Source organism: Pristiophorus japonicus, chromosome 3, assembly GCF_044704955.1.
Source record: "Pristiophorus japonicus isolate sPriJap1 chromosome 3, sPriJap1.hap1, whole genome shotgun sequence".
NCBI classification, from domain to species: Eukaryota; Metazoa; Chordata; class Chondrichthyes; family Pristiophoridae; genus Pristiophorus; species Pristiophorus japonicus.
Genome location: NC_091979.1, coordinates 301,875,131 through 302,019,309, shown reverse-complemented (window position 1 = coordinate 302,019,309; position 144,179 = coordinate 301,875,131). Strand labels below are relative to the sequence as shown.

Here is a 144,179-nt window from a genome sequence, read left to right as displayed (position 1 = left end):
TCCATGCTAACTCGCACCAAATCCCGCTCATCCATCACCCTGTGCTCGCTGACCTACATTGGCTTCCAGTTAAACAATGCCTCGATTCCAAAATTCTCATCCTTATTTTCAAATCTCTCCATGGCCTCGCCCCTCCTTATCTCTGTAATCTCCTCCAGCCCCATAACCCCCGAGATGTCTGCACTCCTCTAATTCTGCCCTCTTGAACATCCTTGATTTAATCGCTCAACCAGTGGTGGCCGTGCCTTCTGTTGCCTGGGCCCGAAGCTCTGGAACTCCCTGCCTAAACCTCTCCACCTCTCTACCTCTCTTTATTCCTTCAAGACGCTCCTTAAAACATACCTCTTTGACCAAGCTTTTGGTCACCTGCACTAATTTCTACTTATGCAGCTCTTTGTCAAATTTGTAATCTCATAATACTTCTGTGAAGCGCCTTGAAACATTTCACTATGTTAAAGGTGCTATATAAATACAAGTTGTTGCTGATTTTCTATTTTTTGTGTTATGGAGATTTGGGCATCTGTATAGACACACACAAGTACACAAATACATAGACAGGGACATACAGGCATTTGCACACACATGCGTGTTAACATACAAACATAAGCATACACATACAGATTTACACATGCACACTTTCATATGTACATATTGGCACAAATACATGTATGCACACACTCACATGAGCCAGTGCATATGCACTTTCACAAACACACACATGACAAATTGAAGTGAAACACCACAATTGGCTCCTGTAGTATTACTCACGATAATCTCGAAGATATACTGTTGTACAAGGACAGGAATGTTGTGCCATGTATCGTATATTCTATAATTCTGAACCTGTGTCTCTACAGCCAGAAGTGCAATTACTATTACATAAAGAATGGATGATTTAATTCAGAAATCAATTCCTATTTAGGCTACAGATCCGAACCCTGGCTTTGTGTGTATCTTTTTCCTCCAAGTGTAATTGGTAAGGTCAATTGAGAGGCTGTAGGTATTCTGATTCTACTTCTGTTACTCTTGAAAACTTTCTCTGTACATTCCTTGCCCTTGTTTGTTTGCAGTTGTTTTTTTTTAAAGAGTGACATGAGAAACAAGCCAGAATCAGATCAGCAGAGGGGTCAGGAGGTGATCCGTGAAGGGATCTGAAGATACGGATGAGAATTTTTGAGTCAAATCTCTGAGATTTGGGGAGCCAGAGGAAATTGGTAAAGATGAGAGTAATCAGGATGTGGGCCTTCTTGCAGGTAAGAACGCAGGCTACAATGTTTTGGGCGAATTGTAGCTTGTAGAAGGTGAAGGTGGGCAGGCTGCAAAACAGAATATTGAAGAAGTCCAGCCGTGAGGTGATAAAGGAAGACATGGCTGAGGGTCTTGGTGCTGCGGAAGAGAGGTCAGGGCAGAGGCCAAGGATGTCTCTGAGTTGGAAAAAATGAGTGGTGGTGATGGATCAGATGTGGGGGACTAAGCTGAGCTTGAAGTCAAGCAGCATTACCCGATTACACGCCTCTGGGCTTAGTCTCATTTGGAAGCCGCGGTGGTTGATGTAGGTGAGGCCAGAGGCTTGTAGCTGTTCGTAGGAGCAGAATATGATGTCTTTGGTTTTACCAGCAAATTAGCCAGGCAAAGCTTTGTCTCAGATATGCCAGGTAGGAATAGAACAACAATAGATAATAGATGCACATTGGTACCTATTTTGGAATGTTCCAAACTGGCAACGTAAAGCCAAATATGGGAGAATTCTATTTTTCTCCATAGTTAACAACCCGTTAACAAAATTGCAGGAATGTGCAGCTTTGAAACATACAATTTCTGAGATTGCAGTTTTGTAGAAGGAAAACCAGGCATTCCCCAGCTTTTCATTAAAAATGGAATGTCACCTCGCTGTCTGGTCAGGCAATGCAGAGCTATGTGCTTACTTGCTTCAATGGAAGCACAGAACTCAGCTCAGTCACACACTCGTATTCAAATGTAAGTTACATTTTTAATGTTAGTGAAGAGTTGGAAGGGCTTTGATTACATTAAATAGTTTTAAAGCATTCTGCCGAGGAATGTTTGAAAATGAATTCTACCCCAGTTCAATTGGCATTGGTTGAGGAGTTCTCACACAGGAATTGAGCAAATGATGTGGCATCAGTAATGGTAACTTACGTCGTAGCTTTTGCTGGTGAAACAGAAAAAGTGTGCTACGTCAATGCAAAACTGTAATAAAATCGGACCATGAAATGCAGAATAACTGAAAACCATAAACTCTGTAAAATAACAGTACAATTAACACTTTGACAGAATTGGAGCAGATTTGTTTTCAATGGCACAGAATCTGAATGTGAAATTTGTGAGAAAGCAGTGCATCATTAAAATGTTCAATAAACTAATAGTTGCTGGAGGAAGTGAGTAGCTGAGCCTGATATACCAGGAAGTGTGCTCCTGTCGATGAACCTGAGGTACGGAGGGGAAAATTACCAAGCGTTCCCAATGACTCTTGATGGAAGTCTACATGTATAAAAAATTGTAATGAAAAAACTATAACCATTATCATAAGCATTAGTGTAGCTCACTTCTATTGATGTCAAGGGATATCGTACATCATATTAAGAGATAATAACTGAGATGTTGATCTTGCAGTTCAATTTCTTAATTCGATCTTTTGATCAAATATTTATGCAATATTGTTCTCATTCTCATTGGACATTTTGAGTTGAAACAAAGAATTCACTGACACCCCTAGGATAAATTATTTAGTGATTTATTAATAATATTTTCATTGAATTTATGCTTTACAGTAAATTGTAAATTTAGCCCTCCTGCATTTCCAGCAGGGAGCTGTGCACAAGCAAAGTGAAGATTGGAGATAGGACAACAATTCTAATTCTCTAACCTGCACTCTCACTGAGCAGGGGAGTTTTTTTTAATTATTCATTCCAGGATGTGGGCGTCGTTGGCAAGGCCAGCATTTATTGCCCGTCTCCAATTACCCTTGAGAAGGTGGAGGTGAGCCACCTTCTTGAACCGCGCAGTCCTTGTGGTGAAGGAACTTCCACAGTGCTGTTAGGGAGGTAGTTCCAGGATTTTGACCCAGCATCGATGAAGGAACGGCGATATATTTCCAAGTCAGGATGGTGTGTAACTTGGAGGAGAACTTGGAGGTGATGGTGCTCCCATTCACCGACTGCCCTTGTCCTTCTAGGTGGTAAAGGTCGTGGGTTTGCGAGGTGCTGCTGAAGAAGCCTTGATCAGTTGCTGCCGTGCATCTTGTAGATGATACACACAGCAGCCACAGTGTGCCTGTGGTGAAGGGAGTGAATGTTGAAGGTGATGAATGGGATGCAAATCAAGCACGCTGCTTTGTCCTGAATGGTGTCGAGTTTCTTGAGAGTGCTGGAGCTGCATTCATCCAGGTAAGTGGAGAGGATTCCATCACACTCCTGACTTGTGCCTTATCGAAGGTGGAAAGGCTTTGGGGAATCATGAGGTGAGACACTCGCAACAGTACCCAGCCTCTGACTTGCTCTTGTTGCCACAGTATTTATGTGACTGGTCCAGTTAAGTTTCTGGCCAATGGTGATCCCCAGGATGTTGATGGTGGGGGAATTGGTGATGATAATGCTGTTGAACATCAAGGGGAGGTGGTTAGACTCGCGCTTGTTAGGGTTGGTCATTGCCTGGCACTTGTGTGGCGCGAATGTTACTTGCCACTTATCAGCCCAAGCCTGAATGTCATCCAGGTCTTGTTGCATGCTTCATTTTCTGAGGAGTTGAGATTGGAACTGAACACCATGCAATCATCAGCGAACATCCCCACTTCTGGCCTGATGATGGAGGGAAGATCATTGATGAAGCAGCTGAAGATAGTTGGGCCGAGGACACTCCCCTGAGGAACTCTGGCAGCGATGTCCTGGGCTGTGATGATTGGCCTTCAACAACCACAACCATTTTCCTTTGTGCTAAGTAGGACTCCAGCCAGTGGAGAGTTTTCCCCCTGATTCCCAATGAATCCTTATATGACTAGCTTATGATATGCAGTTTTACTCTTAGTTGATCCCCATAGTGTTGCTTATGCAGAACATGGCAGAGGCTAGTACGGATCCAGGCCGTGAGAGCTGAGTGGAACAGGGATGGGGTCAGACCCAGGAGCTGTGGCCTGGGAGCAGGGTGAAGAGAAACACACACTTTTTGGAGTACAGCTACAGGTATCAGTGGCATGTTTTACACTCCGCCCCATTTTCTTTTCCATTTTCAATTAAAAAGATAAATCAGGCACAGTCTAAAGCAGGTTGCCGATGCGCGATTTCACTAGTGTCAGCTGTGGCTCAGTGGGTAGCACACATGCCTCTGAGTCAGAATGGGTTCAAGTCCCATTCCAGAGACTTGAGCACATAAATCTAGGCTGACACTCCAGTGCAGTACAAAGGGAGTGCTGCACTGTTGGAGGTGCCATCTTTCGGATGCGACATTAAACCCCGTCTGCTCTCCCAGGTGGACGTAAAAGATCCCATGGTACTATTTTGAAGAAGAGCAAGGGAGTTATCCCCAGTGACCTGGCCAATATTTATCTCTCAATCAACATAACAAAACAGATTATCTGGTCATTATCACATTGCTGTTTATGGGACCTTGCTGTGTGCAAATTGGCTGCCATCTTTCCCACCTTACAACAGTGACTGTACTTCAAAAGTACTTAATTGGTTGTAAAGCGCTTTGAGACATCCAGCGGTTGTGAAAGGGGCTATATAAATGCAAGTCTTTTTTTTCTTTCTACCGCCCAAGCCGAATTTCAGCCCCACAGAGTCTGGGAGAGCAGGTAGTCCTGCTGGTGCAGTCAGGAGAGAAGTGGCAGATGGGGGAACTGACAGCAAAGGGGCCTGGGACACTCAGAACAATTAGGAACCAGCAAAGCAAGGCAAACGGGTCCAGCTTTGGCCACTTCCTTGTTCTTGCATAACTGGTCTGGAGCCTCTTCTTCAGCTCAGAGGGCGGCTGGGATTACCTGGATTCAAGGCAGGCTGGTTTCACATTTTCAATAAAGTATTTTTATTTTTAATTATCTTCATAAGAAAAGTATTAGGCAATATCATTGAAACATAATCTTGGAGCTGAGTTCTGATCAAAGATCACACCCAAACATCAACCTGTTGTCTTTTAGATGTCGATAAATTAGCTATATATTTAAAGCATTTTCTGCTTTTAAAATCTTAAAAACAAGCTAGAAAAGACCATTGCTGATGTTCGTAGATGAACTCTTAACATTCCTCCATCTGAATGTATGACACTCCTCCATCTTCTATTTGAACTGAGGGTTAACCCATTTAAAATAAACAGCAGTTAAAATGGCAACATCTTATACGAGCACATTAAATATTTTTATCACCATCAAACCTTTAATGCACTGGAAATAAAATTCATTGCAGCACTACAATAATTTAAAAAAAAATAAAAAATACAGAACAACATAGTTTATAGGAAGAAGCACTGAGCGAGAGCTGAATTTTGTGCTCGCAGATAGATCTGACTTCAGCCTGGGGTCTGCCATCTATTATGCTCTTATTGATTATTAATGTCACTCCTGACATTTCACCATGATGCTAACTGTTCTAATATAGATGATGCGCGCTTTCTCCGCAGTTACTGCTCAGGAACAATGGGATCTCTACCACAAGCATTTGAACAAATTGGAAACAACTTTCACAATTACAGTATATTTAAGTGGGCACTGCACTCATGCACAAACAAGCCAAAGATTCAGATCACAGATCATTGAAGTAATATGGGAATCCCAGTGTAGTTTTTAAAAAATTAAGTAAAACTCCTTTCCTTTGCAACCCTCCAAGATTGTCCTGGAGTCTCCAGGAATTAACGATTAATCTTCAGGACACTGCTGCAAACAACCTGGAAGAAAAATCACAAGGGGCATTAAAAAAGATTGTGTGCCTTTTCATTTTCAATTACTAGTTATAAAAATATTGGTAAAACCTCCAGGAATAGGTCCAACCAGAGTTGCTAACCCGACTGCAACCCCATTCTCTATTCTATTCCTAATTACTGGAAATTCTGTAAGTGCATTTGCATGAATGCTCAAATAAAGACAGTTCATGAATTCACACAAGTGAGATCCTCCTCATCTCCAAAAATAAAGCTTAACATAAGACAGCAGCTGGCCATGTCCTCGAAAGTTCTTCTGAGAAAAATATTTTCTTAAAGTTTAAAAGCTGTAATTTAGCAGTTTATTTGTTATATATAATTCTTTGGACAAATACTAAATAAACACACCAGCAGTTGCAATTCTCAGAAATCATCTTCTGCCTGAAATTTGTGTGCAGGCAACATCTTTCTCTAGTTTCTCTCTCATGCCCTCTCCGAGCTCATCTTGACCAGGAGACTCATTTCCTGCTCCCTCGACCCTATTCCCACTAAACTGCTGACCACCCAACTTCCCGCCCTGGCTCCCACGTTAACTGATATTATTAACGATTTTCTCTCCTCAGATACTGTCCCCCTCTCCTTCAAATCTGCCATCATCAAACCTCTTGTTGTGTATTAATGCTTGGGAGTCACCAGACACCAGAGGGCACCGCGGTTGGAGGTCCTTGGGCTGTGTGCTTGGTCACCTGTATATAAGCTGGGTGTCTTTGTCACTCTGGCACTCTTGGACTGGAATAAAGATGGATCAAGTTGCACCTGAGTGAGTTTACAGTAACCAGACTCTTGAGAGTCATTACAATTGGCAACGAGGTAATTTAAGAATCTTCGCATACACAATTGGCACTGTTGGAATCCTGGAGAGATTCATGGAGGGAGAGGATTGGGCGGATTTTGTCGACCGCCTGGATCAGTATTTTGTGGCCAACAACATGGAGGCAGAGGCCTACGCAGTTAAGCGCAGGGCAGTTCTCCTCGCCGTTTGTGTCCAAAAATTTACGGCCTCATGAAGAATCTTCTCTCGCCTGTACGTCCGGCGGAAAAAGGGTACGAGGAATTGTGTACGTTGGTGGGTAACTATCTGAAGTCAAAAGAGGGGATCATCATATCACGCTACCGTTTCTACACGCATGTTCGTGCTGAGGACCAGGTTGTGTCGGGATTTGTCACCAACCTGCGACGTCTTGCTGAGCCGTGTAAGTTCGGGAACATGCTGGAAGACATGCTGTGTGATGTCTTCGTGATTGGCATCAGCCATGATGCGATCCTCAGGAAGCTGTTGGCTGCAGAGTCGTTGGATTTGAAAAAGGATGAAGATGATAATTTGAGGAAGATATCATTGACGAATCGGAGACCCACGGCAAGTACTGTAAACAAGATGGTGTTGTCTTCGGGCAGAGCTGCTTACGCGAAACCTGCCACTGCTCAGAACCTGCCAACTGGTTTGATCCAGATTTCACCTTGTTGGTGTTGTGGGGGCAATCATCGGCCTCATCAGTGTCAGTTTAGACAATACTCTTGCAATGGATGTTCGAAAGTGGGGCATCTTCACAGGATGTGTCCACAACGGAGCAAGCGTGGTGTAGCTCACCACGTGGTTGATGAGGACCAGTTCAGTGATGGCCCAGATACGCAACCCGAGGAGGCAGTGAATGGACTGCATTCGTTCCTGAGCAAGAGCCAGCCGATAGTCGTTAATGTGAAGCTGAATGGCGTGCCTATATCAATGGAGCTGGACACGGGTGTGAGCCAATCGATAATGAGCCAAAGGACATTCGACAAGCTGTGGGACACTTAGGCTGCAAAACCGAAGCTGAGTCCAGTCAATGCCACGTTCCGTACTTACACTAAGGAACTCATATCGGTGCTCAGCAGTGCAACAATCGAGGTGTCATATTACGGTGTGGTTCACGAGCTACCATTATGGATCATCCCAGGTAATGGTCCAGCGCAGGAATTGGCTCAAGAAAATCAAGCTGAACTGGAATGATGTCAAAATATTGTCCTTGGTGGATGATACTTCGTGTGCTCAAGTATTGAAAAAGTTTCCTTCTTTGTTTGAACCGGGCATTGGTAATTTTACAGGAGCCAAGGTGCTGTTTCACCTGGACTCCAATGCAAGGCCTGTCTATCACAAAGCTCGGTCTGTTCCATACATGATGAGGCAGAAAGTTGAAATTGAGCTTGACAGACGCCAGCGTGAAGTCGAGTTTAACGAGTGGGCTAGTTCCATTGTTCCTGTGTTGCAGAATGATGGCACTGTCAAGATTTGTGGAGACTACAAGGTTACGATTAACCAATTTTCAAAACAGGATCAGTATCCGTTACCAAGGGCTGATGACCTGTTCGCCATGTTAGCTGGTGGAAAGTGGTTCATGAAACTGGATCTGACGTCGGCCTACATGACCCAGCAGCTTGTCGACACTTCGAAGAAACTCACCTGCATCAACACACATAAATGACTGTTCGTCTACAACAGGTGTCCTTTTGGGATTTGTTTGGCTGCAGCCATATTTCAGAGGAATAGGAGAGTTTGCTAAAGTCCGTTCCTCAAATTGTCAAGTTTCAAGATGACATACTGGTCACAGGTCGCGACACTGCTGAACATCTGAACAATCTTGAAGAAGTCCTACAGTGTCTGGATAAAGTGGGACTCAGGCTGAAACGCTCGAAGTGTGTATTCTTGGCACCTGAAATCGAATTCCTCAGGAGGAAGATTGCTGCTGATGGCATCAGGCCCATTGATTCGAAAACCGAGGCCATCAAAAATGCACCCAGGCTCAGAATGTGACAGAACTGCGTTCGTTCCTTGGGCTACTCAACTACTTTGGTCATTTCTTATCCAGATTCAACACTTTACTAGAGCCATTGCATGTGTTGCTAAAAAAAGGCCGACAACTGGGTTTGGGGTGCGTCTCAAGTTAGAGCCTTTGAGAAAGCCAAGAATCTGCTATGTTCAAACAAGTTGCTTGTTCATTATGATCCACGTAAGCGGATTGTATTGGTCTGTGATGCTTCATCATATGGGATTGGCTGCATACTCCAACAAGCAAATGAATCGGGCAAGCTACAACCTGTTGCGTATGCTTCGAGAAGTCTGTCTAAAGCGGAAAGAGCTTACAGTATGTTAGAGAAAGAAGCTTGGGCCTGTGTGTATGGGGTAAATAAAATGCACCAATACCTGTTTGGTCTTCGTTTTGAACTAGAAACGGATCACAAGCCACTCATTTCATTGTTTGCGGAAAACAAAGGTATTAATACCAATGCATTGTCTCGCATTCAAAGGTGGGCGCTGACATGGTCGCCTATGATAACATCATCCGTCATAGACCTGGCACTGAGAACTGTGCCGAAGCATTGAGTCGTCTGCCCTTACCCACAACTGAGATGGAGACACCTCAACCTGCAGATCTACTGTTAGTAATGGATGCTTTTGAGAGTGAAAGAACCCCTGTCAAGTTAGGATTTGGACCAGCCATGACCCTATTTTATCAGTTGTGAAACCGTATGTACTCAGTGGTGATTGGTCTGACTACCTATGAAGATGCGAAATGAGAACAAACCTTACAACCATCGCAAGGATGAGCTGTCCATTCAGTCAGACTGTTTACTGTGGGATAATCGTGTAATCATGCCCAAGAAAGGTAGAAAAAAATTTGTACGTTAACTTCATAGCACTCATCCAGGTATTGTCATGATGAAGTCCATTGCAAGGTCTCATGAATGATGGCCTGGAATTGATTCTAATCTGGAATGCGTGCATCAGTGCAATACTTGCATGCAGCTAAGCAAAGTACCAGTGGAATCTCCACCAAGTCTTTGGTCGTGGCCATCCAAATCATGGTCGAGGATCCACATTGATTTTGCGGACCCGTTCCTAGGAAAGATGTTCTTTGTCGTAGTCGATGCATATTCTAAGTGGGTAGATTGTGTTATTATGTCATCCAGCGCATCTACAGCTACCATTGAGAGCCTTCATATCATGTTTGCTACTCATCGTTTGCCTGACATTGTTGTGAGCGACAACGGATCTTGCTTCACAAGTTTTGAGTTCCAGGAGTTCATGAAACTCAATGGCATCAAACATGTGAGATCAGCTCCATTCAAGCCTGCTTCTAATGGTCAAGCAGAGCATGGCCGTTCAAATGATCAAGCAATCATGATCATGAAACGTGTAACTCAGGGCTCACAGCACATTTGTTAGTATATTGCTCAGTTACAGGTCAAGACCTCGTACGCTTACTGGGGTTCCTCCTGCTGAACTACTGATGAAGAGAAATCTAAAGACCAGGCTTTCTCTTGTTCATCCTGATTTGAATGATCGTGTTGAAAACAGACGTCAAAGTCAGCAATGGTGTCATGATCATGTTGCCGTGTCACGTGACATCTCAGTCAATGATCCAGTTTATGTACTGAACTATGGGCAAGGTCCAAAGTGGATCGTCGTCACTGTTACAGCCAAGGAGGGTAACAGAGTGTTTATTGTCGTGCTCAAGAATGGGCAAACATGCAGGAAACACCTTGACCAGGTTAAACTGTGGCACACGAATGAACTGGAACCGAGTGAGGAAGATGCAGTCAGTGGCCAACCAACCATTGTTCACTCATCAGAGGACTCTGCTGACATTACTGACTCTGAACCTTCAGTCTCTGATGTGGTCATGACCACTCCCATCAGATCGGCTACTCAGCCCTCAGTCTCAACGGACTCAGAACGCTTGCCCAGAGCCCAAGTTGAACTGAGACGATCAACTCGTGAGAGGAAAGCCCCAAACCGTCTTAATTTGTAAAAAGACTGTTGTTAAGATTTTAAAAGAGGGATGTTGTTATGTATTAATGCTTGGGGGTCACCAGACACCAGAGGGCGCCGTGGTCGGAGGTCATCGGGCTGTACGCATGTGGCATGTGTGCTTGGTCACCTGTATATAAGCTGGGTGTCTTTGTCACGCTGGCACTCTTGGGCTGGAATAAAGATGGATCAGGTTGCACCTGAGTGAGTTTACAGTAACCAGACGCTTGAGTCATTACACCTCTCTTCAAAAAAAACAAGCCTTGTCTCCTCCATCCTTGCAAACTTCCACCCCATCTCCGACCTCCCTTTCCTCTCAAGTCCTTTAACGTGCTGTTGTCTCCAAACTCTATGCCAACTTTCCCAGAATTCCATGTTCAAATCCCTCCAATCAGGTTTCCACCCTTACCACAGTACCAAAACGAATCTTATAAAAGTCACTAATGGCAACCTTTGTCACTTTGACAAACTATCTCTCCTCGTCCTTCCTGACCTGCCTGCAGCCTTTGGCACAGTTGACCACACCATCCTCCTCCAACGCCTCTCCTCTGTTGTCGAGATGGGTGGGACTGCACTCACCTGGTTCCATGATTATCTATTTAATCATAGCCAGAGAATCACCTGAAATAGCTCCCGCACCATTACCTCTGATGTCCCCCAAGTATCTATCCTTGGCCCCCTCCTATTCCTCAAATACATGCTGCCCCTCGACGATATCATCCGGAAACACAGAGCGCCAGTTTCCACATGTTCGCTGATGACACACAACTCCACCTCACCACCATTTCTCTCGACCCCTCCACTGTCTCCAAATTGTCAGACTGCTTGTTTGACATCCATGACTGGATGAGCAGAAATGTTGGGAAGACCAAAACCATTGTCTTCAGTCCCTGCCACAAACTCCATTCCCTATCCACTGACTACATCCTTCTCCCTGACAACTGTCTGAGGTTGAACCAGCCTGTTCGCAACCTTGGTGTCATATTTGACCCCGAGATGAGCTCCCAACCACATATCCGCGCCATCACTAAGAACGCTTATTTCTACCTTTGTAACATCGCTTGACTACGCCCCATTTCAGCTCATCTGCTGCTGGAATTCTCATCCATGCTTTTGTTACCTCTAGGCTTGACTATTCCAATGCACTCCTGACCGGCCTCCCACATTCTACCCTTTATAAGAACATAAGAATATAAGAAATAGGAGCAGGAGTAGGTCAGACAGCCCTTTGAGCCTGCTCCATCATTTAATACGATCATGGCTGATCCGATCATGGATTCAGGTTCACTTCCCTGCCCGCTCCCCATAACCCCTTATCCCTTATCGTTTAAGAAACTGTCTATTTCTGTCTTAATTTTATTAAATGTCCCAGCTTCCACAGCTCTCTGAGGCAGCGAATTCCACAGATTTACAACCCTCTGAGAGAATAAATTTCTCCTTATCTCAGTTTTAAATGGGCGCACCCTTATTCTAAGATCATGCCCTCTAGTTCTAGTCTCCCCCATCAGTGGAAACATCCTCTCTGCATCCACCTTGTCAAGCCCCCTCATAATCTTATATGTTTCGATAAGATCGCCTCTCATTCTTCTGAATTCCAATGAGTAGAGGCCCAACATACTCAACCTTTCCTCATAAGTCAACCTCCTCATCTCCAGAATCAACCTCGTGAACCTTCTCTGAACTGCCTCCAAAGCAAGTACAGGCAACTCTCGATTAACCGCACACGGGTGCAACAGGAAACTGTTGGAACGGCATTTAAAATTCCATGTGTGTGACGTCACTTTGAAACTCTGAAGTTCCTTTCGAATGTTGCCTATTGAGCTTTGCTTTTAAGCGCTCTGCCTTGCCTCAGCTCCCACTGCTGCTCGCACATAGGTCCACTGCCTCTCATAATTCATTAAAATGCCATGAACAGTTACAGAAAGTAATCAACAAGCCGAATGGTCTTTAGATCTAGAGGGCTAAAATTCAAGGATTAGAATTTACGCTACAGTTATTGTTTAGAGCATACCTGCAGTACTGTAAGCATTAACTCTAATGTCAACTCGCTCTAATGGAGAAATCGTTTACCCGGCATAGCCCAATCCCCGAGGGACCCAGATAATTGAGAGTTGCCTGTATATCCTTTCATAAATATGGAACCAAAACTGCACGCAGTATTCCAGGTGTGGCCTCACTAATACCCAGTATAACTGTAGCAAGACTTCCCTGCTTTTATACTCCATCCCCTTTGCAATAAAGGCCAAGATTCCATTGGCCTTCCTGATCACTTGCTGTACCTGCATACTATCCTTTTGTGTTTCATGCACATGGGTACCCCCAGGTCCCGCTGTACTGCGGCACTTTGCAATCTTTCTCCATTTAAATAATAACTTGCTCTTTGATTTTTACTGCCAAAGTGCATGGCCTCGCACTTTCCAACATTATACTCCATCTGACAAATTTTTGCCCACTCACTTAGCCTGTCTATGTCATTTTGCAGATTTTTTGTATCCTCTTCACACATTGCTTTTCCTCCCATTTTTGTATCATCAGAAAACTTGGCTACGTTACACTCAGTCCCTTCTTCCAAGTCGTTAATATAGATTGTAAATAGTTGGGGTCCCAGCACTGATCCCTGTAGCACCCCACTAGTTACTGATTGCCAACCAGAGAATGAACCATTTATGTCGACTCTCTATTTTCTGTTAGTTAGCCAATCCTCTATCCATGCTAATATATTACCCCCAATCTGTGAACTTTTATCTTGTGCAGTAACCTTTTATGTGGCACCTTGTCAAATGCCTTCTGGAAGACCAAATACACCACATCCACTGGTTCCCCTTTATTCACCCTGTTCATTACATCCTCAAAGAATTCCAGAAAATTTGTCAAACATGATTTCCTCTTCATAAATCCATGCTGACACTGCCTGACCGAATTATGCTTTTCCAAATATCCTGCTACTGCTTCTTTAATAATGGACTCCAACATTTTCCAAACCACAGATGTTAGGCTAACTGGTCTATAATTTCCTGCTTTTTGTCTGCCTCCTTTTTTGAATGGGGGCGTTACATTTGCAGTTTTTCAATCTGCTGGGACCTCCCCAGAATCCAGGGAATTTTGGTAAATTACAACCAATGCATTCATAATCCCTGCCGTTACTTCTCTTAAGACCCGAGGATGCAAGTTTATAAACTTGTCATCCAAATCTCGGCTGCCTGTGTCCTAACTCCCACCAAGTCCTGCTCACGCATCACCCCTGTGTTTACTAACCTACATTGACTACCGATCAAGCAATGCTTCGATTTTTAAATTCCTATCCTTGTTTTCAAATCCCTCTGTGGCTTAGCCCCTCGTTATCTCTGTGTGAGTGTGAGTGTGAGCGTGAGCATGGAAGCTCCGACCTGCGTGAGAACACCAGCGGCAGGGTGGGGCCATAAAAGGAGCGGCGTGCGGAGGCCCAGGAGCAGCATGGAGGCATGCCACCTCAGGGAACAGCCCGAGCTGCGACGACAACGAAGAGTGACGTGATTAAGGTCCAGGTCGCTGATTGGAGCATGGCAGGTACAGCAGGAGCGGCGATGTGGGGGCGAAGAAGCGGTGAGAGAATGTAGAGGGATGTGATCGGGACCCAGGAGAGGCGTGAGTTTTGGGACAGGGGCCCAGGGGCAGCACGGGCCAGCCCACACTGCGATATGTGTACGCACTAGGTCCGTGCAGCAGAGCAGGTCTCCAGTCGTCCTGGGTAACCCTTGCCACTGGACCAAGACCTAGCTCTGTCAAGCCCGTGTGGTGGCTGGTGTGCAACGGTCATCACATGTTAAAAAAATCCACACACAGGCATCTTCCACCCTTCAAGGTGTAGTTCAGGACCTGGAATATTAGGTCCTTCATTGGAACACCGGTGAACTTATATTTTTTTGGAGTGGAAGCAAGTCATCCTTGTTTCGAGGGACCGCCTATGATCTCTGTAATCTCCTCCAGACCTACAACCCTCCGAGTTATCTGCGCTCCTCCAATTCTGGCCTGTTGTGCATCCCCGATTTTAATCGCTCCACCACTAGCGAATGTGCCTTCAGCTGCCAAGGCCCTAAGCTCTGGAATTCCCTCCCTAAACATCTCTGCCTCTCGACTTATCTTTCCTCCCTTAATACGCTTCTTAAAACTTACCTCCTTGACCAACCTGTCCTAATGTTTCCTTATGTGGCTTGGTGTTAAATTTTGTTTGATAACGCTCCTGTGGGGTGCCTTGGGACCTCTTACTATGTTAAAGCCACAATACAAATAGAAGTTGTTGTTGGGGAAAAGTAATATATGAGTGATTGGATCTGTCTGCCCAACCCATCTGACTGACCCAAACAAACTTCTGTCCCACCCTCCAACCAAATTAGTTGAGACATGCTTTAGTCCTGCACTTCAATTGACCTTGTTAGTTGTTACTGACAACCTCGAACCCAAGTCGAAAAAAATAATTTTTCATAAAAAATGCAATGAACCTGGCTCATAGGTTGAAATGCTGTCAGCTTAAAATACACTTGGTAACTTTAGCACTGAAAGATAATGAATTAAACTATAGTGTTAAAAATTATGAAGGGTTTTGTTAGAGTAAATTGGGAGAAACTGTTTCTACTGGCAGGAGGGTCAGTAACCAGAGGACACAGATTTAATGTAATTTGAAAATGAACCAGTGACTTGTAATGATTTGGAATGCAGTGCCTGGAAGGATGATGGAAGCAGGTTCAAGAGTAACTTACAAATGGGAACATACTTGAAGGGGAAACATTTCAGGGCAATAGGGAAAGAGTAGGGAGTGGGACTAATTGGATAGCTCTATCAAAGAGCCAGCACAGGCTTCCTTCTCCTAATCTGAGGAAGGACGTTCTTGCTATTGAGGGAGTGCAGCGAAGGTTCACCAGACTGACTCCCGGGATGGCAGGACTGACATATGAGGAGAGACTGGATCAACTGGGCCTTTATACACGAATTTAGAAGGATGAGAGGGAATCTCATAGAAACATATAACATTCTGACAGGACTGGACAGGTTCGATGCAGGAAGAATGTTCCTAATGTTGGGGAAGTCCAGAACCAGGGGACATAGTCTAAGGATAAGGAGTAAGCCATTTAGGACTGAGATGAGGAGAAACTTCTTCACTCAGAGAGTTGTTAACCTGTGGAATTCCCTACCGCAGAGAGTTATTGATGCCAGTTCATTGGATATATTCAAGAGGGAGTTAGATATGGCCCTTATGGCTAAAGGGATCAAGGGGGTATGGAGAGAAAGCAGGAAAGGGGTACTGAGGGAATGATCAGCCATGATCTTATTGAATGGCGGTGCAGGCTCGAAGGGCCAAATGGTGTACTCCTGCACCTATTTTCTATGTTTCTATGTTTCTATGTTTCTCTGCTGTTAAAAATGAAGGGGCTTGATTGGCTCAGTGGTAATCTTTAGCCCCTGAATCAAAAAGTTATGTTCAAACCCCGCACCAGATGGTGGAACAAATAATCTATGCTGATCGTGCACTACCGAGGGAGTGCTGCATTGTCAAAGGTTCTATCTTTTGGATGAGATATTGAACTAAAGCCCTGTTTGGCTGTTTATGTTGATGTACAAGATTAAAATAATTTGCTATTTTATGACAATAGATCTGTTACTGTATATTAGGGCACAAAAATCAAGATTTACAAAGTAAGTTGGACTCTCCATGAAAATTCAAAAGCTATCAGAATCAAATAGTTCTTAATGCAGAAAATAACTTTGCAAGGATGTTAATGTATATCTATGGGGACCACGTGAACATGTCATGAAGAGAACATACCTGATGTATAGTATGTATGTAGAAAAATGTGGTAGTATATTTGCTGCAGTTGAACCATATGTACTTGAAGAACTTGGTGTATGCAGATTTCAATGGATGATATTGGAATGTTGATTTAAAGCAAGACAACGTTTATGCATCCAGATCTATTCATGACATAAAGTTGTAATATTAAAAATGATCACTTTATTGTGTACAGGTGCAGCGCCTAAAATCTGGAACCCTCGGGACCGAGGCAGTTCCGGATTCCGGGCTTTTCTGGCTTTTCGATTTGTTTTCTGACATGACGAATTCAGAAATACCTGAGCCCAGGTGGGAGTGGGGCGGATTCCCGCTGAGGAGCTGTTTGGGCCGTCCGGCCTCGCCGAGGAAGATGTCGTCAGGCTGGCTGGGCCCCGGCGAGGTTGTTGTTGGGTGAGCCCCGCCGAGGATGTCATCGGGCCGGCCCCGTCGAGGATGTCCAGGCGGGGCTCTGCCAAAGAGGTTGTCAGTGGCCCTGCTGAGATTGTTGTCGGGTGGGCGGGTCGCCACTGAGGTGGTGTCAGGACGGGCCGACCCAGCCGAGGAGGTGTTCGGGCGGGCCGGAGAGGAGGACCCAAGGTAAGGGCAGCGAGACAAGCGAGGCGAGGCCCGAGGTTGGGCGGTGGCGAGGCCCCGAGGTCGGCAGGGTCGTTGGGTCAAGATTACAGAACATTTTACAGATCCTGGACCACCCTGGCACAGATTGTTCCGGAGTCCGGATTCCGGAAAATTCTGGAACTCCGGATTTTGGACGCTGCACCTGTAATAGAATGGGATAGATAGGTGGTTGACGGAAAGCGGAGTAAAGGCATCTCTCGACCCCTCCATGGTCTCTAAATTGTCAGACTGCTTGTCCGACATCTAGTTCTGGATGAGCAGAAATTTTCTCCAATTGAACATCGGAAGCCATTGTTTTCGGCCCCCACCACTGACTCCATCCCTCTCCCTAACTTCTGTCTGAGGCTGAACCAGACTGTTCGCAACCTTGGTGTCATAATTGACCCTGAAATGAGCTTTCAACCACATATCCGCAGCATAACTAAGGCTGCCTATTTACACCTCCTTAACATCGCCCATCTCTACTCTTGCCTCAGCTCATCCACTGCAGAAGCCCTCATCCATGCCTTTGTTACCTCTAGACGTGACTATTCCATCACGCTCCTGGCTGGCCTCCCACATTCTACCCTACGTAAACTGGGCTGCCCATGTCCTAACTCGCACCAAGTCCCGCTCACCCATCAGCCCTGTGCTTGCTGACCTACATTGGCTTCTGGTTAAGCACCGCCTCCATTTCAAAATTCTTATCCTTATTTCCAAATCTCTCCATGGCCTCGCTCCTCCCTATCTCTGTCGTCTCCTACAGCTCTACAACCTGTGGCTAACTAAAGAAATAAAGGATGGTATCCAATTAAAAACAAGGGTATACAAAGTGGCCAAGACTAGTGGGAGGACTGAAGATTGGGAAGTTTTTAAAAGCCAGCAAAGAATGACTAAAAAAATGATTAAGAAAGAGAAGATAGACTATGAAAGTAAACTAGCACAAAATATAAAAACAGATATCAAGAGTTTCTATAGGTATATAAAAAGAAAAAGGGTAGCTGAAGTAAATGTTGGTCCCTTGGAGGACGAGATGGGGAATTAGTGATGGGGAACATGGAGATGGCAGAAACTCTGAACAAATATTTTGTATCAGTCTTTATGGTAGAGGACACTAAAAATATCCCATCAGTGGATAGTCAAGGGACTACAAGTGGGGAGGAACTTAATACAATCACAATCACTAAGGAGGTGGTATCAATAAGATAATGGGACTAAAGACAGATAAATCCCCTGGACCTAATGGCTTGCATCCTCGGGTCTTAAGAGAAGTAGCTGCAGGGATTGTGGATGCATTGGTTGCAATTTACCGACATTGCCTGCATCCTGGGGCGGTCCCAGCAGATTGGAAAACACCCCTATTTAAAAAGGGAGGCAGACAAAAAGCAGGAAACTATAGACCAGTTAGCCTAACATCTGTGGTTGGGAAAATGTTGGAGTCCATTATTGAAGAAGCAGTAGCAGGACATTTGGAAAAGCATAATTCAGCCAGGGAGAGTCAGCATGGATTTATGAAGGGGAAGTCTTATTTGACAAATTTGCTGGAATTCTTTGAGGATGTAACGAACAGGGTGGATAAAGGGAAACCAGTGGATGTGATGTATTTGGACTTCCAGAAGGCATTTGATGAGGTGCCACATAAAAGGTTACTGCACAAGATAAAAGTTCACAGGGTGGGGATAATATATTAGCATGGATAGAGGATTTGCTAACGAACAGAAAACTGAGAGTCGGGATAAATAGTTCATTTTCTGGTTGGCAATCAGTAACTAGTGGGGTGCCACAGGGATCAGTGCTGGGACCTCAACTATTTACAATCTATATTAACGACTTGGATGAAGGGACTGAGTGTAATGTAGCCGAGTTCGCTGATGATACAAAGATGGGTGGAAAAGCAACATGTGAGGAGGACACAAAAAATCTGCAAAAGGAATATACAGGCGAGGTGAGTGGGCAAAAATTTGGCAGATGGAGTATAATGTTGGAAAGTGTGAGGTCATGCACTTTGGCACAAAAAAATTGAGGAGCAAGTTATTACTTAAATGGAGAAAAATTGCAAAGTGCTGCAGTACAGCGGGACCCAGGGGTCCTGGTGCATGAAACACAAAAGGTTAGTATGCAGGTACAGCAAGTGCTCAGGAAGGCCAATGGAATGTTGGCCTTTATTGCAAAGGAGTATAAAAGCAGGAAAGTCTTGCTACAGCTATATATGGTATTTGTGAGGCCACACCTGGAATACTGCATGCAGTTTTGGTTTCCATATTTAAGAAGGGATATACTTGCTTTGGAGGCAGTTCAGAGAAGGTTCACTAGGTTGATTCCGGAGATGAGGGAGTTGACTTATGAGGAAAGGTCTCTACTTATTGGAATTCAGAAGAATGAGAAGTGATCTTATCGAAATATATAAGATTATGAGGGGGCTTGACAAGGTGGATGCAGGGAGGATGTTTCCACTGATAGGGGAGACTAGAACTAGGGGGCATAATCTTCGAATAAGGGGCCGCCCATTTAAAGCTGAGATGAGGAGGAATTTTGTCTCTCAGAGGGTTGTGGATCTGTGGAATTCACTGCCTTAGAGAGCTGTGGAAGCTGGGTCATTGAATAAATTAAGACAGAGATAGACAGTTTCTTAACTGATAAGGGAATAAAGGGTTATGGGGAGCGGGCAGGGAAGTGGACTTGAATCCAGGATCAGATCAGCCATGATCTTATTGAATGGCGGAGCAGGCTCGAGGGGCCGTATGGTCTACTCCTGCTCCTCTTTCTTCTGTTGTTATGTTTTATGTAACCCCTGAGATGTCTGTGCTCCTCTAATTCTGCCCTCTTGAGCATCCCTGATTATAATCACTTAACCATTGGTGGCCGTGCCTTCTGCCTAGACCCCAAGCTCTGGAACTCCTTGCCGAAACCTTTACCTTTCTTTCCTCCTTCAAGACGCTGCTTAAAACCTACTTCTTTGACCAATCTTTTGGTCACCTGCGCTAATTTCTACTTCTGTGGCTCATTGTCAAATTGTTTATCTCATAATACTCCTGTGAAGCGTCTTGGGACGTTTCACTATGTTAAAGGCGCTATATAAATGCAAGTTGTTGTTGTTGTTTATATGGGAACAGAGCGAACAGGTGAGATTAGGACTACTCATTTGAGGAATAAATACCAACACAGACTGGGCTGAACCGCCTGTTGTAATTTCTATGTAATCGAAGTTAACATTTACATTTCTTCATGGGTTAGCTAAAAAATTGGGAAAGCAAAAGATTCCATTGAAAAACATAAGCTATATTTTTAATAAAACAAATGTTTGAAGCATGAACCATAAATAATTTAAGACATCGTATTTATTTCCACTAATAGTTCATTCTATTTGTTCCCGTGGCTTTATTTGTTTCCATATGGATAAAATGGTCCTCCTTGATTATCTACTCTACTTTTAAACAGGAATGTGAGCAGTTTATGCAGCTCTGACTTCACAAAGCCGAACTGGAGTTCATGAACAGCATGAAACATCGTCAAATTATAATGGTTATCTCGAGGCTCTAGTTTTTTTTCATTGCCTTCATGGGATAATCTCAGAGTGGAGAGATGCCACTGAATCAGAAAAATAATAATGTAGCAATAATGTCTTCAAACAAAGCCGAGAAGGCACCACAGAAATTGTCTGAAACTGGCACTTAAAGCAACTTTGGTATCGGAAGAATAAAATCCCTTCAGTGAGTGAGTGTTCACTCAGGCAACTTGACTACAGAAAGAACAGGCATTATTTGCTATCCTCAGGATATGTTTAAGCACAATGTGTAATACACATTGCAAAATTTATCTTTTGTCATGATCATCATAGGCAGTCCCTTGAATCGAGGATGACTTGCTTCCACGTCAAAAAGTTAACAAGTGTTTCAATGAAGGACCTAACATTCCAGATCCCAAACAACATCCTGTGCGTGGATTTTTTTAACGTTGCACACCAGCCACCACACAGGCATGACAGAGCTAGGTATTGGTCCAGTGGCAAGGGTTAACCAGGACGACTGGAGACCAGCTCTGCTGCATGGACCTAGTGCGCACACATATCGCAGTGTGGGCTGGCCCATGCTACCCCTGGACCCTTTCCTCTTCTGGGACCCGAACTCACGCCTCTCCTGGGCCCCAATCACGCTCCTCTACAATCTCTCCTTCGCCCCGACCTCGCTGCTCCTGCTGTACCTGCCCACGCTCCAATCACTGACCTGGACCTTGCTGACCTCACTCTTCACTGCCGTTGCTCTCCTGCTCCAGCACGTGCTGCTCCCTGGAGTGGTGTGTCGCCATGCTGCTCCTTCCGCTCTCCGGCCTGCTCCGATTGTGCTCGCAGGCTGGGGGCTGCTCAGCCTGGTGGGCCAGGCCGCACGCTGCTCCTCCCGCTCCCCGGCCTGATCCGATGGTGCTCACAGGCCGGGGGCCGCTCAGCCTGGTGGGCCAGGCCGCACGCTGCTCCTTCCACTCCCCGGCCTGATCCGATGGTGCTCGCAGGCTGGGGGCTGCTCAGCCTGGTGGGCCAGGCCGCACGCTGTTCCTTCCACTCCCCGGCCTGATCCGATGGTGCTCGCAGGCGCCGGCCTGCTCCTTGCACCAGTAATTATGCTAAGGCATTATGGGGAGAGACTGAAGGCCAGTTCTTTACTTCAGATTGTTCACTATAAATTAAATGGAATTTATATCCATGCATGATCATAGAGAAGCTTTTGAGCGATGTATTTAGTTCTAATTGCATAACTAAGCCTATTCAGACCGTCTGATTTGGGCTTACAACTATTTTGTTGTAATCTGTAAAACGTAATCATTAAATCAAGTGCTCCCTTGTTTTTTGGGGGTGTTTTTTTTTGAGGGCACCAGAAACACAAGTTCTTCAAGTGCTCCCTGGCTAGAAGGGGCTGGGGGGGGCATTAAAACTGGCAAATTAAACAAATTAAACTTTAGACATTAAATCAAATTAAAATTTGGATGCCGGGGGTGATGATGCACTCCAGTCCCTCCAGCGCCCAACTCTCGCGGAAGGCCGCGAGCGTACCGGTGGACACGGTGTGCTCCATCTCCAGGGACACCTTGGCTCGGATGTAACAGCGGAAGAGAGGCAAGCAGTTGGGCTGAACGACCCCCTCGACCGCCCGCTGCCTGGACCGGCTAATGGCCCCCTTGGCCATTTCCAGGAGCAGTCCTACGAGGAGGCCTTCTGACCTGCCCGCTCCCCTCCGCACACGGTGCACAAAGATCAGGAGTGTGGGACTGAAGTGCAACCAGAATTTGAGGAGCAGTCCCTTCAAATATTGGAAGAGGGGCTGCAACCTCGCACATTCAGAAAAAACATGGAACACGGACTCTTCCAGACCGCAGAAATTGCAGGTGGCCTGGGAGCCCGTGAACCGACTTAAAAACTTATTGCACGGGACTGCTCCGTGCACCACCCTCCAGGCCAAGTCCCCAATAAATAATAGAGAGCACTCCATTGGAGACCCCTGTCTCCTCTGGACGGCAAGATGGTGCGCCATGGCGTGTCCGGACGGCAGACAAGGATGGCAAGGTGGAGAGTGTGCAGGAGTAGCCCGTACAGGAAACCCCTCCACGCAGAACTGAAAGGCACGGAGGGGATTTCCCCTAGGAGGCTCAAGTTGTGAGGCGCCGGCTCCCGTGGGAGGTTTCGGGGCTTGGCACCGATGAGGAATTCTGATTTGGGCTTACAATTCTCTCTGAATGACCCAGTGAATGTCATAATTAAGATTAACTAGAAAGATGAAGGTATCATGTTAGACCTTTTACTAATAGAGCAAATATCAATTACATAGAATAGAAACGTATAAGATTATGAGGGGGCTTGACAAGGTGGATGCAGAGAGGATGTTTCCACTGATGGGGGAGAATAGAACTAGAGGGCATAATCCTAGAATAAGCGGCCGCCCATTTAAAACAAACATGAGGAGAAATTTCTTCTCTCAGAGGGTTGTGGATCTGTGGAATTCGCTGTCTCAGAGAGCTGTGGAAGCTGGGACATTGAATACATTTAAGACAGAAATAGACAGTTTCTTAAACGATAAGGGAATAAGGGGTTATGGGGAGCGGGCAGGGAAGTGGAGCTGAGTCCATGATCGGATCAGCCATGATCATATTAAATGGCGGAGCAGGCTCGAGAGGCTGTATGGCCTACTCCTGCTCTTATTTCTTATGTAGAAGTGCCGCTGTACTCCACTTATTCAGACTGATTGCGAAGGGATAACATTTTTGAGGCTAATAAAACACTTGATTGAGCAAATGAGAAAGATATTCTAGGTTGAACCTGCCTTATCCGGAGCACCCTCAGGACCTGGCCTGTGCCGGATAAGAGATTTTGTTGGAAAAGAGGAGGTCACGTGTTCTACCGATTTTTACAACTGCCAGCTCCCAGCCCCAGCCAGCCAACCCCGATACAGATATCCCCGACCCACCTGCAGTGGAGGGAGAGCCGAGGACATCGGGGAGGGGAGGAGCAGCCAGCCCAAGTATGCAGTCCGCCGGCCCAACCCCAGAGGGAGCGCCGAGGGCATCGGGGAGGGTAGGAGAGGTCAGCCCGAGGACGCGGCCCAACCCCGGAGGGAGCGCCGAGGGCATCGGGGAAGGGAGGAGAGGTCAGCCCGAGGACGCGGCCCACTGGCCTGACCCCAGAGGGAGTGCCAACACCAGCAGGGAGCGGAATGAGCGGCCAGCCCAGCACACGGCCCGCCGGCCTGACCCCGGCCCCGGCCAGGGTGTGGGAAGCAGTTCGATGGGACTCAGTGCAATCCGTGTGCTGAGCCGGGGTCGCATTAAGAGCATGCCTGCCCAGGGTAAGCGGAGCTATGGCAGCTCTATGGTTGCAGGAGTTCCCGGCATCGAGGAGAAAAATATCGGCCAAGCGCGGCAAAACGAAAAACTAGCCGGGGGTTTAAACATATTTATTTAAAAAAAAAATTTTTAGCAAGCTTTTATTCATAATTTAATTCAAAATATAATTATTAGTAGTACAGGTTGAACCGCCCTCCCACCCCTCACGCCTTCAGGGGAGCAGAGAATATTGGTGAGTACGAAAAAAATGTATCTGCGCATGCGCCACCTGGCGGCCGGGAATGGCGCCTGATGAGAATCGCGGATAAGAGAGGTTCAACCTGTATTTAAAAAAACATGGTTAGATCGTTTAATAGATCATTGGAGCTTTTTTGGAATTCAGTGAAGAGAAGTTGCCATCAAAATGGGAAGATTTTGAGTTGTTGGAGTGATCTGTTCGAATACTCTACTCAAAGATTTTCCATGTTGTGCTTGGAGATGTTTTTCCCAGCATTAAATGGTATATCTGGTCAAGTACAAACCTTTGAAAATTACTTGGTTAGTTTTGAAATACATTTTCAAAGTGTGCATGCAATCCAATCTCTGCCCCCTCCTGTAATTATAAAATAACACAAACAACAATGTGCATTTATATAGCGCCTTCAATGTAGTAAAACGTCCCAAGGTGCATCACAGCAGCATTATCATATAAAATTTGACACAGAGCCACATAAGAAGATATTGCGGCAGATGACCAAAGGGTCAAAGAGGTAGGTTTTAAGGAGCATCTTAAAGGAAGAAAGAGAGGCAGAGAGGTTTAGGAAGGGAATTTCAGAGCTTTGGGCCTTGGCAGCTGAAGCCACGCCAAAGATAGAGCAAGTAAAATTGGGAATGCGCAAGAGGCCAAAATTGAAGGAGAGCAGATATCTCGGAGAGCTGTCGGCAATGTTCCCACTAAGGCTCATGGCTGTGCACCAATCGCAAGGTCCCGTGCAGCTCGCTCACCAGCACTGCCGCTGGAAGAGATACCACGCAGAAAATTTAAAGGGCCTGCTCAGGGCGAAAAAAATTAGAGGGAACATTGGTTGTAGGGCTGGAGAAGGTTACAGAGATAGGGAGGGATGAGGCCATGGACGGATTTGAAAACGAGAATGAGAATTTTATATTGGAGGCAGTGCTCAACCAGGAGCCAATATGAGTCAGCCAGCAGAGTTTTGGATGAGCTTTAGTTTATGGGTGGATGGATTGCCTTGGAATAGTCAAGTCTCGAGGTAACAAAGGCATGGACGAGGGTTTCAGCAGCAGATGAACTCATCATCATCATAGGCAGTCCCTCGGAATCGAGGAAGACTTGCTTCCATTCTTAGAATGAGTCCTTCGGTGGCTGAACAGTCCAATACGAGAGCCACAGTTCCTGCCACAGGTGGGACATACAGTCGTTGAGGGTAAGGGAGGGTGGGACAGGTTTGCCACACATTCTTTCTGCTGCCTGCGCTTGATTTCTGCGTGCACTCGGCGATGAGACTCGAGACGCTCAGCGCCCTCCCGGATGCACTTCCTCCACTTAGGGCGGGCTTTGGCCAGGGACTCCCAGGTGTCGGTGGGGATGTTGCACTTTATCAGGGAGGCTTTGAGGATGTCGCTGTAACGTTTCCTCTGCCATCTTTAGCTCATTTGCCATGAAGGAGTTCCAAGTAGAGCGCTTGCTTTGGGAGTCTCATGTCTGGCATGCGGACTATGTGGCCTGCCCAGTGGAGCTGATCAAGTGTGGTCAGTGCTTCAATGCTGGGGATGTTGGCCTGGACGAGGACACTAATGTTGATGCGTCTGTCCTCCCAGGGGATTTGTAGGATCTTGCGGAGGCATCGTTGGTGGTATTTCTCCAGAGACTTGAGGTGTCTACTGTACATGGTCCATGTCTCTGATCCATACAGGAGGGCAAGTATTACTACAGCCCTGTAGACCATGAGCTTGGTGGCGGTTTTGAGGGCCTGGTCTTCAAACACACTTTTCCTCAGGCACCGAAGGCTGCGCTGGCGCACTGGAGGCGGTGTTGAGTCTCCTCACCAATGTCTGCTTTTGTTAATAAACGGCTCCCGAGATATGGGAAATGTTCCACATTGTCCAGGGCCGCACCATGGATCTTGATGACTGGGCGGGCAGTGCTGTGCAGCAAGGACCTTTGTCTTATGGATAAGGCCCATGCTTTCGTACGCCTCTGTAAATACGTCGACTATGTCCTGGAGTTCAGCCTCTGAATGTGCGCAGATGCAGGCGTCGTCCACGTACTGTAGCTCAACGACAGAGGTTGCGGTGGTCTTGGACCTGGCCTGGAGAAGGTTGAACAGCTTCCCACTGGTTCTGTAGTTTAGTTCCACTCCAGCAGGGAGCTTGTTGACTGTGAGGTGGAGCATGGCAGCGAGGAAGATTGAAAAGAGAGTTGGAGCAGATGAACTAAGGCAAGGGTGGAGACGAGCAATGTTAAGGAGGTGGAAATAGGCAGTCTTAATGATAAAGCGGGTATGTGGTTGGAAAATCATCTTGGGGTTAACTATGACACCAAGGTTGCGAACAGTCTGGTTCAGCCTCAGACAGTTGCCAGGGAGTGGGTTAGAGTTGGTGGCTAGGGAATGGCATTTGTGGCATGGACCAAAGACAGTGGCTTCAGTCTTCCCAATATTTAGCTGGAGGAAATTTCTGCTCATTCAGTACTGGCTGTTGGACAAGCAGTCTGACAATTTAGAGACAGTGGAGGGATTGAGAGAGGTGGTGTTGAGGTAGAGATGGGTGTCGTCAGCATACATGTGGAATCTGACGTGTTTTCAGATGATGCGATCAAGGGGCAGCGTGTAAATGAGAAATAGGAGGGGGCAAAGGATAGATCTTTGGGGGACACCAGAGGTAATGGTGCGGGAGCGGGAAGTGAAGTCATTGCAGGAAAGGCAGGTAATCACTAATGTCCTTTAGGGAAGGAAATCTGCCGCCCTTACCCGATCTGGCCTATATGACTCCAGATTCATATCAATGTGTTTGACTCATAACTATCTTCTGAAATGGCCAAGCAGGCCACTCAGTTGTAACAAACCGTTAGGAACAACAATAATCATAAAACCAGACGGACTACCGAGCATCGACCTAGGCAGTGAATGCGGACAGAATAAAGGCACACACATCCAATGTTCTCCTCACTAACATGGCAATGGCCAATGGGTCTTCCTGGAATTGCTGATGCAGATGGTTTGCAAGGGGTCCTGTTTGGGGATTGTGCCAAAATTGGGAGAGCTGTCCCACAGACTGGTCAAGCAATAGCGTGACATAGTCATACTCACACAGAATCATACCTTTCAACTAATGTCCGAGACTACACCATCACTATCCCTGGCTATTTCCTGTCCCACCGGCAGGACAGACCCAACATAGGTGGCGGCACAATGGTATACAGTCAGGAAGGAGTGGCTCTGGAAGTCCTCATAATTGACTCTGGACCCCATGAAGTCTCATGGCATCAGGTCAAATATGGGAAAGGAAACCTCCTACTGATTGCCACTTACCACCCTCCCTCAGCTGATGAATCAATACTCCTCCAGTTTGAACATCACTTGAAGAAGCACTGAGGATAGCAAGGGCACAGAATATACTCTGGGAGTGGGACTTAAATGACCATCATTAAGAACATAAGAATTAGGAGCAGGAGTAGGCCATTCGATCCCTCGAGCCTGCTCCGCAATTCAATAAGATCATGGCTGATCTTCTATCTCAACTCTACTTTCCTGCACTATCCTCATGTCCCTTGATTCCCTTAATATCCAAAAATCTATCGATCTCTGTCTTGAATATATTCAAAGACTGAGCCCCCACAGCCTTCTGGGGTAGAGAATTCCAAAGATTCACCACCCTCTGAGTGAAGAGGTTTCTCCTCATCTCAGACCTAAATGGCCGACCCCTTATTCTGAGATTGTGGCCCCTGGTTCTAGACTCCCCAGGCAGGGGAAACATCCTCCTCGCATCTACCCTGTCAAGCACTGTAAGAATTTTGTATGTTTCAATGAGATCACCTCTCATTCTTCTAAACTCTAGATAATATAAGCCTAGTCTACTCAATCTCTCCTCATAGGACAATCTCCCCATCCCAGAACTCAGTCTGGTGAACCTTCCTTGCACTCCCTCAATGACAAGTATATCCTTCCTTAGGTAAGGAGACCAAAGCTGTACACAATACTCCAAGTGAGGTCTCACCAGGGCCCTATAAAATTGCAGTAAGACATTACTCTGATACTCAAATCCTCTTGTAATAAAGACAAACATTCCATTTGCTTTCTTAATTGCTTGCTGTACCTGCAAGTTAACTTTCAGTGATTTGTGTACAAGGCTATCCAGGTCCCTTTGAACAACAACATTTCCCAATCGCTCACCATCTACTAAATACTCTGCTTTTCTATTTTTCCAACCAAGAGTAGCTTCGTAGCACAACTAAAGACCAAGCTGGCCAAGTCCTGAAGGAGATAGCTGCCATTCTGGGCCAGTGGCAGATGGAGATAGAACCAACATGACCTCGTACTCACCAATCTATCTGTCGCAGATGCATCTGTACATGACAGTATTAATAGGAGTGGCCACCACATAGTCCTTGTGGAGACAAAAGTCCCATCTTCCATTGTGCTATGTGGCACTACCATCGTGCTAAATGGGATAGATTCAGAACAGATCAAGCAGCTCAAAACTGGGCATCCATGAGGTACTGTGAGCCATCAACAGGGGCATAATTGCATACCACTACAATTTGTAACCTCATGACCCAACATATCCGTCCCTCTATCATTACCATCAAGCCAGGGGACCAATCCTCGTTGAATGAGGAGTGCAGAAGAGCATGCCAGGAGCAGCACCAGGCATACCTAAAAATGAAGTGCCAAGCTGGTGAAGCTGCAACACAGGACTATATGCAATCTAAACAGCAGAAGCAGCATGCTATAAACAGAGCAAAGTGATTCCACAACCAACGGATCAGGTCAAAGCTCTGCAGTCCTGTCACATCCAATCATGAATGGTGGTGGACAATTAAACAACTAACGGGAGGAGGAGGCTCCATGAGTATTCCCATCCTCAATGATGCCGGAGCCTAGCATGTAAGTGCAAAAGGTAAGGCTGAAGTATTTGCAACCATCTTCAGCCAGAAGTACTGAGTGGTGATCTATTTCAGCCTCCTCCTGAGGTCCCCACTGTCATGTATGCAACTGTCATTGTAATCCATGTATAAACTGACCTAAGTTGTACACTGTGAGAACACTGACCACTAGGTGGTGAACTTGTGGGAGACACTCCTAACCTGGACTTTCAGGTATAAAAGAGGAAGCTCCACCCACCTTCATCACTTCAGTAATGGAATAAAGGTTACTGGTCACAGACTGACCTTCTCTCAAGTATGGGCCTCGTTTGCATTTATACTGTATAGTAAGGACATATTATTGGCAATGAGAAACTGGGATTTAAACCACGCGAGCATGGCCACTTGCAGCACAGATGAGAGGTACTGTGTTGGTGATGATTGGGACGATTTTATTGAGAGACTACAGCAAAGTTTCATCACTAAGGAATGGCTGGGACAGGATTCGGCCGACAAACGCAGGGCTCATCTCCTGACGGTTTGTGGATCCAGGACGTACTCCCTGATGAAGGACCTTCTAGTGCCAGAGAAGCCGGCGGACAAGACTTTTGAAGAGCTCAGTAAGTTGATCGGGGAACACTTTAAACCGGCAAACATCATGCACATGGCGAGACACTGGTTTTACACGCACCGGCGGCGAGAAGGGCAAAGTGATCCAGACTTCGTGGCAGATCTCCGGCGACTGGCGAGCCTATGTAAGTTCCCAGATGCATGCAGAGCGGAGATGCTGTGAGACTTTTTTTATTGAGGGCATTGGGCACGCTGGGGTTTTCAGGAAACTGATTGAGACCAAAAACTTGACCCTGGAAACGGCGGCTTTGATGGCCCAGACATTCATCTCAGGGGAGGAAGAGACCAGAATGATGTTTGACAAAAATCTTGGTTTAAATGCAGCAAATGGAGAGGGAGTCAACATTGTTAACGCGGCACACAGTTCTTCAGGCAGACAGGGGCAATCGGACATGCCCGAGCATGTAGTTGAACCCAAAGGGGGAATTCAACAGAGACAATGGTGAGCTGAATGGTGATTCATGCCATCACAAGGGACAATGCGGCCAGTAATGGGGCCATTAACACCTGTCAATGGTGCATTTAAGGACAGTTACAGAGACAGTCAGAGATGATCGACTGGTAATGGACCTTTTGTTTGCAACAACGGCTCATGTTGGAGGTGTGGAGGCAAACACACAGCCAGAGCTTGCAGGTATCAGCAAATATACCTGCAGAAATTGCAACATCAGTGGTCACTTGGTGCGTATGTGCAGGAAGCCTGCAGCCAGGTTGATGTACGAGGAGGACGGGCCCGATGTAAGCCCTACGAGGCCAAATGGACACTGGGGGAAATTGCTGGAAGCTGAAGTTCAGCGAGTTCATGCGGAGCACATATACAGTTCATATACCAGGACGCCACTGATAATGATGAAAGTGCTCCTCAATGGCATCCCAGTATTAATGGAGCTAGACACAGGGGCTAGCCAGTCCCTGATGAGTAGCAAACAGTTCGACAAGTTGTGGACGTCCAAGGCCAGAAGGCCAAAATTATTGCCGATTGACGCACAGCTATGGACATATACAAAGGAGATCATTCTGGTGCTAGGCAGCGCCACGGTAGTCGTGACCCACAAAGATTCGGAGATCAGGTTGCCACTCTGGATTGTCCCGGGGGATGGTCCCGCACTGCTGGGGAGGAGTTGGCTTGCTGTCATGAACTGGAAATGGGGCGATGTCAGTGCAATTTCTTCTGTGGAGCGAGTATCATGCTCACAGGTCCTGGACAAATTTGACTCACTATTTCAACCCGGCATTGGCACTTTCACGGGGACCAAGGTAGTGATTCATATAAACCCAGACACCAGGCCAGTACACCACAAGGCCAGAGCGGTGCCGTATGTGATGCGGGAAAAGATAGAAGGCGAATTGGACCGCCTGCTGAGGGAAGGCATCATCTCGCCAGTCGAATTCAGTAACTGGGCAAGCCCGATTGTGCTCAAGACGGATGGGTTGGTCAGGATATGTGGTGATTACAAGGCCACCATCAATCGGGTGTCACTCCAAGACCAGTACCCACTACCAAGAGCGGAAGACCTCTTTGCGGCGCTATCCGGTGGCAAACTTTTTTCAAAATTGGACCTGACCTCAGCTTACATGATCCAGGAGCTGGCGAGTGAGTCGAAGAAGCTGACCACCATCACGACACACAAGGGGTTGTTTGAGTACAACAGATGTCCGTTCGGGATTTGCTCGGCCGCCGCGATCTTTCAACGAAACATGGAAAGTCTCCTTAAGTCGATTCTAAGGATGGTGATTTTTCAAGACGACATCCTCATCACGGGTTGCGATACTGAAGAACACCTCCACAACCTGGAGGAGGTGCTACGCAGACTGGGCCGGGTAGGTCTGCGACTGAAAAAGGCAAAGTGCGTCTTCCTAGCTCCAGAGGTAGAATTCCTGGGGATGAGGATAGCAGCAGACGGGATCAGACCACTGCGTCCAAAGCGGAAGCGATCCAGAGAGCACCCAGACCCCGTAACACGAGGGAGCTGCGTTCATTCCTGGGGCTCCTGAACTATTTTGGTAACTTTCTTCCCAAATTGAGCACGCTGTTAGAACCGCTACACATGCTCCTATGCAAAGGTCGCGAATGGGTCTGGGGGGACAGCCAGGAAAGGGCTTTTGATAGAGCACGCAATTTGTTGTGCTCCAACAATCTGTTAACACTATATGACCCATGTAAGAAACTTGTTTTAATGTGCGATGCGTCGTCCTATGGGGTCGGGTGTGTATTGCAGCATGTTAATGCCAAGGGTCAGTTACAGCCGGTAGCTTATGCCTCCAGAAGTTTGTCCCAGGCAGAAAGGGGCTACGGGATGGTAGAAAAGGAAGTGCTTGCATGTGTATATGCAGTATATGCTTGGCAGGAAATTTGAGCTGGAGAAAGATCACAAACCCCTTCTGTCCCTTTTGGCCGACAACAAGGCCAAAACTGCAAATGCGTCGGCCCGCATACAGAGGTGGGCACTCACGTTAGCCGCCTATGACTATACAATTCGGCACAGACCGGGCACTGAAAACTGCGCCGATGCTATCAGCAGGCTCCAACTAGCCACCACCGAGGGGGCAACCGAGCATGCTGCTGAGATGGTCATGGCTGTTGAAGCTTTCGAAAGCGAAGGTTCACCCGTGACAGCCCGTCAGATCAAAGTCTGGACTAATAGATACCCGCTACTGTCTTTCGTCAAGAAATGTGTTCTGAATGGGGACTGGGCAGCCACATACGGGGCATGCCCTGAGGAATTTAAACCATTTCACAGGCGCAAGGATGAACTCTCGATTCAGGCCGATTGCCTACTATGGGGGAACTGAGTAGTCATGCCCCAGATGGGCAGAGAGGCGTTCATCCGAGAACTCCACAAGGAGCACCCGGGCATTGTCATGATGAAGGCAATTGCCAGGTCACACGTTTGGTGGCCAGGGATAGGTGCAGACCTGGAACTTTGTGTTCGCAGGTGCAACACGTGTGCCCAGCTGGGCAATGTGCCCAGGGAAGCCCCCATTAGCCCCTGGTCCTGGCCCGCCAAGCCATGGTCACGCATCCATGTGGACTACGCAGGTCCCTTCATGGGAAAAATGTTTTTGGTTGTAGTCGATGCCTACTCCAAATCAATTGAGTGTGACATTCTCAATTCAAGCACATCCTCTGCCATGGTAGAAAGTCTACGGGCAATGTTCGCCGCCCATGGTCTACCGGATGTCTTGGTCAGCGACAATGGCCTGTGCTTTACAAGCATTGAGTTCCAGGACTTCATGGCAGGAAATGGTATCAACCATGTCAGAACGGCACCATTCAAGCCGGCCTCAAACGGCCAGGCGGAACGAGCAGTGCAGATAATCAAACAGGGGATGCTCAGAATCCAAGGGGGTTCCCTACAAAGCCACTTATCACGCCTCCTGTTGGCCAATAGATCCCGACCACACTTTCTCACAGGGGTTCTACCCGCAGAGCTGCTAATGAAAAGGACGCTCAAAACCAGGTTATCCCTCATACACCCCACCGTGAAAGAAATTGTTGAGAGCAGGCGCCGGTCACAATGTGACTACCATGACGGGAATGCGAGGGTGCAATGTATTGATGTCAATGACCCTGTCTTTGTCCTCAACTACGCTGCAGGGCCCAAATGGCTCGCAGACACTGTGATTGCCAAAGAGGGGAATAGGATTCTGGTAGTTAAACTTACCAATGGACAAATCTGCCGCAAACACGTGGATCAAACAAAAAGGAGGTTCAGCAACCCCATAGAAGAAGCAGAGGAAGAACACGATGTAGAGTTCACTCCACCACAGGTGACCGAACACTGGAACCAAGTGGAGGAGAGCCCAGTCACTGTGGGCAGTCTGGACAGGCCTGAGGCACCGCAAACAGCAGACACTCAGGCCAGCGCCCAACAACCAGAGCCCCAACTCAGACGCTCTATAAGGGAGCGTAAACCACCAGAGAGACTTAACCTGTGATCCCAATAAGACTTTGAGGGGGAGGTGATGTCAATTATTCAACTATCATTGTAATCCATGATCCATGTATAAACTGACCTAAATTGTACACCGTGAGAACACTGACCACTAGGTGGTGAACTTGTGGGAGACACTCCTTACCTGGACTTTCAGGTATAAAAGAGGAAGCTCCACCCACCTTCATCACTTCAGTGCTGGAATAAAGGTTACTGGTCATTGAGTGACCTTCTCTCAAGTATGGGCCTCGTGTGCATTTGTACTGTATAGTAAGGACATAGTAAGGACATATCACCCACCATCACAGAAGGCAGTCTTCAGCCAATTCGATTCATTCCATGTGATATCAAGAAATGGCTGTGCGCATTGGATACAGCAAAGGCTATGGGCACTGACAACATCCTGGCTGTAGTGCTGAAGATTTTTGCTCCAGAACTAGTTGCACCTCCAGCTAAGCTGTTCCATTACAGCTACAACTCTGGCATCTGCCCGACAAAGTGGGAAAACTGCAAAACTGCCCAGCTATGTTCTGCCCAGGAGTGTGGCATCAAGGAGCTCACGTAAAATTGATGTCAATGGGAATCAGGGGGAAACTCTCCATTGGCTGGATTCATATCTAGCACGAAGGAAGATGGTTATGGTTGTTGGAGGCCAATCATCTCAGGCGCAGGTCATCACTGCAGGAGTTCCTCAGGGCAGTGTCCTCGGCCCAACCATCTTCAGCTGCTTCATTAATGACCTTTCCTCCATTATAAGATCAGAAGTGGGGATATTCACTGATGATTGCACAGTGTTCAATTCCATTCACAACTTCTCAGATAATGAAGCAGTCCATGCCAGCATGCGGCAAAACCTGGATAACATTCAGACTTGGGCTGATAAGTGGCAAGTTACATTCACGCCACACAATGCTAGGCAATGACCATCTCCAACAAGAAAAAGTCTGACAGTCAAAAGGATTACCAAGGAATACCCGCACCATCAACATTCTAGGGATACTCATTGACCAGAAACTTAACGAGATCAGCCACATAAATACCGTGGCTACAAGAGCAGCTCAGAGGCTGGGTATTCTGTGGCAAGTGACCCACCTCCTGATTCCCCAAACCTTTCCACCATCGACATGTCACGAGTCCAGAGTATGATGGAATACTCTTCACTTGCCTGGATGAGCGCAGCTCCAACAACTCTCAAGAAGATCGACACAATCTAGGACAAAGCAGCCCGCTTGATTGACACCCCATCCACTACTAGCACATCATGTCTGCAGTGTGTACCATCGATAAGATGCACTGAAGCAACTCTCCAAGGCTTCTTTGGTAGCACCTCCCAAACCCACGACCTCTACCACCTAGAAGGACAAGGGCAGCAAGCGCATGGGAGCACCATCACCAACAAGTTCCCCTCCAAGTCACACACCATCCTGACATGGAAATATATCGCTGTTCCTTCATCGTTGCTGGGTCGAAATCCTGGATCTCCATCCCGAACAGAACTGTGGGAGTTCCTTCACCACAAGGACTGCAGCGGTCCAAGAAGACAGCTCACCACCACCTTCTCAAGAGCAAGTAGACTTGGGCGATGCCTAAATCCCCTGAATGAATAAAAACAGGTGAATCTTTGATTACGACTGCATCAATAAGAATCGAACCAGTTAAGTGCAGTCCCACCCAGCTGGACAACGGAGAAGAGGTGTTGGAGGAGGATGGTTTGATCAACTATGTGAAAGGCTGCAAACAGGTCGAGAAAGATGAAGAAGGATAGTTTACTATGGTCACAATCACACGTTGTCATTTGTAGATCCGTTTTGGAAAGAACCGTTTGGTACTGTGGCAGGTGCAAAACCTGATTGGAGGGATTCAAACACAGAGTTGAGGGAAAGATGGGCATGGATTTGGGAGGCGACAACACATTCAAGGACTTTGGAGAGGAAAGGGAGGTTGGAGATGGGATGGTAGTTTGCAAGGACAGAGAGGTCAAGGATTGTTTTTTTTGAGTAGAGGGGTGATGTCGGCAGATTTGAAGGGGAGCGGGACTGTACCTGAAGAGAGGTAACTGTTAACAATATCAGGTAACATGGGGGCCAGAAAAGGAAGTTAGGTCGTCAGCAGTTTAGTGGGAATAGGTTTGAGGGAGCAGGAAATGAGTCTCGTGGACAAGGAGAGCTCAGAGAGGGCATGTTTAACTAATTTACTGGAATTCTTTGAGGATATAACAAGCATGGTAGATAGAGGTGTACCGATGGATGTGGTGTATTTAGATTTTCAAAAGGCAATCGATAAGGTGCCATACAAAAGGTTACTGCAGAAGATAAAGGTACACGGGGTCAGTGGAAATGTATTAGCATGGATAGAGAATTGGCTGGCTAACAGAAAGCAGAGAGTCGGGATAAATGGGTCCTTTTCGGGTTGGAAATCAGTGGTTAGTGATGTGCCACAGTGATCGGTGCTGGGACCACAACTGTTTACAATATACATAGATGACCTGGAAGAGGGGACAGAGTGTAGTGGAACAAAATTTGCAGATGACACAAAGATTAGTGGGAAAGCGGATTGTGTAGAGGACACAGAGAGGCTGCAAAGAGATTTAGATAGGTTAAACGAATGGGCTAAGGTTTGGCAGATGGAATACAATGTCGGAAAGTGTGAGGTCATCCACCTTGGGAAAAAAAACAAAAAAAGGGAATACTTATATGAATGGGGAGAAATTACAACATGCTGCGGTGTAGAGGGATCTGGGAGTCCTTGTGCATGAAACTCTTTTGAGTTTACCTGCAAAAACATAAACATTAAAACCATGCCACCCGACCTGGGTGACACAGCAGACATTTTCAAGGCCCCTTTTTTTAAATTATTTTTTTTTGGTTTTTTTGGGGCGCTAAAATCAAATTTTTCCAGTGCCCCCTATAAAAGGGGAGGGGGACACTAAAAGCACCGGCAATGAAAACAAATTAAACTTTAAAACGTAAAATCAAATTAAAATTTGGTTGCCGGGCGTGATGATGCACTCCAGTCCCTCCGGTGCCCACCTCTCGCGGAAGGCCGCGAGCGTACCGGTGGACACCGCGTGCTCCATCTCCAAGGACACCCTGGACCGGATGTAAGAGCGGAAGAGAGGCGGGCAGTCAGGTTGAACGACCCCCTCGACCGCCCGCTGCCTGGACCGGCTGATGGCACCCTTGGCCGTGCCCAGGAGCAGTCCTACGAGGAGGCCTTCGGACCTACCCGCTCCCCTCCGCACAGGGTGCCCAAAGATCAAGAGAGTGGGACTGAAGTGCAGCCAGAATTTCAGGAGCAGCCCCTTCAAATCATAAAACAGGGGCTCCTTGTGCATGAATTCAAAAAAAAGTTAGTTTGCAGGTGCAGCAGGTAATCAGGAAGGCGAATGGAATGTTGGCCTTCATTGCGAGAGGGATAGAGTACAAAAGCAGGGAGGTCCTTCTGCAACTGTATTGGGTATTGGTGAGGCCGCACCTGGAGTACTGCGTGCAGTTTTGGTCGCCTTACTTAAGTAAGCATATACTGGCTTTGGAGGGGGTACAGAGACGATTCACGAGGTTGATTCCGGAGATGAGGGGGTTACCTTATGATGATAGATTGAGTAGACTGGGTCTTTACTCGTTGGAGTTCAGAAGGATGAGGGGTGATCTTATAGAAACATTTAAAATAATGAAAGGGATAGACAAGATAGAGGCAGAGAGGTTGTTTCCACTGGTCGGGGAGACTAGAACTAGGGGGCACAGCCTCAAAATATGGGGGAGCCATTTTAAAACTGAGTTGAGAAGGAATTTCTTCTCCCAGAGGGTTGTGAATTTGTGGAATTCTCTGCCCAAGGAAGCAGTTGAGGCTAGCTCATTGAATGTATTCAAGTCACAGATAGATAGATTTTTAACTAATAAGGGAATTAAGGGTTACGGGGAGAGGGTGGGTAAGTGGAGCTGAGTCCACTGCCAGATCAGCCATGATCTTGTTGAATGGCGGAGCAGGCTCGAGGGGCTAGATGGCCTACTCCTGTTCCTAATTCTTATGTTCTTATGTTCTTATGATGGGAAATAGGGGAAATACTAGAGAAAGGTGTGGGTTCAGGGGGAACCTTAGAGGAAGTTTTGCCTGGTGGGCTAGGGAAAGGGAGGGAAGCGGTAAAGGCAGCTATCTTAGCAACAAAAATGTGTTTGAGCTCCTCACACTTGTTGTTGGAGGTGAGGGTGGAGGAGGCAGGGCAGGGTTTTAAGAAAATGGTTTATCGTAGGGAAAAGAAGCCGGGGGTTATCTTTGCATTCCAGAATGATCCTGGAATAGTGAGCAATTTTGGCAGAGGAGAGCTGTACTTGGTAATGTTTTATGCGGTCTAGACAGACCTGGTGATGAATGGCTAAACCAACTATCTATCATATATGTTCAAGTCTGCATCCCTTGGACTTAAGGGAGTGGAGATGAAGGCCGTACTAATGACGAGGGTTTTAATGAAGACTAGGGCATCAAAGATGGTGATGAGGGTTTGGTTGAGCAGATAGGTAGCTGGAATTTTGGGATTTTGAAAGAGCAGTTGTAAATGAATTGGGAGAGAGTTTTTTCCAGGGGCAGACACAGAAGGAAGTAGGGTTTTTGGGGAAAGTGGGATATGGATGGAGAATGACACAAGGTAGGAATCAGAGATGGCCTTGTCTGTGATTGACACGATGGCAGTCGCAAGCCCACGTGAGATGGCAAGATCAAGGGGATGGCCGTGAATATGGGTAGGGAAGTTTGTATGGAGGGAGAGATTAAGGGAGGAAAGGAGGGCCGTGAACTCAGAGGAGAGCGAGCATGATGAGTTGAGAGGGAGGTTGAAATCAATGAGGATGAGAAGTCGCTCAGTGCAGAGGCTGAGGGAGGAAAGCAGTCACGATATCTCAGTGAGAAAATTGGCATGATACTTTAGTGTGTGGAACGAGGATTTTAAATGAAAGGCGAGAGGGGTGGAACAAGGTTAGATGCTGAAAGGAGGAGAAGGTGCCAGAAGAGTCGAGGGTCAGACCAAGGTGTGATTTGGTGGTAAGAGCAACACCGGCACCATGGTGATTGGGACAGGGCAAGTGGTGGAAGTTATAGCCAGGCAGGGAGGCTTCATTTAGGGGGATGGTGTCATCACCCCTCAGCCAGGTTTCTATCAAGGCCAGAATGTCAATGCAAATATCATCCACAATAAGCTTATGGATGGCAATGGCCTTTTTCACAAGTGAACAGACATTCTGGGGGGAGCTGTGGAGAGGAGGCGGTGATAGCTGATCCACTGGCAGTGTCCACAGGGTCTGCATTGGGAGGGGTGAGTGGGACAAGAATGAGGTTGGGTCGGTTAGCCCCCAGTGGGCACACTGGGCGGGAAGGTCGGCAAGAGAGTAGGATGGGGCAGTTGCTAAAATATATTGCAAGACAGCTAACCAGCTGAATTTGCCGCATGATTTTATGTTATTTAATATGTAGAATATAAGACTTCATCTTCAAAAGAAATATATTAAATTCTACATGTTAATACAAGCATTTGTAGCATAGACCAGATAACATTATCAGTAAGAGTAGCATAGCTTGCAAACTCAACTGACATCATATGCAGCATCTTTAACATAAAAAACATTACAAGGCATTTCACAGAGAGGTGTGAGGAAAACAGATGCTTAGCCAGGAAAGCAGAGAATAGGAAGGGATGACCTAAAGCTTGTTGACGATATGAATTTTAAAAGGAGAGAGAAGTGGCTGGAGAGATGTTTTCGACCTGAGGGCTGTAGATTCCTGAGGCATTGGGACCATTTCTGGGGGAGGTGGGACCTGTACCAGCCGGACGGGTTGCATCTCAACAGAGCCGGGACCATTATCCTCGCGGGAGGTTTTGCTAGAGCTGTTGGGGAGGGTTTAAACTAGCTTCGCAGGGGTTTGGGAACTGGAGAATAGATTCAGTGGGGAGAAAAGCAAAGCTGGAATTGGGCAGCAGAGAAGTACAAAGTGAATTTGGAAGACAGAGGAAACAAGGGCTGGAAAATAGACAACAGGACACTAAATGGTATATACTTCAATGCAAGGAGTATAGGGAATAAGGCAGATGAGCTGAGAGCAAAGATTGACACTTGGGAGTACGATATTATAGCTATTATTAAGACATGGCTGAAAGAAGGGCAGGTATGGCAGCTCAACATTCCTGGTTACAGGGTTTTCAGATGGGATAGAGAGGGGGGTACAAAAGGACGGGGGTCACAGTATTGATTAAAGAAACAATTACAGCTGTGAGAAGGGATGATATGTTAGAGGGGTCATCAAACAAGCCCATATGGATTGAATAAAAGAACAAAAAAAGGGCGATCACACTACTGGGAATGTACTATAGACCCTCAGAGGGAGATAGAGGAACAAATATGTAGGCAAATTGCTGAGAAGTGCAAAAACTATAGAGCTGTAATAGTGGGGGATTTCAACTACCCTAATATTAACTGGGAAAAGGGTAGTGTGAATGGTACAGAGGGTGCAGAATTCCTAAAATGCATTCGGAAGGACTTCTTTAGCCAGCATGTAACAAGCCCAACAACGGAGAGGACGGTTCTGGACTTGTTTTTGAGGAATGAAGAGGAGCAGGTGGAAGGGCTATCAGTGCGAGAGCATTTTGGTGCGAGTGATCGTAATTCAGTAAAATTTAGGATAGTTATGGAAAAGGACAAAGGGAGACCAGGAATAAAAGTTCTCAATTGGGGTAAAGCCAATTTTGCTGAGCCGAGATGGGATTTGGCCAAAGTGGATTGGAAACGGCTACTTGATGGTAAATCAGTGTCAGAGCAGTGGGAGGCATTCAAGGAGGAGATCCTGAGGGTACAGAGCAAGTATGTTCCCTTTATTTAAAAAAAGGGCGGGGCTAACAACTCTAGAGCCCCCTGGATGTCAAGGGACATACAGGGTAAGATAAAGAAAAAAAGGGATGCATATGTCAGATACCGGGAACTCAACACTGCAGAAACTCTAGAGGAGTATAAGAAGTGCAGAGGTGCAATTAAAAAAGATATCAGGAAAGCAAAGAGAGAGCATGAAAGAATGTTGGCAAGTAAAATCACAGAAAACCCAAAGATGTTTTATAAATACATGAAGAGCAAGAGGATAACTAGAAAACGAGTGGGGCTTATTAGAGACCATAAAGGAAATCTGTGTGTGCAGACGGAAGACATGGGTAGGATTCTTAATGAATACTTTACATCTATTTTCACAAAAGAGAGGGGTGACGCAGACTTTGAAAGGAGGGAGGAGGATTGTGAAATATTAGACAAGATAAATATAGTGAGAGAGGAAGTATTAAGGGGCTTAGCAGCTTTGAAAGTGGATAAATCCCCAGGCCCGGATGAAATGTATCCCAGGCTGTTAAGCGAAGCAAAAGAGGAAATAGCAGAGACTCTGACCATCATTTTTTAATCCCCTCTGGTGCAGCGCCAGAGGACTGCAGGACTGCTAATGTTGTACTTTTGTTTAAAAAGGGAGAAAGGGATAGACCAAGTAATTACAGGCCAGTCAGCCTAACTTCGGTGGTGGGAAAATTACTGGAAAAAATCTTGAGGGACAGGATAAATCTTCATTTGGAAAGACATGGATTAATCAAGGACAGTCAGCATGGATTTTTTAAGGGAAGGTCGTGTCTTGACTAACTTGATTTAATTTTTCAAGGAGGTAACCAGGAGGTTGATGAGGGCAGTGCGTATGATGTTGTGTAATGGATTCTAGAAAAGCTTTTAATAAGGGCACACATGGCAGACTGGTCACAAAATTAATAGCCCATGGGATCCAGGGCAAAGTGGCAAGTTCAATCCAAAATTGGCTCGGAGGCAGGAAGCAAAGGGTAATGGTTGATGGGTGTTTTTGTGACTGGAAAGCTGTATCCAGTGGGGTTCCACTGAGCTCAGTGCTGGGTCCCTTGCTTTTTGTGATACTGTATATATCAATGACTTGGACTTAAATGTTGGGGGTATGATCAAGAAGTTTGTGAATGACACTAAAACAGGCTGTGTGGTTGATAATGAAGAAGAAAGCTGCGGACTGCAGGAAGATGTCAATGTACTGATCAGGTAAGCAGAACAGTGGCAAATGGAATTCAATCCGGATAAGTGTGAGGGAATGCATTTGGGAGGGTCCAACAAGATAAGGGAATACACATTAAATGGTATGACACTGAAAAATGTAGTGGAACAAAGGGACCTTGGAGTGCATGTCCACAGATCCCTGAAGGTAGCAGGCCAGGTAGATAAGGTGGTTAAGAAGGCATATGGAATACTGGCCTTTATAAGTCGAGGCATGAGCAAGAGCAAGGAGGTTATGCTTGAACTGTATAAAACACTGGTTAGGTTGCAGCTGGAGTACTGTGTGCAGTTCTGGTCACCACAATACCGGAAAGATGTGATTGCATTGGAAAAGGTGCAGAGGAGATTTACAAGAATGTTGCCTGGATTGGAGAATTTTGGCTGTGAGGAAAGATTGGAGATGCTGGGTCTGTTTTCTTTGGAACAGAGGAGGCTAAGGAGAGACCTGATTGAGGTGTATAAAATTATGAGGGGCCTGGATAGAATGGATAGGAACATAAGAACATAAGAAATAGGAGCAGGAGTCGGCCACCTGGCCCCTCAAGCCTGCTCAGCCATTCAATAAGATCATGGCTGAATGGCAGAGGGGTAAACAACCAGGGGGCATAGATTTAAAGTAATTGGGGGGAGATTTAGAGGAGTTATGAGGGGAAATTTCTTCACCCAGAAGGTGGTGGGGGTCTGGAACTCACTGCCTGCATGGATGATAGAGGCAGAAACCCTCACCACATTTAAAAGATACTTGGATGTGCACTTAAAGTGCCGTAACCTACACGGCTACAGACGAAGAAGTGGAAAGTGGGATTAGGCCGGATGGTCCGAAATGGCCTCCTTCCGTGATATAAATTTCTATGATTCTATGATTCTATGAAGTGGAGAGGTAGAAAGGTTTATGGAGGGAATTGCAGAGTGTCGGACCCAGGTCGAATGCTTTGCCACCAACAGTGGAGTAAGGGTAGGGAGAAGCACAAAGGGCCAAAGTCAGGGTAATGGAATGTTCGGAGCTAAGGGTGCGGGTTTAATTGGGCTAGAGGAGACTGCAGAAATAGTGTGGGCGAATCTATAGAGGGATTTGAAAATAAGAATGAGGATTTTAAATTTAGTGTGTGGGTGATAGAGAGCCAGTGTTGGTCAGCATAGACAGGAATTGTTACACTTGTAATAAATGGTCAGACTGAGTACTGTGTGTAATGAGCAAGTGTGATCTTAGCTCATTTATTGTAGTTCCAGAGGCCCTGTTTATATACTGTACTCCAAGGAATGCTGGGTCCCTTGGGACTCCAACAGGTAAGCCCTCTGGTGGATAGATGTGATGAGGTTACAAGGTTACAAGGGGTTAAATACATAAAATCACTGCCCCTTGAGGTCAACAATACTCTTATTTACAAGGAGAGACGATCTGGGGCTTTGCGCTCCCTTGTCGATCGTCTCGGTACAAATGTTGGTGTGGTTGGGTTGGTCAGTTCTTCATTGGGCTGTTGGGCAGCCGGCCTGCTGGTGATGGTGAGTTCAATTTGTGGTCAACTGTGATGTCAGTTGCCACTTGTGTGTGTGTTGGAAGATCAAAGTTGATGGTGTCCTCTTCAGGTTGTGCGTAGCTGTTGGTGAACTGCAGTTTAATTTGGTCCAGGTGTTTTCTGTGCATGTGTCCATTGGTCAGTTTGACCTGAAACACCCTACCCCCCTCTTTGGCTGTGACCGTGCCAGCGAGCCATTTGGGACCATGTCCATAATTGAGCACAAATACAGGATCATTGATCTCAATATCGCGTGACAAGTTTGCGCGGTCATGGTACACACTCTGTTGATGCCACTTGTCCTCCACATGATCATGTAGATCAGGGTGGACCAGAGAGAGCCTTGTTTTAAGCGCCCTTTTCATGAGCAGCTCGGCTGGGGGAATCCCTGTGAATGAGTGGGATCTGGTGCAGTAGCTGAGCAGTACTCGGGACAACCGAGTACTGCAGGGAGCCTTCCGACACACGTTTCAAGCTTTGCTTGATGGTCTGGACTGCCCGTTCTGCCTGGCCGTTGGATGCGGGCTCGAACGGCGCAGATGTGACATGTTTGATCCCGTTGTGGGTCATGAACTCTTTGAGTTCGGCACTTGTGAAGCACGGCCCATTGTCTCTGACTAGGTCATCGGGCAGGCTGTGCGTGGCAAACATAGCTCTTAGACTTTCAATAGTGGCCGTGGACGTGCTTCCAGACATTATTGCGCATTCAATCCACTTTGAGTAAGCATCCACGACAACCAAACACATTTTGCCTAGGAATGGGCCTGCATAGTCTACATGGATCCTCGACCAAGGTTTGGATGGCCAGGACCATAAACTTAGCGGTGCTTCTCTGGGTGCATTGCTCAAATGAGAGCAAGCGTTGCACTGGTGTACACAAGACTCTAAATCTGAGTCGATGCCTGGCCACCACAGGTTGGATCTGGCTATGGCTTTCATCATCACAATGCCTGGGTGGGTGCTGTGTAGTTCCCCAATAAATGTGTCTCTGCCTTTCTTGGACAATACCACACGATTGCCCCACAAGAGACAGTCCACCTGCAGGGACAGCTCATCTTTGCATCTGTGGAATGGCTTAATCGCTTCCTGCATCTCCATTGGGACAGTGGACTAGCTCCCATGGAGGACACAGCTTTTTACCAGGGACAGTAAAGGACCCTGGCTGGTCCAGGTCCTGATCTGGCAGGCCGTAACGGGGGATTTCACATTCTCAAATGCCTCCACGACCATTAGCAAGTCCGCTGGCTGTGTCATTTCTACCCCTGTGGTGGGCAATGGTAGCCGACTGAGAGCATCTGCGCAGTTCTCTGTGTGCGGTCTGTGGTGAATTACATCATTGAATGCGAGCAGATGCATTGGTATTGATCCCTTTGCTCTCCAAGAATAGCAATATGAGCGGATTGTGGTGTGTTTCAAGCTCGAACTTGAGGCAAAACAAGTATTGATGCATTTTTTTTACCCCGTAAACACATGCCAGAGCCTCCTTTTCAACCATGCTGTAGGCCCTTTCGGCCTTGGATAAACTCCTGGATGCATATGCAACAGGTTGCAATATTCCCGATTCATTAGCCTGTTGCAACACACACCTGACCCCGTATGACAACGCATCGCAAGCTAACACTAGTCATTTACATGGGTTATACAGGACAAGCAGTTTGTTAGAACACAGTAAATTTCTGGCTTTCTTAAAGGCAGCCTCTTGTGAATTACCCATACCCAGTCATCTCCCTTGCGCAGTAGCATATGCAGGGGTTCTAGCAGGGTGCTTAACCCAGGTAGGAAATCACCGAAGTAGTTTAGGAGTCCCAGAAACGACCGCAGCTCCGTCACATTCCGTGGTCGCGGCGTGTTCTTGATGGCCTCCGTCTTGGCGTCGTTGGGTCTGATGCCGTCTGCTGCGATTCTCCTTCCTAAGAATTCGATGTCCTGTGCCAGGAAAACACACTTTGAGCATTTCAACCTGAGCTCCACGCTATCCAACCGACTAAGAACCTCCTCCAGGTTCTTCAAGTGCTCCACGGTGTCCCGACCTGTAACCAATATGTCGTCCTGGAAGACCACTGTACAAGGAACCGACGTTAATAGGCTTTCCATGTTTTGCTGGAAGATCGCTGCAGTCGACCGAATCCCGAACGGGAACCGGTTGTAAATAAATAGAATGCAGATGAGGCCTTTCGAAGACTCCTCCAGCTCCTGCGTCATGTAGGCCGAGGTCAGGTCTAGCTTGGTGAACGTCTTCCCTTCAGCTAGGGTCGCGAATAGGTCATCTGCCTTGGGTCGCGGGTACTGGTTCTGCAGCGAAAAACGGTTAATTGTTACTTTATAGTCACCGCAAATTCTAACTGTACCGTCCTCCTTGAGTACCGCAACAATCGGACTGGCCCAGTCATTGAACTCCACCGGCGTGATGATATCATCATGTTGCAGCCTGTCCAGCTCGATTTCCACTTTTTCATGCATCATGTACAGTACCGCCCTAGCCTTGTGATGGATGAGTCGTGTACCGGGAACCAAATGGATCTGCACTTTCGTCCCCGAGAAACTTCCAGTGCCTGGCTCGAATAACGATGGGAACTTGCTTAGAACCTGGGTGTCGTCGACGGACGAAAGCGCTCGGATGTCGTCCCAGTTCCAGCGGATTTTCCCCAGCCAGCTTCTACCAAATAACGTGGGGCCACCCCCTGGCACAATCCACAGCGGGAGTTCATGTACTGCTCCATCATAGGAGACTTTGACTTCAGCACTGCCAATTACTGGGATTAGTTCCTTTGTGTAAGTCTTTAGCTTTGTGTGAATGGGGCTGAGCTTGGGTTTGTGTGTCTTCTTCCCCCACAACCTGTCGAAGGCCGTTTTACTCATTATGGATTGGCTTGCCCCCGTGTCCAGCTCGATAACTTCAACTTTCAACATTTTTGGTGGGCATTTAGTCGTGAACATGTGTACCCCGTACACTTCTGCCTCTTCCGTGCGAGTTTCCAATTTCGTTTGATCGATCTTCCTTTGCAACGTGGTGGTTTGCAGCTCGCCTGTACATTCATTGGAGGTGTCCCATTGTTCTGCAGCCATTGCACACAGAGTGCTTAAAGCGGCATTGATGTGACCGATGATCATCCTCGCAGCGCCAACAGGGTGTTATCTGCCTCGCATTAACAGATGATGGCGGACTCTGGGTCAATTGAGGTCGGGCCGCAGCAGCTGGCGTGTACATTCTGCCCTGTACATTTCTGCTCAAAACCGACATTATTTTATGTAAAGTACTGGCCAAAACTTCTTTGTTCTGCGAAATCTGCTTGGTGTTGTCGCTGGTGGACATAAATGCCTGGGCTATCGTTATGGCTTTACTCAGATTCGGAGTTTCTACAGTCAACAGTTTGCGATGCCCAGTACAAAAAAGTCTCTGAGCATTTGTTCGAGAAATCCCTCAAACTCACAATGTCCTGCAAGGCACCTTAGTTCGGTGACGTAGCTCGCCACTTCCTGGCCCTCCGATTGTTGACACGTGTAGAACCGATATCTCGCCATCAAAACACTTTCCTTAGGATTTAGATGCTCCCGGACCAGCGTACACATCACTTCATAGGATTTCTCTGTTGGAGATTCTTCATGAGGCCATAGGTGTTGGCCCCAAAGACAGTTAGGAGGATCGCCCTTCGTTTGGTCCTATCCTCGTCGCCAATTGTTGCACTCGTAATTAATGGTCAGACCGAGTACTGTGTGTAATGAGCAAGTGTGACCTTAACTCCTTTATTGTAGTTCCAGAGTGCCGGTACCTCATGGGTGGCCTGTTTATATACCGTAGTCCCAAGTGATGCTGGGATCCCTTGGGACTCCAACAGGTAGGCCCTCTGGTGGACAGGTGTGATGCAGGTTACAAGGTTACAAGGGGTTAAATACAGAACAGGGATGATGGGCAAACAGGATTTATTTAAGGACAGGATATGTATGGCAAAGTTTTTGACAAGTTGGAGTTCATGCAGGGTCAAGAATGGGAGGCCATTAAGGAAAGCAGTGGAATAGTCAAATTTGAAAGAGACGAGGGCATGGTTGTAAGGCTTTCAATGCTGAAGGGAGTTGAACAATGGAGGAGGATAGCATGGCCAACCATCAAATACTATTGATAGATCAAGAAGAATGAGGAGGGATAATGCACCACAGTCACAATCAGAGGATATAATTCATGACTGGAGCTGTGAGAAAGGCACATTCCAGATTGGAATGATTTTTTTTTAGCAGAGATGGACAAAGAGCTGTGACACAACCATATATTATTTCAATATAAGGAGCTGGGTTTATTTGTAAAAATTATATATATTTAAACCAAAATCTGTGATTGTCACTGCCAATGTATGACAGATCTGAGGAAAAAGCAGCTTGCCATTTGAAGTATGGTTGAAAAATGTTACTCATTTTAATCTATCTCACGCTTTAAAAAATGCGGCGATGCATAGATGCAACTGATTTATTAACAACCACATCTCTTTCTGGTCATAAATTTGACTCCCAGCAATGCCTTGACATTGAGAGCCCAGGCATGGTTCAACAGCACGTCCCACCTGTATACCTGTACAGGCGATCCCTCGTATCGAGGATGACTTGCTTCCACAGCAAAAGACATAGAAACATAGACATAGAAAATAGGTGCAAGGAGTAGGCCATTCAGCCCTTCTAGCCTGCACCGCCATTCAATGAGTTCATGGCTGAACATGCAACTTCAGTACATCATTCCTGCTTTCTCGCCATACCCCTTGATCCCCCGAGTAGTAAGGACTTCATCCAACTCCTTTTTAATATATTTAGTGAATTGGCCTCAACAACTTTCTGTGGTAGAGAATTCCACAGGTTCACCACTCTCTGGGTGAAGAAGTTTCTCCTCATCTCGGTCCTAAATGGCTTACCCCTCATCCTTAGACTGTGACCCCTGGTTCTGGACTTCCCCAACATTGGGAACATTCTTCCTGCATCTAACCTGTCTGAACTCATCAGAATTTTAAACGTTTCTATGAGGTCCCCTCTCATTCTTCTGAACTCCAGTGAATACAAGCCCAGTTGATCCAGTATTTCTTGATAGGTCGGTCCCGCCATCCCGGGAATCAGTCTGGTGAACCTTCGCTGCACTCCCTCAATAGCAAGAATGTCCTTCCTTAAGTTAGGAGACCAAAACTGTCCACAATACTTCAGGTGTGGCCTCACCAAGGCCCTGTACAACTGTAGCAACACCTCCCTGCCCCTGTACTCAAATCCCCTCGCTATGAAGTCCAACATGCCATTTGCTTTCTTAACCGCCTGCTGTACCTGCATGCCAACCTTCAATGACTGATGTACCATGACACCCAGGTCTCGTTGCACCTCCCCTTTTCCTAATCTGTCACCATTCAGATAATAGTCTGTCTCTCTGTTTTTACCACCAAAGTGGATAACCTCACATTTATCCACATTATACTTCATCTGCCATGCATTTGCCCACTCACCTCACCTATCCAAGTCACTCTGCAGCCTCATAGCATCCTCCTCGCAGCTCACACTGCCACCCAACTTAGTGTCATCCGCAAATTTGGAGATACTACATTTAATCCCCTCATCTAAATCATTAATGTACAGTATAAACAGCTGGGGCCCCAGCACAGAACCTTGCGGTACCCCAATAGTCACTGCTTGCCATTCTGAAAAGTCCCCATTTACTCCTACTCTTTGCTTCCTGTCTGACAACCAGTTCTCAATCCATGTCAGCACACTACCCCCAATCCCATGTGCTTTAACTTTGCACATTAATCTCTTGTGTGGACCTTGTCGAAAGCCTTCTGAAAGTCCAAATATACCATATCAACTGGTTCTACTTTGTCCACTTTACTGGAAACATCCTCAAAAAATTCCAGAAGATTTGTCAAGCATGATTTCCCTTTCACAAATCCATGCTGACTTGGACCTATCATGTCACCTCTTTCCAAATGCGCTGCTATGGCATCCTTAATAATTGATTCCATCATTTTACCCACTACTGAGGTCAGGCTGACCGGTCTATAATTCCCTGTTTTCTCTCTCCCTCCTTTTTTAAAAAGTGGGGTTACATTGGCTACCCTCCACTCGATAGGAACTGATCCAGAGTCAATGGTATGTTGGAAAATGACTGTCAATGCATCCGCTATTTCCAAGGCCACCTCCTTAAGTACTCTGGGATGCAGTCCATCAGGCCCTGGGGATTTATCGGCCTTCAATCCCATCAATTTCCCGACTAATAAGGATTTCCCTCAGTTCCTCCTCCTTACTAGACCCTCTGACCCCTTTTATATCCGGAAGGTTGTTTGTGTCCTCCTTAGTGAATACCGAACCAAAGTACTTGTTCAATTGGTCTGCCATTTCTTTGTTCCCCGTTATGACTTCCCCTGATTCTGACTGCAGGGGACCTACGTTTGTCTTTACTAACCTTTTTCTCTTTACATATCTAAAGGGATGAGTTCACAGGTGTTTCAATGAGGAACCTAATATTCCAGGTCCCGAACTACATCCCGAAGGGTGGAAGATGCCTATGGGTGGATTCTTTTAACGTGGGGTGACCGTTGCACACCAGCCACCACACGGGCTTGACAAAGCTAGGTCTTGGTCCAGTGTCAAGGGTTAACCAGGACGATGGAGACCAACCATGCTGCACAGACCTAGTGCGCATGCATGCTCCTTCTATCCATAGATCGCAGTGTGGGCTGTCCCGTGCTGCCCCCTGGGCCCTCGCTTCTCCTGGGCCCACCTGTCATCATCATCCTCATTGGCAGTCCCTCGAAGCGAGGGTGACTTGCTTCCAAGCCAAAAAGGGATGAGTTCACTGGTGTTTCAATGAAGGACCTAATATTCCAGATCCCGAACTACATCTGGAAGGGGTGGAAGATGCCTGTGCGTGGATTTTTTTAACGTGTGGTGACCGTTGCACATCAGCCACCACACGAGCTTGACAGAGCTAGGTCTTGGTCCAGTGGCAAGGATTAACCAGGACGACTGGAGACCAGCTCTGCTGCACGGACCGAGTACGCACACATATCGCAGTGTGGGCTGGCCCGTGCTACCCCTGGGCCCTCGACTCTTCTCGGCCCCAGATTCACACCTCTCCTAGGCCCCGGTCACTTCCCTCGACGGACTCTTTCCGTTCCTTCGCCCCTCCTGCTGTGCCTGCCCGCACTGCAATCAGCGACCTGGCTTCGCAGCCGTGCCCCTCCCGCATTGGTGTGCGCTGCTGGCAGCGGGCAGTCGAGGGGGTCGTTCAGCCTGACTCTCTTCCGTGCCTACATCCGGGCCAGGGTGTCCTTAGAGATGGAGCACGCGGTGTCCACCGGTACGCTCGCGGCCTTCCACGAGAGGTGGGCGCATCATCACCTCCGGCAACCAAATTTTAATTTGATTTTATATGTTTTAAAGTTTAATTTGTTTAATTGCCGGATTTTTAGTGTCTCCCTCCACTTTTATAGGGGCACTTGTAAACTTTATGATTTTATTGCCCAAAAGAAATCACAAAAAAAAAGTTAAAAAAAAGGGCATTTGAAAAGTGGTTGGAGTGTTCCCCAGATTAGGGGGCACTTGATTTCATGTTTATTTTGTCTCCCCCCCCCAAAAAAAGAGTTGTAGAGCTGTTGGGGGCAGTTAAGTGTCTGGAGTATCCCCAGATTGGGGGGGGCACTCGATCTAACGTTTATTTTTGTTCTCCAAAAAGAGTTGTGCGCTGCTCCCTGCAATGTCACACCTGGAGCAAGCCACTGTCAACACTGGGGCGGGCAGTGCGCTGATTGACAGGTCTGACGGCCAATCACAGCGGCAATCACAAACCGTAACGTTGGAGATGTGCAGTTCGGCCAATGAGAGGCGGGGGGTGGGGGAGAATACGTCACAGGGGAACGCGAGGAAAGGAGAGACCTGGGGAAAAAAGTGCGTTGCGGGCGGCCACTTCATTATATTCCGGGACTGCAGCGGCGTCGAGTGAGGGACAGGGATGGTGTCGTGGATCATCTCGCGGACTGTGGTGTGAGTGTTGGAGACTGCGCGGGGGGCGGCATCCGGGTCTGTCGGTGGGCCCCCGGGCAGGGTGAGTCCGGAGTCCGGGATCCGGGCCTGTCGGAGGGCCTCCGGGCGGGGTGAGTCCGGGATCCGGGCCTGTCGGAGGGCCCCCGGGTGAGGCCGGGACACGGGCCCTGTTGCTGGCTCGAGCCCGAGCGATCAGCCCCGCCTGCGTGAATTTAGTTGGCTCCCGGTGCGGCTTTCTCCTTCAGCGGCCGGCCGGCTGCCATTCCCGCCCAAGAAGCCGGGAACAAGGCGCGGATTTGCGGCCGCGGTGACGCACAGGCCCCAGTGGTTGTACATAAAGCGAGGGCCTTGCGTTTAATGGGACGGCCGGGTGAGCAGTGTCCATGGGCCCTCCCGGTGCAGAGTGTGAATGGGAGATTTAATCCTTGCCCAATCATTCCCAGCCGAGCCGTGACCCGCTAATCCGCACGGTACTTGTTTTTATTGCTGCTGAACCGACCCCATTCGATTTGGACCATTACAACAAAACCCAGTTGTTCGCGTAAATGTTAAATGTCTCACACAGGGTTAATGTGAACGCGGTTCCTCAATCTCTTAAACCCAGGCTTAAAAAGTAAGTGCAGATGCCGATAGACTGGTTTATGTCAAACTGGTATCTGATTAACAGGGGAAAATGAATTGCTGTGCTTGCAGGGACGATCATTTTTACGAAGACACCAAATTTGGAAGACTTTTAAGCAACATCCACCATTCAAAATGGCTTTTTTTGTACGATACTAATTAATCGCATTACATTTTTGGCTATCTTGCCACGGGATGTGAAACCGTTTTAAGCCTTAAAAAGTAACACAATCCTATTCTAACTTGACTCTGCGTTTTGTCTTTAAATGGTAACCGGAAAGTTTTTTAATTGGACTTGAGCACTTATTTTCTGTAGATTGGGTACCAAATAGGACGCAAGTAGGTTGAAAAAACAGCAAGCCAGCTTTGAATATGATTCACGACTGCCTTTGAATTGTTTACTGAATTTAGCAATTAATTATGAAACTCTAATTTATCTCTGGCCTTTTTTTTTTATAAACAAAAATGCATGCATTTTCTCGGGTGGTGGTGGATAAATTTGTTGACTTGAATAACTTCAGATGTCTGGTCTGGGACTACTTTCACTCGTGGCAACAACTGCAGTCAATCCGACAACGCTCTTGAGGTACAGTCTTTTCTGACTTGCACATCTGACGCAGTATTGTTGTCACTTGTACATCTTCAGGACAGTGCCTAGTGCATCGATTAAACATTTGTAACACCTGAGCTGTGTTGGTTATTACAGAGGGGGTGATTTACATTGGTACATTGGCTATTGCAATCAAAAGTTAAATATACACAATGTTAAAATTGCATTTAAAACAAGTTGCATTTATGTAGCTTTAATGTGGAAAAATGCCCTGAAGTACTTAAGAGGCATAATAAGAAATGGCAGAGAGCCAAAGAAGGACATAATTATGAGGGGTAACTAAACGTTGTCAAACAAATGGGTTATGAGGATCATGAATGTGGTGGGGTTTGGAATGAGAATTCTGGGGTTTGGAATGAGAATGAGACAGCTGCCAGGAGTCAGATAAAGAGTTCCATGGGAGGGAGGGGAGATTATTGAGATAGGATGAAGCCATGAAGGAATTTAAACATGAGGATGAGAATTTGTTAATATTTTGGAGGGGGAGGATAGGCTGCTAATGTAGGTCGATGAGGATAGGGTGATGGATGAGCGGGACTTGGTTTGAGATAGGATGCAGGCAGCAGAGTTTTAGGTGTAGGATAGGAGAATTGAAATAGGTGAGACTGGAAGTGATGGGTGTGGATTTGGGTTTCAGCAGTAGATGGGCTGAAGTAATGGTGGAGTAGTCAATGTTATGGAGGTGGCAGTTGGTGGTTCTTGTCTTTTTAAGAAAGGAGGGAGAGAGAAAATGGGGAATTATAGACCGGTTAGCCTGACATCAGTGGTGGGGAAAATGTTGGAATCAATTATTAAAGATGAAATAACCGCATTTGGAAAGCAATGACAGGATCGGTCCAAGTCAGCATGGATTTATGAAAGGGAAATCATGCTTGACAAATCTAGAATTTTTTGAGGATGTAACTAGTAGAGTGGATAAGGGAGAACCAGTGGATGTGGTGTATTTGGACTTTCAAAAGGCTTTTGACAAGGTTCCACACAAGAGATTGGTGTGCAAAATTAAAGCACATGGTATTGGGGGTAATGTATTGACATGGATAGAGAACTGTTTGGCAGACAGGAAGCAGAGAGTCGGGATAAACTGGTCCTTTTCGGAATGGCAGGCAATGACTAGTGGGGTGCCGCAGGGCTCCGTGCTGGGACCCCAGCTATTTACAATGTACATCAATGATTTAGATGAAGGGATTGAGTGTAATATCTCCAAGTTTGCAGATGACACTAAGTTGGGTGGCGGTGTGAGCTGCGAGGAAGACGCTTTGAGGCTGCAAGCGACTTGGACAGGTTAGGTGAGTGGGCAAAGGCATGGCAGATGTAGTATAATGTGGATAAATGTGAGGTTATCCAGTTTGGTGGCAAAAACACGAAGGCAGAATATTATCTGAATGGTGGCAGATTAGGAAAAGGGGAGGTGCAACGAGACCTGGGTATCATGATACATCAGTCGTTGAAAGTTGGCATGCAGGTACAGCAGGCGGTGAAGAAGGCAAATGGCATGTTGGCCTTCATAGCTGGGGATTTGAGTATAGGAGCAGGGAGGTCTTGCTGCAGTTGTCCAGGGCCTTAGTGAGACCTCACCTGGAATATTGTGTTCAGTTTTGGTCTCCTAATCTGAGGAAGGATGTTCTTGCTATTGAGGGAGTGCAGCAAAGGTTCACCAGACTGATTCCTGGGATTGCAGGACTGACATATGAGGAGAGACTGAATCGACTGGGCCTGTATTCACTGGAATTTAGAAGAATGAGAGGGGATCTCATAGAAACATATAAAATACTGAAGGGACTGGACAGGTTAGATGCAGGAAGAATGTTCCCGATGTTTGGGAAGTCCAGAACCAGGGGACAAAGTCTAAGGATAAGGGGTAAGCCATTTTGGACCGAGATGAAGAGAAACGTTCTTCACTCAGAGTTGTTAACCTGTGGAATTCTCTGCCGCAGAGAGTTGTTGTCATTTCGTTGGATATATTCAAGAGGGAGTTAGATGTGGCCCTTGCAGCTAAAGGGATCAAGTGGTATGGAGAGAAAGCAGGGAATGGGTACTTAGGTGATGATCAGCTATGATCTTATTGAATGGTGATGCAGGCTCGAAGGGCCGAATAGCGTACTCCTGCATCTATGTTTCCATGATGGAAAGGATGTGGAGTTTTTAAAAAAAAAGTAAGACTTGCATTTATATAGCGCCTTTCACGACCATCGGACGTTTCAATGCCAATGAAGTATTTTTGGAGAGTAGTCACTTGTAATGTGGGAAACGCAGCAGTCAATTTGCGCACAGCAAGCTCCCACAAACAGCAACATGATAATGACCAGGTAATCTGTTTTTGTTATGTTGATTGAGGGATAAATATTGGCCAGGACACTGGGGATAACTCCCCTGCTTTTCTTCGACATAGCGCCATGGGATCTTTTATGTCCACCTGAGAGAGCAGACGGGGCCTCGGTTTAACCTCTCATCCAAAAGACAGTGCAGCACTCCCTCAGCACTACACTGGAGTGTCAGCCTAGATTTAAAAGCTCAGCTTGAGTCCAATAGACTGGAGAGAGGGATGCAATCCATGGTAAGAGTACGGAGTTCTTGGTGTGGGGCTGAAGATGACGGCTTTGGTCGTCTTCATATTTAACTGTGGTGTTAGCTTGCACATGTTATAATAAAAAGATGAAAGCAAGTGGAATTTGCTCAAAATGTGTGGCAGATAGTGTAATTACTATCTCAGATTAAAGTAATTGGCAAAAGAACAAGAAACGAGGTGGGAATTTATTTTTTACACAGCAAGGTGTTACGATCTGGAATGCTTTGCCTGAAAGGGTGGTGCAAGTAGTTTTCAATAATATGTTTCAAAAGGGAATTGGATATTTGAAGGGGAAAAATTTATAGGGCTGGGGAGTGGGACTAATTGGAGAGCTCTTTCCAAGAGCTGGCGCAGACACAATAGGCAAAGTGGCTGTCTACTATGCAGTATGATTCTATAAAATTAGTGTAATTACTATCTCAAACTGGAGCAATATGCAATGGTATTTTGTCAATTTCATGTTCCTCATTTCCTCAAAGTTTCTCCCTCTCCCAAACATTCGGACTCTGGTACCTCACCCAGTTGGCCATTCTTCATTTGTGTACCTAGAGTGTCAGTCGGCTTTTGGACCAAGAAATGCAGCACAGCCGAGCCCCATCCTGCCCTTGCCCACCATTTGCACATGGATGCTTTCCAGCAATCATAGAATTGTTCAAATTGAAGTACGGAATAGGACTTAACTGCAAAAAGGTCTCTGTCCTCTGCCCATTCCCATGTCCTTTTTAAATACTATTTTTCCTAATATTTATCCATTTACATATTAAAATTGTTTATGGATTCTTCCTCCACCACTGCCTCTGGTAGGGCATTCCATTTCCAAATAACCCTCTGTGGATATGTATGTTAAGAAATTCTTCAAACCTCCCCTTCATTCTTTTGGTTGTGCTAAGGGGGCCATTTAGTCCATCGAGCCTGTGCTGATGCTGTGAAGGAGCCTGGGATTTATAACCAGCTGCTGATCTGCAGTGTAATAATTGCACTCAAATTAGCCTATAATTGGCCTCAGAACATGCAGTTAGGTAACATAAATAACATTTATGAAAGGGAAATCATGTTTGATAAATCTGTTATGTTTTTTTGAATGTTGTTACTCGCAGAATAGATAAGGGGAACCTTATTTGGATTTTCAGAAGGCATTCGATATGGTGCCACACAAGAGGTTATTAAACAAAATGAGGGCTCATGGGATTTGAGGTAATATATTATGTATTGAGGATTTGTTAACATAGATAGATAGATACAAAACAGAGAGTAGGAATAGACGAGTCATTTTCGGCTTGGCAGACTAACTAGTGGCATATGCAAGGACCAGTGCTTGGGGCCCAGCTATTAACAATCTATATCGATGATTTGGATGAGTGGACCAAATGTAATATGTCCAAGTTTGCTGATGATACAAAGCTAGGTTGGCAAGTAAGTTGTGAGGAGGATGCATCGAGACTTTAAGGGGATATAGACAGGCTTAGTGAGTGGGCAAGAACATGGCAAATGGAATATAATGTGGAGAAATGTGAAGTTACCCACTTTGGTAGGAAAACTAGAAAAACAGAGTATTTTTTAAACAGTGAGAGATTGGGAAATGTTGGTGTTCAGATGGACCTGGGTGTCCTTGTATACGATCACTGAAAGTTAGCATGCAGGTACAGCAAGCAATGAAGAAAGCAAATTGTATGTTGGCTAATATTACTAGAGTATTTGAGTACAAGAGTGAAGATGTCTCACTACAATTATATAAGGCCCTGTTGAGACCACACCTGGAGTATTGCGTATCCTTTTGGTCTCCTTACCTAAGGAAGGATATACTTGCCATCGAGGGAGTGCAACAAAGATTCCTGGGATGGGGGGGATTGTCCTATCAGAAAAAATTGAGTAGACTAGGCCTATATTCTCTATAGTTTAGAAGAATGAAAGGTGATCACATTGAAACATACAAAATTCTGACAGGGTAGATGCAGGGAGGATGTTTCCTCTGGCTGGGGAGTCGAGAACCAGGGGTCACAGTCTCAGAATAAGGGGTCGGTCATTTCGGACTGAGACGAGGAGACATTTTTTTCAGGGTGGTGAATCTTTGGAATTTTCTACCCCAGAGGGCTGTGGCTGCACAGTCGTTGAGTATATTTAAGTTAGATAGATTTTTGAATATTAAGGGATATGGAGATAGTGCAGGAAAATGGAGTTGAGGTAGAAAATCTGCCATGATATTGAATAGCGGAGCAGGCTTGATGGGCCAAATGACTTGCTCCTGCTTCGATTATGTTCTTATGATGTATTATTCTGCTGTACCTTTAAGGCCACAAAACCTGACCTTACAAAACAGCATATCCTCTGCTTTAACTGGAAATTTGTTTATAATTGAACCATGAAAAAAATCAGCAACAGGTGAAATTGCAAAAAGTAAACCTCAGAACTGGTAAAACAACAGAAGATGGTTCTGATTGCTCCAAAGAGATCCTCCACACCTGTGGTGCCCATATTATTTTTGACTCCTGTTATATCTGAGGCAGTCAGTATTTTTTTTATAACTCCCTACATCCACATTTATAATGGCAATGGCCTATGTAATCTTGTCACGTGCTGTAATTACTCTTCCTCCTCAGTGGAGGCACTGAGCTGTAATTACTGCGTGACTAGTTTATGTAGGCAGTTTCCATCATCAATGTGGACAGAGCAATTTATAGTGGAATTACAAAAATAAGGACAGAATGTGACTTTAAAATGGGGGCTGAATTACATGTACCCGCTCTGGTCCAGTTATCGCCTGCCCTCAAACCTTGCTTCACCTGAAGACTACACATGGTCTTAACTCCCCATATGCAACCCGATGGCAGACTGACTAGTTTGTGAAATGCACATCCTGTCTCCTCATCTTCTGCATTTTACCTACTGCAGTGTTTATATAATTTTGTGGCTACACAGTAAAGATGGCTAATTTTTCTCCTTCTCTGAGAGCAGGCATTTATTTTTTTTACTGTGTAGCATAATAATGTATACTTCTCTCTGCAGCTGTTAGTGGGCCAATAGATTTGGTTCTCTTCCAGTATTGTGGGGGAAAAAATTGACTAACAAATCCTGAGCGAATTGTAATCCGAAGCCTGTATTCACTTGTGGGTTTGTAATGTTCAGGTTTCCAGTTTTAATGAGTAATAACAAAAAAAAACCTGATTCCAGTATTGTGCTGGTGTATATAATCAATATAAGCGAGGCCTCCAAGAGGTTCTTGTACATTGTTATTCTCTTCTCATGATCTAGTTGAGAGAATTGAGTTATGTTGCTTTCCTGGAGTTTGTAGTCTTTTCTCTTTCTTGCCCTGGCAAGTCCATATCCACTTTCTGCCTTCCTGTTGTTCTCACAGCAGTGTTCTGCTCTTGAGACAAGGCTATCTTTGTTGCTGGTGAAACCACTTTGCCTCCTGCCATGACTATTGTTGGTGGCCATGCTGCATCGGCACTTTCCATCCTACTGTGCCTGCAGCAGCTAGCTCCTCTCTGGCTGCAGCTGTTGTCTGTGCTTTCCATCCTCTCTGACTGCTCCAGTATGGACCTCCCTGAACTATTCTCTCTCCCTTCCCAGAGCACTGTCAAACCCTGAATCCTACTCTTCCTCCCACTCCCCATATTATCAAATCTAGATCCTTGCCAATGCTTCCCGATCCCCACATGATTTGCTCCCAATGCCTGTGTGCTCAAGTGCAACTAAAAATAAGTACCGCTTCCCCATGCTCAAAGAACTTGATTTGCAGATGACTGATAGATCCCATACAACCCCAGATTCCCTCAACTGCACTATTGAAGCCTATATTTATCTAACTCCTGTCCACTCCCAGACCGCTTTCCGATTCCGATTTCCAATGCCTGTGAATACTTGCAGGCATCAACTTGCCCAGCTTTTGGCCTCCTGCACTTGCCTCCCCCGTGCCAATGCCAGGTCTTAAGAACATAAGAAATAGGAACAGGAGTAGGCCACACGGCCCCTCGAGCCTGCTCCGCCATTCAATAAGATCATGGCTGATCTGATCATGGACTCAGCTCCACTTCCCTGCCCACTCCCTATAACCCCTTACCCCCTTATCGTTTAAGAAACTATCTATTTCTGTCTTAAATTTATTCAATGTCCCAGATTCCACAGCTCTCTGAGGCAGCAAATTCCACAGATTTACAACCCTCAGAAGAAATTTCTCCTCATCTCAGGTTTAAATGGGCGACCCCTTATTCTAAGATCATGCCCTCTAGTTCGAGTCTCCCCCAAACATCCTCTCTGCATCCACCTTGTCAAGCCCCCTCATAATCTTATCATCATATGCAGTCCCTCGTATCGAGGATGACTTGCTTCCACGCCAAAAAGGGATGAGTTCACAGGTGTTTCAATGAAGGACCTAATATTCCGGATCTCAAACTGCATCCTAAAGGGTGGAAGATGCCTGTGCATGGATTTTTTTAACGTGGGGTGGCCGTTGCACACCAGCCACTGCATGGGCTTGACAGAGCTCAGTCTTGGTCCAGTGGCAACGATTAACCAGGACGGTTGGAGACCTGCTCTGCTGCAATGTTATCCTTTCGTTTCAATCTTGTATGTTTCGATAAGATCACCTCATTCTTCTGAATTCCAATGAGTAGAGGCCCAACCTACTCAACCTTTCCTCATAAGTCAACCCCTTCATCTCTGGAATCAACCTCGTGAAGCTTCTCTAAACTGCCTCCAAAGCAAGTATATCCTTTCGTAAATATGGAAACCAAAACTACACGCAGTATTCCAGGTGTGGCCTCACCAATACCCTGTATAGCTGTAGCAAGACTTCCCTGCTTTTATACTCCATCCCCAATGCAATAAAGCCCAAGATACCATTGGCCTTCCTGATCTCTTGCTGTACCTGCATACTATCTTTTTGTGTTTCATGCACAAGTACCCCCAGGTCCCGCTGTACTGCAGCACTTTGCAATCTTTCTCCATTTAAATAATAACCTGCTCTTTGATTTTTTTCTGCCATTTTTTAGGAAAAGCAATGTGTGAGGAGAACACAAAAAATCTGCAAAAGGACATAGACAGGCTAAGTGAGTGGGCAAAAGCTTGGCAGATAAGAGTATAATGTCTACCGTAAAGACTGATACAAAATATTTGTTCAGAGTTTGTGCCATCTCCATGTTCCCCATTACTAATTCCCCGGTCCCATCCTTTAAGGGACCAACATTTACTTTAGCCACCTTTTTCCTTTTTATATACACGAGGAAGCGCGTAGAGTTTTGTGGGAGGACCTGCCGAAGGTCGGCCCGGAGGGCGCCGAAAATCTGGAAGCTCTGCTAAGCCTGGCGGAGCTGACCTCGACCGGCTCTCGAGGGGAAAAGCCCCGGGGTTGGACGGGCTGACCGTGGAGTTCCACAGGGCACACTGGGACGTCCTGGGGGGCGACTACGCGCGGGTCCTGGGGGAAAGTCTGGCGACCGGGGAGATGCCCCTCTCTTGGCGCAGGGCAGCCATCGTCCTGCTGCCTAAGAAGGGCAATCTCCGCCTACTTAAGAACTGCTGCCTGGTCTCCCTCAGCACGGACTACAAAATTTTCGCCAGGGCGATGACTGCTCGCCTTGGCACCGTGCTGGACCACATGATCCACCCCGACCAGTCCTACACGGTCCCAGGCCGGACAATCCATGATAACATTCATCTGGTCCGGGACCTCATCCATCATTCCCAGGAGGCTGGTCTGTCGGTCGCCTTCCTATCCCTCGACCAGGAGAAGGCGTTCGACAGGGTGGATCACGACTATCTGTTCTGAACTCTGCGCGCTTTCGGGTTCGGGACGCATTTCTTCGCCCGGATCCGACTTTTGTATGCCGCTGCGGAATGTCTGATTAAGGTTAACGGGTCCTTGACGGAGCCCCTTCGCTTTAGGCGAGGGGTGCACCAGGGATGCCCCATGTCCGGCCAGTTATATGCCATCTGCGTGGAGCCTTTCCTGCGCCTCCTGCGGACGAGGTTGAAGGGACTGGCTCTGCAAGGGCCGGGCGTGGAGGTCGTCCTCTCGGTTTACGCCGATGACGTGCTCCTCACGGTAGAGGATCCCGCTGACCTGCGGAGGATGCGTGAGTGCCAGGAGATTTACTCTGCCACATCCTCCGCCAGGATCATTTGGGAGAAATGTTCCGGACTCGTGGCGGGTGGACTCCCTGCCAGAGGAGCTCAGGCCTTTTGCCTGGAGCACGACCCATCTCCTCTACCTTAGCCCCGACGAGGAAGCCTGGCCGGCGAACTGGCAAGAGCTGGAGGCCAAGGTCGCCGCTCGCCTAGGGCGCTGGACAGGACTGCTCCGAGTGCTGTCCTACAGGAGTCGAGCGCTAGTCATAAACCAGCTGGTGGCCGCTATGCTGTGGGTCCGGCTGGTCACTTTGACCCCTCCCCCTGCGCTTGTCGCTAAGATACAGAAGAAGCTGGTGGACTTCTTCTCGAACAACAGGAAGCACTGGGTCTCTGCCGCGATCTTGAGTCTCCCGCTTAGGGAGGGCAGTCAGTCGTTTGTGTGCGTCAGCACCCAGCTAGTGACTTTCCGTCTTCAAACCCTGCAGAGATACCTTTACGTTGAGCCCCCTCCTAGGTGACGTATTTCTTCCGCCAGCAGCACAGCCTCAACTACGACACGCAGCTCCTGTTTGTGAGCTTGGGGGGCGTCAGGACCGCCGTCCAGGGGCTGCCTGTCTTTTACAAGGAACTCACCAGGGTCTGGAACAAAGTCTCCACCAAGCACAGCTCTCTACCGGCTGGAGTGGCGGCTGTCCTGCAGGAGCCGCTGCTCGGGAATTCGTACCTCCACGTCCGAGGTTTTAGGTGGCAGTCGGACGAGAGGGCTGTGGCTGACGAGGTGACCAGGGACCTGCTCGATGGCGGAGGAGCGGGCTGGATGGCGCCAGACATGCTGGCACGGTGCCTAAATTCGGCCGACGTCCGCCGCGCGGCTGATGACATCGAGTCGCTAAAAACAGTTCTGGGCCCTGACTCCGTTAGGTGTGTTGAGGAGGCTCAAGCACGTGGGGAGATCCCGTCCGAACTGAATTCCTCATCGGCGCCAAACCCCAGAACCTCCCTCGAGAGCCGGCACCTCACAACTAGAGCCGCCTCGGGGAAATCCCCTTCGTGCCTTTCAGTTCTGTGCGGAGGGTTTCCTGTACGGGCTGCTCCTGCACACTCTCAACTTTGCCATCCTCGTCTGCTATCCGGACACGCCATGGCGTACCATCTTGCCGTCCAGAGGAGGCGGAGGTCCCCGATAGAGTGCACTCTACGCGGGAGTCCTCCCATTATTTATCGGGGACTTGGCCTGGATGGTGGTGCACGGAGCAGTCCCATGCAACAATTTAAGCCGGTTCATGGGCTCCCAGGCTGCCTGCAATTTCTGCGGTCTGGAAGAGTCCGTGTTCCATGTTTTTATTGAATGCATGAGGTTGCAGCCCTTGTTCCATTATTTAAAGGGGCTGCTCCTCAATTTCTGGTTGCACTTCAGTCCCACACTCCTGATCTTTGGACACCCTGTGCGGAGGGGAGCGGGTAGGTCCGAGGGCCTCCTCGTAGGACAGCTGGGCACGGCCAAGGGCGCCATCAGCCGGTCCAGGCAGCGGGCGGTCGAGGGGGTCGTTCAGCCTGACTGCCTGCCTCTCTTCCGTGCTTACATCCGGGCCAGGGGGTCCCTAGAGATGGAGCACGCGGTGTCCACCGGTACGCTCGCGGCCTTCCGCGAGAGGTGGGCGCCGGAGGGACTGGAGTGCATTATCACCCCCGGCAACCAAATTTTAATTTGATTTTATATGTTTTAAAGTTTAATTTGTTTTAATTGCCTGTTTTAGTGTCCCCCTCCCTTTTTATAGGGGGCACTTGTAAATTTATGCTTTTAGTGCTCCAAAAAAACCCACAAAAAAAGGGCACTTGTTTGAAAGTGTCTGGAGTGTCCCCCAAATCAGGGGGCACTTGAATTAATGTTTATTTTCTCCAATCAAAAGAGTTGTATCGGACTCTCTTCGCAAGGTCTTTGAGTGCCCCGGCATTGATTTTTCTGCGGCACTGCTTTTGTTGCCAACGCTGCTTTGGGGCTATATTGATGATGATGGAACGGATTAGGCGGTGTTCCATCCAGCAGTCGTCAGTTCCCGTCATGCGTACATCCTTGCGATACCTGGCTCGAACGATGAGTGTTTGGAGCGAGGGTGTTGCCATGATGCCTTGCACTTGTCCCTCTGGCGGAACAAGGTGTTAGTGATGACAAGGTCATGTTCTAGGCATTTTGTCAGGAGCAGGGTACCGCTGGAGTTGGTTTTCCCGACACCCTCTCTGTGGATCACACCTCCCTAGTGTCCTTACCGACTCTGGCGTTGAAGTCGCCGAGGAGGATCAGTCGGTCATCGTAGGGACGTGGGACAGGAATTGTTCGAGGCTGAAGTAAAATCCCTCTGGCCTCATCTGTTCTGTCAAGTGCTGGGGCGCACACGCTGATGACTGGTGCACTCGTTCTGGGAATGGGTGAGTCAAAGAGTCACGAGACGATCGCTAATCCCACAGTGTTAGTCTCTGAGGTGGTCGACCGGCTCGTTCTTGATGATGGCGAAACCAACTCCGTGGAGGCGGCATTCTTCCTCTGGTTTGCCTTTCCAGAAGGTGGTATAACCTCCACTTTGTTCTTTGAGCTGCCTTCCCCTGCCCACTGGGTCTCTCTCTTAGGGTGGCGATGTCGACATTGAAGCGTCTAAGTTCCCAGGCAACGACGGCAGTGCGGCATTCCGGTCTGTTGCTGTTGGGAGTTTTCCATGAGGGTCCTGACGTTCCAGGTTCCGAACTTCATTTTGAAGGGTGGAAGATGCTTGTGCACTCAACAAGCTCCCCGCTGGAGTGGCACTCAACTACAGAACCAGTGGGAACCTGTTCAACCTTCGTCACCTCCTGGCCAGATCCAAGACCGTCCCATCCTATCGTCGAGCTACAGTACGCGGACGACACTTGCGTCTGCACACAGAGGCTGAACTCCAAACCATAGTCAACATTTTCACTGAGGCGTATGAAAGTATGGGCCTTACACTAAACATCCGGAAGACAAAGGTCCAACCTGACCCTGCCACACAACACTGTCTGCCTCCCCCAGTCATCAAGATCCATGGCGTGGCCTTGGACAACGTGGACCACTTTCCATACCTTGGGAGCCTATCAGCAAGGGCAAACAGACAACGAGTTTCAACACCTGCCCCAGGGCGCTAGCGCAGCCTTCAGCCGCCTGAGGAAGTGTGTTCAAAGATCAGGCCCTCAAATCTGCCACCAAGCTCATGGTCTGCAGGGCTGCAGTGATACCCGCCCTCCTGTATGGATCAGAGAAGTGGACCATCTACAACAGACCTCAAATCGCTGGAGAAATACCACCAACGATGTCTCCGCAAGATCCTGCAAATCCCCTGGGAGGACAGACGCAACAACGTTAGTGTCCTCGATCAGGCCAACATCCCAGCATCGAAGCACTGACCACACTCGACCAGCTCAGTTGTGCGGGCCACATTGTTCGCATGCCAAACACAAGACTCCCAAAGCAAGCGCTCTACTCGGAACTCCTACACTGCAAGCGAGCCCCAGATGGGCAGAGGAAATGTTTCTAGGACACCCTCAAAGCCTCCTTGATAAAAATGCAACATCCCCACCGACACCTGGGAGTTCCTGGCCAAAGACCGCCCTAAGAGGAGGAAGAGCATCGAGGAGGGCGCTGAGCACCTCGAGTCTCGTTGTCAAGAGCATGCAGAAAGCAAGTGCAGGCAGCGGAAGGAGCGTGCGGCAAACCAAACTCCCCACCCACCTTCAGCAACTGTCTGTCCCACCTGTGACAGAGACTGTGGTTACTGTATTGGACTGCTCAGTTACCTGAGAATTCACTTTTAGAGTGGAAGCAAGTCTTCCTCGATTTTGAGGGACTGCCTATGATGGTCTTTTCAACTGTATCTGTGGTCACCCATGATCATCCTTGGCCTTTTTTCCCCCCAAATCTCTTCTGCCATTGCTTAAGATACCCTACCTCTGAAAGTGAAGGCATTTCAGCCCAAACTACAAGTTCAAAGCTTGCAGAGCCCCACTGCCCATCTCCCGACGTGCCTTTGTTCCTTGTTCTCACGATCTCTTTAACTGCTGGATATCTGAAGAAACTTGATTTCCATCACTCGCAAACAAGACTTTGTTGCTCTACGGACAACATTATCATCATCATAGGCAGTTCTCAGGTGACTGAACAGTCCAATACGGGAATTACAGTCCCTGTCACAGGTGGGACAGACACAGTGGTTGAAGGAAAGGGTGGGTGGGACTGGTTTACTGCATGCTCCTTCCGCTGCCTGCGCTTCTTTTCTGTATGCTCTCGGCGACGAGACTCGAGGTGCTCAGCACCCTCCCAGATGTACTTCCTCCACTTAGGGTGGTCTTTGGCCAGGGACTCCCAGGTGTCGGTGGAGATGTTACATTTTATCAAGGAGGCTTTGAGGCAAGGAACGTTTCCTCTGCCCACCTGGGGCTCGCTTGCCGTGTAGGAGTTCAGAGTGAAGCGCTTGCTTTGGGAGTCTTGTGTCAGGCATGCGAACAATGTGGCCCGCCCAGCGGAGTTGGTAGAGTGTTGTCAGTGCTTCGATGCTGGGGATGTTGGCCTGATTGAGGACGCCAACATTGGTGCATCGGTCCTTCCAGGGGATTTGCAGGATCTTGTGGAGACATTGTTGGTGGTATTTCTCCAGCGATTTGAGGTGTCTACTGTATATGGTCCACGTCTCTGAGCCATACAGGAGGGCGGTTATCACTGGAGCCCTATAGACCATAAGCTTGGTGCCAGATTTGAGGGTCTGATCTTCGAACACTCTTTTCCTCGGTTGGCTGAAGGCTGCGCTGGCGTTGAACCTCATCGTCGATGTCTGCCCTTGCTGATAATAGGCTCCCGAGGTATGGGAAATGGTCCACGTTGTCTAGGACGACACGGTTTGACTGATCGGCTGAGGATTTGCTCCAATTTCAGTCACTTCAAGACTTGGCTGCTGAATTCTTCTGTCAAATTGGTTTCTGATCTCCTAGATATCTGGACTACGTTTCTGCTTTGAACTACACCGGATTACACCATGATATTTCTGCACTGGACTACACTGGATTATACTGCAAGACTTAACTGCTGTTTCTTCATCGATTCTGATAAAGTTTATTTTTCCTTTTAATTGCGTTTGTGTCTCTGCTGAACTGGATCTATTGGCTTTTCAACTCTGCTGGCTTCGAGCTAGCAGCTGCTGTTTCACTCGTTCTACCAGTTTTCAACTTTGGTCACTGGCTGTAGTTTTATTTTTTCTCCGCTGTTTTGATTTAGAAACATAGAAAATAGGTGCAGGAGTAGGCCATTCAGCCCTTCGAGCCTGCACCGTCATTCAATAAGATCATGGCTGATCATTCCCTCAGTACCCCTTTCCTGCTTTTTCTCCATACCCCTTGATCCCCTTAGCTGTAAGGACCCTATCCAACTCCCTCTTGAATACATCCAATGAACTGGCATCAACAACTCTCTGCGGCAGGGAATTCCACAGGTTAACAACTCCGAGTGAAGAAGTTTCCTCTCATCTCAGTCCTAAATGGCCTGCTCCTTATCCTAAGACTGTGTCCCCTGGTTCTGGACTTCCCCAACATCGGGAACATTCTTCCCGCATCTAACCTGTCCAGTCCCATCAGATATAAGATACGGGATAAGATTCTATGAGATCCCCTCTCCTACTTCTAAACTCTAGTGAATAAAGGCTCAGTTGATCCAGTCTCTCCTCATATGACAGTCCAGCCATCCCTGGAATCAGTCTGGTGACCTACAGTGACCTACAAACTTGCGTCAACTTCGCCATCATCTTTCTGCACCACGACTGACTCTCCTTCCTACGGCATAAGCTCAAACTCTCGACACTTCAAATAGCTTCTGGACTTCATTCACCTGCTTTGCACAGCAGTTTATAAATGCTCCTTGCCGGCCCCATCCTGCTTATGCCGGCTTTGTCCTTCTATGGGACTCTGATTTTGACCCTGGTCTCCCTGCTATTGTATCCCATTAACTACTACATTTAAACAGGCCACGAGACAGGGCAAGGTCGAGGGAGTAGCCGTGAATATGGGTTGGGGAGTTTACATAGAGGAAGAGGTTAAGGGAGGATAGGAGGCTCGTATGTGATTTGATGATGACAGCCTGAACTGGGGAAACAGCAGTTGAGTCTTGCAACCTGAACTTTCCCGTGTCCATTCACGTGCGCACTTTGGCTATCACTCCAGACCGGAGCCATTCAATACTTTTCCACTTTTTCCCACCTTTTTCCTTTTTCTCTTCAACCCTCCCTGACTGCTCTCTCGTCATCATGCCTCCTTTCTTCTCTCCTCTCTGATACTCTGCCCTCCCAATACCTACCCCAATCCTTCATTACTTTTCAACCTTACCATTCTCCTGCTGCTGCCCCAGCCTTGACTCCCTTTTAGATAAACCTACAGCTTTCCCTCTGTGCCTCGCTTGGCATTCTACAAAGGGCCCATCGAGGCACTCATCGTTGTCTCCCGACAAGCAGCAACCCCAACAGTTACAACTTCTCTCGCCGACCTTCTCGCTCAGCGTGCTCACGGGGCTAATCTTGCCCATCTCCTCCCCATCCAACTCATTCCCCCCCAGCTGATCCAGTGGACACTGGCAGCGGAGTAGCCATCACAGAGCCTCTCCGTATCTCCCTCCAGAATGTCCATTCACTTGCGAACAAGGCCCTTGCAATCCATGAGCTTAGAATGGATGATTGCATCAACATCATGGCCCGGACGGAAACTTGGTAGAGGGGCGATGACACCTTACCCTTAAATAAAACCTCTCCGCCATGGTGGCGGTATGGCTCTCATCATCAAATCACACATTAATCTGTCCCCTGCTCCTCCAGCACTTTCTCCTCCTTTGAGCATCTCGCCCTATTCCACCCCTCTCATTTAAAATTCTCATTCTCTGCCACCCACCCAAGTACCATAAACATTTTATTATCGATATTTTTTCATTGCTTTCCTCCCTCAGCATCAAATGACTTCTGTGAATTCAACCTCCATCACAATTTATTATGCTCTCTCTCCCCTCTGAGATCACGACCTCCTATCCTCCCTTAACCTCTCCCTCCATGTAAACTCCCCAACCCATATTCACGGCTACTGCCTCGACCTTGCCCTGTCTCATGACCTCACCACTCTCATCGTGTCAATCGTAGATAAGGCCATCTCTGACCACTTCCTCGTATTGCTCTCCACATCCGCTTCCACTCCCGCCAACCCTATCTCCTTCTGTGTCCGCCCATGGATAAAACACTGTTCGCAACCTTAGTGTCATTTATAACATAGAAATGACCACATATCCACAGCATCACTAAGACCACCTATTTCCTCCTCCGTAACATCGCCCATCTCTGCCCCTGCCTCAGCTTATCTGCTGCTGCAACCCTTATCCCGGCTTTTGTTACCTCTAGACTGACTATTCCAACGCACTCCTGGCTGGCCTCGCACATTCTACCTTATGTAAACTTGTGATCCAAAACTCAGCGGCCCGTGTCCTAACTCGCACCAAGTCCCGCTCACCCATCACCCCCTGTGCTCGCTGGCCTACTTTGGCTCCCGGTTAAGCAACGCCTCGATTTCAAAATTCTCATCCTTATTTTCAAATCCTTCCATGGCCTCGCCCCCCTTCCCATCTCTGTAATCTCCTCCAGCCCCACAGCCTCCCCTGCCCTGGAAATATCTGCACCCCTCTAATTCTGCCTTCTTGAGCATCCCTGATTATAAATCCATCACTCAACAATTGGTGGCTGTGCCTCTGTTGCCTTGGCCCTAAGCTCTGCAATTCCCTGTCTAAACCCCTCTCCCCATTTAAGATGCTCCTTAAAATCTACCTCTTTGACCAAGCTTTTGGTCACCTGCCTTAAATTCTCCTTATGCAGCTTAGTGTCAAAAACATTTTAGTTCACAACACTTCTATGAAGTGCCTTGGGATGTTTTACTATGTTAAAGGAGCTATATAAATACAAGTTGTTGAATAATATACAATCTACGATAACCCAATGAAATGTGCAGCATTTTCCTGTGATAACGGTAACTTATAACCAAAACGAATAGGAAAATGAGACCAATTCTTGCATATTATTAAAAAATGCTTTAGATGACATTCACTAACTGCCAAGAGTGATATCTTGCAATCATCATACCCTTTAAAACACCTCATAAATTAGCCATTTCTGTATCAATACCACAGGATTGTTGGAGGAGGGGTGGAAAGGGAGAAGATAAATTCATTAGAATTTTTCGAGGCAGGCACAGAGCCCCGTAATAGTCTCGGGCCCTGTTGCTGACGCCCTCCAGATCAGAGACGAGAGAGCCATCATCGGCCAGCAACGTCAAGAGCTGCTTACGGCGAGTAGAAGGGGGAGCTGTGGTCCAGATCCCGCAGGAACCGGATCCGCGACCTCACGAACGCGCCTCGGGACCCGACGAATTGCAGGTCCTTCAGCGTGGCCTTCTCCGCAGGGCCGGGGAGAGAGCCCTATACAGCCAGCGCCTCACTGCTAACCTGGCGACCTTTGATGACCCTGAGACACAGAATGCCCACAGCACTTGGTCTGCTCTCCAGTTGAAAAAGAGCAGGTCAGAAAGGGGCTGTGAGCCCAGGAGCCATCTTGTATTTAGCCCAAATTCATGTACTATAAGGAACATCTTAATCATCTGAGAGATTGCTGCTCATTCTACTTGCAGCCAGTCATCCTGTGCAATACAGAAAAGCCCGTTAAGACCATTCACATATATACAATAAACTGTGCGATGATGAAAAATAATGGCTTTCTAGCTGATGGGAGCTATGACTGAAACCTAATCAAGGTACACAATTCCTGTGACATTGCAGTTGAAAACTAAGTTTGCTCCTATCAGTTTCTTAGTTAATTACTATGCTGACATGTTGGGGTAGAGTTTCTGCTCTGGGTGCATATCTTATGTGACTCACTTTTGCAATATCCTCGGAATGGAATACGCCCATCTGTTTCGTGTTTTTATATTTACTTGGTCTTGTCTGTTTGAGGGTTGCTGGAAAAAACTTCTGCTTTCTATTATTCGAGTGTAGGAAAAAAAAAAACTGGAACTTGTTGTGAGGATTTTTGCAAGTGGCAACCTGCATCCTCCCATTTGCTGGTACTACATGTTGGATTATTGTGGAATTTAAAGAGGGAAATGAAAAGCATGGCATGGTTTTTTTTTGGGGGTTGTTGAGAGTTGTGTTGACATGACAATCATGGCCACAAGAGGAAGGGGGTATTTTGGTCATGTCCGGTTCTATCCTCGCCTGGTGTTCATATAACGGCACTTTTTCAGTAATTGGAATTGGGAACACTCAATTGTCGTCTTTCTCTGCCTGTCACCCCTGGAGGGAAACATGATGGCTGTTGTGACTCACTTTCATTATTCCAAAATAGTCTACTTTTTACTGATCTAGAAATGTAACTCAAGACCGACTAAAATTAATGAGTTTATTTAATTCAATAGTAAGCAATGTGATTACGACTTCGAAAGTTATCTGCAAACAGTGAAAGTGCCTGTTGTTCTGGGTGGACCATATATTAGATTGCTGTGCGATGATGTTCAAGATGTATTGCTTAGATTGATTCTTGGGATGGCATATTTAATGGTTTGCTGGATATTAAATGCAGTGTACAATTGGAGCTGTATAAATGAGATAACAGCAGTCAAGTTCCTCTATCAAAATCAGGAAATCCTTTGTTTTCTTTTTGAGGTGTTGAATCTGACTTGCTGTCTCCTGTTCACTGTTTTCTGTTTGGATTTTAGCCAAGATACTTTTAAGCACAGCAGTCTCCATCTGCTATCTCAACTTAACTAGAACTGCAAGGAGGGGGAGGGGGAAGAAGAGGGCATCTTGCCTTCATTAGTTTTCTTTGCCTGTGAATGAAGGGGGTTTTGTTCAGGGGGCGTTGAGTTTAGATGTGTATGTTTCAATTGTGCATGTCACATGCTGAATCTAAATGAGCTTTCTTTCAAATAACGCATCAGGGTGGTCAACTTACTCCTTAATTGAAACCCACGATTTTTCTTGTTGCTGGTTGACTTCAAATACATTTATGTACCCATACACGTTCTAACAAAGGTGAGTCCATGGTTATTAGCCAGGCAAAATAATCCTCGCTATATTTGAGGAATGCTCTACCCCTGTGAAAAATTGTTTACCACCTAACACTCCATCATCGGCAGTCCCTCAATCGAGGAAGACTTGCTTCCACTCTCAACGTGAGTTCTTAGGTGACTGAACAGTCTATTACGGGAATTACAGTCCCTGTCACAGGTGGGACAGACAGTGGTTGAAGGAAAGGTGGGTGGGACTGGTTTCCCGCATGCTCCTGTTTTCTGTATGTGCTTGTTTTCTGTATGCTCTCGGCGACGAGACTCAAGGTGCACAGCGCCCTCCCAGATGCACTTCCTCCACTTAGGGCGGTCTTTGGCCAGGGACTCCCAGGTGTCGGGGATGTTGCATTTTATCAAGGAGGCTTTGAGGGTGTCCTTGAAATGTTTCCTCTGCTCATCTGGGGCTCGCTTGGAGTTCCGAGTAGAGCGCTTGCTTTGCGAATCTTGTATCAGGCATGCGAACAATGTGGCCTGCCCAGCGGAGCTGGTAGAGTGTGGTCAGTGCTTCGATGCTGGGATGTTGGCCTGATTGAGGATGCTAACGTTGGTGCGTCTGTCCTCCCAGGGGATTTGCAGGACCTTGCGGAGACATCGTTGGTGGTATTTCTCCAGCGATTTAAGGTGTCTATTGTATTTGGTCCTAACACTTATTTGCACCTTTACAGCCAGGTGTTCAAGGTTGCTACTTATGTGGCAACTGAAGCAAATAACTAATAACTGAGTTATGCAGATAGTTGGAATGGAATAAATTCACCTGCTGTTCTGATCAATAGATATACAGAATTTTAGGTGTATATGGCAATTTGACTTTTTCATAATGTGCAGATTTTAGATGTGCGCTTTCAGGTTTTTGCAAGTTTACTTCCACAACATTTTTTGAATCTGCTCACTGAATACAGTAACAATTTTCAGGCAAGCATTGTCCATTGTGCCTGCCCACCAAATTTTACTCCTGTAATGCTTAATTCTATTTACCGATGGGAACTTTTTGAACCCTGCCCTAGTTTCTTGTTCCACCAATCTTGCTGTTAGTCTGTGCATGTACATTGCCCTTTTATGTGGGAAATAAATGTATGAATTTTCCAATTTCTTTTGTCCCTCAGTTGAAACGAGGAGCCCTTGGGCTACAAATTAACGAGCCTAAAGCACGTTTTAATGCAATTTATTTTGTGTTACAAGTGCTTTTTTGTCATTTAAAATAAACCTAAATTGCCCAAAGGTTAAGAATGGTGGTTTTGGAATATCGCTGAAAAGCAGATCGCCAAGGTGCAACGCGGAAAAAAAAAATACAACCACCTAAATTTGGCTGTTAAGCGAACCCGTACTTGGGTGAAAAAACAAAGCATGAGAAAAGCAGGCGTTGCAGCCTCAAACATCGGTAAGTAGGAAGAGCTACAAAAATGGTAAGTTGAAGTTTTTATTTTTAAATTCTTTTTCAGCGATTCATTACTTAAGTGTATTGTGCATGTTTTCATGGTTTTTTTTCCCAACATTTTTTGCAATTTTTGTTTTCTCCCCTCCCCAGGGCCTGTGTTTTTGGCGTTGATGGGCCTTGGGCTAAAGTTGATGAGATTGTGGTTTCCACCTCGCATCCTCATGCAATGCCGATTTTTATCGACCGGTGTATTTTTGTGCCAATTTTACCCCCATTCCCAAAAATGACATTAAAAACAAAATAATGACAAGAACTGAATTTCTATCCCCTTGTTCTCTAATTTCATGCACAGCAGGAAAGCCAGATGTTGTCAGATGCTGACATGTCTGCAACCGTTGTACAGAAAATATAGACTATATTAACCATACAGCAACTCTGTTTATATTAATGATGCAGATATTTTTTAACTAGCTCACGTTGATGTCTGAATTTTTAATTCTCAACTGTTAACTAGATATACTGCCGACTAGATATGGTATAATGGGCCCAAGTTTCCACATGAATTGCGCCTGATTTTTAGGAGCAACTGGTGGAGAACGGAATATCTTAGAAATCGCAATTCTCCACATTTTTTTTTTCTGCAGTTCTAGTCAGGTAGAACAGTTCTACTTTGGAACAGAATTTTTTCTTCAAAAGGGGGCGTGTCTGGCCACTGATGCCTGATTTCAAAGTTTCCACAGTGAAAATGTACTCCAAATGTACTCTAACTTAGAATGGAGCAAGTGAAGATTTTTGTAGAACTGAAAAAACCTGTTCTACACATTAAAAAATCAGGCGCAGGTTACAAATTAGACGTAGGGAACGTGGAGGGAAGGAGAAGTCATTAAATTCTATAATAAATCCTTAGTTATACTTATATAAATATTATACAAATAAATCCAACCTGAATAAACATTTATAAGCAAAAAAAAGATTAAATAAACCATGTTCCTACCTGTGTGAAAGTTCTTCAGGCAGGCCTTTAGGAAGCGGTTTGCCGTCGGGACCGAAGGCTGAACGGGCCGGGCACGAGAAGAGAAGAGAAATATCAGGTCTGGGAGGGGGAGGTCAGGTCGGATCCAGTCCGGGGGCGAGAGTTGAGTCGGGTCGGGTGGGAGCCGCAGACGGATCGAGTCGGGTCTGGTCCGGTCCGGGGCGGGGGGGCGGCGGAAGCAGGAGCGGCGGGGAAGCAGTGACAGGCGGGTCGGGTCGGGTCCGGTCCGGGGGGGGGGGGCGGAAAGCAGGAGCAGGAGTCGGCAGGAAGCAGGAGCTGGCCGTGGGAGGAGCCTTATTCACGCAGCCCCAGTGAGTCCATTCGGCCAGGGCTAGGGGCTGCGTGCTTCGGGCCCCTCCCACACAGTTTCGGGCGCCTGGAGCTACTGCACTTGCGTGCCCACTGTAGCGCGCATGTGCAGAGCTCCCGGCACTGTTTTCGGCGCAGGGTCCTAGCTCCGCCCCCTACAGCTCCTGCTGCACCGCGCCGAGGGCCAGAGGACCTGCAGGGAGGTGGAGAATACGGAGGTTTTTTTTTAGGCGCACTTTGTGGCGCGAAAAACGGGCGCCCAGCTCGGAGGGGCGCCTGTTTTTTATCGTGTGGAAACTTGGGCCCAATATGTTGTCTCATGGATTTGTTACAGTTCAGTTTGAAAATCGTAATGACTGTGGGATTTCTTCCCTGCTGTCCAGCTCATTCTATAATTTAACACATTTACATGTTGAGTTTTGGGATTGTTTTTGAGAAAAGTATCTTGTCAATAAGAGTAACTATTTCTGTGTGCCATGTTGAAGGTAACTATGCATTTATTTGCACTTTCCAATCAAGGTTTGTTCTTTGGTCATGCCCAATAACCTGTGTGTGAAATGTATGTATTTTACAATATTTACATGAGCATATTTCCTAGCTGAAGGGAGTAAGTTCTTTCTTGTAGAAATGTACAGAGCACTTTGTTCATTTGAACTTAAGCCATTATTAGCACACTTTGGGTAACCAGTGTGGTTGTATTCCAGTTTTTTAGTACAACTGTGGTACAGAACAAATTCTCCTGGCTGCTTAGAGTATCTGGTTGAAAAAAAATTGAAGTATCAAGGGTCTGTTGGCTGCGAGCTGTGTGCATACTTTCATATATCAGCCGTCCAGTATGAAAGTCTGTTAAGTTTTAGCTGAAGCCAGAGTGAAAGCCTGCCTTTGTTCCCATCTGATTCTTCTGGGCAAACTGCCATTAGTCTGTACACAAGATGTGTGCACTTAGGTCTACATATTGGCATGGGTTTGAAGTGTAGCTCGTACACTGAGTACTTGTAGGCTTTTAAAGCCATTTGGGAAATGCAATTCTTGAGGTCACAACAAACATAGTTTTGCTTTGAGGAATGAACATTTCTAGATGCATCTACTAAAGGGTGAAAATAATTGTGAAGGCCTTAATATGGAATACGGTTCAAGAAGGTGTATCTGAAACTGTCAAACTGAATTATTTGCTGGATTTAAGGAATCCAGTCAGTGTGTGAATTATTCCTGAATGCTGCAATTATTGGAATAGAAGCAGATGGGCATATATCAAGACCTAAACAAATCATCCATTGTCTGTTCTTTACTGTAAAAGTAATGGTCTGCTTTTAACTAGTGTGCCAAGTGGTGCATTTTTTGAAGTACAGTATAGCTGGCTTAGAGAAAATGGTGTTTTCTGTTTAGGCGAGGGGAAATATATTACAGTATTATGGAATGTGAAAATACCTACAATTAGGAACATTGGAATAGATGTTTTTCTCTCCTTTCAACCATTGTTTTAAACCAGTGTTGTCCAGTAAGGTATCCACTAACCACATGTGGTTAATTGTGTTTTTGGTTAATAAATACATGAGTGATGGATGCAGTTGGGCATATGTTCCCAATACTCATTCACATGTTGTATGTGTGTGAACTTAAACCTTTTTGTGTGTTTGTTAGTAAAATGGCAAGACGAAAAGCAGAATGTGTTTTGTTTTTTGTGCTTTTATTTTGTTGGTTACCTGGGGAACACTGATGAAAATGTTGGACTTCACCATAGAAACCAGGGAGGGGGAAGCACGGAGGTACCTAGAGGCAGAGCTGGGTAGGGTGGGGGGGATGAGGTGGGGTAGGTCTGGAGCATTTCGTGGTGCAAACCAATATTCTCAGCAATCACGGATGAAGTCAGATTGCTGCATGCAACTGCTGGAGAAAAACTTCGCAGCTGCACCAAGATGTGTTATGTCTGATAAATTCATGGCAGAATTCCAAACTTTGGTGAAAGAGAGAGACTGCAAAGTTTTGCACTGAATGGTGGTGGATGTTAATTAATGTACGTGCACTTCGATTATACAACAGGGTTGAGGTGTTTTCTATTAACATGTTGCTAAAAAAGAATCGCTGTAGCACTTTTAAAGTTAGGTATTGCAGTTCTATAAATGCATTTGCTGTCTTGCATATAGTTAATTTTATAACTTTGTTTCAGGGTACATGGTTTACTCCCATCAACAATGCTGTACATGTATAAAAACAGTAATGCAATATTTTAAAAATGGCAAGGTTTAATTTCAAAGATGGAGTTGACTGTTTAAAAAATTATATTTGAATTGATGCAGCTTCACCATGAAATGATTTGTCTCTCTCTTCTGCCCCAAGCTATGTTATATAATCAGCATTGATGCATAACCTAAATATAAGGATCCCAATTTTAAAAAAAACTTTGCTGACGTGGACTGCTGCAACCTGTGGCTAAGTTTGGTTTATATACCCTGGACATGAGTTTTTAGAAGTCTCTGACAGAGTAAGTGGGGAAATGGCTCCTATCCTCTTGCACAACAAGGGGATGTGATCTTAAAATTAGAACTAAGCCGGTTTAAAATGAATCCAGAAAAAATATCTCCTGCAGAGTTGTGCGAGGAATGCAGTGCCCCAAAAGACAGAATTGAGACTTTACTAGGGAGATTGATACTTCTGAAGGAAGAGTATTGAGAGAGTGGAGAATTAGAATTAAAGCAAAGAGCTGCCATCTTTGCCAAAATGGCGGAGCAGGCTGAATGGATTCTCCTGCTTCTGCTTGCTAGTAGATGATTAGAAGTGGGTTTAATTAGAGGGACCGCCTAAGAGAAGAAGTGGGAGATGATGGTGTCATAAATCTTGTTCCCTAGTGGATTTCAAAGCTCCTGTTTTTTCAAAAGGTTATGAAGAGGTCAAATTTTGGAAGGCTCCTGATAGGATGATGGGTGTATGTGTGCGTATGTATATGTTGTATATGCAGTAACTGTTAGACTGAGTACTGTTTAACTCCGAGATATAACCGTGGCTCTGCTTTATTCAGGCCCAAGGTACCTAATATACGAAATGGCTGACCTTTTATACTTGGGTGCGTGCAGCCCAGTGGTCTCCAATAGTGATGCCATCTAGTGGCTAGTGATCCCAAAAGTACATGCATGACAGTATAACAGTGTATGTAATGCGTATCTTGTAACTGTGCTTTTCCTTTTTTAACAGCCTTGTGTTTGGGACCTTGTATCCTGCTTACTATTCGTACAAAGCTGTGAAAACCAAAAATGTAAAGGAATATGTAAGTACCTCTTTGAATTGAGTATGACAACTCCTTCGCAAATGCAATCACTGAGTCCTTTTACATAAAGAATATATTTAAACAGAAAATACTTGTTGCCTTTCACTGCAATAAATTGTAGTTTTAAACACCTGCTCTTCTGTTTTATACTGTTTCCAGATAGGTAATTTAGAATCATTTGAGGTGATGCAGTTTTTTTGGGTTTCAATTTAAGCATGAAAACCATATCAATGGTGTTGCATGTTGGCGCATGAATGTGCAAGGCCATGACAAGAGGTATTGAGAATGTTTCCATTTAACAGTACTCAGTTCTTGCCATCACGCATGCTGCTGTGAGGAACCACTTCCTTGTGGGTGACTTAGCAGTGGTCAGAGAGCAAATCAGCCGCAGCATGTTTGTTAAAAATCCCTTGAGCAAACTGGTTTAGACACTGGCCTTTTGCCTCTAGGACCTAGACTCGCAACCTGCTCAAACTGATAAAATAAATATCCTTTGTCCACTGGCTGTAAGGGTTCTAAATCTGTCTCAATTTGGTTCCTAGTGGGCATGAGCCACAGCAGTAAACAGGCAGTGTCACTCAGAGACCAGGGGGTGGGTATGTCACTATTGCCATCGGAATATTGAGGCCTGGACATAGTGGATAGCAAGGATCTATTTCCATTGGTGGAGAGGTCTATTACGAGAGGCATAGTTTTAAGGTGGTTGGTGGAAGGTTTAGAGGGGATTTGAGGGGGGGGGGGTGGGTGCTTCGTTACGCAGAGGGTTGTGGGGATCTGGAACTTGCTGCCTGGAAGAGTGGTGGATGCAGAAACCCTCACCACTTTTAACAGATGGTTGGGATGGGCACTGAAAGTGCAGTAACCTGCAGGGTTACAGACCTAGAGCTGGTAATTGGGATTAGACTGGATGACCTTTTGATGGACGGCACAGATACGGTAAGTACTGCAGGAAATAGAATACAGCCAGATCTCCTGGACTAGTGTCGATCGCCTGGATGGGTCGGAGAGGAATTTTCCCAGATTTTTTTCTTCCTAAATTGGCCTGGGTTTTTATCTTGTTTTGGCCTCTCCCAGGAGATCACATGGCTCCGATTGGGGTGGAGTGTGGAATGTTTCAGTATAAGGAGTGTCGCAGTTGTGGTGAGGCGGACTGGTTGGGCTGGATGCTCTTTGCCTTTCTGTCATTGTTCATGGGTTTAGGGCTGCTGATCAAGGGCCGTGCGGCTCTTTGTCGGCCGGTGTGGACACGATGGGCTGAAATGGCCGCCTTCTGCGCTGTAAATTTCTATGTTTCTATGAATGCTCTTCTGAAGTTGGGGCTGAGCATCTGGTTTGAGCAGAGTAGCTTAAATCAGATACAAAAGCAAAATACTGCAGATGCTGGATATGTGGTCGGAAGCTCATTTTCGAGGTCAAATATGACACCCAAGGCTGTGAACAGTCTGGTTCAGTCTCAGACAGGAGTTGGGGAGAGGGATGGAGTCAGTGGCTAGGGTACGGAGTTTGTGGCAGAAAATTTCTGCTCATCCAGAACTGGATGCCGGATAAGCAGTCTGACAATTTAGAGACCATGGAGGGGTCGAGAGAAGTGGTAGTGAGGCAGAGCTGGGTGTCATCAATGTACATGTGGAAACTGACGCTGTCTTTTTGGATGATGTCACCAAGGGGCAACATGTAGATGAGAAATAGGAGGGAACCAAGGATAGATCCTTGGGGGACACCAGCGGTAATTATGTGGCGGCGGGTAGAGAAGCTGTTGCAGGTGATTCTCTGGATAGAGTGGTCAACCATGTTAAAGGCTGCAGACAAGTCGAGAAAGAGGGTTTGTCTTTGTCACAGTCATAAAGGATGATATTTGTGACTGAGCCGTTTTGGTACTGTGGCAGGCGTGGAAGCCGGATTGGAGGGTTTCAAACATGGAATTGTGGGAAAGATGGACACAGATTTGGCAGGCGACAACACGTGATGAAGCTGATTTAAAAGAAAACAATGGGATCTTTTATTTTATAAACAAAATGTACAGAAGCAAAGAGGGTAATGCTAAACCGATACATATCATTGGTTAAGCTGTAGTTAGAATAATGTGTCCAGTTTTAGGTGCCTTCCTTCAGGAAGGATGTCAAGGCCAGGTGATGATACCTGGGATGAGAGGCTTTAGTTATGAGAAAAGACTTGAGTTTGGGATTCTCTCTTTCCAGTAGAGCAGACAAAGAGGAAATCTGATAGATGTTCTCAAAATTGAGGGGTATTGGGATAAATCAGGAAAAAGCACTTCCACTGTTGGGATGAGAGGGCATTAAATTATGGTCATCAAATGATGACATTTCTTTAGACAGTTGGTCGTGTACACTTGGAACCAGAACCCATAATAACTTTGACAAGGGAAGTGGATAAGTATTTGGAAAAACAAATTTAAAACTGTGTGTGAGTGGCCATAGAGCAATGGATTGGAAGTAAGTGCAAAGCTCTCTCAGAGCTAGCAGACGCGGTAGGCCGAATGGCCTCCTGTACTGTAAACATAGAAACATAGAAAATAGGTGCAGGAGCAGGCCCTTTGAGCCTGCGTCACCATTCAATAAGATCATGGCTGATCATTTAACCTCAGTACCCCTTTTCTGCTTTCTTTCCATACCGCTTGATCCCTTTGACTGTAAGGGCAATGTCTAACTCCCTTTTGAATATATCTAACAAACTGGCCTCGACAACTTTCTGTGGTAGAGAATTCTACAGGTAACTTCTGAGTGAAGAAGTTTCTCCTCATCTCGGTCCTAAATGGCTTAATCCTTATTCTGAGACTGACACCTGGTTCTGGAACTCCCCAGCAATGGGAACATTCTAACTGCCTCTAACCTGTTCAATCCCGTCAGAATTTTATGTTTCTATGAGATCCCTTCTCATCCTTCTAAACTCGAGTGGATACAAGCCCAGTTGATCCACTCTCTCTTCATTTGTCAGTCCTGCCATCCAGGGAAACAATTTGGTGAACCTTCGCTGTACTCCCTCAATAGCAAGAATGTCCTTCCTCAGATTAGGAAACCAAAACTGAACACAATAGTCCAGGTGTGGCCTCACCAAGGCTCTGTACAACTGCAGTAAGACCTCCCTGCTCCTTTTCTCAAATCCTCTAGCTACGAAGGCCAACATGCCATTTGCCTTCACCGCCTGCTGTACTGCATGCTAAACTTCAATGACACCCAGGTCCTGTTGCACCTCACCTTTTTCTAATTTGTCACCATTCAGACAATATTCTGTCTTCCTGTTTTTGCCACCAAAGTGGATAACCTCACATTTATCCACATTATATTACAGTAGCCATGCATTTGTCCACTCACCTAACCTGTCTGTCATCCTGCAGCCTCTTGGCATCCTCCTGACAGCTCACACTACCACCCAGCTTAGTGTCATCTGCAAACTTGGCGTTATTACATTCAATTTCTTCATCTAAATCATTGATGTATATTGTAAACAGCTGGGGTCCCAGCATTGAACCCTGCGGCGCCCCACTGGTCATTTCCTGCCATCCTGAAAAGGACCTGTTTATTCCATGTCTGCCAACCAGTTCTCTATCCACGTCAATACATTACCCCATTTACCATGTGCTTTAATTTTGCACACTAATCTCTTGTCTGGGACCTTGTCAAAAGCCTTTTGAAAGTCCAAATACACCACATCAACTGGTTCTCCCTTGTCCACTCTACCAGTTACGTCCTCAAAGAATTCTAGCAGATTTGTCAAGCATGATTTCCCTTTCATAAATCCATGCTGATTTGGACCGATCCTGTTGCTGCTTTCCAAATGCGCTGCTATTTCATCTTTAATAATTGATTCCAGCATTTTCCTTACCACCGATGTCAGGCTAACCGGTCAATAATTCTCTGTTTTCTCTCTCCCTCCTTTTATAAAAAAAAAAATGGTGTTACATTAGCTACCCTCCAGTCCATAGGAACTGATCCAGAGTCAATAAAATGTTGGAAAATGGTCACCAATGCATCCACTATTTCTAGGGCCATTTCCTTAGGTTGCATCCCAGAGTACTTATCAGGCCCTGGGGATTTATCGGCCTTCAATCCCATCAATTTTCCTAACACAATTTCCTGACTAATAAGGGTTTCCTTCAGTTCCTCCTTTTTCGTTAGACCCTCGAACCCCTAGTATTTCCAGAAGGTTATTTGTGTCTTCCTTTGTGAAGACGGATCCAAAGTATTTGTTCAATTGGTCTGCCATTTCTTTGTTCCCCATTATAAATTCACCTGATTCTGACTGCAAAGACTACGTTGGTCTTCACATATCGAGAATAGAAACATTCATGTTTTTATTCGACCACAGAAAGTTGTTGAGGCCAATTCACTAAATATATTCAAAAAGGAGTTAGATGTAGTCCTTACTACTAGGGGGGGGGGGTCAAGGAGTATGGCGAGAAAGCAGGAATGGGGTACTGAAGTTGCATGTTCAGCCATGAACTCATTGAATGGCGGTGCAGGCTCGAAGGGCTAAATGGCCTACTCCTGCACCTATTTTCTATGTTTCTTTCGAAGCTTTTGCAGTCAGTTTTTATGTTCCCTGCAAGCTTCCCCTCATACTCTATTTTCCCCCTCCTACTTAAACCCTTTGCCCTCCTCTGCTGAATTCTAAATTCTTCCCAGTCCTCAGGTTTGCTGCTTTTTCTGGCCAATTTATATGCCTCTTCATCTGAGCTGAAGTGAACATTGCATGAAAATTTCACATGCCAGAATGATTGTGTGCTGAAATGACGGTGACAATCTTTCCCCATCTGTTAATGCCAGCTGCTGGCCCACGCAGTATTGTTTATTGGAGCTCAATATCTTTTACGCAGTAAATTTAAACATGTTAACCATTATTTGTTGAATCACAGTTACAGAAACATAGTTTGAGCTAAAAAGCCACATGTAGGATTTGAGTGTTGATAGTCTCTTGGCAAGCACCAATTTCATTACATTTGGCCTAAAGCAGTCCGATTTGTTTAGTAGATGTGCAATTGCAGCAGAGCAGGCTGATTACCACAGTTATATGATGTCAAACCGTGAATTCTGGAGATTTGAAATAAAAACAGGAAATGCACAGCATGTTGACCTGCACGTGAAAAGGCAGTTTATTAGATTGGGAATGAAAAAAAAATCGCAGCAGCCTGTTGAATGTTTGGTCTAACTAGATCGGGCTTTGTTTTTGTCTTTCAGTTCACTCTTCATGTGCATGATATTTGCTTTCAAGACTTGATTGTACCTGGAATATTCCAGCATGACTTAATGTTCTACTGTAGCTGGCAGAAATGAATTTGCATGTGTTCTATCAAAATAATTTCAGCTAATTCTAAATTCATTTATAAATAGATATTACAGCAAGGTTGTTGAGTATGAGATTTTCTATGCACGAAGTCTTAAAAGCATTACTGTTTTGTTAACCTCCTGATAATTGACTTTTTCCACATGATTGATACTTGTGGTTTGCAAACACGCTGTGTGTGGGTGGGCACCACCCAGAACTATCAACACACTCCCAGGAATCCCCTGACCATGTCAACTACCCAGAGGAAAACAGTGCTGTCATTGCAGAACAGTTGGTTTCTTTCATTTGTATAGCAACAGAAATAACATGGCAGTGGGTCAAATCGGGAGAATACAGCAATCTGATCATAGATGGACAGACCCCAGGGATCGCCTCATGCTCAGAATGGATTCGGAGTTGGCTTTCAATTCAACAGATGTTAGCTGTTACAGTATTTATTCAGGACTGCTCCTTGGGATTGCATGTGTTTTTATGAAGAGGCGCTGGTTTTAGCCTTTGAGTTGATCGGATGAAGGCCAAGATATGTTTTTGTTTTAATGATTGTTGGCACTTGACTCTGAGGAAACTGTTTACATGAGCTACAGCAAGATGGCCAAACTGCAGTCCCACAGAGTATTTTAAGTTACCATGATTTCCATTGTCATGTAAGTTAACATTCCACAGTTTCAGACAGGACTATACTTTGTAAACCAGTCATGACAAGCCCGTTCACTTGCAGCTGTTCCAGTCAATCCTTTTCGCTTTGTGTGCCTCTCCCTTGCTGTAAATGAGAGGGTGGCATTGCATTGTAGGAGCCTTGTCAAATTTTGTATTTACAGTAACAGAACCACCTTGAAATTTGGAGGTATTACAATCCGTGGTGTGTCTGCGCTGAGCTCTTATTTTGTGCATCACTACTTTTGGCTAATTTTATAAGAACATAAGAAATAGGAGCAGGCCATAAGGCCCCTTGAGCCTGCTCTGCTATTTTATATGATCTTGGCTGATCCGATCATGGACTCTGGTCCACTTCCTTGCTTGCTCCCCATAACCCCTTCTTCCCTTATCAGTTAAGAAACTGGCTATGTCTTAAATTTACTCAAGCTTTCACAGCTCTGAGGCAGCGAATTCCACAGATTTACAACCCCCGGGTAAATTTCTCCTCCTCTCAGTTTTAAATTCTAAGATTATACCCCCTTGTTCTAGTCTCCCCCATCAGTAGAAACATCCTCTCTGCATCCACCTTGTCAAGCCCCTTCATAACCTTATATGTTTCGATAAGATCACACCTCATTCTTCTGAATTCCAATGAGTAGAGGCCCAACCTACTCAACCTTTCCTCCATAGGTCAACCCCTCATCTCTGGAATCAACCAAGTGAACCTTCTCTGAACTGCCTCCACAGCAAGCATATCCTTTCATAAATATGAAAACCCAAACTGCACGCAGTATTCCAGGTGTGGCCTCACCAATACCCTGTTTAACTGTAGCAAGACTTCCCTGCTTTTATACTCCATCCCCTTTGTAATAAAGGCCAAGATATCATTGGTCTTCCTGATCACTTGCTGTACCTACATACGAACCTTTTGTGTTTCATGCACAAGTAGCCCCAGGTCCCGCTGTACTGCAGCACTTTGCAAGTAAACTCAATTTCACAAAATTGAAGATGTCCCAGAAGCATTATTGTAAATATATTTATTAGGCACAGTGTACTTTTCAGTGTAGTGTATTCTCCATTCGATGTTGTCTGATGGCAGCTGCATAGACTCTTGAGGCTCATGGTTGTCAATCCTGTCCAAGCATATGTGGCTTCCTTCTCTCTCAGCTTTCTTTTCAGGAGACCAGTAGTTTGTTGCCCAACCTACTTTTTGTGCATGTCCACTTAACAGAGAAAATAATTGCAGTGTTTAATAAAAAAAAAAATTGCAGGCTCATTCAAGTAACCAGTTGCAGCTTGAATTTTTCTTTCAGATGCCCCTTTCTTGGTGGAGAGCCTCGGAAGTCCAAAAGTCTTCTAGAGACATATAAATAGTACAAGGGTAATAAGAGGAGTGGTAGGCCGGTTAGGGACCGATGCATGGAGGCAGAGGTTACGGCTGTGGTACTAAATGAGTACTTTGCATCTGCCTTCACCAAGGAAGAGGATGCTGCCATCGACATAATGGAGGAGGAGGTAGTGGAGAGACTTGATAGGATAAAAATTGATGAAGAGGTACAGGTTGAACCTCTCCAGTCGGAAACATCCCTGTTCTGGCAACATTCCTGGCGGGGGGAGGCGTTCAGCACTGTGTATGGAGGGAGGTAAGGCTGCTGACGACTACATGTGCAGGAAGTGTATCCTGCTGCAGGTCCTGACAGACCGCATTGCGGCACTAGAGCTGCGCATGGATTCACTCTGGAGCATCTGCGATGCTGAGGATATCGTGAAAAGCACATTTAGTGAGTTAGTCACACCGCAGGCAAAGGTTACAAACGCAGAGAGTGAATGGGTGACCAGCAGGAAGAGCAGTGGAAGGAAGGTAGTGCAGGGGTTCCCTGTGGTCATCCCCTTGCAAAAGAGATGCACCGTTTTGGGTACTGTTGGGGGGGGGGGGGGGGGCCGGGGGGGGATGACTCATCAGTGGAGGGCAGCAGCAGCCAAGTTCATGGCACCATGGGTGGCTCTGCTGCACAGGAGGGCAGGAAAGAATGGGAAAACGCTTGCGGTAGGGGATTCTATTGTCAGGGGAATAGATAGGCATTTCTGCGGTCGCAACCGAGACTCCAGGATGCTATGTTGCCTCCCTGGTGCAAGGATCAAGGATGTCTTGGAGCGGCTGCAGGACATTTTGGAGGGGGAGGGTGAACAGCCAGTTGTCGTGGTGCATATAGGTACCAATGATCTAGGTAAAAAATGGGATGAGGTCCTACAAGCTGAATTTAGGGAGCTAGGAGTTAAATTAAAAAGCAGGATCTCAAAGGTAGTAATCTCAGGATTGCTACAAGTGCCACGTGCTAATCAGAGTAGGAATCGCAGGAAAGCTCAGATGAATATGTGGCTTGAGGAGTGGTGCAGGAGGGAGGGATTCAACTTCTGGGACATTGGAACCGGTTCTGGGGGAGGTGGGACCAGTACAAACCGGACGGTCTTCACCTGGGCAGGACCGGAACCCATATCCTTGCGGGAGTGTTTGCTAGTGCTGTTGTGGAGGGGTTAAACTAATATGGCAGGGGGATGGGAACCTACGCAGGGAGACAGAGGGAAATAGTATAGGGGCAGAAGCAAAAGATAGAAAGAAGAAAAGTAAAAGTGGAGGGCAGAGAAACCCAAGGCAAAAATCAAAAAGGGCCACATTACAGCAACATTCTAAAGGGACAAAGTGTGTTAAGACAAGCTTGAAGGCTCTGTGCCTCATTGTGAGGAGTATTCGTAATAAGGTGGAAGAATTAACTGCACAGGCAGCTATTAACCAATATGATATAATTGGGATTACAGAGACATGGCTCCAGGGTGACCAAGGCTGGGAACTCAATATCCAGGGGTATTCAACATTTAGACAGGATAAACAGAAGGGAAAAGGAGGTGGGGTAACGTTGATGATTCAAGAGGAAATTAATGCAATAGTAAGGAAGGACATTAGCTTGGATGATGTGGGATCTGTACGGGTGGAGCTGCGGAATATCAAAGGGCAGAAAAGGATAGTGGGAGTTGTGTACAGACCACCAAACAGTAGTAGTGAGGTTGGGGACAGCATCAAACAAGAAATTAGAGATGCGTGCAATAAAGTTACAGCAGTTATCATGGGCGACTAATCTACATAAAGATTGGGCTAACCACACTGGTAGCAATACGGTGGAGGAGGATTTCCTGGAGTGTATTAAGGATGGTTTTCTAGACCAATATGTTGAGGAACCAACCAGAGAACTGGCCATCCGAGACTGGGTGATGTGTAATGAGAAAGGACTAATTAGCAATCTTGTTGTGCGAGACCCCTTGGGGAAGAGTGTCCATAAAATGGTGGAATTCTTTATTTAAGAGTGACAGTTAATTCAGAGATTAGAGTCCTGAACTTAAGGAAAGGTAACTTCGATGGTATGAGATGTGAATTGGCTAGATTAGACTGGCGAATGATACTTCAAGGGTTGACGGTGGATAGACAATGGCAGACATTTACAGATTACATGGATGAACTTCAACAATTGTACATCCCTGTCTGGAGTAAAAATAAAACTGGGAAGGTGGCTTAACTGTGGCTAACAAGGGAAATTGGGGATAGTGTTAAATCCAAGGAAGAGGCATATAAATTGGCCAGGAAAACCTGCAAACCGGAGGACTGGGAGAAATTTAGAATCCAGCAGAGGACGACAGAGTTTAATTAGAAGGGGGAAAATGGAGCATGAGAGGAAGCTTGCTGGGACCATAAAAACTGTCTGCAAAAGCTTCTATAGATGTGTGAAGAGAAAGAGATTAGTGAAGACAAACATGGGTCCCTTGCAGTCAGAATCAGGTGAATTTATAATGGGGAACAGAGAAATGGCAGACCAATTAAACAAATTCTTTGGCTCTGTCTTCACGAAGGAAGACACGAATAACCTTCCGGAAATACTAGGGGACCGAGGGTCTAGCAAGAAAGAAGAACTGAAGGAAATCCTTATTCGTCAGGAAATTGTGTTAGTTAAATTGATGGGATTGAAGGCCGATAAATCCCCAGGGCCTGATAGTCTGCATCCCACTTAAGGAAGTGGCCCTAGAAATAGTGGATGCATTGGTGATCATTTTCTAACTGTCGATCGACTCTGGATCAGTTCCTATGGACTGGAGGGTAGCTAATGCAACACCACTTTTTAAAAAAGGAGGGCGAGAGAAAACTGAATCGGTAGTGGGGAAAATGTTGGAATCAATTATTGAGGATGAAATAGCAGAGCATTTAGAAAGCAGTGACAGGATCGGATCAAGTCAGCATGCATTTATGAAAGGGAAATCATGCTTGACAAATCTTCTAGAATTTTTTGAGGATGTAACTAGTAGAGTGGCCAAGGGAGAACCAGTGGATGTGGAGTATTTGGACTTTCAAAAAGCTTTTGACAAGGTCCCACATGAGATTGTTGTGCAAAATTAAAGCATGTGGTATTGGGGGTAATGTATTGACATGGATAGAGAACTGGTTGGCAGAAGGAAGCAGAGAGTCGGGATAAACGTGTCCTTTTCAGAATGGCATGCAGTGACTAGTGGGGTGCCGCAGGGCTCAGTGCTGGGACCCCAGCTATTTACAATGTACATCAATGATTTAGATGAAGGAATTGAGTGTAATATCTCCAAATTTGCAGAAGACACTAAGCTGGGTGGCGGTGTGAGCTGTGAGGAGGACGCTAAGAGGCTGCAGGGTGACTTGGAAAGGTGAGGTGAGTGGGCAAATGCATGGCAGATACAATATAATGTGGATAAATGTGAGGTTATCCACTTTTGTGGCAAAAACAGGAAGGCAGAATATTATCTGAATGGTGGCAGATTCGGAAAAGGCTAGGTGCAACGTGACTTTAGTGTCATGCTATACATCATCTTATCCCTGCTGCTCCTCTGGTGTTTCCTCCTAGGTCGGGAGGTCATAGAAACATAGAAAATAGGTGCAGGAGTAGGCCATTCGGCCCTTCGAGCCTGCACCACTATTCAATAAGATCATGGCTGATCATTCACCTCAGTACCCCTTTCCTGCTTTCTCTCCATACTTCTTGATCCCTTTAGCCATAAGGACCATATCTAACTCCCTCTTGAATATATTTAAACAAACTGTCATCAACAACTCTGAGGTAGAGAATTCCACAGGTTCACAGCTCTGAGTGAAGAAGTTTCTCCTCATCTCGGTCCTAAATGGCCTACCCCTTATCCTAAGACTGTGTCCCCTGGTTCTGGACTTTCCCAACATTGGGAACATTCTACCTGCATCTAACCTGTCTCGTCCCATCAGAATCTTTTATGTTTCTATGAGATCCCCTCTCCTACTTCTAAACTCCAATGTATAAAGGCCCAGTTGATCCAGTCTCTCCTCATCTGTCAGTCCTGCCATCCTGGGAATCAGTCTGGTGAACCTTCGCTGCACTCCCTCAATAGCAAGAATGTCCTTCCTCAGATTAGGAGACCAAAACTGAACACAATATTCCAGGTGGGGCCTCACCAAGGCCCTGTACAATGGCAGTAAGACCTCCCTGCTCCTGTACTCAACTCCCCTAGCTATGAAGGCGAACATACCATTTGCCTTTTTCACCGCCTGCTGTACCTGTATGCCAGCTTTCAATGACTGATGAACCACGACACCTAGGTCTCATTGCACCTCCCCTTTTCCGAATCTACCGCCATTCAGATAATCTGTCTTCGTGTTTTTGCCCCCAAAGTGGATAACCTCACATTTATCCACATTATACTGCATATGCCATGCATTTGCCCACTCACCTAATCTGTCCAAGTCACCCTGCAGCCTCCTAGCGCCCCCCTCACAGCTCACACCGCCACCCAGTTTAGTGTCATCTGCAAACTTGGACATCTTACACTCAATTCCTTCATCCAAATCGTTGATGTATATTGTAAAGAGCTGGGGTCCCAGCACTGAGCCCTCTGGCACTCCACTAGTCACTGTCTGCCATTCTGAAAAGGACCCGTTTATCCCGACTCTCTCTGCTTCCTGTCTGCCAACCAGTTCTCTATCCACGTCGGTACATTACCCCCAATACTATGCGCTTTGATTTTGCACACCAATCTCTTGTATGGGACCTTGTCAAAAGCCTTTTGAAAGTCCAAATACTCCAAATCCACTGGTTCTCCCTTATTCACTCTACTAGTTACATCCTGAAATTCCAGAAGATTCGTCGAGCATGATTTCTTTTTCATAAATCCATGCTGACTTGGACCGATCCTGTCACTGCTTTCCAAATGCGCTGTTATTTCATCTTTAATAATTGATTCCAACATTTTCCCCACTACTGATGTCAGGCTAACCGGTGTATAATTACCCATTTTCTCTCTCCCTCCTAGGGTTGGCGTGACTTCCCATTGTCTGGAGAATTCTCTGGTCCGGCACCGGTCCAGTCCCAAGAGTGCTAGACCAGAGAGGTACAACCTGTATTAGAAAAGCTGGCTGTACTTAAAGTAGATCAATCACCAGGAGCGGATGGGATGCATCTAACAAACAGAAAAGAGTTGGGATAGTTGGTTCATTCTCGGGTTGGTAATCAGTTACAAGTTGTGTGCTGCAGGGATCGGTGCTGGGACCCCAACTCTTTACAATCAATATTTATAACTTGGAAGAAGGGACTGAGTGTAATGTAGCCAAGTTTGCTGACGATACAAAGATGGGAGGAAAAGCCATGCGTGAAGCGGACACAAATAATCTGCAAAAGGACATAGATAGGCTAAGTGTGCAAAAATTTGGCAGATGGAGTATAATGTTGGAAAGTGTGAGATTTTTGCTCTTTGGCAGAAAAAAATCAAGGAGCAAGTTATATAAATGGAGAAAGATTGCCAAGTGCATGAAACACAAGGTTAGTATGCATGTCCAGCAAGTGATCAGGAAGGCCAATGGTATCTTGGCCTTTATTGCAAAGTTAATGGAGTATAAAAGCAGGGAAGTTTCGCTATAGTTGTACAGGGTATTGGTGAGGCCACACCTGGAATACTGTGTGTAGTTTTGGTTTTCATATTTATGAAAGGATATACTTGCTTTGGAGGCAGTTCAGAAAAGGTTCACAAGGTTGATTCCAAGATGAGGGGATTGACTTATGAGGAAAGGTTGAGTAGCTTGGGCCTCTACTCATTGGCGTTCAGAAGAATAAGAGGTGATCTTATCGAAACGCATAAGATTATGGCGGGGCTTGATAAGGTGGATGCAGAGAGGATGTTTCCACTGATGGGGGAGACTAGAACTAGAGAGCAAAATCTTAGAATAAGAGACTGCCCATATAAAACTGATGAGAAATTTCTTCTGAGGGTTGTGGAGGCTGGCATATTGAATAAATTTAAGACACAAGTAGACAGTTTCTTAAACGATAAAGGAATAAGGGGTTATGGGGAGCGGGCAGGGAGGTGGACCCAGTCCATGATTGGATCAGCCATGATCGTATTGAATGGCGGAGCAGGCTCGAGGGGCCGTGTGGCCTACTCCTATTTCTTATGTTCTTGTCCTTGGATGCTGAGAGAATTGAGTGTGGAAATTGCAGAGGCATTGGCCATAATACTCAAATCCTCCATAGATACGGGGGTGATGCCAGCGGACTGGAGAATTCCAAATGTTACATCATTGTTCAAAAAAGGTTGTAAAGTTAAACCCAGCAACTGCAGGCCAGTCAGTTTAACCTTGGGAGTGGGGGAGCTTTTAGAAACAGTAATCAGAGACAAAATTAAGTCACTTGGATAGTGGTGGATTAATTAAAGAAAGCCAGCATGGATTTGTTAAAGGCAAATCGGGTTTAATCAACTTGATCGAGTTTTTTGATGAGGTAATAGAGAGGGTTGATGAGGGTAATGCGGTTAACGTGGTGTACATGGATTTCCAAAAGGCATTCGACAGAGTGCACCTTCAACAAATGCATGCCTTGGGGGTCCCCCCACTACCCCCCCCCCCCCCCCCCCCCCCCCCTGCACAGTTCTGTAGCTCACTGATTGGACTGTGGAACCTTGCTACCTGCAACAGGCCCACTGGCCAAAAAATGAATCAAACAAAAACAACTAACACTTAATTACCTTAAAGTCTTGCATTTGGCATACGTCTGACGTGCTCAAATGATACAGCTGGTTCAAAAAAAAAATGTAACAATACTTTTTTTGCAGTAACATTTTCTGGGGAAGCCCTGTCCAAATGAGGGTAAATCAGAGCCACTCACCTACCTGAAAGACTCCAGCTGACCATGCATCTGTCCTTATGTCACCTCTACCCTTTGCTAATCCGCCCTGTACTGTGAGCCAGGTTAGTTTTCATGGAATTTGAGCAGGCAAAACTGCTTTGCGAAATGGACTCTAAAAGGGCTGCAAATCACCCTTTTCAGTCATGAGACTTTGGCTCCTATTAATACTATAAATGAGATTAAATGTGCTCTAAGTATACTTTTAATATTGCTACAAAGTTGTAGGAGAGATAGAACAACAGCTAATCTGGTTCAGAATGGTTTGTCGTTCTGGGTCATTGTAGAGGAGCACATCCTGATTTCTTCTCGCAATGTTAACAATTGCGTCGTTCTCTGGCTTGTCTGAAAGTTTGGCATGCTTCTTTCTTCAGGTTCCAGTTCCAATTCATAAATCAGTAAGTATTGGAGAAAGAATTTATTAAGTGTTTCAGCCAACTAAATAATTGACTGATTTAGGTAGATACCTGAATGTACGTTGGAGTTGTTTAGTTCATGTACAATCGATGGGTGTGTACACCTCATTTCCTTGGAGCAAAATCGTGACATGCTGGACCAATATATTTTTCATCACTTTTTCACTTGTGGTTCATGCATGTAACCTGCTCCTCACACCACTGATCCAGTTGTGGGTTTTTTTGAGCCGCTCTCTGTCTCTCTCTCGCTCTGACATTGACATTGAGGTTTTGGGTCTCTGCTGCTGTTCTGTTGCCTTTCTTTTATGCGGGCATAGGTTTGCTACTCCTGGAAGAAGGGAGTAAGGTATGGGGTGTGGAACTTAGTGTTCAATTAGATCTGGAGTATGAATATATAGGTAATTCTTTTTTCCAATTGGATTTGTTGCAAAAAATGTAATTGTTCTTGCCAAGTTACTTTACTTAAACATTTTAAATTGCTACATATATAAAGTCCCTCCTGCTGAATTTTGGTAAGCTGGTCGATTGTAATTTCAATAGCAAGCTGTCCTGTATTGTCTGTATTATATATCTTGACGTACAGTATTGGAAACATCTGAAAGTAAAACTAGTAGGCCATATGATTGACTGACTGAAGGACCAGCGCTTCAGGTAATCTTGAGCTCTGTGTACTCGCAGTAACTGATGAGCTCTGCCAACCTGAGGTTCAGGTTCCGCAGTATTAACACCACCGCAGATTCTTAGAATTTATAATGCAGGCATCTTGAATAGACATTGTGGTGACACTGGCCTGTGAAATGTCCTTGTGGCCTGCTGAGAAGTGGCATATTTATTTGTTGAAAGTCAGTGTGGATCTATTCTGTTAGACCTCTATTTCATGAGAAAAAATAACTTGCATTTATATAGCACATCTCATATCCTCTGTCGTCCCTAAGCATTTCACAGTCAGTGAAGTACTTTTGAAGTTTAGTCACTGTTATGTGGACAAATGCGGCAGCAAATTTGTGCTCAGCAAGGTCCCACAAACAGCAATGAGAGAAATTGGCAATTAAACCTAGTGATGTTGGTTGAGGGATAAATATTGACCAAGACACCAGGGAGAATTTCTCTGGCCATCTTTGAATAGTGCCACGGCATCTTTTACTCTCTCTCTCTCTCTCTCTCTCTCTCGCGCTCTCTCGCACTCTCGCCCTTTGAGGGCAGACAGAGCTTGGGTTTAACATCTGATCCAAATGACAGCACCTCCAGCTCAGTATTGTACTGGAGTATCAGCCTAGATTATGTGCTCAAGTCTCTGGAGTGGGTCTTGAACCCACAAACTTCTGACTCTTGAGGCGAGAGTGCTACTCACTGTGCCAAGCCTGATAGCATGGTATAAATTACAGGTTTAGTTCTAGTTTTGTACATACATAAAGCTGTTTTACCACAATCAGGTTGAGTTTAATTCATTCAGTACTGAAAATGTAAGAATATTTCGGAACACATAATATGGCCATTTGGCCAAAACAAGCCAATACACCTCTTGATGGATGAACTGGTGAGCTGTGGCTCAGTGGGTAGCACTTTCGCCTCTGAGTCAGAAGATCGTGAGTTCAAGTTCCACTCCAGAGTCTTGAGCACAAAAATCTAGGCGGACACTCCAGTGCAGTACTGAGGGAGTGTTGCACTGTCGGAGGGTGCCGTCTTTCGGATGAGATGTTGAAACAGAGCAGATAGGTGCACATAAAAGATCCCATGGCACTATTTCGAAGAAGAGCAGTGGAGTTATCCCTGGTGTCCTGGCCAATATTTATCCCTCAATCAACATTACTAAAACAAATGAACTGGTCGTTATCACATTGTTGTTTGGGGGAGCTTAATGTGCGTAAATTGACTGCTGCATTTCCTACATTACAACAGTGACTACACTTCAGAAATACTTCATTGGCTGTAAAGCACTTTGGGACATCCTGAAGCCGTGAAAGATGTTGTTTCAATTCAAGTCCTTCTTTTCTCATCAACTTTTTCTGAGTCCTTTTCTCCTGAGATGTATTCACTTGTCTCTAGAATTTACTTGTACGCTCTACTTCGGTGAAAGAAACCCACACTTGAATTGTACCTCGTCAGGTTGTTCAAATGCCTCTGCACTTCATGTATAATGAACTCCTTTTGGAAGTGCAGTGGCTGTCATGGGTCTACTCCATGATCTTCCCAGGTTATGTTTCACAACTCTATTACTCTCTTGCTCCACCTCACACTTAACAAGCTCCCTACTGGAGTGGAACTAAACTATAGAACCAGTGGGAACCTGTTCAACCTTCGTCGCCTTGGGAACAATTTTTGTTGCATTTCTATTAAGCCGAAGAGAAATTAATAATTATATTTGTACATTGCATTGATGTAGCCTGAATATTAAAATAATGGTGAGCACCAGGAGTGTAATGGAGGGGTATACTAGGCTAGTCTAAGTTTAACCACTTTTTATTTATGCACCTTAATGCATGAATGAGGAATAACCATGGTGTGTTATGTTTAATCCATGTCAATATCTCTTCCATGTGTACAACATATAAATTAAGAAGTAAATATGTTAAGATATGATGAAGGATAATGAGAAGTAACAGTAGGACAGCACTCCTTGTCTCAGGCATGGCAAGTTTCATGCTGTGGGGTGAACTTTCGGCCGCCCGCGAGAGCGGCGCACGTCGGAGAGGCCCGCCTAATTTATAGAACAAAAATTGCGCCGAATACTTACATCGTGATTCTCCGATAGCTGTCGGCCCAATTCCACCTCTCGCTGTGCAGCAGGAGCTGCTGGGGGCGGAGCTACAGCCCTGCGCCGGAAACTGTGCTGGCAGCTGCGCGCGTGCGCATTGGCTGTCGGCGTCCTGTCTCCGGGGCGATGACCCTATCCCAGGCTGAAGTGATGTCACCCCTGTCCCCGGCCGAGTGGCCTGTGCATCTTGCCTCGGCGGCGGGGCCCACCTGCCCCCATCTTGCTGGGGCGGGCCCCGCCTGAAGGGTTGGCGGCCCAGCATCGGCTGGGTGCAGGGCTTCTTCGTTGTCTTCTCTCTCTCTCTCTCTCTTCTCTCCTCTCTCCTCTCTCTCTCTCTCTCTCTCTCTCTCTCTCTCTCTCTTTCTTTTTCCCCGCCCCCCTCATTCTTCTTCAGAGCCTGCCCATCATCATCTCCTTCTCTACTCCCTCCCCCCCCCCCCCTCCCCATCACCTTCTCTCTCTTTCCCCATCATCTTCTCTTCTCCTCCCCCCCCCCCCCCTCCTGCCCCATCATCTTTCTTTCTCCCCCCCCCCCCCCCCATCCTCTTCTTTTCTCCCCCCCCCCTCTTCTCTTTTTCTCCCCTCGCCCCCCCCCCCCCCCCAGGTGCTGCAGTAGGTGAGTAGAAATCATTTATTTATTGAATGATTTTTAATATTTTAATTTATTTGAATTGATTTATTGATTTATTATTTATTATTGATGATGGCTCTTTATTTGTAAAAGTGGTGTTTAATGTTTGTAAACACCCCCCCTCGTTCCCTACGCCTGATTTTCTCTGTGTAGGCAAGGTTTTTCTGGTGTATCGTGTGCTTTAAATGTTCAGCTGTGGGGAGGGATGACTGGATCTCATCTGAAAACAAAATGAAAGCCCCCTGTGGCTAGCTTTGTAAGGAGGCTACTCCCACTTTTTTTTTGCTTTTCCTTTCAAAGGAAGGAAAAGAGAGAATATTTCATCTTTAAGGATCCAGGTCCCAGTCTTGTGGACACCCCTTCCCTCACCACAGAGAAAGTAATCAAGAATCCTTCTCAGTCGTCTTCTCCTGTGGCTGAGGAGCTCTGCCCAGAGTCGCAATGCAGATTCTGTCAATTAAGGGATACAACGGACATGATCTTCACCTCGCGACAACTAAGAGAAATGAAGAACGGCACCAACCCTTGTATATGGCCGCCTTTGACCTCACAAAAGGCCTTTGACACTGTCAACCATGAGGGATTAGAAACATAGAAAATAGGTGCAGGAGTAGGCCATTCGGCCCTTCTAGCCTGCACCGCCATTCAATGAGTTCAAGGCTGAACATGCAACTTCAGTACCCCATTCCTGCTTTCTTGCTATACCCATTGATCCCCCTAGTAGTAAGGACTTCATCTAACTCCTTTTTGAATATATTTAGTGAATTGGCCTCAAAAACTTTCTGTGGTAGAGATTTCCACAGGTTCACCACTCTCTGGGTGAAGAAGTTTCTCCTCATCTCAGTCCTAAATGGCTCACCCCTTATCCTTAGACTGTGTCCCCTGGTTCTGGACTTCCCCAACATTGGGAACATTCTTCCTGCATCTAACCTGTCTAAACCCGACATAATTTTAAACGTTTCTATGAGGTCCCCTCTCATTCTTCTGAACTCTAGTGAATACAAGCCCAATTGATCCAGTCTTTCTTGATAGATCAGTCCCGCCATCCCAGGAATCAATCTGGTGAACCTTCGCTGCACTCCCTCAATAGCAAGAATGTCCTTCCTCAGATTAGGAGACCAAAACTGTATACAATACTCCAGGTGTGGCCTCACCAAGGCCCTGTACAACTGTAGCAACACCCCCCTGCCCCTGTACTCAAATCCCCTCGCTATGAAGGCCAACATGCCATTTGCTTTCTTAACCGCCTGCTGTACCTGCATGCCAACCTTCAATGACTGATGTACCATGATACCCAGGTCTCGTTGCACCTCCCCTTTTCCTAATCTGTCACCATTCAGATAATAGTCTGTCTCTCTGTTTTTACCACCAAAGTGGATAACCTCACATTTATCCACATTATACTTCATCTGCCATGCATTTGCCCACTCACCTAACCTATCCAAGTCGCTCTGCAGCCTCATAGCATCCTCCTCACAGCTCACACTGCCACCCAACTTAGTGTCATCCGCAAATTTGGAGATACTACATTTAATCCCCTCGTCTAAATCATGAATGTACAGTGTAAACAGCTGGGGCCCCAGCACAGAACCTTGCGGTACCCCACTAGTCACTGTCTGCCATTCTGAAAAGTCCCCATTTACTCCTACTCTTTGCTTCCTGTCTGACAACCAGTTCTCAATCCATGTCAGCACACTACCCCCAATCCCATGTGCTTTAACTTTGCACATGGAGCGTCCTTCTCCGTTTCCTCCTCAAATGGTCATCGCCATCCTCCGTCTGCTTCACAATGGCATGCAAGCCGTGATCTTGACCAATGGATGCACCACAGATCCAATCCACGTCCGAACCGGGTCAAGCAAAGCTGCTTCATCGCACCAACGCTCTTTTCGATCTTCCTTGCTGCAATGCTTCATCTCGCCCTTAACAAGCTCCCCATTGGAGTGGAGCTAAATAATAGAACAAATGGGAATCTGTTCAACCTCCGCCGCCTCCAGACCAGATCCAAGGTTGTCCCATCCTCTGTCATAGAACTACAGTACGCAGACGACGCTGGAAGCTGAACTCCAAGCCATTGTCAACATGTTCACCTGCGAGTGCATGGGCCTTGTGCTAAACATCCGTAAGGCAAAGGTCGTCTACCAATCTGATCCCGCCACACGGCACTTTTTATCCCCTCCCCTCGATTATCAAAATCCACGACGAGACCTTGGAAAATGTGAACCATTTTCTATACATCTGGAGCCTACTGTCAGCAAGAGCAGACATTGACGACGAGGTCCAACACCACTTTCAGTGTACCAGCACAGCCTTCGGTCGTCTGAAGAGTGTTTGAAGACCAGGACCTCAAATCCAGCACCAAACTTATGATCTAAAGGGAAGTAGTGATACCTGCCCTCTATGGCTCAGACGTGGACTATATACAGCAGACACCTCAAAATGCTGGGGAAGTACCACCAGCGCTGCCTCCGCAAGATCCTGCAAACCAACGTTGATGTTTTCGCGCAGTCCAGCATCGAAGCATTGACCACACTCAATCAGCTCCGTTGGGCGGGCCACATCGTCCGCATGCCCGACACAAGACTCCCAAAGCAAGCGCTCTACACAGAACTTCGACACTGCAAGCGAGCCCCAGGTGGGCAGAGGAAATGTTTCAGGGACACCTTCAAAGCCTCCTTGATAAAGTGCAACATCCCCACCGACACCTGGGAATCCCTGGTCCACGACTGCCCAAAGTGGAGGAAGAGCATCCAGGAAGGTGCTGAGCTCCTCAAGTCTCATCGCCGAGAACAAGCAGAAATCAAGCGCAGGCAGCGGAAGGAGTGTGCGTCAACCCCACCCACTTGTGACAGAGACTGTAGCTCCCGCATTGGACTCTCCAGTCACCTGAGAACTCGTATTTAGTGTGGAAGCAAGTCATCCTCGACTGAGGGACTGCCTATGATGCATTCCCAGGGAACCCATTTATGCTGAGATTAGAGGCTATTGCACCTCAATATACTGGCCTCTGATTTTACATTAGGTCCTCAAAGGCAGAGGATGCAGGAATTCCCAGTCAGAAGTCCCTGCCCCCTATACTCTGGGTGCCCAAGGAAGGAGTGGATAGATGTTCTGGCCTTTTCTATGCTCTGGAGGAACTCCCAGAAATGGCAGAGTGCTGATTTTAAGACTATTATTAACTCTTCATTACAACACCAACGCCCAAAAATTACAGTTGGCAGTGTTCGATGTTACCATGATCCTATGTGAACTTTATTTCAATGGAAGCATTACCCCATTTACAGTAAGTGAACTAATGGCAGCATTGAAATAACAGACAGCAATTTCTAGGCTCAGTATTGGCTGGCCTACTTAGGGATTATGTAAAACACAACGGCAGGCTTTCAGTCATTGGAGTTTGTGTAGATCATTGAATAAAGAAGCAAACAAGTTGTTTATTTTGTTATTAGTACCCCGGTGTAGAATTTTTACTAGTGAGAGTTTCCTTGAATACACAGAAACAAAGTGGAAAGCGCTGTGTGAGGCATTTGGTCAGATCACAAGATAATTACACTGAAAAGCCTCTACCTTCTCCTGCCTTTCATCCTAACTCTAACCCCTGACACTAGGGGGTCAGCTCTGTGGCTGTTCTCTACAGTCTTCAGCACTTGAATATCTCCTTTGTTTCCTAGGATCAGAGCTGGATGCAGTATTCATGGTGCAGCCTGACCAGAGATGCACTGTATAGTTTGAACATTACCTATTCTGACTTCTTATACTGGTTAGACCATGTCGTTCCACATCCTGCTAACTTCAATTGCTGCTTTGCACTATTTGGACATGCTGAGCATTGAATCTACTACAGCACCAAGGTGTCTCTCTGCTTCATTCGTGGCCATTTCAATACCACCCATGGAGTATGCATGTTTGTTTTTCCTGCCGAAGTGTAATATTGTCCGCATTAAATTTCACCTGCTCCTTGCATGACTGCATATAATGACAGCAGTATTCTCTGCCAGAATGGAAATGATTTCCCCCCTCCATCATGCCTGGAGACCGCACTGTTGTAAGTGACTGGAATTGATTTTATGTACACAATTTGTATTCTGTAGCTAAACTCCACTCTCTGCATTTTGCCAGAGAAATCGCCATGTTTTTATTGGGAGCAGTGCTGTAGTTTCGGTCATGCATAAGTTCTGTTTGCTGCAGTTCCGAGAGACACACTTTTTAAATAGACTGCAAATAAACTTTGCTCAGTAAATAAACTTTGTTTTGCTGCTTGCTGTAAAATATACTTGCTTGCAGTAAATCCTGCCTCACCTCCAACTCACTGGTTGACTGTCGTGTCTATAGACACTCCCCACTTGGATGTTTTATCCAACTTGTGCTGCAATCTCTGAGCTGTTTCCATTTTCCACTGCCCCTCATTTGCAAAGCAGTTTCTGCAGTTTCAGTTTCTGAATCTGGATCATTTATGTAAATTAGAAACTATAGTGGTCCCAACACTGAATTGTGAGGTGCCTGACTCTCTTCCCCCTGCCCATCCCCCCCCATCCTGCACTCTGACATCATTCTCTAATGTGTGCTCATTGTTTCCTACCCGTCAGCCAGTTTCTTATCCATTCCCAGGATTTACCCTAAATTCCCACAGCTTAACAGCTGTGGAAATCTATCAAAAGCCTTTTGCAAGCTGTAATACACCACGTTGTAGGGATCACCGCGGTCCAATTGAGTTGTCACTTCCTCTGAGAAGTTGAGCATGTTGGTGAGGTGGGATCTTCCCCTTTTGAATCCATGCTGATTGCTGTTAACAAAGTCAGCCATATCTCAGTGGTAGCGCTCTTGCTTCTGAGTGAGAAGCTTGTGGGTTCAAGCTCCAGTCCAGAGATTGAAACTTGTAATCTGGGCTGATACTTAGTGCAGTACTGAGGGACTACTGTACTGTTGTCTTTTGGATGAGACATTAAACCGAGGCCCTTTCTTCTCGCTTAGATGGACATAAAAGATCCCATGGCACTATTCTAAGCAGGGGAATTGTATTGGCTAACTTTTGTCCCTCAGCCAACACCACCAAAAACAGACAATCTGCTAACTTATCTCGTTGGTCTCTGGGAACTTGCTGTGTGCAAATTAGTTGCTTTTTTTCCCTACATTACCACTGTGACTACATTTTAAAAGTAATTGCCTCTGAAGCCCTTTGGGATTCTCTGAGGATGCGATGAGTTGGTTTTCTATTGTTGTACACATGATTGTCAAGCTTAGCCCTGATTTAGCTGTGACTTTCCATGAAATGGAAGCAAGACTAAAGTCTGTAAGCAAGTCAATTCTGAATTGGCCTTCCCTTTGCACCTTCCCTTGTGGTGAAGGGTAGAGAAAAGGAACGCCAGCACCAGTAGTGTGCTGCTTTCATTGGGAAGATTTTTGTGTTGTAAAATGAGGGGCCAATAATTTTTGTGTGTTTAAATATTATTGCACTTTGCATTGGTGCTTGGAGCTGCACCCTCAGCAAAGGAATATCGAATTACAAAACCAATGCAAAGTGTTTGCGTTTCTGGGTAGAACTAATCGCTGAAACGGACTGATACTCCAGGGATATGTTTTTTGAGGTTGGGGCTACAGGATGCAGCTTTATGCCTACAATTTACAACACGGCAAGTTTGTGTTTGTCTCTGTTTTCAGGGGGCGATGAGCAGAGGCAGGGAAACAGTTTGAGGCTTTTTGTAGAAATTGATGTAAACTTGCACCGAGTGTATGACATTGCACCACCTGGTGAGTGACTCATTGTGGGAGTAACCGTAGCTAACTCCTGACACAAGTGTGTGGACTTGTGGCAGCTGAATGGAAGGAAGAATGGTTATAAATTATGCCCATTCATATATTCCTAATTCGTGGTCCAGTCACAGACTCGAATGATATTTAGTCACTTGTATATTTGTACAGCCCTCTAAAAGCTTTCTCATTTTACTATTTTCCACTAATCATCTGTAGGGTAATAATACATTGTCATTGGTTTGACTTTGCAGCTATACCTGGACAAAAATGTCCAGTTGAAGTTAGTCTGCCTTCAGCTCTGGTTTACATGTCTGATGTGAGACCAATGTACACCACTTATGCTTCATACCAACTGCAGAATAACAAACCAGTGTGCTATTAATGTTTTAAAGGTTTGTGTGGACTGTGTTTTACTTTCTAATGTTTAAGGCCTTTGTAAAAAAATAAAAATAAACTAGAAATCTGAAAATGCTGCAACTACACCGCAGGTCTGTTGACACGCGGCGGGTGTGTATTGATGGGGGTGTGTGTGTATTTCTCAGTAATAAAATTGATTTTACATTTTTGTGTCTCATGTTCTGCATTTTCCTTCACCAGGTTCGTTGGATGATGTACTGGATCGTTTTTGCCCTTTATACAGTACTTGAAACTTTTGCAGATCTCACAGTATCTTGGTAAGATTATAAAATGCATCCCAGGCTGTTGAGCGAAGTAAAAGAGGAAATAGCAGAGGCCTTGACCATCATTTTCCAGTCCTCTTTGGATTTGGGTATGGTACCGGAGGATTGGAGGACTGCTAATGTTTGAGAAGGGAGAAAGTGATAGGCCGAGTAATTACAGGCCTGTGAGCCTAACCTCAGTGGTGGGAAAATTATTGGAAAAATTCCTGAAAGACAGGATAAATCTGAATTTGGAAAGGCAAGGATTAATTGGGCACAGTCAGCACGGATTTGTTAAGGGAAGATCATGTTTGATTAACCTGATTGAATTTTTCGAGGAGGGAACCAAGAGGGCCGATAAGGGTAGTGCGTACGATGTAGTGTATATGGACTTTAGCAAAGCTTTTGATAAGCTCCCACATGGTAGACTGGTCATGAAGGTTAAAGCCCATGGGATACAGGGCAAAGTGGCAAGCTGGATCTAAAATTGGTTTGGAGGTAGGAAGCAAAGGATGTTTTTGTGACTGCAAGGATGTTTCCAGTGGGGTTCCACAGGGCCCAGTATTGGGCCCCTTGCTTTTTGTGGTATATATCAAAGATTTAGATTTGAATATAGGGAGTATGATTAAGAAGTTTGCAGACAACACTCAAATTAGCTGTGTGGTTGATAATGAAGAGGAACGTCATGGACTGCAGGAGGATATCAATCTACTGGTCAGGTGGGCAGAACAGTGGCAAATGGAATTTAATTCAGAGAAGTGTGAGGTGATGCACTTTGGGAGGGCTAATAATGAAAGGGTATACACATTAAGCGGTAGGCCACTTAATAATGTAGATGAACAAAGGGACCTTGGAGTGCTTATCCACAGATCCCTGAAAGTAGCAGGTAAGGTGGTTAAGAAGGCATACGGAATGCTTGCCTTTATTGGCCGAGACATATATAAGAGCAGGGAGGTTGTGCTTAAATTGCATAATACTTTGGTTAGGCCACAGCTGGAGTACTGCATGCAGTTCTGGTCGCCGTATTATAGGAAGGACGTGATTGCACTAGAGGAGATTTACTAGGATGCTGCCTGGAATGGAGAATCTTAGTTATGAGGATGGATTGGATTGGCTGAGTTTGTTCTCATTGGAACAGAGGAGGTTGAGAAGAGACATTGAGGTGTCAAAAATATTGAGGGGCCTGGACATAGTGGATAGCAAGGGCCTATTTCCAAGGGGTCTATTACAAGGGGGCATAGTTTTAAGAAGGTTGGTAGAAGGTTTTGAGGGAGGGGACTTCTTCACGCAGAGGGTTGTGGGGATCTGGAACTCGCTGCCTGGAAGAGTGGTGGATGCAGAAACCTTCACCACTTTTAAAAGATAGTTGGATGGGCACTTAAAAAGGTTACGGACCTAGAACTGGTAATTGGGATTAGACTGGATAACCTCTTGTTGGCCAGTGCAGATATAATGCTAAGTACTGCAGGGAATTGAATACGGCCAGGGTGATTTCCTGGGCTAATTTCGATCGCCTGGACAGGTCGGAGAGGAATTTTCCCAATGTTTTCCCCTAAATTGGCCTGGGTTTTTAATCTGGTTTTTGCCCCTCCCAGGCGATCACATGACTCCGGTTGGGGTGGAGTGTAGAATGTTTCAGTATCGGGTGTTGCAGTGGTGTGGGGCGGACTGGTTGGGCTGGGTGCACTTTACCTTTGTCATTGTTCATAGGTTTATATGTAACCTTCAGGGCTGCTGACTGAGGGCCGTGCGGCTCTTTGTCGCCCGGCGTGGACACGATGGGCCGAGATGGCCTCCTTCGTGCTGTATGTTTCTAATTAAACTGTTGAGCTACTTTGGAAGTGATGCTGGTTAATAAACAAAAAGCTGCAAATGCGAGAAATTGGAAATACACACAAAAAACACACAATGCTGGAAATAGGTCAGGCAGCATCTGTAGAGAGAGAAACAAAGTTAATGTTTCAAATTACATTTCATAAGAACTGGGAAACGTTACATCTGCAACAGGGTTTAAGTACGTAGGCAGGGAAAGAGGAAGAAAGAACAAAAGTTGTTAGGTGATAAGGTAGAAGGCAGGAGAGATTAAATGACAAAAGGGATGATAGTGCAAGGCAAAAGGGGCTGATAATGGGAAAAGTAAAGAAACAAAAGATGGAGGAAGTGTAAATGGCAAAAGCAGAATCATTACCAAAAGCTGCTGTCTGGGGAAAAAATGGGAGCGGTGGTTATGATTTGAAATTGTTGAACTGCAATTTTGAGTCTGGAAAGCTGTAAAGTGCCTAATACACAGCAGGTGAGTCAGCCTCTGAAGAAAAGTGAGGTTATGATTTATTGGCTGTGTATCCTTCATCAGAAGTCAGTTGATGATTAAATGTCTAAAATGTTGTCTATCTTTTCTATTGTTTAGAGGCTGACTCCCTTGCTGTGTATTTTCAGCAATTTCTGTCAGTTGATTTGGTGGTTTTAATTAGCCTTTTCTTAAACTGTTGCTGCTCCCACTCTTCCTGACGCTGGCTAAATCTTGTGATGCTGACTGCTCCCACCGTCAAGACTGGTTGATATTTGTTGTCACTGAACCTCTTCACTCTGGTTTTATTTGTGTGTTTCTATTTCTTGTAACTGAGTTTTGGTGCTTTTTCTTAAATAGCTGTTTGAATTTTATGGTTGTGGTATTTTGGGACTCGTTGCTCCCTTATTGGTGGACATGGGTTCCTTGTCCATTTGTGGATAAATCCTGAATCCACCACTGAGGGAATACGCCTTTATAAACAATGACTCCTGTATACAAGCGGAAACTGAGTCACTGAGACTTCAGATGGTTGGCATTTGGAGTGGGGAGGAGGCTTCGTATAGCCTGTAGTTTCGAGTTTGGGAACATGCTGGAACCACCTCAAATGGGCGTTACTGCATTTAAAAAAAAAAGTACCTCGGCTAGTCTTAACTGGTGACTTTCTGGCTTTGATGTATGATCTAGTACCAGTGTATTCAGTGGATTGCATACTTGAACTTGTAACTCATCATCATAGGCAGTCCCTCGGAATCGAGGAAGACTTGTTTCCGCTCTAAAAATGAGTCCTTTCGTGGCTGAACAGTCCAATATGAAAGCCACAGTTCCTGTCACAGGTGGGACAGACATTCATCGGGGGAGGGGGGGTGGGACTGATTTGCCGCATGCTCCTTCCGCTGCCTGCGCCTGACCACTTCACGCTCGCAGCGTTGAGATTCAAAGAGCTCAAGCCCTCCCGGATGCACTTTCTCCACCTGGGGTGGTCTTCGGCCAGGGACTCCCAGGTGTCAGTGGTGATGTCGCACTTTACCAGGGAGGCTTTGAGGGTGTCCTTGTAACGTTTCCGCTGCCCAACTTAGGTTCGTTTGCCGTGAAAGAGCAATTGCTTAGGGATCTCGTGTCTGGCATGTGAACTATGTGGCCTGCCCAGCGAAGCTGATCGAGTGTGGTCAGTGTTTCAATGCTGGGGATGTTAGCCTGGGAGAGTACACTGATGTTGGTGTGCCTGTCCTCCCCAAGGGATTTGTATGATCTTGCTGAGACATCTTTGGTGATATATCTCCAACGATTTGAGGTGTCTTCTGTACATCATCCATGCCTCTGATCCATACAGGAGGACGGGTATTACTACAGCCCTGTAGACCGCGAACCTGGTGATAGACTTGAGGACCTGGTCTTCGAACATATTTTTCCTCAGGCGGCCAAAGGCTGCACTGGAGGCGATGCTGAATCTCCGCATGAATGTCTGCCTTTGTTGATAAAAGGCTCCCGAGGTATGCGAAGTGATCCACATTGATGACTGGGGGGCAGTGCTATGTGGCGAGGACAGGCTGGTGGAGGACCTTTGCTTTACGGATGTTAAGCGCAAGGCCCATGCTTTCATATGCCTCGGTGAGTGCCTCGGTGAGTACCTTGACTATATCCTGGAGTTCACCCTCAGAATGTGCACAGATGCAGGTGTCGTTCGCGTACTGCAGCTCGACGACAGAGATTGGGGCTATCTTGGACCTGGCCTGGAGGCGGCGTAGGTTAAACAGCTTCCCACTGGTTCTGTAGTTTAGTTCCACTCCAGCGGGGATCTTGTTGACTGTGAGGTGGAGCATGGCAGCGAGGAAGATTGAGAAGAAGGTTGGGGCAATGACGCAGCCCTGTTTGACCCCGGTCCAGACGTGGATTGGATCTGTAATGGAACCGTTGGTAAGGATTGCAGCCTGCATGTTATCGTGGAGCAGGCGAAGGATGTTGACCAACTTTTGGGGGCATGCAAAACGGAGGAGGACGCTCTATAAGCCCTCACAGTTGACAGTGTCAAAGGTCTTTGTAAGATCGAAAAAGGCCATGAATCAGGGCTGGCGCTGCTCCCTGCATTTTTTTCTGCAGATGTCGCGCTGCAAAGATAATGTCCGTTGTGCCCCGTAGGGGATGAAATCCACACTGTGATTCCGGGAGGAGCACCTCGGCCACAGGGAAATGACGGTTGAGGAGAACTCGAACAAAAACCTTCTCAGTGGCTGATAGTAAGACTCCCCTGTAGTTGCCGCAGTCGGATGGTCACGATCACTGCATCTGAGATCTCCCGGCATGCTCCCTTTCTTCCAAATGAGAGATGATGTCATGTATCCGTGCCAACTGCGCCTCTCCGCCATACCTTAGCGCCTCAGCAGGAATTCCATCCGCACCCGTAGCCTTGTTGTTCTTGAGCTGTTTTATGGCTTTGCCTACCTCGTGCAGCGTTGGGGTTTCACTGAGGTGGTGGTGAGTCGCATGCTGCGAAATGGAGTTGAGAACGCTCGAGTCCAAGGCAGAGTCTCGATTCAGATCAGAGGAGATCTTCAAAGTGCTCCTTCCAGCGGGCCCTGACGGCCTCTGTGTCCTTGAGTGTTTCCCTCTTCTTGGCCAGGAGTGGGGTGGGGCCTTGGGAGTTTGGCCCGTAGGTGGCCTCGACTGTAATGAAAAATCCTTGCATATCGTGGCTGTAGGCCAGTTGTTATATCTCCTGTGCTTTCTCCATCCACCACCTGTTCTTTAGGTCCCCGGGTTTTTTGTTGGTCCTCAGCCTTGAGCCATCTGTAACATTGCTTTGCAGCTCCCGAGTTGGGTTGTTGCTTGAGGCTCAGAAATGCTCTGCGCTTACGATCTATTAGTTCTTGGATCTCCTGATCATTCTCATCAAACCAGTCCTTGTGTTTCCTGGTTGAGTAACCAAGTGTTTCTTCACAGGCACTGGTTATGGAGACCTGGAGGGCAGACCAAGCGCTGTGGGCGTTCAGCATCGCGGGGTCATCAAGGCACGCCAGATTAGCTGTGAGGCGCTGGCTGTATAGGGCTCTCTTAGCTGCATCTTTAAGTGCCCCGGCATTAACTAGGAGGATCAATTTGTCACCCGTGGGGACGCGGGACAGGGATTTCTCAAGGTTGGAATAAAAACCCTCTAGCCTCATCCGTTGCATCGAGGGTTGGGGCGTACGCATTGATGACTGACTCATTCGTTCTGGGATAGGGTAAGGTGAAGAGTCACGAGGCGTTCATTAACCCCACAGAGGGGAGTCTTTGAGGTGGTCGACCAGTTCATTTTGGTGGCGAAGCCGACTCCATGAAGGCGGCGTTCTTCCTCTGGTTTTTCTTTCCAGAAGAAGGTGTAACCTCCACCATGTTCCTTGAGCTGGCCTTCCCCTGCCCGTCGGGTCTTGCTTAGGGCGGCGATGTCAATGTCAAAACATATAAGTTCCCGGGCAACTATGGCGTTGCGGCGTTCCGGCCTGTTGTTGGAGTTGTCCACTAGGGTTCTGACGTTCCAGGTCTCGAACTTCATATTCATGAAGTGGAAGATGCCTGTGCGTAAGTTCTTTTAACGTGGGGTGGCTGCTGCACACCGGCTACCACACGGGCTTAGCTGAGCAAGGTCTTGGTCCAGTGGCAAGGGGATCCAAGACGACTGGAGACCAGGCACTGCTGTAGAAGCCTAATTGCCTACGGCGAGATGTTGGCCGCAAGCTCGACGCTGGGTAGCGCCATTGATGGTAGGCGGCCTGAGGTTTGGTGGGGGGCAGGCATTAGGAAGATCAGCTGTCCGCTGGGGTTCCCAGGGATGTTTTGGAAAGTTTCTTCCAAGGTTAAAAATTTCAGAAAGTTTAAAAGTATTTTCAAATTTTTTTTAAAAAGTTACACAAGTTGATTTGAAGGTTTAATAAATAGATTAAGAGTTGGTTAAAAGTTGATAAAGGCTAAAATGTAATTCAAATTGTTCAAAAGTTGGTGTTCACCGCTAGCAACCTAGGGCAGGTACAGCCTGTCGTTGGGCTGGGCCCTCTGGCTGAGGGTACCTGGAGTGCGTTGTTGGGTCGAGCCCTCTGGCCGAAGGGACCCAGAGTGCATTATTGGCCCAGGCCGGCTGGCCGAAGGGACCCGGAGTGTTGAATGTACTCCCACGATGTACAAAGCCCTGACGAGACCACACCTGGAGCACTGCAGGGAAGTAGAGGCCCAGTCATCTCTGAAAGGGGTCCCAACGCCTGGACGTCACTGGGGAAAGGGCTGGACGCTGCCGGGGGCCCGAATGCCTTGGTCCGCTGCAATCCCAGGCTGATACATCAACTTGTAACTGTTATTGAGATATGGGGATCAGGCAGGGAAAGTGGAATTGAGGTCGAAGATCAGCCATGATCTTATTGAATGACTAGCAGGCTTGAGTGGCCATATGGCCCCTTCTACTACTATTTCTTAGGTTCTTGTGTTGTATATCTTGAGTTACTAAACGTGCCGTTGCTGTCTTTTTAAATAAAAATGTGTTATGTATAATTATGGTTCCAGTGAGTGACAATGAAGTGATATCCAGTGGTTACGTTTATGGTAAAACATAGAAACATAGAAAATAGGTGCAGGAGTAGGCCATTCGGCCCTTCTAGCCTGCACCGCCATTCAATGAGTTCATGGCTGAACATGCAACTTCAGTACCCCATTCCTGCTTTCTCACCATACCCCTTGATTCCCCTAGTAGTAAGGACTTCATCTAACTCCTTTTTGAATATATTTAGTGAATTGGCCTCAACAACTTTCTGTGGTAGAGAATTCCACAGGTTCACCACTCTCTGGGTGAAGAAATTCCTCCTCATCTCGGTCCTAAATGGCTTCCCCCTTATCCTTAGACTGTGTCCCCTGGTAAGGAACTAATTTTAGCATTGAAGTAGAAAATAATAAGTTCTTAAGTCTCCAAATAACTAGGTCACATTGGAACTCGATTTTATTAAATTATTATGGCAGTGAACAATTTAAATTAGGGGATTAGGGTTAGCAATGTTCTTCACCTGTGTGTTAAATTGAACGTTGGGGTTTATAAAGTTGTTACTGGAATAGTAATGTTGGATGATCGGTGGCGTGACTCCACACACTGTCACGCACATTCATTAATTTTTCCCTAGTCTAGAAAGTGTTGTATGCATCATGTAAGCTTTTGAATTTATTGGTTTGAGTGTTTTTTTTTTCAGTTCTGTTTTGAGTATCACCCCGATCTTTTATCAGCCCAGTCTTTTTTGCTTAATGCCTTCAGCATTGATCAATGTTGTCCCAACTTCTGTGCCACCCTGAGGCTCTCTTGCAAGGCATATATGTATTACCTGATGTACCACCCTGTCGGGGGCATTGACCAGTTCTTTGCTTTAGCCAGTACTGGCCCAGAGAGATGTCCATGTTGCTTGGCCCAAATGGTTGAGGATCCAAGAGCCCTGGAATATTTACCATGCACCTTGCAAATAAGGAGGATGGGCTCAGAACACTAAATGAAGGTATGGCACCTGATCCAGAAGGACTACTATAAAGAAATGGCCCATGAAATTGATCACATCCTGCCAGACTTTTAAGAGAAACTTGTAAGGTGCCCAGGATTTGTGATGGGCAAAATTAATACCAAAGGTAATAAAGATAATGCTGAGCATACAAGCCAGTGAGCATGATATTGGTGATGGATAAAACAGGGCCTTCTGCCGAAGGATTGTCGAAGCCCCTTGAGAACCAGACTAACAAGCTAAACTGGGTGTGGCTTTATAGGTGGGAAGTCATTGTTGACATCTGTTGGACGTCTTTGGGGACATAATAGATTGGATTAAATAAATAAGGGAACTCGGTAGGCGGTGTGTGTTCATATATTAGTATAGATTTTGCCACCGCTTCGCACTGGTGGCATGAGATGGAGAAGGGGTGAGAGAAGTGATTTTAAAGAATTGGACTTCGAAATTGAATTCCAACTGGTTAGTTTTCATCCTGATTTGGGATCTTAATTTGGTTCTGTAATAATTAATCGTTCTTTGAATCGCAGCTTGTGTGAACTGAATTTCTCAGGGAAGGTGTTACTTTGAGTTGGTGAGGTTATCAATTGGACTTATTTGATCTAACTCTGATTCTTGCGACCCATTTCATTTTCTTGCCAAAGATAGTATCCTGTTTCCATCTGGAAGAAGTTGTTGATTCATTCCCATATAAATCTGAGCTAGCACATTGCTTCCATTGTATGCATACTTGCAGAACATTGACCTTTTAATATGGATCAGACCAAGTTTCTCCATCAGACCCAGCCAGTTAATTTTTCCCTATGATTCCAAAGTTTAGAGAAACCAGTTTCCAAATGGTTGATGGTGTGTATTCTGCACTGCGGTCTCCTATCTGTTAGGAAACCTTATGGTCTTGTCGGGTCACTCCACCTGGTGGCTGCTAATGGAGCATCCTTTAAATAGCTGTTCATTAGCTGAGGTATTCTGTGCAGACAGCACTGTTTGAACTTGGCTGATATTCCCTGGTGGCAGAAATTACTGTGCTCCTTCTCCCAGCAAAAAGGTCTTTATGTTCTCCTGAGTAAAACTGGCAGTTAGTGCATACAGTAGTGTTTGTTAAAATGCTCTGCATGCTTTTACATTGTGGGCGAGAACGATGCCACATAGAAGGCCACCTCCCAGTGCGATGGTCCTTCATGTGGTGTCTGCAGAATGTGATCTGGGGTAGTCCACTCCCAGCAATTTAAGGAGAAAGTTCTCTTTTAAAGAATGAAGACTGTCCAGGTAATCTTTTATAAGTTCTTATTTTGAAAAACTTGCCGATTGATTTGTATGTCTATTATTGTAGCATAGTTCCTCTCTGTGATGGCAGAGGAAGTTGTATGGAACTGAAATTGCAGATTTAGCACCTTCTGGAAAGTTATTTTCACTGTTTCTGGCTTAGATATGTTTCAATGAATCAAGCTGTAGCTGCGTTTTATAGAACTGTGCAGGCATGGAGTAAGTAGTTTGGAAATGAACAAGGATGGTTCTAGTTTTGTCAGTGTGCAACTAAATGTCGTCTTAACCTGGCCTCTTTGACATTATTTAGTTTTATAAGTGGTGTTCTTTGTTTGCAGGTTTCCACTGTACTATGAACTTAAAGTGGCATTTGTTATCTGGTTGCTATCTCCATACACTCGAGGTGCAAGTTTACTTTACAGAAAGTTTCTGCATCCTCTTCTCTCCTCCCGTGAACGAGTAAGTATTTCAGTTGCTGTTAAGTCTAAGCACTATCAGTTCTTAAAATAATCTCCATTCTAATTATACCATATTGGTAAAAGGATTTTAAATTGATAGTTTTATGTGAACCAGTATTAACTTCTAGGACATATTGTACAAACTGAAGACGTGCCACAGTGCAGAAGGAACCATCAGTTGCAGTTTTGTGAAATAAATCATTTAAAAACTTTGGTTTTGTGTTGTTTTCCCAGTACTGGTTGATTGCTGCTTTGTCAGTGAAATGCTCATACTAACAATTTCCTAACTGAAAATTTACATTTACAATAATGCATGCAACAAGGAAAATAACAATGCAACTAAGGATGGAAAACTAACCTTGAATGCAGTATGTCTTAAAGCTTATAATTGATAGGAATAAGTCAAATTGTTATGCATGGGAAACAGCTTGTTTATTGTACAGTAAGGAATGACAGCAGTCTTTTTTGAGTGCATTTGTACTTTTTCTGATGATTGTTGGTGTTTGGAAATTATACGCTTCCCAAGTTTGGGGTGTCGAGTGCTTTCAGGTCGGGTATGGACTGAATAGCTGCAAGTTAAGCTGCTTTTCAGTCCCAATCTCGAAAGAGGACCTCAATGCACAAGTGCAACATTTTTGATTTCCAGTAGCTATCCTGTGAGCTGTAGTGATGTCATTAGTGCCAAATTAAGTGGGAGATGGGCTGACCCTGCCTGAATTCACATAGGACTTTTGTAATTAAGAGAGAACATTTTCATCCCATTAGTCTAGGTTTAATTCAAGCCCAGCACTCTGTGAAAGGCCAGTACCCCACCCAGTCCACAGCCAATTCCCTTTCCATGCACCCAGGTACCGGCCTTGGCCCCGTGCTCGTACTATTCCCCGAGTTGGAAGGTTCTGACTCAAGCCCCACTCGAGAGACTGATTTATTGGAGTACTGAGGCCCCATCTACCCTCCCAGATGGATGTAAAAGGTCCCATGGCATAAGGTGATGTCTCCATTTATCCCTCAACGAACATCACTAATAAAAACAGATTCTCTGGTCATTTATTTCATTGCTGTTTGTGGGACTTTTGCGCAAATTGGCTGCTGCATTTCCTACATTACAACAATGACCACAACTCCAAGTACTTGATTGGCTGTGAGGTACTTTGGAGTGTCCTAAGATTGTGACAGATGCTGCAAATTATTTCTTTTAACATTTAAATGATAAATGTTATCTCTCCCATCTTCTTTCATTTTCAAAATAAATATTTGTTGCTGTATCTTCGAGAATAAGGTAGAATAATTGCTGGGCAATACACATTTTTTTGCATAAAAGACAGCATTTAATATAGTTACATTTAGTTAAAACATTACATTGGTTCATACATTGAATTATTTTTGTTCCAGGATATTGATGACTATATTAGTCAAGCCAAAGATCGAAGCTATGACACAATGGTGAAATTTGGAAAGCAAGGTCTAAACTTGGCTGCAACTGCTGCTGTGTCTGCTGCAGTGAAGGCAAGTAATGTGTACCCTTGTTGCAGAGTCTCTGATTATTGAAGACTTGGATTAAATCCTTGCAGAAATCCCAGTGTTTTAACGTCTCCATATAATATTGTTAAAGGTGCTTTGTAGAATTATCCTGTCCTGCTTTCAGGCCAAATTCAGCTGCTTCTTCTGTACCTGCAATGTGTGTGTGTGTGTGTGTGTGTTCATCATCCATTGTAAACATCACAAGCACCATGTTATTAGACAGAGCGATTCTAAAACCAAAGCATCAGATCAAAGCTCTGCAGTCCACATCCAGTTGTGAATAACTAATGGGAGAAGGAGGCTCCATGAACATCCCCATCCTCAATGATGGAGGAGCCCAGCACATGAGTGCAAAAGACCAGGCTGAAGCGTGTGCACCCATCTACAGCCAGAAGTGCCGAGTGGATGATCCACATCGGCCTCCTCCTGAGGGCCCCACCTCAGAAACCAATTTGATTCACTCCACGTAATATCAAGAAACAGCTGGACGCACGGGATACAGCAAAGGCTTTGGGCCCCCGACAGCATCCCGGCTGACGTGCTGAAGGCTTTTGCTCCAGAACTAGCTGCGGCGCTAGCCAAGCTGTTTCAGTACAGCTACAACACTAGCATCTACCCAACAATGTGGAAAATGCCCAGGTATGTCCAATCCGGCCAATTACTGCCCCATCTATCTAGTCTCAATCAGTAGCAAAGTGACAGAAGGCGTCGTTGACAGAGCTGTCAAGTGCCACTTACTCACCAATAACCTGCTCACCAGTTTGAGTTCTGCTAGGACCACTTGGCTCTAGACTTCATTTCAGCGTTGGTCCAAACGTGGACAAAAGAGCTGAATTCCAGAGATGAGGTGAGAGTAACTGCCCTTGACATCAAGGCAACATTTGACCGATTGTGGCATCAAGGAGCCCTAGTAAAATTGAAGTCTCTGGGAATCGGGGGAAAACTCTCCATTGGCTTCAGTCATATTTAGCACAAAGGAAGATGGTTGTGATGGTTGGAGGTCAATCATTACAGCCCCAGGATATTGCTGCAGGAGTTCCTCAGGGCAGTGTCCTGGGTCCATCCATCTTCAGCTGCTTAACATAGAAAATAGGCCCTTCGAGTCTGCACCACCATTCAATATGATCATGGCTGATCATGCACTCAGTACCCCATTCCTGCTTTCTCTCCATACCCCTTGATCCCTTTAGCCGTAAGGGCCACATCTAACTCCCTTTTGAATATATCTAACAAACTGGCCTCAACAACTTTCTGTGATAGAGAATTCCACAGGTTCACACTTCTGAGTGAAGAAGTTTCTCCTCATCTCGGTCCTAAATGGCTTACCCCTTATCCTTAGACTGTGAACCCTGCTTCTGGACTTCCCCAACATCAGGAACATTCTTCCCCTCATTCATCTAAATTCCAGTGAATTTTAGCCTAGTCAATCCAGTCTGTCTTTCTTATGTCATTCCTGCCATCCCGGGAATCAGTCTGGTGAACCTTCGCTGCACTCCCTCAATAGCAAGAATGTCCTTCCTCAGATTAGGAGACCAAAACTGTACACAATATTCCAGGTGTGACCTCACCAAGGCCCTCTACAATTGCAGTAAGACCTCCCTGCTCCTATACTCAAATCTTCTCCCTATGAAGGCCAACATGCCATTTGCTGCCTTCACCGCCTGCATGCCAACTTTCAATGACTGATGTACCATGACACCCAGGTCTCGTTGCACCTCCCCTTTTCCTAATCTGTCACCATCAGTGACTTTCACTCCATCATAAGGTCAGAAGTGGGTATGTTCGCTGATGACTAGTGTTCAGTGCCATTCGCAACTCCTCAGATAATGGAGCAGTCCATGCCCGCATCCAGCAAGACCTGGACGACATTCAAGCTTGGATTGAGAAGTGGCAAGTAACATTTGTGTCATACAAGTGCCAGGCAATGACTCTCTCCACCAAGAGAGAGAGTCTTACCACTGCCCCTTAACATTCAACGGCATTACCTTTGCCGAATCCCCCACCGTCAACATCCTGGGGGTCACCGTTGACCAGAAACTTAACAGGACCAGCCACATAAATACTGTGGCAACAAGAGCAGGTCAGAGGCTGGGTATTCTTCAGCGAGTGTCTCGCCTCCTGACTCCCCAATGCCTTTCCACCATCTACAAGGCACAAATCAGGAGTGTGATGGAATACTCTCCCCTTGCCTGGATGAGTGCAGCGCCAACAATACTCAAGAAGCTCAACAAACTCCAGGACAAAGCAGCCCGCTTGATTGGCACCCCATCCACTACCTTAAACATTCACTCCCTCCTCCACCGACGTGCCGTGTCTGCAGTGTGTACCATCTACAAGATGCATTGCAGCAACTCGCCAAGGCTGCTTTGGCAGCACCTCCCAAACCCACGACCTCTACCACCTAGAAAGACAACGGCAACAGGCGCATAAGAGCATCATCACCTCCATGTTACCCTTGAAGTTACACATCATCCTGCCTTGGAAATATATTGCCGTTCCTTCATCATCACTGGGTCAAAATCCTGGAATTCCCTCCCTAACAGCATTGTGGACTGCCACGGTTGAAGAAGGCGGCTCACCACCACCTTCTCGAGGGCAATTCGGGATGGGCAGTAAATGCTGGCCTTGCCCACATCCCAGGAATGAATTAAAAAAAAACTCCGAGTAGGCATTGTTAAAGGGTCGTGCAAGTTGAAAGATATAGCATACAAAGTACAAGGTTGAAGCTCCCTGATCCGGAACCACCTCTCGTCTGGAACCATTCCCGGCCACCGGGTGCGCATGCGCAGAACTCTGACATGAACAAATTGAAGTCCTTCTTCGCTGCCGACTCCCGCAATCGCTGCCCTGACCCCGTGATCCACCATGATCTCCCAGCCCCAAGCCAGCCAGCCCTGATATCCCCTTGCTCAGTATCTGTACCATCCAATTTAATGTGACCACCCCTCGTCTGGAAAATTCCCGTATCCAGAACAGACCAGGTCCCGAGGGTTCTGGAAAAGGGAGGTTCAACCTGTAGTAGGAAAAGAGATGTTTTGTATTCTTTTGAAGAACCCCCTTTTTCCCAAACCCCACAAGCCTCCTCCCCAGACAATTTAGAAGTTTTGTTTTCATTAGATATGCATTTTAAAATGTCTTATGGTATGTTTTTATTAAACCTGCAAAGGACACTTAGTAGTCCAAGAGTTGATGCACATATTAAGAATACGGTTTATTGCCACTCTACTTTAATTCTGCATCAACAGTTTTATGGAAAATGTTACATTCTTGCTGAGCTTGTTTCCCTTCTGTCTTTATTCTAACTATGATATTGCTTTCTCTTGCCTGTACTCGCAAACTGTCTTGCAGGATTATTGCTCTGCTCAGCTTCCTGTTGTTGTACTCGCCCAATCGTGTTGAGGTAATGAGACTATTGGCGTAAATAGTTTGACATGGATAATTGCTGCTCTACTTAAATTTTTTTAAAGTTATGGGTGAATGACACTAATTACCTTTTTAAACCTTAAAATGGGATGTTTGTTATAGTTGGGAAAATTCCTATAAAATGAGATTGTATTGCTGGCTTTGAAAGCTACTAACAGCATGATATTCTCATGGGTAGCCTTGCAACTTCAAATTTTCATTACACTTTTAATACTTCTGCGCAGAGTTGACTGTAGTCTATTTGAAAATTGAAGCATGCATGGGGACATTTGGAGGTTATTTTAATAATCATTGATTTAATCACTTATTGAATGCAAATTGAAGAAATTGCCCGATAGTACAGGTTGAATTTTTGTTACAAAGGTGAAGTCTTCTGATTGTCATTGTCTAACTTACCAACGTATGTAAATCATGGAGACTGTATAAAACCCAACCCATCATCACTCCTCATCAATTTTGGAGCTTGTTGCTTCATGTGCTGAGGAATATTGGTATTGGCCTACAAATTTTATATAAAACACTCAAATGGTTCTGAGTTTCCTACTTTAAAGATTGAAAACTGTTTTAAAACTCTCGCTCGTGCTCACTCTGGAGAATACAGTACTGTCCAGTTGCTTAAAGGTCATAAGGTTGTGCCAGTAAAAGTTAACTTGTAATGAAATGTGTCTTCTGCTTTATTCCTGCAAGTGCTGCTTTTGTACCATCTCAATGGTGTTTACAAAAGAATAGGACTTTGGCAACATTGCATGTAAATAAGTTGTTTTCTCCCAGCTGTATTTTTCTTTGTGCATTTATCTTTCCTTTATTTCTAATTAAATACAGCTATTGGCATCTAGTTTGGATTATGTACAGATCTTTTGTAGAAAAAATACTCTTTCTCAGGCAGTTTGTTGTGTTGCAACTGTCTTCTATATATTGGCAGGTGCCTGAAAATAAATTCCTGAACTGAGACCACCATTTGTCTGGGGGTGGTGGGGTGGGGGAGGAAGAGGAGAGGCATTCTTGCTCTTTTCTCTTGCATGCCCCATGTTGAAGGGAGTGAACCGTGCTGGGTGCACATCTGTGGCAGTTGTCCCCTTGTCAAAGTGACCATTCTTAACGAGAGTCTGGGCAGTGAGGTGATTGGGTTATTTGACTGTAGTGGCCAATACACCTGCTTTTTTGACCCTGCACTCAACCAGCGCATACTTTCCCTGGTCACTGGATGACAATTGGGAATCTGAACCCCAACTAACTTTTTATCTCCCTCAATTCTGACACTGGCTCATTCCAGACAGATCTGGGATTAAACCTGGCACCTTCCTGCTCTCCATCGCTTGGTGCCACACCACTTGGCACATGTATCCATTGAGGCTGAAGGAAGACATTTTTTACAATGAAGTATGACAATCATTGAACAAAAGTTTTCAAAAATGAAATGCACTTGAAGAAAGTTGAAGGGCTTATAATCTAATTTTTGTTGTGCTGTGCAGAGTCAAGGTGCAATCACAGAGCGGCTGAGAAGTTTAAGTATGCATGACTTGACAGCAATACAAGGTGATGAGCCAGTAGGACATCGCTCCCTAACTAGTGTTGCAGACACCAGAAAGATGATGAAACATCTGTCCAAGGGGGACTCTGGTAAGTAGTTAAAAGCACTACAACCTTCCAAAACTAATTTGGTAATTTTCTGGAAAATAAACGACCAAATGAAGTTGGACCGTGTAAGTTGCAAGCCTGAAGTTTTTTTTTTAAGGTGGGAGTTAAGGAAGAAAGAGGGAGGAGCAACTGATACAGTGTGGCGTTACATTTCACAGTGTGGTTCACAAGGTACAAGCACTGTCCTTTTTAAATCTGAGATCTGGGTTTGCATTTGGAACACATTAAAATTAAAGTGTGTCTGCCAGGAGCCAGTTCTTCAACTGTAACTAGTTTGGAAGGTATGGTTCACAGCATTACTGCCAATTAATTGGCACTGAATTATTTACTGCTTTTGGAGACCACAGATCCCTCGCATGGGAATTCATGATTGTTGCAATTGGGTGTGCCCCTGAGGTTGGACTGAGCTAGCATGAGTTTTAGCTTGGCTCTGATTTGAAGTGCTTGATGTTGAGACTGGCTATAAAAAGGGGAACTATTTGCTTTCCCAGCCTTGATATCTGGGAAGTTTGGTGATTTGCCAAATTTGAATTGAAACATGTGATTTGGCGAACGTGTATATTTATCTTCAACTTACTGATTGCTTCAGCACTTTTTCCACACTTGGTAGTGGAAATCTGGAACTCTCTTTCTCCGCCCCCCCCCCCCCCCCCCCCCCCCCTCTTTAAAGGCTGTGGGTGCTGGGTCAATTGAAGTTTCCAGACTGGGGTTGATGGACTTTTGTTGGATAAGGGTAAAAAGGAAAGCAAGACTTGGCTTCTTTACTGCCTTTCATTCCCTCAGAACATCCCAAAGTATGAGTAGTTTTGAAATGTAGTCACTGTTGTAATGTTAGTGTTTGTAGTGCTGTTGGGCAGGAGTTAAACTAATATGGCAGGGGGATGGGAGCCTATGCAGGGAGGCAGAGGGAAATAAAAGGGAGACAGGCAAAAGATAGAAAGGAGAATAGTAAAAGTGGAGGGCAGAGAAACTCGAGACAAAAAATAAAAAGGGCCACATTACAGCAAAATTCTAAAGGGGCAAAGTGTATTAAAAAGACAAGCCTGAAGGCTCTGTGCCTCAATGCCTCAGTATTCGGAATAAGGTGGACGAATTAACTGCACAGATAGCAGTTAATGGATATGATATAATTGGCATCACAGAGACATGGCTCCAGGGTGACCAAGGCTGGGAATTCAACATCCAGGGGTATTCAACATTTAGGAAGGATAGACAGAAAGGAAAAGGAGGCGGGGTGGCATTACTGGTTAAAGAGGAAATTAATGCAATAGTAAGGAAGGACATTAGCTTGGATGATGTGGAATCGGTATGGGTGGAGCTACAGAATACCAAAGGGCAGAAAACGCTGGTGGGAGTTGTGTACAGACCACCAAACAGTCGTCGTGAAGTTGGGGACAGCATCAAACAAGAAATAAGGGATGTGTGCAATAAAGGTACAGCAGTTATCATGGGTGACTTTAATTTGCATACAGATTGGGCTAACCAAACTGGTAGCAATGTGGTGGAGGAGGATTTCCTGGAATGTATTAGGGATGGTTTTCTTGACCAATATGTCGAGGAACCAGTTAGAGAGCTGGCCATCCTCGACTGGGTGATGTGTAATGAGAAGGGACTAATTAGCAATCTTGTTGTGCGAGGCCCCTTGGGGAAGCGTGACCATAATATGGTAGAATTCTTTATTAAGATGGAGAGTGACACAGTTAATTCAGAAACTAGGGTCCTGAACTTAAGGAAAGGTAACTTCGACAGCATGAGGCGTGAATTGACTCGAATAGACTGGCAAATGATACTTAAAGGGTTGACGGTGGATAGGCAATGGCAAACATTTATAGATCACATGGATGAACTTCAACAATTGTACATCCCTGTCTGGAGTAAAAATAAAATGGGGAAGGTGGCTCAATCGTGGCTAACAAGGGAAATTAAGGATAGTGTTAGATCCAAGGAAGAGGCATATAAATTGGCCAAAAAAAGCAGCAAACCTGAAGACTGGGAGAAATTTAGAATTCAGCAGAGGAGGACAAAGGGTTTGATTAGGAGGGGGGAAATAGAGTACGAGAGGAAGCTTGCCGGGAACATAAACTGACTGCAAAAGCTTCTGTAGATATGTGAAGAGAAAAAATTAGTGAAGACAAATGTAGGTCCCTTGCAGTCAGACTCAGGTGAATTTATAATGGGGAATAAAGAAATGGCAGACCAATTGAACAAATACTTTCCTTCTGTCTTCACGAAGGAAGACGCAAATAACCTTCCGGATGTACTAGAGGACCGAGGATCTAGAGAGGAGGAGGAACTGAAGGATATCCTTATTAGGCGGGAAATTGTGTTGGGGAAATTGATGGGATTGAAGGCCGATAAATCACCGGGGTCAGATTGTCTGCATCCCAGAGTACTTAAGGAAGTGGCCCTAGAAATAGTGGATGCATTGGTGATCATTTTCCAACAGTCTATCAACTCAGGATCAGTTCCTATGGACTGGAGGGTAGCTAATGTAACACCACTTTTTAAAAAAGGTGGGAGAGAAAACGGGTAATTATAGACCGGTTAGTCTGACATCAGTAGTGGGGGAAAATGTTGGAATCAATTATTAAGGATGAAATAGCAGCGCATTTGGAAAGTAGTGACTGGATCGGTCCAAGTCAGCATGGATTTATGAAAGGGACAAGAGAGAACCAGTGGATGTGGTGCATTTGGACTTTCAAAAACCCTTTGACAAGGTCCCACATAAGAGATTGGTGTGCAAAATCAAAGCACATTGTATTGGGGGTAATGTACTGGCGTGGATAGAGAATTGGTTGGCAGACAGGAAGCAGAGAGTCGTGATAAACGGGTCCTTTTCGGAATGGGAGGCAGTGACTAGTGGAGTGCCACAGGGCTCAGTGCTGGGACCCCAGCTCTTTACAATATACATTAATGATTTGGATGAAGGAATTGATTGTAATATCTCCAAGTTTGCAGATGACACTAAACTGGGTGGCGGTGTGTGCTGTGAGGAGGAGGCTAAGAGACTGCAGGGTGATTTGGACAGGTTAGGTGAGTCGGCAAATGCATGGCAGATGCAGTATAATGTGGATAAATGTGAGGTTATCCACTTTGGAGGTAATAACACGAAGGCAGAATATTATCTGAATGGTGGCAGACTAGGAAAAGGGGAGGTGCAACGAGACCTGGGTATCATGGTTCATCAGTTATTGAAAGTTGACATGCAGGTACAGCAGGCGGTGAAGAAGGCAAATGGTATGTTGGCCTTCATAGCTAGGGGATTTGAGTATAGGAGCAGGGAGGTCTTACTGCAATTGTACAGGGCTTTGGTGAGGCCTCACCTCGAATATTGTGTTCAGTTTTGGTCTCGTAATCTGAGGAAGGACGTTCTTGCTATTGAGGGAGTGCAGCGAAGGTTCACCAGACTGATTCCAGGGATGGCTGAACTGACTTATGAGGAGAGATTGGATCAACTGGGCCTTTATACACCTGGAGTTTAGAAGAATGAGAGGGGATCTCATAGAAACGTATAAGATTCTGACGGGACGGGACAGGTTTGATGCGGGAAGAATGTTCCCGATGTTGGGGAAGTCAAGAACCAGGGGACACAATCTTAGGATAAGGGGGTAGGCCATTTAGGACTGGGATAAGGAGAAACTTCTTCATTCAACGAGTTGCTAACCTGTGGAATTCCCTGCCGCAGAGAGTTGTTGATGCCAGTTCATTGGATATATTCAAGAGGGAGTTAGATATGGCCCTTATGGCTAAAGGGATCGAGGCGTATGGAGAGAAAGCAGGAAAGGGGTACTGAGGTGAATAATCAGCCATGATCTTATTGAATGGTGGTGCAGGCTCGAAGGGCCGAATGGCCTACTCCTGCACCTACTTTCTATGTTTCTATGTAAGGGTATCCAGGGATATGGAGCAAAGTCAGGTAAATGGTACTGAAGTACCCATCAGCCATGATTGATCTAACTGAGAGGCAGAATGGCTTCTCCTGTTTCTTTGTAAACTGGTTATAAGCAGCACATTTGCAGCTTTCAAACTAATTTTGTAGGTGACGCCACTTGAAATAACTTCGGGATGCATTGAAATTCATATTACGTGTGGTTAACAATCTAATGTATTCCCAACTATTGCCTACCATTTTTACAAGTGGCTTTTTTAAAGCCGAAAGCTTGTTTTTAGTGCACAATATGCTAAAAGATGACCGCATTGAGTGCAAAGTGTCTCATTGAAAAGGTCTGCAGTAAAGAGACGTCCATCATTTTTCAAAAATGCTGAAGTTTTTCAAAATTGGCACCTTGTTGTTTTTTGCAATGGTGCCTGTGAATCCCGATGATCGTTTGCTTTAAGAATGCTTTACCGTACAACTGCAGTATCGATGCAGTGATTTTATTGCCACTAAAGTTCCAATGTAAATTTGGCCCAAATTCAGAATCGGTGGAAGGGGAGGGGAGGGGGAAGGGGAAGAGAATCTTATCAAAAACCAGAACAAAAGAGAATGTTACTCCCTGGAGAAGTTAGATCAGTTTTTAGCACCAGATTTATGTTGCATCGTATCGGTGCAAAGCCCAATCTGTAATGGCTGAATTTGTGTAAATGCTTCCGAACTGATTATTCACATTAATACAGTCAAGTGGATTGCAATTGTAACTCCATTCTGTCTATCCAGCTCAATCATTCATGCAGGAACCTTGTTCCAATTCCAGACCCTTATCTCCCTACCTCCTGCTGAATTGGCAATTGACACAGTTAGTAAAAGCATAAAAGGTTTCATGATTATGTATTTAGCCCTGGGCTTCTTTAGCTCATGTTCTCTGATTCTCTCACCATACTCGAACTACCCCATTATATCCACTTGTTATTCCTCTCATTAGTCTAAAATCATGAATCATTTCTTGGTCTGTATTTTGCCCTAAGAGAATATTTTCAATAACCAGGCGGTGTACTTGCCAGTGAAATATCCCTCCACTCTCGAATGGAGCTGATGCATGTACTGAAGTATACACCCTGTCGACGGTGCCAATTTCCTTGGTAATGAGTGCCGAAAGAGCGTAGTATGCCATAATCAGAACTTGTTAGCAATTGGACCAGATGAGGCGGGAGATGTTGGTAAGGTTCTTAACGAATACTTTGCATCTGTTTTCACAAAGGAAAGGGGCAATGCAGATACTGCTATTGAGGAGGCGTGTGATATTCTGGATAAAATAAATAATAGTGAGAGGGGAAGTATTAAGGGGTTTAGCAGCTTTGAAAGTAGATAAGTTCCCAGGCCCAGATGAAATGCATCCCAGGCTGTTGAGCGAAGTAAAAGAGGTAATAGCAGAGGCCTTGGCCATCATTTTCCAGTCCTTTTTGGATCTGGGCATGGTGCCGGAGGATTGGAGGACTGCTAATGTAGTACCCTTGTTTAAGAAGGGAGAAAGGGATAGGCCGAGTAATTGCAGGCCTGTCAGCCTAACTTCAGCGGTGGGAAAATTATTGGAAAAAATCCTGAAAGACAGGATAAATCTGCATTTGGAAAGGCAAGGATTAATTAGGGACAGTCAGCACGGATTTGTTAAGGGAAGATCGTGTCTAACTAACCTGATTGAATTTTTTGAGGCGGTAACCATGAGGGTAATGTGTAAGATGCAGTATATATGGACTTTAGCAAAGCTTTTGATAAGGTCCCACATGGTAGACTGGTCATGAAGGTTAAAGCCCATGGGATCCAGGGCAAAGTGGCAAGTTGGATCCAAAATTGGCTTGGAGGTAGGAAGCAAAGGGTAATGATTGATGGATGTTTTTGTGACTGGAAGGATGTTTCCAGTGGGGTTCCACAGGGCTCCGTATTGGGTCCCTTGCTTTTGTGGTATATATCAACTATTTAGATTTGAATACAGGGAGTATGATTTAAGAAGTTTGCAGACAACACTAACATTGGCTGTGTGGTTAATAATGAAGAGGAAAGTCATGGGCTGCAGGAGATCAATCTACTGGTCAGGTGGGCAGAGCATGGCAAATGGAACTTAATTCAGAGAAGTGTGAGGTGATGCACTTTGGAAGGGCTAATAATGAAAGGGTATACACATTAAGCGGTCGGCCACTTAAGTGTAGATGAACAAAGGGACCTTGGAGTGCTTGTCCACAGATCCCTGAAAGTAGCAGGCCAGGTGGCTAAGGGGTTAAGAAGACATACGGAATGCATGCCTTTATTGGCCAAGGTATAGAATATAAGAGCAGGAAGGTTATGCTTACATTGTATAATAGTTTGGTTAGGCCACTGCTGGAGTACTGCGTGCAGTTCTGGTCGCCGTATTATAGAAGGACATGATTGCACTAGAGCGGGTGCAGAGGAAATTTACCAGGATGCTGCCTAGAATGGAGAATCTTGTTATGAGGACAGATTGGATAGACTGGGTTTGTTCTCATTGGAGCAGAGGATTTTGAGAAGAGACCTCTTTGAGGTGTACAAAATATTGAGGGCATAGTGGATAATAAGGGTCGATTTCCATTGGTGGAGGGGTCCATTGCGAAGGGGCATAGTTTTAAGGTGGTTGGTGGAAAGTTTAGAGGGGATTTGACGGGGGGGGCTTCTTTACGCAGAGGGTTGTGGGGATCTGGAACTTGCTGCCTGGAAGAGTGGTGGTTGGATGGAAACTTTAAGTGATGTAACCTGCAGGGTTACGGAACTAGAGCTGGTAATTGGGATTAGACTGGATGACCTTTTGTTGGATGGCGTAGATATAATGGTAAGTACTGCAGGGAATTGAATAAGGCTAGGGTGCTCTCCTGGACTAGTTTCAATCGCCTGGATGGGTCGGAGAGGAATTTTCCTAGATTTTTTTTTTCTCCCTAAATTGGCCTGGATTTTTATCTGGTTTTTGCCTCTCCCAGGAGATCACATGGCTTTGATTGGGATGGAATGTGGAATGTTTCATAAGGGGTGTTGCAGTTTTGTGAGGCGGACTGGTTGGGCTGGATGCTCTTTGCCTTTCCGTCATTGTTCATAGGTTTATATGTAACCTTTAGGGCTGCTGACCGAGGGCCGTGCGGCTCTTTGTCGGTCCGAAATGGCCTCCTCCTGCGCTGTAAATTTCTATGTTTCTATGAGTTTTCTGGCTTAGAGTTTTAAAATCCGGAGTATATTTTTTGTTCTTCAACTGCATCGTGCTTCCCATTTTAAAAATAATTGGGATAAGAAGTATTTGTGTAGCTGCAGTCCTACCCAGATGGTATGCAATTCAAAGACCCATGTGATTTGATTTGTGCTCATTTCATCTTGCTGAATCTGAGAAGTGTGATGGTAGAAAAGTCTGAATAGGTTTAGTGTATGCTTTCAAAATGAAGCTAATTGAATAAATTATATGCATTAATTTCCAGAGGAATATAACTTTTTAAAAGCATTGTGTTGTAGATTAGTTAGAAGATCATGGAGTGGATGGCGATACAAGTCAAGGAGGCTATAAAGAGTAGAGTGAAGCAGTGCCAGCAGGAGGGATTTGTAGGCAAAGTTGACTATTTTGATATCTGTGTACTGAGGGTTGGAGAACCATTCAAGGTTGGCAGCAATCGATGAATGGGACCTTGTGTGGATGACCAGACTGAAGCAATCTGCTTGACTTCCACAAATTTGTACATGTTTGCCCTGACTGTCCCTTTCTCTGATTGCTCACTCCGTTTGAACTGTGTGTGCAACTTCCTAGTTGTTCCTGAGCTGAGCTTCAAACCTCGCATCCTATCCATTAACACGATCCCTTTCTTCCATCTACAACATCATCCACCTCCATCCTTGCAACACCTCCACCACACCTAGAACTCTTCTTCACACTTGGTTTTCTTCAATGCTGTCCTTGCTGGCCACCCACGCTCCACCCTCCACCCTACACAAACTCTAATTTATCCAAAGTTTCACCACCCACATCCTGTCCTGCACCAAGTCCTACTCTACATTCAGCCCCGCACTCCCAGACCTCCACTGGATCTCTGTCCCGCATTGAATTGATATCCTCGTGCTCCTTTAAAAATCCTCCTGTTGCCTCTTCTCGCATTCGCTCCAACCCTCTGTTCCAGCCTGTGCCATTCAGTTTGAATTGGGCCATTTTACTTCATCGTTGATGGCAGGTTCTTCAGCTAACTTGGCCATACTCTCCAGAAGTATCTCTCTTCCCCACCTTCAAAAGCCTCCACAAAAACTACTCAACCATGCTTTCTGTCATCTCTGCTAAATCTACTCCTGACCATCTGTTTGCCCTCTGAAGTAAAAATGTAAGTTGATGATGAGAGTTGGCGGTGGAGATTGAACCGCAATGGTTTTGTTTCACTTGGGTGCTCTCCCGAAGAACATTTGAATTTCATTCTATTTTAGACCTCAAATTGTAGTAATTCAAATTGAATGTGGTAATTGGCTATTAAAGTAGTAAATAATATTTGGTTTGAGGGTAAGTACACATTTTCCATGACTGGAGAGGTTTTATTCTCTATACTTGCCTATTCTGTGTTATAAGATTTTCTCTTACAGACACAAAGCAATGTAATGTTTGAGTGATGAACGAACTCTTGACAACGGCTGGTAATGCGGATTCCAAGCTCTTTCAGTTTGTGCTCTGGGCTTGGTAATTTCTCTCGGAATCAGGGTTGGTAACCATTAACCAAATTGATTCAGCAGCAATTCTCTCTGTCCAAGTGCAGTTACTGGGTGTGGCTCAACAGATAATGAGTATGACTTGTGAGTCTGCTCTGTCTGACAAGCAAACACATTGAAGTCCATTGTGTCTCTATTGAAGGTGGTCGCATGTAATGTGCAGGATAACTCCACTCAGTGAAGCTGCAGTTTAGAAAGCTCCAGAAAGTTGGGGGGGAGGAGACTTTGTTTTCCAGCTTTCTATTGCTCAAAAAGCATCCACCTCGTCTCCCTCTGCCAACGATAACCATGAGCGAGCCAAGGAGTGAGCTTTGCACATGGATCCAGCCACGCATGAGTGCAACACCTTGGTTACTGGCCTCGGCGTGATGTGAGGTGTTGTAACTCTGGTTTGCTGGCTGATTATTGCAATCGATAATCTTGAGCCTAACTGCAAACCAATACAAAATTCTATTTCCCAATGTAAAGCCTCCATAAATGTAATTGCAAAGCAGTCTTGTGTCGGAAGATGCAGTAGGAAGGCTTTCAATACACAGCAGTTCCATCAGCCCCCGTGGAGAGAACAGACATATCCCCCAGTCTCAGTATTTTGGAAGTTAGTGGGAATTTTCTTGCATTTTATTTCAAACCAAACATTACAGGAATTCGTTCTCGAGATAACTAATCTTAACTCCAAATTTATTTATCTAATATCCAGATTAATTCCACTATTTGAAGTATAATTATATCAATATGTCGATTCAGAATCATGCTGTCCTTAGCCAGTGCTATGATGCTGTAGTCACTGCAAGTCCTGCCTGTTTGTGCGGACGTTGACTTGTTTAGCTGGTTAACCACAATGCCTCAACAACTTGCCAATACAACAACAACTTGTATTTTTATATAGCGGCTTTAACATAGTGAAGGCGCTTCACAGGAGTATTTTGCGATTTAAAAAAATTTGACACCGAGCCGCATAAGTAGAAATTACATTAGTTTGGTCAAAGAGCTATGTTTTAAGGAATGGTCAGGGAGGAATAAAGAGAAAAAGGAAAGGAGGAAAAGTGGAAAACTTACTGAATGGCTCGGGTCTGGAGCGGCAGCCAAAGTGCACACGGGCATAGACGGGAACAGCTCAGGTTACATGGGCCTGGTTAGTGTCTTGAAGGAGGAAAGAGGCAGAGAGGTTTAGGCAGGTGAAAGAGAACTGCAGATCTGAAATAACAAGGGAAAGTTTCAAGGTGCACAGTAGGGTCGGTCGGCACCTGAAAGAGAGAAAGATTGGGTGCACTCAATGTTGACCTTGTATCTGAATTCCAGTTACATTTGAAATGCTGATCTGTACCTCTTTCAGATACTGACCGCATTGTGTATTTTTTGTTTACATTTCAACTGTCTACCGATGGTCTACCTTTATACCCATTATTCATCAGAGCATGCATTTTCATTACTCCCCATAAATTTCAAACTTATAATTCTGATTTTTCATATTACTTGGTAATATTTCAAATACAAGAAATATTTCTTCCAAGCACTTGATTTTTGTCTGATCTGTGTAAGTGTTCAAGGAGATTTCTTGTGTTCGTATCACTTTATTAAGTGCTTTATTCACTTTAATACACACAAAAAGGGAGAACAAATGAGCAAAGGAACAGTTTCTGTTTTGTACTTGAGGCGTACAAAAGCATGGGTCTTACGCTAAACATCCGTAAGACAAAGGTCCTCCATCAGCCTGTCCTCGCCACTCAGCACTGCCCCCCCAGTCATCAAGATCCACGCGTGGTCCTGGACAACGTGGACCATTTCCCGTACCTCGGGAGTCTCATCAACAAGAGCAGACATCGATGATGCGATTCAACATCTCCAGTGCGCCAGTGCAGCCTTTGGCCGCCTGAGGAAAAAAGTGTTTGAAGACCAGGCCCTCAAATCTGCCACCAAACCTATGGTCTACAGGGCTGTCGTAATACTCGCCCTCCTGTGTGGTTCAGAGACATGAATCACCTCGAGTCACTGGCGAAATATCACCAACACCGTCTCCCCAAGATCCTACAAATCCCCCCGGGAGGACAGACGCACCGACATTAGCGTCCTCGACCAGGCCAACATCCCCAGCATTGAAGCACTGACCACACTTGATCAGCTCCACTGGGCAGGCCACATCGATCGCATGCCAGACACGAAACTCCCAAAGCAAGCGCTCTATTCGGAGCTCCTTCATGGCAAACGGGCAGAGGATATGTTACAAGGGCACCCGCAAAGCCTCTCTGATAAAGTGCAACATCCCCACTGACACCTGGAAGTCCCCTGGCCAAAGATCGTCCTAAGTGGAGGAAGTGCATCCGGGAGGGCGCTGAGCACCTCGAGTCCCATTGCCGAGAGCATGCAGAAATCCAGCAGAAAGAGCGTGTGGCAAACCTGTCCCACCCTCCCTTACCCTCAACGACTGTCTGTCCCACCTGTGACCGGAACTGTGGCTCTCGTATTGGACTGTACAGCCACCTAAGGACTCATTTTAAGAGTGGAAGTCTTCCTCAATTATGAGGGACTGAGTATGATGCTGATGACTTGAGTATCTAGTTTCTTTTCCTCTTTGGAGTGGATCATGATTTGCTAGATATACAAAAGCAGTAACAGCTGTGGTGATTTACAATCTTTTGTTGTGATGTGTTAAAAAGAGAAGGTATTGATTTTTGGCATTTGATTGTAATATGGGAAATGGACAGATGTGCTATTTGTGTGTGTGGTGTATTTTGTTGTGCAAAAGCTGTGAAAAAGGAAATTCTAAATTTGCCAAGTGTTCCAGTTTTAATACATCTCGCCCTGTAACTTTTGTGGTCCGAACACAGGTGTTTGGTGCCCCCTGGTGGACAGTTAGGAAAACGCTATGTACATTTTTTCATTTTGGTACATTGCTGTTGGTCGAAATTAAACACTGAAAATGTGGAAATGAACTCCATTACCTGTTTTATATCCACCTCGTTTGCAGACTCTCACATCCACAAAATTAATTCGATCAGAGTACTTGTTTACTGAAGTGTAATTTCATCTCTCAGACAGGCGTTTTGATTTTGATGAAGTGGATGGTGAGGATCGATCAGAGGTAGAGCATGACGGTGCTCATTCAGATGATGAGGTTGCCACACAAAAATACCTCCGACGATCGCAGAGCCTTAAAGCGAAACAGAGAGGCTTACGTAAAGAGGTAAATTCTATCGGCTCTCAGTAGCTTTAAACCTTTCACCCCTCTGCTCTGTCTTCATGCTTGCTTTGATTTCTTCCAATGTATTGTACGTATATTAAAGGAAAGTTTCATTTTTAATTCATGTATTTCTAAATGTAGTTTTGGATTAAAATTTTTATTGCAGTATTTTTAGTTTCTGTTCAGTGAGCATGATTTTTCAAATGAGCCGGGCCATCATTATGAATATGGAACGTGTTTCCATCGAATGATGGGATTATTCTCCTTGGAGCAGAGAAAGTTATGACATTTACTAGAGATATTCAAAATTATGAGGGGTTTTGATAGAGTAACTGCTTCCATTGGCAGGCGAGTCTGTGATCAGAGGACACAGATTTAAGATAATTGGCAAAAGAACCAGAGGAGAGAGAATTATATCCCAGAAAGCAACGCTTTGAGAGAAATGAATACAGCTGACGGAATAATGATGGGTGAGGAAGCCAGCTCAGTTTATCCATCCAGACAGATTCTGAAGTCCCAATGCATCATCCAACTATTTAAACGGTTCCAAGATTTTAACCTCTGCTGCTCGTTCCCTGATATCAGTCTTAAATAAATCTTTTATCAGTTTGAATCTGTGTCTCGTTATCAGACTCTCTCAATTTAATTTAAAGTAACATTCTCGATTTACTCTCTCCTCCTTAACTCTCTTGTATACTTCAGTAAGATCACCCACCTCTTGGACACCTTTCTTCCAGGCTGAGAAGCCCATGTTGCTCCAGTCTTAGCTCATAACTTAGCCCTTTGGCCTTGGGATCAGCCTTGCCCTGTAATGTTGTGTCTCAAGATTACAAGGTAAGGAATCATAGAATGATACAGCACAAAAGTTGTGTCTGTGTCAGCTCTTTACAAGAGCTATCCAATTAGTCCAATTCCTTGCTCTTTCCCCATAGTCTTGCAAATATTTCAAGTATTTATCCAATTTCCCGTTGAAAGTTACTATTGAATTTGCTTCCACCACCCTTTCAAGCAATGCATTCCCAGATAATCATAACTTGCTGAGTTTTATATTCTTTTTAAAAACCAACTCGTCTCCTCTCTCGTTCTTCAGCCAATTATCTTAAATCTATGTCTTCTGATAGTGACTCATGCCAGCAGAAAAAAAATTTCTCCTTATTTACTCTGTCAAATGCTTCTATTAAATCCCTTACCCCTCTGTTCTAAGGAGAACAATCCCAGCTCTCCAGTCCCTCTCTCATCCCCGGAACCATTCTAGTAAAGCTCCTCTGCATCCTCTCCAAGGAAAGATGATTTATTATGATTGAGAATTTTAGAATGAGCTGTTAAACTTGTAGGAATTTTCAATTATTATTTGCCATAAATTGAGGATTTTGTGTACTTTGTTTGAAGTAAATGTGTTAAAACAAGTTTTGTTTTTGGTTGCAGGTTCGATATGGATCATTGAAGTTGAGAGCGAAGAAGAGACCCCAATGTAGTTACATCACCACAGGATAAAAGGAAACATTTTGTGAATGTTTCTACTGATCGTGACGACCTAATTTCTGTTGTAAATATTTTACTTTCCAAATAAGCTATGAATCAGTGGTTCTTACATATTCCTCTTTGTCTTCCTGACTCATCCTGCTGAGTTGGCCCAGTAAATGAGGACTGCATTCATTGTATGGGTGTCGTGTGATAATGGGACTTGAAAATAATGCGTATTATTGACTGGTAATTTTAAGTCATTATGACAAAAATATTATTTTTCCTGTTAAACATGTGTATTATACCTCAGGAAAAAAGTTAACCAAGTACAAAGGAGAATTAGGCAAGTTAGTCGTACATTGATTATTTTAAGGAGAAAATTTGAAAATACTTCATGTTTTCAGAATTACTGGAGCAGTTCTTGGAAGCTGTGAATTTGAACTATGGGTACAACAGCAAAAAATTATAAATATTCCAAATGCATCTTTGTCATGGAGGTACGCATTTGACTCACAAAAACCATACTTACAATAGCATTTTCAGTGATATTCTAACTATCTGGATTAATATTTGAAATGTTCATATTGTGTGTGTGTGTGTGTTTCAGATGGGATGCTTCAAAAGTTGGGTATTTTTAAAGCCAACATGCAAAATAATCAGTATTTTGAAATACAAATATCTCCAACACTAATTGCATGTTTTTATACATTTTGTAAAGGTCAATGGGTGTCTTTAGCACTTTAAATCGGTTGGTGCAAGCTATAAATCCTTCAACTTTCTACATTTTAAATGTGGAATATACTGATCTTATTTCAGTCGCAATTGTCGTGTGTATTCTTGAATGTTAAGTGATCTTGGGATTCTGACATTCAGATAAATGTTGGTACTGTAGTACATGACTATTTATTTACCAGGTCCTCGAATAACAAACTGAAGTTGTTGCTGGCTTTGATATTTTGATATGTAGAATGCAGCTGAGCTGCAATACATGCACAGATTAGTGCAAGATTTAAAGCTTTTATTTGTAATAAATCTACTTCTGATAGTAAAATTTTGCCTTGGTGTATGTAATTTCTGCATATTGACTGGCAGGAGTGCGAAGGACCAACGCTGCTTGTCATTCTAAATTTTGTATTGAAGTAACTTTCCAACAAAAGGTCGATTCACAATGCAACTTAGATTTATTAGAAATAGTTTACTGGTCATCTTTCTGCCCTCACCTCATTATATTTCTCTTTCAGTCTTCCTCGATACAGCCTGGTTTCATTTCATCCTGTCACCTTTGTGCTGGCATTGACACTATTTTCCCATTTTGTTTTGTCCTACACTTTCATCGCTAAACTGGCCATGAAGATTCTCATTTCTCACTTAAATGTGAAATGCTTCCCTTTCATTTGAACACTTCAGTATCAGCTGACTCAGAGCAATCTTGTCAGAGGTCATGGATTTGAGCCCCATTTAAGGATTTGAGTACATAGTCTGGAGTGATGAGTTCAGTGCAGCACTGAGGGAGTGCGTGTTGCATGGTCCAGTATCAGTTTTTTGAATGAGGGGTTAAACCACCGCCTTGTCTGCCTGTTCAGCTGGGTGTAATGATCACATTGCACTATTCAAAGAAAAGCAAGAGAGTCCTGGCCAACAAAATCAAATTTCCTGTGGGACCTTGCTGTGCACAAATTGGCTGCCATGTTTTCTACATTTCAAGAGTGACTACACTTCAAAAGTAACGCATTGTTTGTGAAGCACTTTGGGACATGGAAGGTGTCCTCGCACATCTGGGCACCTTTATAAGAACAAACTCGTATTTGTGCCCTCTTGTCAAAACTACCACTCCTTGTCCCCCACTCAACCCCCCTTTCCACCATTGCTGAACTTGATCCAAGCCTGGTCCATTATGCAGTGATTTTAACCAGGCATCTGTCTTGCTCTTGGTATCTTGCCCCTCTGGCTTTGAAACACCTTGGTGTAAATGGCTTCAATGTTTATAATACAGGGTAAAGAAGTGCTCCTCAAAAGTCCATGTCCTCATCATTCCCACCCCATTGTCGGACCAGACCAAATTTGAGGCTAATCTTATTTAGTAGCTTTTATTCATGGAAGAATTATGTATAGCATTTTGCTGTATCAATATATGTATGCCTTTTTGCCAGGAACCCCTTTTAACATTTTGAGTTTGAAAGATTTAGTTTCTTCATTATCCATTCCCCTTTTGAAAACCATTAGGGTTGACATGAAGATAAATGGGTTAATATGTCAAACAGTTTAAAAAAAAAAAATGTAAAAAAAATTATGTACTGTTATGTGATACTGAAGTTGGTAATTATGGGTTATTCAGAATACCATCAAAAATAACTTGCATCTATATTGTGCCCCTCACATTGAACCATGTCTCAATGCACGTTACATGGAGAGCAGGAAGCTGAGTGAGGAACAGGAAGGATTAAGATAGGGTAACCAAAAGCATGTTCAAAGATTTTTTTGAGTCTTTCCAAGTATGAGATATAACGAAGAAAAGTGCTTTTGGGGCAAAGTGCATGAAAGCCTCCCAGCTTCGCCCCACTTCCCCCCCCCCCCCCCATCTCTCTCTCCTCCTCCTCCCCCTCCCCCCCCCCCCCCCCCCCAATCTCTCTCGCTCCATCCTCCCTCCTCCTTCATCCTCCTCACCCTCACCACCACCCTCATGGAGAAAAAGGCAAAGCAGTTCGGTGCTGGGCGGTCCTCCTCACGGTTTGCAGTCCCAAAGTCTATGGACTCAAAGAATCTCCTCTCACCCTTAAGTCCAATGGACAAGGACTAAAACATTGTGTGCTCCATGACTATCTCAAACCAGATGAAGACATCATCAACTCAAGATATCGATTCTATACGCACATTTGTTCTGAGGGCCAGGATGTATCGGAATTCATTGCTGACCTAAGATGTTTAGCTAGACCATGTAAGTTCGAAACTGCGTTGGCAGACATATTGCAGGACTTTTGTAATTGGCATCAACCATGAGGTGATCCTGCATAAGCTACTGGCAGTGGAGACGCTGGATTTGAGCAAGGCCATCACAATTGCCCAATCATGCATGACGACAGACAAAATCCTAAAGCAGATATCATTGGAACATGGCAATACTGTAAACAAGATAGTAATGTCGTTTGGCAGAGCTGCATATGGCAAGGCCTACCTGACTGCGTACGCAAAACCTGTGGCTGCTCAAAGTCCGCCAATGGGAATGAATCCGATATCACCATGTTGGCGTTGTGGGGAAAATTATCGGCATCATCTGTCGGTTTAAGCAGTATATTTGTAAAGGTTGTTCAAGAGTGGGGCATCTCCAGCGCATGTATCCGCAACTGAGCAAGCGTGCTGCGACACACCACTTGGAGGATGATGACCAGTCTGACGCAGATCCGGATATACAATCTGAGATACCAGAGGAGGAAGTGTATGGATTATATTCGTTCCTAACCAAGAGCCAACCGATAATCATTCATTAAAACTTAATGGTGTGCCAGTATCAATGACGAGCACCCGTGTCCAATTCCAATCAATAGTGAGCCAGAGGACATTCGACAGGCTGTGAGGCTTAAGCTGAGTCCAGTCAATGCCAAGTTGCGTACGTACACTACTGCACTGCCAATCACTGTTTAAGCAAGGTGACTTATGATGGTGCAGTTCACGATTTATCGTTCTGGATTGTTCCAGGCAATGGTTCAACGCTGTTCGGCAGGAACTGGTTAGAAAAAAATCAAATGAACCTAGATTGAGTACCTTATTAGAGCTACTGCACATGCTGCTAAGAAAAGGCAACAACTGGGTTTGGGGTGTGTCTCCAGGTAGAGCTTTTGAGAAAGCTCCTAATCTGCTTTGCTCTAACAAGCTGCTGGTACATTATGATCCGTGTAAGTGTCGAGTGTTGGCCTGTGATGCTTCGTCATATGGAGTTGGTGGCTTGTTGGAGCGCACAAATGAGCCGGGCAAATTACAACCTGTTGCATATGCTTCAAAAAGTTTGTCAAAGGTGGCAAGAGCCTACACCATGGTAGAGAAGGAAGCACTCGCTTGTATGGATGGGGTTTAAAAAGATGCATCAATACCTGTTTGGTCTTCGGTTTGAACTGGAAACCGATCACAAGCCACTCATACATTTGTTTTCCAAAAACAATGAAATCAATACCAATGCATCATCCCGCATCCATAATGTCAGCGCCCACCTTTGGATGCGGGATCAAGCGTTGGTATTATACTTTTGCTGTCGGAAAACAACTAAATGAGCAGCTTGTGATTGGTCTCCAATTCAAACCTCATACCGAACCGATATTGATGCAGCTTTTTAACAGTGCACACACACTCAAGCTTATTTTTCTACCAAAAGCAGGCTCTTTCTGCTTTAGACAAATTTTTGGATGCATACGCGCCAGGTTCAAGTTTCCCCGACTCATTGGCTTGTTGTAACACGCGACCAATTCTAGATGACGATGCGTCACAGGCCATAACTAAATGTTTACATGGGTCATAATGTACCAACAGCTTGTTCGAGCAAAGCAGATTGGTGGCTTTCTCGAAAGCTCTGTCTTGCAATGCGCCCCACACCCAGTTGTTGCCTTTTCTCAATAGCATATGCAGTGGTTCAGGTAAACTGCTCAATTTAGGTAGGAAGTTACTAAAGTAGTTGAGTAGCCCCAGCAATGAACACTGCTACGTCACGTTCTGCGACTTGGGTGCATTCTTATGGCTTTGGTTTTCACGCACGTCGAGCATTTAAGTCTTGAGTTCCATTCGGTCCAAATGCAGTAGAACTTCTTACAGGTTGTTCAGATGTTCCTTAGAGTCATGACCGGTGATCAGAATGTCATCTTGGAACATGACGGTTCTGGGAACGAACTTCAGTAGACTTTCCATATTCCTCTGGAATATTGCTGCAGTCAAGCAAATTCTAAACTGGCACCTGTGGTAAATAAACAGTCATTTGTGTGTGTTAATGCACATAAGTCTCCAACGTCTTAACTAACTCCTGCATCATATAGGCTGACAAGTCCAGTTTTATAAATGACTACCTTCCGGCTAGTGTTGCAAACAAGTCATCAGCCTTAGGTAACTGGTACTGATCTTGTTTTCAAATCCTGTTGATCATAGCCTTGTAGTCTCCACAGATTCTGACTCTGCCATCACTTTTCAGCACAGGAACAATGCGGCTGGCCCATTCATTAAATTCAACCGGTGATATGATCCCTTCACGCTGAAGTCTGTCCAGTTCAATTTTGACGACCTCCCTCATATACAGCACTGCCCGAGCTTTATGATGGACGGGTTTTGCATCTGAGTCCAAGTGGATCTGCACCTTGGCTCCCGTGAAGTTGCCGATACCCGCTTCGAACAGCGAGGGGAATTTGCTCAATAATTAGGAACAAGTATCTTCCGACAACAACACCTTTTATGTCGTTCCAGTTGCATCTGATGTTCTCAAACTAGCTCCTGCCGAGCACCGTTGGGCCATTGCCTGGAACATTCCACAGCGGTAACTCGTGAACCGCACCTTTATACGACATCATTTATGCACTGCCAATCACCTTTATCAGTTCTTTGGTGTAAGTGCGCAGCTAGGCGTTAACAGGGCTTAGCCTGGGCCTCATAGTCTTCGTATCCCATAGCTTATTAAATGCCCTCTCGATCGATTCATGATCGATTCACTCGCCCTATGCCCAGTTCCATTGATACCGGTATCCCGTTAAACTTCACATTAATCAATATTGGTTTACTCTTGATTATGAAGAAGTACAGTCCATACACTTCCTCCTCTGGCATCTTGGATTGCGTATCCGGATCCGCACTATCTGGCTCTCATCCTCCACGTGGTGTGTCGCAGCTCGCTTGCTCATCTGCGGACATTTGCGCTGGAGATGCCCCACTCTCAGACAGCCTTTGCAACTATTTTGCTTAAGTCGGCACTGCTGGTGCCGATGATTTACCCCACAACACCAACATGGAGAAGTCGGATACATTCCCGCTGGCGGACTTTGGGCAGCCACAGGTTTCGCGAATGCAGCCGGATAGGCCCTGCCATGTGCTGCTCTGCCGAACGCTGAATCATTTGCGAACGTGGCCGGATAGGCCCTGCCATGTGCTGCTCTGCCGAATCAATCACATTTACAGTACTTGCCGAGGTTCGGTTCTTCACCGATATTTGCTGTAAACTCCTGTCTGTCGTCATACATGATAGAGCGATCTGTGACTCTTTTTAAATCCAACTCCTCCACCGCCAGAAGTTTGCGCAGGATCACCTCGTGGTCGATACCAATAACAAAGAAGTCCCGCAGCATGTCTGCCAACACCCTCCCGAACTTGCACGGTCCCGCTAGACGTCTCAGGTCAGCAACGAATTCCGCCGCGTGCTGGTCCTCCGTTTGAACGTGTGTATAAAACCTGTATCTTGAGATGATGCCGTCGACTGACTTGCGGTCCTCCCGTACCAATGTACACAACTCCTGTTTGATCACGAGGCATGAGTAGATCTTTGAACCGCACACAGTGAGGAACATGGCCCGGTTCCGATCTGCATCGTCGACCCCCTTCATTTTGTTGGCCACGAAGTACTGGTTCAAACGGCTCACACAATCTGCCCAATCTTCTCCCTCCACGAATCTCTCTCAAAATCCAATTATGCTCATTTTGCAAACAAAGGTTCTTGTATTCTCGTCGCCAAATATTATGTATGCAATAAAGGTTCAAACTGAGTACTGTTTAACTAAGCAAGGTACAACCTTGCTTCTGCTTTATTTAGCTCCAAAGTGCCTGACTCTCAAAATAGCTGGCCGTTTATATCAGAGCAGCACCATGTGCATGCTGCTCAGTGGCCTCCAACAATGACACCATCTGGTGGTTACAAATAGCATGTACATACATGCCATCTGCTCCTTCTCAGTGACCCCTGCTCCCTCTGTGACCTCTGCTCCCTCTCAGTGATCCCTGCTCCCTCTCAGTGACCCCTGCTCCTTCTCAGTGACCCCGGCGCCCTCTCAGTGTCCCCTGCTCCCTCTCGTTAATTATGTAAACATTTTAACTGTAAGACTTGCCACCAGAGGGCGCAACTGTTAGAGGCCCAAAGGTCACCTGCACACCTCGAGCAAGGGAGTATAAAAGGTTGTCTGCCATGCTGCTTAGGCACTCTGGAGTTGTATTAAAGAGACTAAGGTCACATCAGTTTTAGCTCACAGTACTCAGTCTTCTGGAGTTCTTCCATACTGAACAATTGGCGACGAGTAACAGATTTCGAACTTTCACGCGTTCATTGCTGCCGTTGGTATTTTAGAGAGATTTTTAGAGGGTGATGTTTGGGAAGCCTTCGTTGAGTGTCTCGACCTGTACTTCCTGGCCAACGAGCTGGATGGGGACGATAAAGCGATCAAGCGCAGGGCGATTCTCCTCACCATGGGTGGGGCCACAATATACGGCCTCATCAAGAATCTGCTAGCACCGGAGAAACCAGCAGAGAAGACATATACAGAGTTGTGTACATTGGTTTGGAACCACCTCAAGCCGAACGAGAGCGTCTTAATGGCCAGGTATCGCTTCTACATGCACCACCGCTCTGAGGGCCAGGACTTGGCGAGTTATGTCGCCGACCTGAGGCGCCTTGCTGGAACTTCCGCATTTTCTGGATTTTTGGGTGAAATGCTGCAGAACTTTTTTGTGCTTGGCATCAGGCAGGAGGTCATTCTTCATCTCAGTTACCCCTGCTCCCTCGTAGTGATCCCTGCTCCCACTCAGTGACCTCTGCTGCCATACAGTGACCCCTGCTCCCACTCAGTGACCCCTGCTCCCGCTCAGTGACTCCTGCTCCCTCTCAGTGACTCCTGCTCCCTCTCAGTGACCCCCTGTTCCCTCGCAGTGACCTTGGTCACTCTCAATGACCCCTGCTCCCTCTCAGTGACCCCTGCTAGCTCTCAATGACCCCTGCTAGCTCTCAGTGACCCCCTGCTCCCTCTCAGTGACCCCTGCTCCCTCTCAGTGACCCTGCTCTCCCTTTGACCCCTGCTCTCTCTCAGTGACCCTTACTCCCTCTCAGTGACCTTTGCTCCCTCACAGTGACCCCTGCTCTCAGTGGCACCTGCTCCATCTCAGTGACCCCTGCTCCCTTTTAGTGACCCCTGCTCCCTCTCAGTGATGCTCCCTTGCAGTGACCCCTGCTTCCTCTCAGGGATCCCCGCTCCCTCTCAGTGACCCCTGCTCCCACTCAGTTACCCCTGCTCCATCTCAGTGACTCCCACTTTCTCTCAGTGACCCCCTCTCCATCTCAGTGACCCCTGCTCCATCTCAGTGATCCTTGCTCCATCTCAGTGATTCCTGCTCCATCTCAGTGACCCCTGCTCCATCTCAGTGATCCTTGCTCCATCTCAGTGACCCTTGCTCCCACTCAGTGACCCCTGCTCCATCTCAGTGACCCCTGCTCCATCTCAGTGATTCCTGCTCCCTCTCAGTTACCCCTGCTCCATCTCAGTGATCCCCATGCCCACTAAGTGACTGTGGGGGAGAACGAAAACCCCCTCATTTTGCCCAGAAGGAAAAGAGCTGTGGGATCTGTCTGTGCTGCAATGTGAATTGAAACCGAGACGGTTTGACCTTGGCACAGCAGTGATTGGACGGGGGAGGACACCGGTGGGCCAATGGTGGGACAGAGTCAGCCGGAAGCATGGGGCTTTCAAGCCAATGGGAGAGCACTTGTTCGAAAACTGTGGGACTGACTCATCGCCATTATCGGGCTATTGTTTTCCCCATGTTTACACTATGGAGGGAAATTATGCAGACCTTCCAAAAACTAGGCAACCCAAAACAGACCAAGGGCCTACACAATGGCTACAGGAGGCCAACACAATCAACACCTACTCAAACCTTGAGTAGGTTAACATCAATGGAAAAACCCGCAATAATCTAAAACTGCCGCATTTTTCAAAATCACATAGCCCATCAATGGGAAGGATCGATTTCAGCACGAGAGGCGGACTGGATAATCTGGCTATAAAAAGGGGTTTCTGATGCAGTGTGTCTGTGTTCTGCTCTCGTGATCCAACAACCAGCAAGCCTCTCGACACTGAAGGAAAACCAGTGTCCGAAGACACCGAAGATAGAAGAAACAAACCACCAGACTGCAAAAGGCACAGTAGTGAGTATAACCTCTGGTCCCCAGAACTCCCAACTCAGTTAGGCCAGGAAAGATGGGAGGTTGGGCATTGTACTGCTAAACTTGTGTAAAAATTTGTGGCACCTCTCCATCTCAGTGACCCCTGCTCCCTTTTAGTGACTCCCGCTCCCTCGCAGTGACCCCTGCTCCCTCCCAGTGACCTCCGCTTCCTCTCAACTGTTTTGTTGGTGTATTGCTGTTTGTTGAGATACACCTTGTCAAATAAATTGGAAGCCTAAGTTCCTCTTGGAATCACCTTGTCTCAGTTCTATTGTATTACATCTCCTGATCTTGAGTCTTATGTCAGAACAGTGTAAGGGAAGCTAGGAGCGCCTCGAAAATGCTCAACTGTGTGTCACAGGCTAGGGAAGAAGGGGTTAGGAGTGTTTGACACTCACAGGTGCCTCACAGGCTAGGCATAAGCTGTGGGGACGCACGAGTCTCAAAACCCCCTTCATAAGCTGTGGACACAGTCTTTCCAGGGGTGTTCTTGCAGCACTCAGGGTACCTCACAGGCCAGGCATAAGCTGTGAGGGCAGAAGCCCAAAGAGAGACACCCAAGGCACAACAACACTCCCCGAGAACCCCTTACAGTGACCCCTGCTTCCGCTAAGTGACCCCTGCTCCCTCTCAGTGACCCCTTCTCCCTCTCTGTGACCCCTGCTCCATCTCAGTAACTCTTGCTCCCTTTCAGTGACCCCGCTCCCTCTCAGTGACCCCTGCTCCCTCTCAGTGACCCCTGCTAGCTCTCAGTGACCCCTGCTCCCTCTCAGTGACCCCTGCTCCCTCTCAGTGACCCCTGCTAGCTCTCAGTGACCCCTGCTCCCTCTCAGTGACCCCTGCTCTCTCTCAGTGACCCTTGCTCCCTCTCAGTGACCTTTGCTCCCTCACAGAGACCTCTGCTCTCTCTGTGGCACCTGCTCCATCTCAGTGACCCCTGCTCCCTTTTAGTGACTCCCGCTCCCTCGCAGTGACCCCTGCTCCCTCTCAGTGATGCTCCCTCTCAGTTACCCCTGCTCCCTCCCAGTGACCTCCGCTTCCTCTCAGTGACCCCCGCTCCCTCTCAGTGACCTCCGCTCCATCTCACTGACCCCTGCTCACTCTCTGTGACCCCTGCTCCCTTTCTGTGACCCCTGCTCCCTGTCAGTGAACCCTGCTCTCTCTCTCTCAGTGACCCCTGCTCCCTCGACGTGACCCCCTGCTCCCTTGCAGTGACCCCCACTCCTTCTCTGTGATGCCTGTTATGTATGTAATAACTTGATAAACTGAATACTGTAAACTAACACTGGTACAAACCTGGCTCTGCTTTATTAGGGCCCAAAGTGATTACATTACATGATGGCTTGCCTTTTATATCTGGGCCACACGCAAGTGCATACAGTCCAATGACATCCGACAGTGGCACCACCTGGTGGCTAGTAACCCCAAGCATACATACATGATAATATCCCCCTTTAAGATATTAGTAACGGACTTTTTACAAATTGCGAAGCTCTGGGGCTTTCCGCTCCCGAGGTGATTGTCTCAGTTCAACTCCAGCCTTGGGCGAACGTTCTGAGTCTGTTATGACTGGGGGCTGGGTAGCCAATCTGATGGGAGTGGCAATGACCATGTCAGGGATTGAAAGTCCAGATTCATTGATGACAGCGGAGTCCTCTGATGACTGAGGGTAGGTTGGTTGGTCACTTATTGTGTCTTCCTCAGACTGTTCCGGTTCATCCATGTGCCACAGCTTTATCTGATCAACATGTTTCCCGCATGTTTGCCCATTCTTGAGCTTGACGATAAACACTCTGTTACCCCCTTTGTCCATAACAGTACTGGCGATCCACTTGGGATCTTGACCATAAGTTAGTACATACACAAGATCGTTAACAGAAATGTCGCGTGACACGGCAGCGCGATCATGATACCACTGCTGACTTTGATGTCTGTATTCAACATGATCGTTCAAGTCAGGGTGGAGAAGAGAGAACCTGGTCTTGAGACCTCTCTTCATCAATAGTTCAGCAGGGGGGACCCAGGTAAGCGTGTGGGGTCTTGTCCTGTAACTAAACAATATGCGTGACAAGCGAGTCTGCAGTGAACCTTGAGTTACAGATTTCATACTCTGCTTGATGGTTTGGACAGCACGCTCTGCTTGACCATTAGATGTGGGTTTGAATGGTGCTGACCTCATATGTTTGATGCCATTGAGTTTCATGAACTCATGAAACTCCAGGCTAGTGAAGCAAGGTCCGTTGTCGCTTACAATGATGTCGGGCAGACCATGAGTGGCAAACATGACATGAAGGCTCTCAATGGTAGTTGTTGATGTACTGGATGACATGATTATACACACTATCCACTTGGAATATGCATTCACCACAACTAAAAACATCTTTCCCAGGAAGGGACCTGTGGATCCTGGACCATGGTTTAGATGGCCACGACCACAGAATCAGCGGTGATTCCACTGGTGCTTTCCTTAGCTGCATGCAAGTGTTGCACTGATGCACACATGATTCCAGATCAGAGTAAATTCCAGGCCACCATACATGCGACCTGGCAATGGCTTTCATCATGACAGTACTGGGATGAGTGCTATGTACAAATTTCTCTGTCTTTCTTAGGCATAACAACACAATTACCCCACAGTAAACAATCTGACTGAATGGATAGTTCGTCTTTGCGACGGTTGTAAGGTTTGGTCTCATCACCCATTTGCTTGGGTATAGCAGACCAATCACCACTAAGGACACAACGTTTCACAACCGATAATATCGGGTCCTGGCTGGTCCAGGTCTTAACTTGTTGAGCCGTGACAAGGGTTCCTTCACTTTCAAAAGCATCCATGACTAACAGTAGGTCTGCAGGTTGTGGCGTCTCCACCTCCGGTGTGGGCAATGGCAGACGGCTCAGTGCATCGGCACAATTCTCAGTACCAGGTCTATGGCGAATCACATAATCATAGGCAGATAATGTCAGCGCCCACCTGTGGATGTGGGACGATGCATTGGTATTGATACCTTTGTTTTCCGAAAACAATGAAATGAGTGGCTTGTGATCATTTTCCAGTTCAAACCGAAGACCAAACAGGTACTGATGCATCTTTTTAACCCCATACACACAGGCTAATGCTTCTTTTTCTACCATGCTGTAGTCTCTTTCCGCCTTGGACAAACTTTTAGAAACATACGCAACAGGTTGTAGTTTGCCTGACTCATTAGCTTGTTGGAGCACACAACCAACTCCATATGACGAAGCATTACATGCCAATACTAGCTGCTTACGTGGATCATATGTACCAGCAGCTTGTTAGAGCAAAGTAGATTAGTAGCGTTCTCAAAAGCGCTGTCTTGAGATGCACCCCAAAACCAGTTGTCGCTTTTTCTTAGCAGCAAGTGCAGTGGTTCTAATAAAGTGCTCAATCTAGGTAGGAAATTACCAACTTAGTTGAGTAGACCAAGGAACGAATGCAGCTCCGTCATATTCTGAAGCTTGGGTGCATTTTTGATGGTCTTGGTTTTCAAGTCTGTAGGCCTGATGCCATCAGCAGCAATTTTCCTCCCCAGGAATTCGACTTCCGGTTCCATGAAGACACACTTCGAACGTTTCAGTCTGAGTCCCACTTTGTCCAGATGATGTAGAACCTCTTCCAGGTTGTTCAGATGTTCGGCGGTGTCACGACCTGTGACCAGGATGTCATCTTGGAACACGACAGTTCTAGGGATGGACTTCAGTAGACTCTCCATGTTGCTCTGAAATAGGGATGCAGCCGAGCGGATTCCGAAAGGACACCTGTTGTAGATAAACAGTCCTTTATGAGTGTTGATGCACGTAACTTTCTTCGACATCTCGACCAGCTGCTGTGTCATGTAGGCCGACATTAAATCCAGTTTAGTGAACGACTTCCCCCCGGCTAGCGTTGCAAACAGGTCATCAGCCTTCGGTAATGGGTATTGATCCTGTTTCGAAACTCGGTTGATCGTAACCTTGTAATCCCCACAAATCCTGATAGTGCCATCATTCTTCAACACAGGAATAATGGGGCTGGCCCATTCGTTAAATTCGACCGCTGATATGACCCCTTGACGCTGGAGTTTGTCCAGTTCGATTTCGACCTTCTCCCTCATCAT

General features: G+C 45.8%; 1 protein-coding gene across 2 annotated transcripts; it reads left to right on the top strand.

Annotated features, from left to right (window-relative positions):
- The first annotated feature begins 51,087 nt into the window (after positions 1–51,087).
- Positions 51,088–131,946, top strand: reep3b (receptor accessory protein 3b). Of its 2 annotated transcripts, XM_070876839.1 has the most exons (8): positions 51,088–51,207; positions 77,117–77,189; positions 101,490–101,566; positions 110,941–111,061; positions 112,453–112,566; positions 117,477–117,624; positions 129,286–129,434; positions 130,857–131,946. In XM_070876839.1, the coding sequence occupies exons 1-8, from the start codon at positions 51,176–51,178 to the stop codon at positions 130,923–130,925; spliced, it is 783 nt and encodes a 260-aa protein (XP_070732940.1). In that variant the 5' UTR covers positions 51,088–51,175; the 3' UTR covers positions 130,926–131,946. The 2 variants fall into 2 exon arrangements, with proteins under 2 accessions (XP_070732940.1, XP_070732941.1); XM_070876840.1 differs by lacking the exon at positions 112,453–112,566.
- Positions 131,947–144,179: the final 12,233 nt, after the last annotated feature.

Coding starts and splice junctions, on each gene's coding strand:
- reep3b (XM_070876839.1), top strand. CDS start 51,176: ATGGTGTCGTGGATCATCTCGCGGACTGTGGT. Junction 111,062..112,452: donor TTCTCTCCTCCCGTGAACGA/GTAAGTATTTCA, acceptor TTTTTGTTCCAG/GATATTGATGACTATATTAG. Junction 117,625..129,285: donor TCTGTCCAAGGGGGACTCTG/GTAAGTAGTTAA, acceptor TTCATCTCTCAG/ACAGGCGTTTTGATTTTGAT.